The sequence below is a fragment of the Phaethon aethereus genome (assembly GCF_964289735.1).
Source record: "Phaethon aethereus genome assembly, chromosome: 18".
In the NCBI taxonomy this organism is placed as follows: Eukaryota; Metazoa; Chordata; class Aves; order Phaethontiformes; family Phaethontidae; genus Phaethon; species Phaethon aethereus.
The window spans coordinates 2,977,185-3,090,316 of NC_138594.1; the positions used below are offsets into that span (position 1 = coordinate 2,977,185).

At 46.1% G+C, this 113,132-nt stretch overlaps 1 protein-coding gene across 1 annotated transcript; it reads right to left on the reverse strand.

Moving 5' to 3' along the window:
* Window positions 1-245: 245 nt before the first annotated feature.
* STX8 (syntaxin 8) lies at window positions 246-109,268 on the reverse strand (the record flags this gene model as incomplete). The annotated part of the gene is made up of 8 exons (XM_082008090.1): window positions 246-313; window positions 38,579-38,680; window positions 90,566-90,658; window positions 93,257-93,381; window positions 103,363-103,473; window positions 105,167-105,261; window positions 108,762-108,861; window positions 109,252-109,268. The coding sequence occupies 8 exons, from the start codon at window positions 109,266-109,268 to the stop codon at window positions 246-248; spliced, it is 711 nt and encodes a 236-aa protein (XP_081864216.1).
* Between the last annotated feature and the right edge of the window lie 3,864 nt (window positions 109,269-113,132).

Below are 113,132 nucleotides of genomic sequence, written 5' to 3' on the forward strand. Positions count from 1 at the left end.
CTGCAGCCTCCTGAATGCCAAATGAAGGTGGGAAGAGAGTCCTTTTCAAGTTCAAACCCTCCACATCACGCAGCGCTCTTCAGCTGTGCACCGAAGGAAGAACGGATGTCTGTCGGACACAGCTTCGTTCTCATAGCGTTGAGTTTATTTAAAACACAGAAGGTCTTTGCACAAAGTCGGTCTCTTCTCTGGAGTCCTCTGCACTCAGCTGTCAAGCAGCAGCTCCGACGGGCCCCATATCCGCATTAGTGTGTCGGCCAGACGGCAACCACAGCAATCGCAATCAGCAGCAAGACAATCACCACCAGCATTCCTGGAAAAGATGAAACGACGTTAAGGTTGCTGCCTTCATCTTTAACAATCGGTCTTTTGCAATTAAATTCTTCCTCTGAATCCTGCTCCTCCTCCCAGCTGAGACTGATTTCCCCCTGTGCAAAGTCCCTCAGCAGATCCCTGCACGCCGATGACCTGAACAGCGATGTGGGCTCAAACCCCGTGTCGGTAGAGCAGTTCTTTCTCTTCCTGACCCTTCAAATTAATTTTTTTTTTAACAGTGCCTGCAGGGTATCTTCCTACTTAAACATCTGCCTTGCAAAGATTAAGGGATATGTTTAACTCATGGCGAGGCCAGTTAAGCTTTTCTAGAATCCCTCTGTACCGTCCCACTGGGGCAAAAGATTATTCAGAAGGAAATCCAAATCGCATCAGGAAATTGTTTGCAATACAAACTACCCCTGCTTTCAGACAAAACTATTTGCAGAGCAAAAGCAGAGCTCTCGGGAACGTACCTGACTTGGGAAAATGAAGATCAACCAGCATTAAAGAGAGTCTGACGGCGCTCTGCCCAACCGCGCGGCACGCGGGCTCCGTCTGCTCCATCCCGCCCCAAAGCCGGACCGGTTGGTATGCAGAAGCTAATGACTAACACAATCTTACAAAACTTTACGACTATTTTTTAGTTCAGGCACACCATGCTGCTCTGCAGAAGGATGGTTTTAAAACCATATATGTTATGGATCGTTTTGAAGACTGATGGAGAAAAGCAGCAAAGCAGATTTTCTCTCTCAATTAAACGACAGCGATAAGGTGACACGGCCGTCAGGCGCCTGCCAGAGAAAACAAATTCTCCTTAGTTTCCTCTTTCTTGGGGAGAACTTTCCCCTTTCTCTCCTCTTTCTTAGAGTAGGGAAAGAAACATTTTACTGGAAATGGGCTGGTCCACCCCATCACCTCCCCAGCAGCCCCAACGCGTGCACTCCTCACGCGGCCGACTGGACCACCGCGGGCTTCGGGCACTGGCATCACGCACGCAGGCGTCCTCTGGGGTTAAACGATCTTTTAATTAGGAGGCTTTTGTTCTGGCGTAGTATCTGCTCCGTGCTATCCCCCTGTCAGAGCTGTGGGAATACGTTAGGGCTCCAAGAGTGGAAAAAATGTCCCTTCATTTGGTCCGCTCACAGATGACTATTACTCAACCACTTACAATATTTACAAGTCCAGCTCATGGCAATTAAAAAAGGATGTATTAAAATAAAGCCCTCTTTCCAAGCTGGAAAAGGATATTAGACATCGCTTTTTGTAAATAGTGTCATGTTTTCTGTGCAGAAACTGTTTCTGCTGCCAGGGGTCCCGGATTTTTTTCCAGGGAAATAAGAGTTGCCACCAACAGTATTTTTCTCTTTCATGCTCAGCTGAAACCGTTTGCTATCCGAAGCGAGCCCGCGCAGCGCCGTGCCGCCCTGCCTCGAGCAGGTCGCGGACGCTGAGCCCTTCCTTTCTTCCGCAGCCCAGACGGCCGCAGAGCCGGCAGCAGCTCCGCCCGGGACGCCCACGGACCGCGGCAGGACTCGGCACCGCCGTGGGGCGTGGGGCCAAGCGCTGCGGCTGCGCAGCGACAAGCGCGCCAGCGAAGCGGCGGTACCCGCTGCATCCTTTGGGGTAGGATGATTCGGGGGTGATTTTCTTTAGAGCACGCTAAGCTTCAGACTAAACCTGGATGAAACATGAAAAGGAATAAAGTAGTAAAAGTGCATCTGTCTGTTCCTGCCTCTCCCTCTGCACCCCTAACAGGGGCTTGGCTTTGGCTCCGGCTCCGGCAGCCACCGGGGCCGTGCTGCACCACGTTGCCGTTACAGCTAACGACGGCCGTGCTCGCTCCCAGCCCCGGCGGGCGCGGGACAGCCAGGCTCCGTGCCAGGGCACCTGGGAAACCGGGTTTCTCCCACCAGCGCTCCCCAGTGCTGGCTCCCTCGCAGGTGAAGTGCTTCTGGAAGCATCCCAGAGGATGCTCCCACTGCTGGGCTCCCGCAAAGCCTAGCCTAGCTCCAGCTCCTCATCCCGGGTCAGCGTCTATCAACGCGAGACCAAGGCATTTGACGCAGCTGGATCACAGAACAGTTTGGGTGGGAAGGGACCGTTCAAGGCCATCTAGTCCATCCCCCTGCCATGAGCAGGGACATCGCTCAGAGCCCCGTCCAACCTGACCTGGGATGTTCCCAGGGATGGGGCATCTCCCACCTCTCTGGGCAACCTGGGACAGGGTTTCACCACCCTCACTGTGAAAAATTTCTTCCTTAGATCCAGTCTAATTCTCCTCTCTTTTCGTTTAAAACCGTTACCCCTTGTCCTATCGCTACAGACCCTGCTAAACAGTCTGTCCCCATCTTTCTCCTCAGCCCCTCTCAGCTCTGGCAGCTGCACTAAGGTCTCCCCGGAGCCTTCCCTGCTCCAGGCTGAGCCCTCCCAGCTCTCCCAGCCTGTCCTCCCAGGAAGGCTCTCGGACCGTACACAGGCTGCTTGCTCTGACCCACAGGAACGGGTGAGACAGGGAAATTGTTCGGTTCTCAACCTCAGCCGAGCACTCAACATCACCCAGCCCAGCAACACAACCTGATGGATTAATCCACTGGGAACACGATCTACGCTTTTACCGTGCCTCTAGGCTCTCGCTTTTTACATCTTAATATACATTTTGTAGTCTTCAACAGAGCCAGAAGCAAATAATTTGCTTAAATTGGGAAGAAATAAGATCTGATAAAACTGCTGCATTCAGATTCTCTGTTATGTTTCGCACTGGAGGGGAAAGTTTTAGAGGGTGCAAATCCTTAGCACAGTTTCAGTGTAACAGAGTTTATGGACTTCAGCAATTAAGAGACAACCGAGATCGGTTGCGTGGAAAATACTCTACAGGTGTGAATTAGCAATGATACAAAGCGGAGTTAATGGAGCGTAATTATTCTCTGACAAGTCCCAAGAAAAACTGCACATAAAACCAGAATTATTACACAGCAGGAAGAGGGGAAGGTGGGGGACTAATAAAGTATTATTGCTAATGGGTGATAGCAGAACGAATAGGAAACTTAAGAGGACATTCAGAGCAACAAGAGCGGGACAGCAAAATAAAATAAACTTCATTTTATTCCTGGAAAGAGACTGGTATTAAAAACCTGGAGCCACTTTTCTGTTTCCAAAAGCAGTGGTCAAGTACTTTCTCCCCACGTGAGAGACAGAGAAGCAGAGATGGCACGTGTCGGTGCAATATAAATCGGCAATCCACCAGGATTAAAGGCTTATCTGATCCGTGCGATATGCAGAAAAGAATAGGACGACATAAATTGGCAATAGTACACAAATTTCAAAGTACCTCTTCCATGATAGAGACCAGATGTTACGCACATTTTTTCCCCCCCCATACCACAGAATAGCAGATTAGAAGGATCTGAAGCTTTTAAACCTGGGCGTTTCAGAGAGTGCAACATGCTTTCCTAACAAAAACTGCGGATAGGATCTGACAATAATTATGCGTTCTAGATTCCCTGCCTGCTTTGCCTCTTTTTGCTCAAGTCCTATGAAAAATAAATACCCCCCCTGACAAGAGCTCCTCAAAGAGAGCAGCTCAGGAATCAAAGCCACTAACAAAGTAAACAGGAGTCAGAGAAGAAACAAGAAAAGATTCCTGCGCAAAAGAAAACAGGGAGAGGAATACAAATTTGAAATGCATTTCTCGGGGAAAGGTAGGAAGCGCAAGCGGAAGGCTACGAGCACTTACAAAGCAATTAATTAAGGCTGGTTGGAGAAAGTGCAATGCTCCTGAAGCTCCGTCCGCTGAAGCGCCTGAGCCGGCACTGCCATCCCAGCTCGGCGGAGCAGCGCAGAAACGTGGCGTTTCAGGGCGCGGCGTGCCGGCGGGACGCGCGGTCTCCTCGCCGCTCCCGGGAGCACCGGCGCTCACGCTGCTTTACCGGCTTTTAATCTTACTGCTGAGATCAGCTGCGCCTCTGCTCGGCACCCTGATCCCGTTAAGATCAAATTTTCAGGTAGAAGATGGAAAGAAAAGGTTACAACACATGTAATTCACCTCTAGGTTAAGGTCACTCTTTCGTCTGTCTCCCCTGCTATCTGTCCAGCCGTGAGAGCAGAGGATCTGGGGTTCGCACCATACCCCATCTTCCTGGGGTCACCTGGGGCAGCCCTCCTCCGAGTCCCGAATCTATGCGCTCTCCCCAGGATTTATCTGCTTTGAGGGTCACTGGTTTGGGGTTCATCAAGGACACTCCTCCCACCATATCCCATTTACTCCTATGCAAACAACTTCCTAGCTGGGGTTCACATGGAAATGCAAATAATTCCTCCCGGTCTGAATCTGCATGAAGGGGTTTGGGCATCTAGAAGGTGATTTTCCACCCCCAGTTTGCACCTCAGCTTCCCGGGGGTTAATGACCTGAGTAAATACTGGCTGAGGACCCTTACTCCCTCGCACCTCTTCAGCCAGAGAGTAAGCACCCCTGCGGGGTCGGGACTGTGTAACTCGAGGGTGTAAGCTCCCGTTAGAAGTAAGACCCTCCGTGAAGCCCACGCTCTCTGGAGCACCGCCAGCCATCCTGGGCGACGACAAATACCAGTCACACAGTCGGCAAGTCCAATAAACCATTTCATTTCCCTCTCTTCATCCCAACCTTCGCTGTTTTCCTGTCGCAGAGACCCCGGACGTGGCTTGGAGCCGCACCACACTGAGCACTGCGCAAACCCGGGACACGGCGCATCCTTGCCCTCGAGGGCATCCCTCTCCTCTCGGAACGCGCTGCACGCGTGTTACAGCCTACGCTGCGCCGCCGAAATCCTGGACGTGCTGCAGAGCTGCGAGAGGACCAAGAATAATTAGTATTTCTGGTCTGTAACTTCATGCAAGCGCAGGGTGCCGTGTACTAAATAAGCCTATTTGCCTCAAATAACTGTTATGACTCACAAATAACGCTGATGAATTGGTTTCCTCGGAGAAGAGCGGATACCTACCGTCAGCCTGCAGCCAGCTTTTGTGTTTGTGATTAACCATCGAGACTTTCCAACTCCTTTTGCTGACTGTTCAGATGGAGGCAGCTGAGACCCAATGATCCGCAGTTTTCTTTAGAGCATTTTTAATTCCTAATGCTAACGACGGCTGGAGCCCAGCAGAAATTTCTGCTCGCAAGCCCCACCGCCGATGGAGAGACGAGCCCTCACAGCACCCGTACAAAGCGGCCAATTGTTGCTTGTCAGCTGGGTGCTTATGCCAGCTTTCTGACAAGGCAATATTTACTGTGAAATATCCACTTATTGTGCTGAATATAACTCCTGGGAATCCGAGCGTGTTTAGGATTGGCAGGGGTTCAAGTGCCTTTGAACAGGCAGGCAGGAACTTGGTCATAAATACATCGTGTTTTGACAAGTCCCTCTTGAATAAGCGTCAAAAGATTTCTGGTCTGCTTCTATCAGACTATTGATTTACCATTAAAATCGCTCTGTGGCCACAGAGTGCTGGCCGTTGAGATTTAATGTGTTATCAATTAGAGCCCGCAGGTTTCTACATGGTGTCTCGCGTTACACCTTCACACCGGGCAGTGCCTGCGGCGGAGACAGTTGCACCTTCCCCCTTGGCATCCCCTGCTCCAGTAACAAGACCCTGTTTCATTTTTATAAATGCAGCCTGGCAAGGTATATTCCAGGGACTGAGGATACCCTTGTTTAACGGCACAAGCGACGTCAGCAACGCTTCAGATCCTCTCTTTCAGCCTCCTGGCAGCCCGACACTCCTACGCACAAGGCGCAGGCGCTTGACATTGCTTCATACGGCTGCATCCTGGGTTAGGGCAGCAGGTAGGTCATCGCCAACACGCTCCAGCCACAACCCCGAAATTCAAGAGCAATGCCTACACTCACACCGGCACTCCCATCCAGCTGAAGGTCGAGATGTGAAAGGAGCAGGTAGTGGCTGATGCACCCAGGGCCTCGCAGGTCACATTAAAGGCCTCCAGTGGCAATGCTGATCTGTCCTTCTGCCTTGGAGGCATCTTCCAGTTGAACACCGGGTCCACTCTACTCCTCTTTATTCAACCCCAAGCCCATCAGTAAGGACACAGGATATCCACCTCAAGATACTCACCCACTGCTGTCTCTCTGAGCATCAGCCCAGCTTGGGCTGCCACTGGAAATATCCAGTCACTGGGGAGAACATCCTAAATGCTTTCAAACCATACTAGGAAGGTTTATGAAAGCAAGTGCAGAGGGAATTTGCCTGTGATAGCTGAGGTCTGGACTCAATGAGCAAGGAAATCTCTTCCAGTTCCCACTGCTATAATTAGTGCACAGAGTATTGGATGGTCCTTATAAACAGGAGAAGTAAATACGAGCATATGCTAAGGGGTGATGTCTCCTTTTCGCGGGGTGTATAGCCACGGCTTCTCTTTCAGGTTCGAACCAGAGTGCTCTGGCAGCAAGGCAGTCCCTCCCAAGCAGGGAGCAGCAGTCCTTCTTTTGGACAAGATCACAATGTGATCCCCATCTGTCACCCCCAAATCCGCGTTCAGCTGGCAACCTGGAGATTTGGGAAGCGGCTATCTTTGGGCGAGCTGTACGGTTTTGTGGGCTCAGTGCTCTTTCTGAATATTGAGCATATTCAGAAAGCAAACACAACCACGCGTTGGCCGCTTGCCAGTTTCTGGACGGTGAAGTAAATACTGATTTCAGCCCATTAAAAAAAAAAATCTTCTAAGGCACGTGTGTGTGTGTCCAAGTCACCTGCCCTGACTTCAAAAGCTGAAAGGTTACATCCAAGTCCGTTTCAACAACGTCTAACTCGCAGCTGGCAAATCCCACCCAAAAAATGAGATGTGCCTATTTGCGACCTCCTCCGGCGCTGGCTGTCTGCAGCGAGGAGGCACGGGGGAAGCAGCCCTGACCGGCCCCGAGCATCCCTCAACACCTTGTTGGTGACTATTTCTGGGAACAGGCCTTTTCCTTGGGGTTTTCCCCATCTTTTCTGTTGATTTGGGTATAGTGTCATTCTCAGTAATGGTGAAGGTTCAGCACTGGTGTCTTTTATAGATTATAAAATAATAATAAATAGCATGCTATGACTTTAAAGAGCCTGGTATAGCATTACATTATCTGGAAAAAGTGGCTTGTTTTATGCCAAGAAAGTTATATTCCCACAGAACTGTCTACCCAGAAGTTTATGAATAAGTCTTCTTTTATAAGTGACACTGAGCGCTAACTTATAAACACATAATAGTTGTTTTATAGGGTAGGAGAGAAGCAGGGAAAAGATGGGAGTTTCAACAAGAGGCTGTAGAGTCGTGGCTGCTTTCTTTAAGGACTTCTTTTTAATGGCACAGTTTAAAAAAAAAAAAAAACAACAAACTTTATCTGCTTTTTCAGTAAGTTAATTTTAAGTCCGTGTTGCCAGATATATGGCAGAAACCCTGCCCAAATCTGTTCAAAGCCCTGATTTTCAAGACAGCAGAGAATCAACTTGGAAGGTTGGCTCCGAATCCAACGCACATACCTAAAGCACTAGTTTAACATGGCAAGCGCCCGAAGAAATCCATCTTGCTGTCCTTTACGTTCCCTAAAAAAAGCCAAACACCTTCTCCCCCAAAAGCTATAAAAAAAAATCCTTCTAACATTTTCCTCGTTTCGAGCGAGACAGGGTATTCAATTTGTATTGCATTAAGAACCACTTTAGCATAAATCCCACGCTATTAAGCTGGCCTGTATGTAAATACACTCCCCGATCCCTACACCTGCATCATTGAAACCATCTCTCCGGAGGCTTGTTCTTTATTAGTTTTGTGACAGCCAAGCTTTTTCTTGGGCGATACGTCTGTGTAAAACACTGCGGTCGCACATTATCCTACGCCCCCGCCCGCCCAGAGGAACCTGGACGTTATTGCTTTTGACCTTCCTTTTCAACTGGTCTGACTTGAGAAATTTAACACTACGACTATACCCCTCAACTCTGACATCAAAATCATTGGCAATTCTCAAAGAAATCAAGAACAGGCTCCGCGAACAGTTATTAAAGGCTCCAAACGCCCATGTGTTTCATTGGGTCTAGAGGAGAAAAAAAAGACACTTCTCAAAAAAGCCGAGCGCTTTGGAAACAACAACTATTGCATTATTAATTCCTTATTTGGAAGAAAGAAAAACCTGGGTCATTCCTATGCAAGATGAAAAAACTCTTACGAGTTATTCCACATTTGGAGCTATTCATGCAACGTTACGTTAACCTGAAGAAACGAGTTATCTGAGTCAAAGGTATCGGCTTTGTTTTATACACATTAACTCCTCAGTCAGCGTTATTTCACGTATTAAAAAATTGCATTTCTGTGGGGTTTTTTGTCACGTCAGGTTGGAGCTGCGCTTCCCTCTGGGGCACACAGACGAGTTTCTTTTTAACACAAGCCTTTTGTCGGGGCGTGAAGATACCTTACATTACTGACAGCAAAACCTGTTGGCAAACAAAAGTGTGGCTAAATAACGGCAAGATAAAAACCACCACTATCGGAAAAAAACCCCATCCGATTCAGTCCCAGAAGCAGCATGGAGTGAGTTTACATCCAAAATGTTTATTGCTTCGGCGATTGAATAATCCCGAGCGTTTGGGTCCCAAACCACATGCGCAGCCCTCTGAAAGGAAGTGAGATAAGTGTTTCTCTTAATCCATTATTGTTATACTTCAATTTGCTTCTTTTTTAATCTATTTTTCAAATTACAAACGCATACCAGATAGTATATTGAACTACTTCCAAGCACAATTGCAAAGAAATCCCATATTCCTTCAAAAAGCGATCTACGCTGTACAAACCCAACCTCACATGAACCACGGGAGTCAGAGGAATAGCTCAAACGAATTTGGTTGCAGCTCACGTTCCGACATCTCCGATGCTTAGCCGGTCTGTGTGAAGGTAATCTCCTACCTTTGGCAGTGGTTTCGATCCAACAGTTTAAGATGCCTCATAAATATAAATTTGACTGTACGTCGGTAAGTCTACACAATTCATTAGCCTCTTGCCTTGACCTGAGAACCAGACTAGAAGAAGGGCAGTTAAAAGGCAGGAGGGTTTCCTAAGGAAATTGAGAAACAGAAGTACATTTTACCTTCTGAGCCCCCAGAAATTAAGCTCAGAGACAGGCAAGACATTTGTTTGGATTTGAAGACAAGTCGAGAGCACAGCAAGAACTAAACTGTCACAGGCTTTAACTTCCAGAGAAGGCTGCGGGAAAGGGAACACTTTGAGCTAAATTTGTATCTACTTTAAATAGCAGAAGGTAGTTCACAAAGGACAACCTAGGAGAAACGGTTCGATGTACCTCTGAGACGGAATTACTGAACCAAAGAGCTTTAAAGCCATTTATACACGTACCTGAATAATACCTTTTTGCAAAAATGCTCAATAATAAAATCATTTACTGGACTCATAGTTGCACAAAAAGGAGATGCAAGAGACAACAGCTTACCCAAGCTACCGCCTACTCAAAAAACCTCAACATCAACCGGACCCTTTCTACTCGCTGCTATACCAACAAAAAGATCAGATGTATTTAACAAGCAATATTAACTCTGCAGCAGTTTCTCTCCAACTTTGTTAACAATACTAAAGGCAGGCTAAAAGAAAGCCCCACTGGAGCACAAGCTGGTTTGGGAGTAAATTCGTGCAGGACCTTGCACCCATGCCCAGCCAAAGCGGACAACATAAGGACTCAAGACTCAAGAGTCTCTTTTGGTGTTTTCCCACATACTTCACTTCAAGTCCAACCTGGCCACCTCTACTCAGCTCTGCCTGATGCCCTTTTCTGATGGGTCTGCTGGGGCAGCACCAGGTGCAGAGGTCCAGAGTTGTGCAGGAGATGACCCAGCTCCCAGCAAGCCAGAAACTGGAAATATTTTCATGTTTTTTCCTTTTGTTCTTGCTAGAGTGACTTCACAGACTTTCCTTGCTTGTCCCCACACTGCTATTATCAAACTATTTCCAACCCCAAAGGTCATCGGCAGACATGGTTACTGGATTTTTTTGCATGTGGCTTATTTTTCTTCCTTTTTTTTTTTTAAATTAAATAAGCACACACACTTTCCAATTTTCCCTTCTCCAAACTCTCTAGCATCCTTTCCCTTACATAAGCGATGCCAAGAAACAAGATCAGTCAAACAGTGTGCTGCATTTCTGAACAACTGTGTTACAACTTGGAACGGGACTTGTGAAAGTTTCAAAAACCTCAATGTGCACTAAAGGTTTCCCAGAAAAAAGGAAACAAAACAAGCCCAAACAGGATGACAGAAGTTCTAGAAATCCCTGTCTTTCAGATGAGGATCACCCAAGCGAGTCCAACTAAAGCATAGGTGTCACCTGAATCCTTTTGTTCTGGCATACGCTCAGCAAAAATCAGGAGGAAAGGGTGGGAAAGCGCAGGTTTAACTGGGACATCCCCATCTCCAGGCTTACCAGAAGTCATCCTCCCCGCGCCACGGAGGGAGATGAGCAGTGACGAACAGAAGAAGTGTTTGGCATGGACCACAGCTTCCCGAACCGTGGTGGAGAGAACAGCCGGGAGCTAAAGGGTGTGAAGGAGAGCCAGGTGAAGCTTTCCTCGCACGAAGGCAATGATCTTAGAAAATCCAAAGGTTACCTACCATCAGGTGGTCCTTCAGCAGCACAGGTCCCAAAAGAGTCATCTCACTGCATTCGAAACTCCAGAGATTTACCGGCCAGACGCAGCATGGGCTGCAAGGAGAGGCACCAGCCTGGGGCCGAGGGGAGTTAAAGCCTCCCGCGGTGCCCCGATGGCTGGTGTTCCTCCTCACACACGCACCTTCTCCAGCTCAGCTTCACCCACCGGCCCCTACCCTGGCGAGGGACGGGGAAGCTGCAGCCCAACTGGCAAACTCCAAATGGTTTTCCTGAAAGAAAGGGTCTGCCAGGCAGCCCCTTACCCCGGCGCCGCTACCTGCGGCAAGCGGGGAAAAGGCAGAAGACACGACAGATGATCTCAGCAGGGGACTCTTGTTCCTCCACTACTTTCTCCAGTAAAAACAAATGGGGGGGGAAAAAAAATAATAAAATGAAAGGACGGCTCTGCTGGCCTGGCGCAGAAGGGGACATCTGCCCGCGTCCATCTGCCACCAGCCCGACGCCCCGGTCTTTGTTTTTGGTAGGGTCAAGTTTTCTATCATTATAGCTCCCTGAACTGCCTCACCAGGACACCAGTGCCAGTACAAGGAAGAAGATGGGAACATGGGGAGAGGGAGCAGGTAACCGCTAGCTCTGCTTAGATGCGTCAGTAAATTGTCCCATTAGGCTCTTAAATCACTTGAGAAAGTATTATCTTTTGCCTCTTCCTTTGTTTTTCACTCGAACAAATGCTGGGATTACTCACACCCTAGTTAGATGGATATATTACAGCGCCAGAACGCTTCCGAAATGTTTAAAGCATCAACAACTAAAGTTACACGTGAAAAAACATGAAATAAAAATAATCACAGCTCAGTCCGGCGAGTGGAATAAGCTGCAGTAACAAAACTACAGTTTCACTGGTCTATCTGAACCTGCAAGAGGAACTTTACTAGCAAGACACTGACCAAGGATAAAAAGTTACAGCAGAAAAAAAAAAATCCTATAGTGTTCGTACCAAGTCATTTAAGGTCAGATTAAGTGTTCCTGAAGTCTGGTCCATGTGTCTTCTATTTAAAAAAGTGCCCAGCTTGCACAGGAATTGTAAGAACTTTTGAAAATGGGATGCTGGCTCCTAAGTCACTTGGATACTTGACCGCGTGGTCAGGAGGGTTGAGATTTACATACAAATTGCAAAGCTTCTAAATGGCTTCCTCAGAGCAAGAAACGGGGGTGGAAACGAGAGAATATTTAATGATTAGTTCCTTATGGCTCTGACATTCTTGAAGCATATTTCTTGCAGTCCCTGGAACACTCCTGCATTCTTGATTGCAAAATGGCAATAAGTGATTTCCTTTAAAAGCCTTGTCTTTTATTGGAATACTAAAAATACCCCACTAGCCCCACTCCACTCTCTCTCTTTCCTGGACAGGCACCATCAACCCTGATGTATTCTATTTTGAAGACGGCAATAAACATTTCAGCATGGGCTGTTCAATCCACTCCATAATAGACCTTGCATTTCCAGTGGAGCCCCGACTAGAACCATAAATCATCTTTACACAGACTTAAGTATGAGAAACTCCAGCTCAAAAGCTGCATGGATTTTTTTCTTCTTTTTAAAAATTAAAAAAGGGTACAAAACGTTCAGGAACTAAATTATTGGCAACTTTAAACATGAAACTACTGGGATGACCCTGTTAAACAGGGCTGTTGCGATGGTTAGAGCCGCACCACGCAGCACTGCTCCAGCGAATTCACTTGACATAAACCTACCTGGAAGACGATGCTTGGTGGGGTGAAGTTGGGAAAAAATTGTCTACACATCCATTACATCTGAACAAATACGGGCTTCAAATCTGGGATATTCTGGCTGGTGCTGATTTTAAAAGCCACAGATGAAGATTAATTACATACTAAGTCTGAACTGGTTACATGCATCTAATACTCCTTTTGTTTTTCCATTCTATATTGACTTAAAAGTCTGAACTGTTCTCCCAACTGCTTCGCTCATTATGTCTCTCTCCATCTGCTACAGACCTTGAAGAACAGCTCAAAGAGACAATTTCAGGTACCTGATGAGGAGGCCACCGCAGAAACCACAATTTTATCATCAATATTCTTGGCTGAGTCGAGGAGCTTCTCCAGTAAAAGCAGTTACGCAATCACGTTCAAGAACTAAGACCGGCTAAGTACAGGATGCAACCAGCTTTCCTCAGCCTTAAACATCAAAGTCTTCACGTAGTCAAGAGCCAGAAGGGACATAATTCAGAGCCCCAACGCGGGCTCCAAATGCAGTCCAGCGGTGGACATGAGAAGGGCTTCCCGAGTATCGATCGGGAGGTTTGGCTGGACAAGGTGAGCGAGTGGCTCCCAAGCCAACTCAGCGGTGTCGGCCCCGGCGCGACTACTTCTTTCCGTATTAAGGAAGTCTGCTGGGAAATCTGACCTCACTGAACAAATCTGCTGTTCACATCATAACTCTGTTACAGCAATTGCCCTCAAGTCACTCCACAAACTACATGCGGCTCAGCAGCCACAGGCTGATGCCCCACGTATTGGATGAAATACAAGCTGTAGCCTTCGCTTGAACACAAGCCTAGTTAAGGTGGGAGCTGCTTCTTTTTCTGTTTTTGAAGTCCCAGAGGGATGGGAACCTAACTTTGTCTGTTGGCAAACCAGTTTTTGATCATGCTTGCGGCTGGATAGTCTCACTACCCACCTATTGCTGCCACACGGATGGTAAGCGCTCTGCTCCACGGAATACAGCTAGCAACAGGCTTTGCTCAGCATCAGCTCCTCTTTCTTGGATAAATCCATCACACTTCACTGAGCCCTTCCCCACCTGCACTGGGTCTCAAACAGGAGGGTCTGCATGAGGAAACTGCACTTATTTTTGGTTGACTCATTCCATGAATTTGATCTGGGTGAATCTACTACTCCAAGAGCAAGAGCTGGTGACCGTGGCAGGGGTATGCTCTTCTGACTCTGAAGAGAAGACAACTGGAGTCATAAATCACGAAACCATCAGGTAGAAAGGGACCACAGCAGGTTCTAGTGCAACTTACTGCTCCAAGCAGGGTCAGGTTAGGGAGCTGGACTCAAAGATCCTTATGGGTCCCCTCCAACTTGAGTTATTCTATGATTCTGTGTTTCTAAGACCAGACTCAGCCCATGTTGCTCCGGGCTTTTGTTAACCTGAGTCTTGAAAATTTTTAAGGATGCACCACTGTTCAGGGAGCGCACACACACTGGATTCCCCCCTGCTGAAACCACAGCAGAAGATCCGCTCATTTTCACAAACAGGCTTGGCTACCCTGAGAAAGTTACTCACTAACCCACTGAAAATACTTCAGGAAGAACAGCACAGTACGGACAACCCAAAGAGGAAACGCTGAAGCGGGCAACTGCTTATCGTCTCAAATATAACGCTGAGAAAAAGGAAAAAAACCTTGACATCTCTCAGATTGGTTCTTTTATCATTTAAGAAGATTCTTAGATGGGGCTTCATTGATTTTAAAGTCAATATCAATTTAGACAAATAAAGTGTTTCACCTTCATTTCTGCAGAAGTGTAGGAGCCTGCACGTAAAATTCGTGACAGAGATATAGCTAGTTTTTTGTTGAGAATAGTGTTTTCACAATTCAAAGAACAATCCTTTTAGAAACTTGCTCAACCTTTGGCAATCCAACCTAATCAGCATACAAAATTGCAGAAACCAGCAACCAAATACTTCTTATTAATACCATTTACATCTGCTAACAACTATAGGAATCTTCTAAAAATGCCAAGGGAAACAGGGTGGGCGAAACAATCCCTCGCAAACAACTGAGCCAATAAATACAGAACTGTGATAAGAAATTAGGTTTGACTTGCATAATCACTTTTAAAAGTTTTTGGTAAATGGAGTCTGAAGAGCAGGAGGCTGATAAAATAACACAGACCAGTAGCGATGCGAAAGTTTCATGCGATGAAGTAGGGAATTTAATCCTTGCTGAATTCTTGAAATCATCTAGATGTTAACAGAAGTTTCTTCTCCAAAAAAAGAAGGCAAGGCATCTCTTAAAGCCCACACACACAGATCTTTGACTCCTATATGCTCGTGTACTACACAAAACTATTTTGGTTCTGGAAGACTGCATTGTCTCATGTGTCAGGATGGCTATTTTATTTTATTTTTTAACTTCTGACTTGAGCAGAGCCAAACTTGTACAATTTACGCACGTGCAGTACAAGAGGTCCCTTCTCTTTTTGTATTAAAAAGAAAAAAGAGAGAGAGAGAAAGGAGGAGGAAAAACCACAGTATCATTTCATCTCAGTACCTTCCTAAAACTTGAGAAGTTTATAAGCTCTTAACTCCAGTTCTCTTCCTTTCCCTTCCCACATGACAGCTACAAGCTGCCACCGCAGCTGCACAGTAAACGTCTTCAAAGGAAATAAAGAAATAATTGCTCTCGAACAAAGTGCAGGGGGAAAAGCCGGCCCGGGTGACATGAGTAATGCAGGGCTGAGCGGGCTGCGCCCAGGGGAGCGGACGCAGTACGCCTCGCAGCTATGAGCAACCTCCCCGCATCCTCACTCGCCAGCGGAGACTTTTGTTCGCAATGGCGAAAGGCAGCAAAGCCAGAAGAGCACGGGGAGAACCTGCAGAAGGCAGGATGTTTCGGGAACCCGTCTTCATATATTTTGCATTATATCCTCACGTTGGAGAGCGTTTCTCTTTTTGAGCTCCTTAAGTTTATTGCTAGATATGTGCGGGGGTTGACACAGAGGAAAAAAATAAATACATAGAATTAAGAAAAAAAGGTCTCTGCACGGAATGTAGCCTGTTATCAAGCAATCAACAAGGATAAAAAAAAGAAGTTGCCTGATTTACTAAATACTTTTTTTTCCTTAAATCTAATCCCATGGTTAAATCTACAGAGTTTATTCCCCTCACACTGCTAAGGGGGAGAAAAAACCCGCACTGCAGAGAGGCATATAAATCACCCTGGATCATTTGTCTGAATCCTGCTCCTGCCCCGAAAGAGGGACGCTCCATATGCTTTTGCAATAGCTCTGTTTTGATAGTATTACCAGGAGTGTCCCTTATTAATCATGTTGCCACTAAAAGTCTCTCCGGAGTATTTGCTTATTCTATACTTTTCCAAACTGTTTCAGTTTCCTCTTAATTTATTAAAAGCTCGCTGAAGATGACCACAGTTAAAGCTAACCTCTGCTACTACAAAACTGGAAGGAAAAAAAAAACAAACTGGGGAGAAGGGGAAAATCACCTTTAACCATTCAACTTCCTCTACTCCCCAGAAGAAGCTCCCCTTTAAAACATGCTGTTTCAGTCTTGGCTACATTTCTCTGCCCAGCTCAAGCTGTGAAGCCTGAGATATTGCTATTTAAGGTAGCATTAACATTCAAGAAACACTTTCCTGGATGGTGCTATTTGAGTCAGGATCATTGGAAGAAATTTGGTATTGGCTCAATCCTTCAGTGCCCTGAAATCAATGAGCTTATTTCAGCCTGTAAAGTGTTCTTAAAGACACGCTTAAGTGCTTTGCTGGATGAAGAACAAAGCACTTGGCACCCCACAGAACTGAACCCTGCTGAGGTGCGAGGCGTTTCCAAACATTTCTAATTAACTAAAAGAATCCACAATTAAGAAAGTCGCAGTCACTCGGTTGACAGAATAAAGGCAATGTTTTGCAAAGCATCCCGCGTTCCCCACTCCGGCAACATTCACACCTACACAATAACCAGACACGGGGAAGAGAAACACGTCCAAGAGTAGGTGGGCTATAAAGAGCCGAAGAGTATCTGGGTGTCCTTTGGCAATTCAGCGGCGGTGCTGAAACCCCGATCCACGCCTGGGCTTCACAGGGTCCCTGCTTCAAGGCTGGGCGTACTACGGCGATGGAGCTTGCGTGAGCTGCCCGCTAGACCCTGCCCTGCTCCCGGGCACCTCGGCTTCGCTGGATGGATCAGCCAGTCCCGCGGGAAAGCTCGGCTCGCTTCAAGTGCGGGCAGTCCCCATCGTCTTATCTTAGATCTAAGATGGAAATGAAAGGAAAACGGAACGAAAAGCGGTGTCTGCAGCGCAGAAGAGAGTGTCAGGTATGAACGCTTCAGACTGAGTACACATGGTCTCCAGCTTTGTATAGATGGTCAGGAAAACCCCCATTTATCCCCCAGATTTCACATTGTTTCGAGGACTCTGTGGCCTGCAAAACATTAACTCAAACCAAGTGGTACATTTCTGCTAGAATTACACTTTTAAGCCAGCTACATCTTTCTGACAAATAGGCCTTTCAATGCGTTTTTATAATTGCAACGTTTATTTCATTCTTGTTTTCATCCAGCTTATACAAAGATTAGATAAATTATTTTTTCATGTTTATCTTTCCCCATGAAAAACACAAATCACGTTGGTACTATGCTAACAAAAGCCTGACTTATCTAGGCACAGGACATCAGGGAGAGGCTCCTGGCTCTCCAGGCCCTGATCCTGCAAACAGATAAGGCAGCGGCTGACCCTGCAGCCTAGGCAGGTCCATCTGCCGTCAGCCAGACTCCACATGGATGTGGTCATTCCCACTGGGAACTGGAGGCAAAGCCCCGAAGACCTGTGAAATCTGTGTAGAGGATGAGACTACCTTCAACTGGAGAACTCAGCTGGGATCTTCCACCGCTGCTTCTAAGGAGCCCGAGGACAGCGTCCAGAAGTGAGGCTGCTCCAACCGGGGTCTGTTCAACTGGTGAGTCCAGCATAATTTTCCAGCAGCAGAACAGAAGCAACAAAAGGCTGGAAACTGGAATCAGAAAAATCCAGCTAGCTCAATGTTGAGAAGCGGGGGCTGAACCTCAACATCTACACCGAGCTTCGTGGCAGCCCTGAGATGGAGAATAGAGTGCGGCTTAAGCATGTGAAGCTCTCGGAGATGATCTCACCTCTGAACCAACAAGGGGAAAACCTACACTGCAACTCCTGCGTAGTGTCACCAGGTAGAGCCATGCATGAACAACTCTAAAATAATGTTAAGAAAATTTTTTTGTTAAGGTTTCATCAAATCCTGCCTCAATCACTCCCAAAGTTTCTGACTGCATATGCAGCACCGTAACAGAAATAAGATCATCTGCAAATGGTTAATATAACACATATTAGGTGCAAGCCACTGGGACTGCAGTAAGATGCTTGGCAGTATTTGATTTCAAGCAAGCCACAGAACATGTTTAAATAAAAACTGTACAGTTTATCCAGCGCTTCTCATCCCTTTGCTCCCAGCACAGTCTCTTTCTCCTTCCTCTGTTCTGGGTGCAAGCTAGCACAAGCTGACCACGTATCATGGAGCCTATCTCAAAGCAGGAATTTTATTCACGTTTGGCTTTAGGAGGAGGCAAATTAAAGAGATGAAAGGATGCTTATCCTTTTCTTTTTAGCACAATGAAGGTTTGGTGTGAGGGAATACTAATAAAATTTAAAAGTCAACGCTTCTGATGGAGCATCCTTAGTTTCTTTTAAAATGAAGATGTGGATGCAGTGATTAGTTTTTGCTTGCTAGTAACGTTTTTTTTTTTTTATTTAAACATTGTTCACTGTGGTTTTAATGGCTTTGAAGGGAGACTTTTAGTATGATCAAGTGCCAAGAAACATCTCCCAGTTAGCTGCTTTGGTCATCAGTCAGTAGCTGCCATTAGCACAGCAGCTTCTATCTGCAAATCCAACAACCCTAGAACTACCAAACATAATTTTCCCCCGAGATTAGTTTTGATGGATAAAAACATCCTTTAGAAGGCAAAACATTTTTCTTTTAGCATTACAGCTATCAGAACACATGGTGCAGCCCAGAATAGTACTCCCCATAAAAACGGTTCTCCAGCTCCACTCCTCACCCAGCCTGCCAACGAACATGGGAAACCATTAACTCAAGCTGCTACAATTAACTCCCAGCATCTTCTTCAAAGACTCAGACAATCCCAAGCTACTTGTCATGCAAACAACCTGTGAGATTCATTCTCTGGCAAGGCAAAAGGAGGGGTAAATTACTGCGTTAAGTAGATTACTGGGGAAGGAGTCACACTCAGCAGCCTTATGAGACGATTAGACCCTGGGAAATTCATACGCCAAATCCCCGGGCCCTGATGCGCACACTCATTACCAGTTTCAGGATCAACCGCAGTCAAGAACCTTCTCTGATGGCATTCAATATTCTTTTCCAACGAACTTTAATTTAGCTTCCCCCCCCTCCCCACCCCGAAAAAAAGAAAGATGATGTTTAAAATTTTAGAGGGGAAAAAGCTGCAGCAGCATTTAGCAACTCATCAGTTCACCACTAAGACAACTCTATTTATTTATTTTTATTCCCCCCCCCCCCCCGAAAAGCATCAGCATTTTCGAAGCAACGATGCTACCGGCGCCATCATCAACATAAACTGATCGTCGTTGCTCTGTGGGTGCACGTGCGCAGTGCCCAGGGACTGCAGAGGCGTGTCTGCAAATAAGACAGAGAGCAGCAGTTATCTGTCGCGTGCGTTCTATAAATCCAAGCTAACAGAGCAGCTTTTGCAATCCAAAAGAGAGGAAAAAAAGTCGGATTTGTGGCAAGAGAGCCAGCTGCTGTCGCAGCGGTGGGAAACGGCCCGTGACTTCTGCAGACGGCTGCAGGAGCGAGCAAAGACCACGAGCTCCCCAGTCAGGGTCCGTTTGCTGTCGTGGTGGATGGGCGATGCCTATCTACGTACTTCACCGCGATCTGCCAGAGTACATGGACTGAGGTTGGGAAATTAATTGCCCGGAGTACTGGGTAAACGGGCAGCAATCATTATTTTTTCCCTAGTAATGACATTTTGTGTGGAGCACTGCTGGTAGCAGCAGGTTCTGGGAGAGGCTGTTCCACGGAGGCTTCAGACATGGCTTTATAACATTTTCTTTTCAAAAGACTCCTAGTTTAACACAAGTCTATACAGCATTATTCAGCAACCCTCCATTATCTAAAGAATTACAAATTCCCTATTTTCTTGATCTATATAAAGTAAAGGGCGTAACCCCATCACGCTGGAGAAGGTGAGAGTGTGCTAAGAGTTCTCCCTCCTACCTGAGGTATTTTTATCAGAGATGTCTTTAAAAATATCTCTCAGACAAAGTCTCTTATGCAAGAAGTTAAGACAGTTGAGGACTACTGAAGCACAGTCTGTTCTATCAAAGGAAACTCCACCACAAGACTATTTCGTGCCCTGGTATCTCAGAGGCCATGATAAACTGCAGGAAACCGGATGATCAACCTCATGAGAAGGGCTAATCTTCTTAGAAAGCTGTGAGAGGTATGATCACTATGAAGAAGGAAAGTATAAGGATCTCACAGTGGTGTTGGGGGCACCTGGGAGTTGCCTGGAAAAACTTTGGGTTTACCAAGCCATCAGAAGTGACTAGCTCAGATGTACTCCATCACTGCAAAGGGCAGTTCAAGTTGTCTCGGCCAAGTAACAAGGCGAAGAACCCACAAGTAGGTTCTACTAAATAGGGAAGCCCCGATCTCCTGAGCATCAGCCATGTCCACACATCTATGGATAAACTTCAACTGTTAATGTATCAGCTTACCAACCCCAAAGTGATGCCTGCTGACCTGTAGCAGCAGAGGGTTGATAAACACCAGGTCCCCAAGGAACAGCTTCTCCAGTCATCCTCAGCCCATCTGCTTCCCCCAGGCTCCCAACCTGCAGGATCCCCCTGTCTGGACCTGCTGCCACTCCGCATGGAAGGCTAAAAGCAACAGCCAAAGGGTGTTTTGAGTCTCAGACTCCAGCAGAGACAAGGGGCTGCTCTTCCCCACTGCATCCGTGCCTTGACCTCAGGTGGCATCAAGAGAACCTGCCTTCATCTGTGTCAGCAAAGCAAGAAGAAACACCCAAGCAGCCACTTCTGCGGAGCAGCCTGAGAAGGACAGGCAGGTTACCTCGCAGGGCGCTGCGAAGCAATTCACAGCTCATCCAAGCAAAGCATGAAAGATTCTGGATGGCATCCTTGAAATCCGATGGCTTAACTCCAGTCCCTCTAGCACCTCAAAGTCAGAGCTGCACTGACACGGTCTGAGAGCAGGCTCCAGTGACGATGCTCCAGGCGGGCACAGAGGATCTGGACACAGCCAAGCCACAGGCACTCAGCTGGGGACAACAGCACTGCCCTGTTCCACAAAGGACAATATATACTTTAAGGAGCTACTAAGATAGGTCAACCACTGAAGGATGGAGCCAGTGCTGGCCTGGCAGCAAAAGAAAACAATTCCTCATGGCAATTGCTCCACTGTTACCCCTGTTCCTCCCTTCATCCTTATGGCCACGAGGTCTTTTTTCGCATTCGCCTTCCAAGAACCTTGGCAGAAGAGCACAAACCCTACAGGGAAGGCAGAACACGAGCCCACAAAGATGGGAAGCCTGCCTAGAAATAACACATTTTCTGCCTTCCTGACACCCCATTTCTTTCTTGACTAATGCTGAATGAAGGCTTTAAAAGGAGACGGGAGTCCTCACCACTATCTCAGAGTTACGGAGCCAACCTGGTGTCTCAGGTGGGCTAGACCACCACTAAAACCAGCCACTGAGCAGAACAGAGCCAAAACTACCCCTTACCTCACGCTCAGCTCTCTTGTGAACCTTGCCAAATTAAGCAAGGAAGCAGACGACTGGAGCTTGTACGTTGTAAAACTTGTTCAGTCATAACCCATAAAAATACCTGAATGCCCACCTACGGACAGCCAGGGTCACAAAGACAGAACAACACCTTTTTGGGTGCTACCACATCAGTCATGCTACAACCAGCTCAGCTTATGAAGCCATTTAACATCTAAATACTCCCCAATTCCAAGCTCTTTGATGACTTAACCTTCTACTTATTGCCAGAATTAGCAGGACAAAAGATGACCACCAAAAACCCATCACCATGAGCACCCCTTGACCTTCTCATTTCCACAGTAGCAAAGGAAAGCCAGTTCTACTCAACTCTTCCTTCCCTGGAAGATGATCTCTAGCATTTGGTTCCTCTGGCAGCCGAAATAAAGCATGCATCTTTCCAACCCGAGCAAGCCACCTGGACATCTCAAGAGAAAAATAAGTATTTCATGCAATTAACAATTACCAGAATTCAACCTTCCTTATCTCAGCAGAGCTCGTACAGCACGCAACATCTCCCGTGAGCCTCCAGATTCACCGACTCTTTATTTCAAACAGAATTTAAAGACCGAAAGCATGACTCTCCTCCTGCATGAACTACACCACAGCCTTCAGAATAGCTCCACGTTACAGCCGCCCAGTGGATACGGTCCGGGCTGGAGCAAATCCAGTTGCAGAGAAGTCTCAGCGGAGGATCCCAGCACAGGAACAGCTTTTCATCAGCGGGCAAGGCTGACCGATCTAAACACAAGATACTCCTCTTCATGAAAGTTTCTCCCATAGACCATTAACCGCTAATAGGCATGCACAAATATGATATGAATGCTTAAATGCTGACAGCTAAGTACAAAGGAGAACGGAGCTTATTCTGCATTCATCTACATAATTGCACTCAGCTACCAAAGCAATGAGCATCTTTGAAATACCAAAGGTGATGGCGAACAACCATAAAACACTTCAGTGTGTAGGAAGTAGTATAGAGGACACGGCAAAGTAGCCGTGTTGCCAACGGAAATACTAATAATGTTGTTATTACCAAAGGAAACAGTAAATCAGAAGCAGCAACACTGGGAAAGTTGTGCAGAAATTAAAGAATTTTAATTTCAGAAAAGGGCTGAGGTGCAATGTGAAGTCTGGAAATCCACTTCTCCACCTCCTCTCCCATCCGAAGCTCAAGCTCTAACAAAAGCTGGAGATCAGCTTTAAACAAACATTTACCCAGCTCCCGAGCTATTTGAGCATCTTGTCAAAACACACACCCCAAAAATAAAGTGGTTCTGAATCAGAAAGCACAGAATGCAGGATTCACGAGAAGCAATCAAATCCTCTCATCTCTGGAAACTGGAAATGTTACTGTTTATAATGCCATCCCCCTGAAAGCATGCCGTAAAATATTCAGTATGAATCATTTGGCACTGCTAGTGTTTTTGTAGAAGGCCTAAACATAGGGCTTTTATTCCCCTCATTTTTGAGTCTTTAATTTAATATCAAGGTGGGAAATTAATATTTTTGCATTTTATTTAAATGCCAGAAAAACATTTGCTGCTTCTCTAGCAGGAATGAGTCACTTTGGCTCTAATAAGGTGTTTTTCTGAAGCTTTTTAGCAGTATTGTCACCCTGCTAATGCTCTAGAGCTAAATACAAAACGCTGCTGGGATCCCCAAATACATTATAAACGCTGCAGTAGTAAAAAAAACAACCAGCCCTGCAGGAGCTGGAAAACTGACAGTGCTAAACAAAATCACGAAGCAATAAAGCCAGGAATCTCTTTGGTTCTGGAGAGTTTATACTTTCCAAATTTCTTGAACTCGGGAGATTGGGGAGAGTTATGCAAATACGCCTATTATGTTAAAAATCTAACCCTCATGATATGGTATGGTACAAAATACTCGTGGGCAACCAGAAGCACGCGACAAAGCAAAGTGGCAAAGGTACAAATAACGGTATAAACTACGAATTCACTCTGCTCCTGCCTACGCTGGAGCACTGGGGAGGGGGGGCAAGAGAAAGCAGTTATCACCTACCCGTAGGGAACCACTTCACAGGACATATATCACATCTGAATTACAGCCACGATATTGGAATTGCTCAGCTGAGGAATTAAAACAGGTTTACAGAAGTTACTGATAGGTGAGCGCTATCCCCATTCTCCTCAGCCTCATACACCACCCCCAGATCACAGCTGGCAAGTCGTCATCCCCAACCACCTCTGCCAAGCCCCGACAGCCTACGCTGGGTGCTCTCCGACCTGCGTAAAAAGTTCCTTAGTCTCAACATCCATCACAAACTACTGTCCTGGCTCTACATCTCTAGGCAGCCCAACCATCTTCTCCCTCTCCCATCCTAAACTGGTACCAAGGCTTCTCCTTGGGTTACTATGCAGTCTTCCAAAAAAGTAACGGAGCAATACGATGAAGACCAAGTGTTTCAGCTGGGATCCGAGAGACGTGAAGCTTCTCCCGACGCATGCGAAAGGCCACCTTCAGCTGCTGCACCAAGAGTACTTGGCCACTGGACCGGGACCAAGGACCATGACCTCTGGAGTTGATGGCTGTAGAGCCTGCAGCCCCAACTAACCATGAGGATTGGAGACACACCTTGAGCTGGAGTGGAAGAAACACCTCACTATACACTTGTTAATCCCTCCAAAAGGACAAAGACTAAAAAACTTGCTCTTATCTGTGTCAGCATTGAAGTCTTCTCTCTGGCTGTCAGCTAAGAAGGATACCAAACCAGCACTGACCATCACGGTCAAGAGATCTGAAGACAATGAATAATACACAGGACTGTGGCGTTTATTTACAACCACTCTGGGCAAAGAAGGTGCCCACAGCAATGGCAGGCACATTTGCTATACCCCAAACTTGAAAACAAGCCTCTTACTTCGGGTAGTTTTGATTCTCTTAGGTGATTTCAAGGCCATCATTACCCACCGATCATGCCATCCCTCCAACCACCGATCATCCAGCCAACCTGTGAAATTTCAAAGCTAATATTCCTCCTCGTGTAAATACATGCACAGGCATCAGCTACGTAAGAAATAGCGTTTGCCCTTTTTTTGGTGTAACCTCTGACCCTCCATTAGGACTGATCAAGAACCCTGCGGGACACGTACAAAACTCTTCCTACCCCCCAAGAATTATTTTTGTTCCCCCACACAGGCGGCACAGGAAGGTTGGTTGGCTCTGGGTCTGCAAGAAAGGCTTTCTGCGGCGGGCGGTGGGTCCAGGGCCGCGCACAAGGGATGACCTCTGGCAACGCCCGCCTCGCGCTTGCTACCGTCTTCAGTTTGGCAACACGGCACAAAAGCAGCGTGCATGTGTGTACCCCCACCCGCCCCGGCCCCTCTTCACGGGCGGCCGGAGTTTCACACGTTAACGGGCCCCCTCGAGACAAAGCCTGCAAGTTTCTTAATTAAGCCGAAGTGAAAGACGGCCTAAAAGCATCCCGCTTACATCCTCGGAGTACCTTCAGTCTGGACTTCAAACGCAGGCAGTGCGCTGCCCGTCAAACCGCGGCCGTAACAGCCGCCGGACGATTCTTCTCTTGTAAATGGGGAATGCCGTGCCTTCAGCCCGGCCTCTTCAGGCTCCTCTCATCTTCCCTCCAGTCTTAGACATGTCTCTGGGTTATAGAGGAGGAAACAAAGGGACTGCTTGTGTGTCAGAAGCCCTCCAGAGGGTCCGCGTTTCAGTCCACCCTTCTCCAAAGCAGGGCTGTGTCTGGAGAGCTCTTTAGCAGTTTTGGTCTCATTAACATTTCCACGAGGGATCAAAGAATATAGTAAGAAAATATTTAAGTACAATTCCTGCTATGGAACGAGAATATATAAAAAATCTGCTCAGACGTCTTTCCCTGATCCATTGCATTATTATTAGATAGTTGTCTCTTCAAGAAACCAGCTTTTATTCCCACCGAACCCTGCAAAAGTCTCCACAGCTCAGTCCCACCAAGCCCCCGCTCCCCCATGCTTTTTCCATCGTCGGGGACGGGTTGCTCTACGTTCCTCCCAAACAGAACCCAATTATTCCCTGGCAGTAAGTCACCGGGAGCAGGAATTGCTTTAATTTTGTCCCTTTGAGCAGCTGCTCGGGGTGGGCTGGGAGATGGCTGCAGCCACGGAGCTGGGATGAATACTAAAGAAGCGCTGAAGCATCGCGTCCCGCACCGGGGGGTGATGGTGTAGGGTTTTCTCCTTGAAGGAAGCAAATCAGTGAGCTTTACGTGTCTGAAATGAGCCTTTTTCTTCCCCCTCCTTGGATATTAGCATGCCCAAACCCTGCCACCATGAGAGCTGCAACGCACCTGAGCACCTCGTAACCGCCCCACCGTCGGTGCTGGACACGGGGAACCGTGCCCACCGCCCCGGCCCCCATCGCCGCAATTCTTCCCCTCCTCATTAGAAATGCCCAGCAACATTCCGCAGACAAAGCCACTGCAAACAAAGTGGGGGGAGAAGGGGGAGAGAAGAGGACTTTTTTTTTTTTTAAAAAGAAAGGAGTGCGGAGGAATTCTTCATTCACTGATCTGCAGAATACATTAATATCCCGAAGTGTTGGCACAGCCTCCAATGCTCGGGGGACCAACAATGCAAGCAATGACTCCGAGTCTGGGATCTTCAAATAAACCACCCCTGCTGTCATGGCCACCGGGAAAGAGAATAACAGCAATATTAGCTGACCTTCATTTTGTTGTTTCTGCAGACCTGACTGCTAGACCTCTGTTTGCCTGTTACTAGGATTTCTTGGCTGAAAAATGTGAGCATTTCCTAGACGATACAAGAGGCAGTTTACTAGGTAAATAAACCAGGCCCTAAGCAGTCGCTTCTGCTTGATAATGAGGAGGGAAGGAAAGGAACAGACCTCCCCACACCACCCAAAATAACCCCAATCGAGGCTCTATAACTACCACCGCACACATATTTTTCAACAGACAGTTAATGAACAAGAGAAGGTCATTTTAGCCTAGCCAACTTGTGAGCAAAACCATTTGCTCAGAAAACTATAGGCCATAAAAATCACAGCAGGCACTGTCTGTATCATATAAAACTGCCCATCTATGGAAGTAGAAAGAAGTTTAAAATAAGCATGTTCTTTCAGGCTTCTGACAAAAGCAAGCATCAAGGGGAAAATGTTTACCGAGTCGTCTTGCGAGGAGGGCTGGGAAGGAGAGCGCATGGGACACCTCGCACTGCTCCCTTCTTAGCTGATCTCCAGGAATTATAGTGAGAAACATAATGAAATTATCAGGCAGACAATGACTCAGGGCCAACGATAATTAAGGACAATTTGCAAGCCTACAGCACCTCCTGCAAAAGGCTACTGCAGCAAATTAGAGGCAAGTTTTAAGACATTTCCCAATGCATCTCACTGATAAATGTAATAACCAGATGGCTTTAGAAAGCAGGGCTTGAAAAATGAAGTTTCCACTGAAGACCTAGTGGCACTGTTTTCCTTGCCAAAAAGGCAATGTTCTTGTGCGGGTTTTTTTATAAATAGAAGATAAGTATTACACGGTAGCTACTGTGTGTTACGATCCAAGCGGGGATGCGGTACAAGACAACTATAATGCATCAAAAGCCACACGAGGCACAACCTCACACCTGCAACTCCTCTAGTACTCACTAGAATTTCACAGCAAAGTCCCTGGCACAAGCTGATCATCCCGCAGCGGAAACAAGCCCCTTCCCTCCTTCCACCCCCCAAGCAAAAAATTATTTCTGAAGCAGACAGGTTGTATATTGAAACAGTGAATCCCACTTTGCTGCTGCAGATCTACGCTCAGGAAAGCGTTCCTGCCATCAATGTCCAGCTTGGTTTGCAGACAAGTGTGACGCGCTAGGGACACATCTCTGCCTTCACCGCAAAGCTTCGGAAGTCACCGCGAACCCTAGATCCAGCACCGGCACCAGAGCAGCACCGTGAGCCCTGCGGGTCTCAACTGTGCGACATCTGGCAGCGTGACGCTGAGCAAAACCTACCTGAAGCCTTGGGCAAGCAGACAGCTAGCCCACGCTAAAGCCACCCTAAAGGCTACATTCACCAGGGCTGCACTCGCACCTTCAAGCTGCGCCAGAGCGATGCCGAAGTCAGGGGCTGTAATCCGCAAAAAGTACATTTAACTGCAGTGTTAAAACTGGGGCTGGTTTATTAAGCTTGTGACTTAAAACCCCACTTCACATGCTCATGGCTTTGGAGAAGCGAATCAGGCTGCGCCTGCACGCTCCACCTAAAGGAGGGCAGTGAAGCACCTTCCAGAAGCAGCACGCACTCTTGGACCAGCTCGTGGTGGCAAGTCCAAGCCAACTCATCGTTGCCAGACATGAAACTGCCGTACAACCTTTTAGGAGCTGAAGTCGGTTAAGAAGCAATTCCCCTGCAGCGCTAGCAGGCGGTCAGGCAGCTACGGGTGCTCCCTCAGGCTGCACCTCACCCTCTGCTAGCCCGCAGGCACGGCAGGGGACGGTCCCGTTTAACCCGCCGCCCTCCTCTGCGCCGGGTCTGGCGATCCCGCAGCAACGGCACGAGTTGCTCCTGAGGACCGATCCGGTGGAAACCTCCACCTGCGCTGCAGCTCGCCCCGGGGACAGGAGCGTGAGGTCCCACGCAGGGCAGGCGGCAGGACCGCGTCTGCCGGCAACGCGCTGTGCGGAACAGCACCCGTCAGCACCCGCACACCAGCCCAAACCTGGCTCCTTGCTGGTGCTGCAGAAAATCTCCGTGGGTCTCTTCCCCTCCAAGCTCCACACCCCGAGGCAAGCCTGAGCAAGGCTCCCTCCGGTTGCGCCTCTTCTTGCAGACGCAGCTTGCTGGCACGACGGAGTGCACGGCTCCCAGTACGAAAGTACTCCCTTTCCCAGTATGAAACCACCAACCCCGGATGTGCAACACGGTTTAATTAACACTCCTGCTGGAAGCGCAATTCCTGCCATTTGAGTGCTTCAAGACGAACGTGGCGTGAAGGTGTTTGATTTTCACCCTAAGTAAATACTTTTTTTTAAAAGCAACACCAGAGACTTTGGCCATCCCCCACCAGACCGGACGAGCCACCCCCTCAAGGACAAGGGTTTCTTATAGAAACTGCTCTTATGGAAACCGCTCTTCCCATTTGCCCAAGGACAGTTTTCCTTCAGCCAGTTAGCACAATTGCAGGAATCCTACTGTATTTTTGCAAAACAAGAAAGATTTGAGATCACAGCCCCTGTTGATTTATATTCCCAATTTCTGGTGGGATCAACATCCTCTACGCATCTCAGAAAGCCCTGAAGAGACAGCGTAACCGCTTGGTCCCTAGCAAACTAATTTCTCCATTGACCACATCCTCTATGTATTGTTGTGTCCCTCGAGCGCCTGGGGCCTGCGAAGCAGGATTCCAGATGCTGGACCCTCTCTCTGCCCGGGGAGCCGTGTTTGCAGCAGCGTTGTGCTCAGGACAGCATCTTTGGTTGGGGCGGATTTTAGGGTAACAAGATCAAGAGGGGCTAGAAACGGCTTGCTTGGGTATTTGGGAGCCAAAGATTAAGGCAGAATTTCAGAGTCGTAAGAATTAATACAAACAGTTAACCCAGATAATTTCCCCCCCAGTTTAATTTTACCGTGGCATGAAATCCCCAAGCCAGAACACCGTTGTATTTCAACTCCAGACCGGGTAAAGCAATTATTTTGTCATTGAGCGCGTTAGGAAAGAAAAAGGCAGAAGGAGGCGAGTTTTAGCCTCTTTGGTAATGTACAAATTAACACATTTCACCACCATTTTCAGAAATATAAATTAATGATTTAATTCTGCAACTTGTATCCTTGGAAACCAAGCTGTAAGCAGTCGCCCTTGGATATTTCACACAATTCCAATTATTTTCAATATTCAAATACATCTAATTGCTTGCCCTTTTGGAGTGATGGACAGCTTGGGTGAGCAGGGTGCCCAGGGGCTTATTTTACCACCAGATTTGTACAATCCCACCACATGGGTTGACAACAGCTGCTCTAAATCTCCTGATAGGTATGAACAAGCATTGATGAAGTTCAGTCTGTTTGAACAGCTGCATATGCAAATGTAATTAAGAAGATGTCTACTGCCTTTTGCTCTCCCATCCGTGCCCCCTCCCTTCTCCCTCTCCCCTTACTCTCTCCCCTAACGGGAAGAGAAGCCATTTTGTAGCTTCAGCCTTGAACTCATGCCTGATTCCCGTCTCGGCCAACTCCCAGAAATGCCATTCTCCTGCTCCCTCTGCCATCATTCGGGGTGTCCTTAAATTTAAGGCTCAGCTACCGAACGGACAATTATTTTGCAACCTCAGTGCCCACAGATCGACACTGCCACTGGAAAAGCAAAGCCCCTGTCAGAATATCCCAGCAAAGTAATTTTCCCCCCTCTCGTTTTACGCCGATCACTTTGTGACTGCCCGCCATCCCTCATTTATGCTACACTTGCTGTGCAGCCCTAAGTGAACCACTTCCCTTGTGTCTCTACCTGCAAAAGTTATCCAGGGAGATACTCCGGGGGTCACCGCAGCCAGAAGCTGATTCTGTAATTCAGAAAAAGTGGGAAGAGGTGGCACTGGTGCAGAAAACCCAGACAAGTGATCACTGGTTGGATCTGCCAAGCCAGGGCAACCAGAAGGCTGCAGCGGTTCACAGAATCACAGAATCATTAAGGTTGGAAAAGACCTTTAAGATCATCAAGTCCAACCACCAACCCAACACCACCATGCCCACTAAACCATGTCCCAAAAGTGCCACGTCTACATGTTTTTTGAACACTTCCAGAGATGGTGACTCCACCACCTCCCTGGGCAGCCTGTGTCAATGCTTGACCACTCCCTCAGTAAAGAAATTTTTCCTAATAACCAGCCTAAACCTCCCCTGGCACAAGCTGAGGCCATTTCCTCTTGTCCTATCGCTGGTTACCTGGGAGAAGAGATTAAGTAAGAAGAGAAGAGACCAAGTTCTGGAGGGTCTCGGTGTCACAGGGCAAACCATCATTAAATGAAGCAAGCTAATGAAGCCAGGACTGATGCACACAGAGCTCCCAGTCTTCCCTTCAAACTGAACGTTATCTGGGATATGTATCCCAAAACTCAGGTGGACTGAGCTGTGGCCGCCTGTCAGCACCAGAGAGGAACCGCAGCATCCGCACAACCGCACCGTGGAAGGGAAAACGTGACGTAAGCAGCCACACGCCGGTCCAATTAACCTCAGCAGGGTGGAGGCTCTAGAGCCAACTGAAGAAAGACTAATTACAACATGAAACTAAACGGTAAACTGGGTAGAAAACAATGGGACTGTACTGAAGGGAAATCAGCTCAAATAGAGCTAATCAGGTTAGCCCGGTAAGATAATGAATTTTCTAGACAAAGGAAGCGTGATAGATCCCATCCACGCAGACTTCAGCAAAGCATGTGATACAGTGCCATGTGGGAAATTATTAAATGAAAAAGATGGGGATTAGCAGAAGTGTAAGGCCAGAAACTGGTGAAAGGCGAAGCAGCGTTGAAAGAAGGATCAGAATGGATGGAGGTCACCGGCAGAGCTCCTCAAGGAATGGTCAGGAGGCTGATCTTATTAAATATTTTTATTAATGACCTTGGCACAAAAACTAAGTCTGCTAATGAAATTTGCTGATGACACAAAGTTGGAAAGCAGCATCAGCACAGGGGAAAGCTGGGACAGCATATAGGGAAAAAAAAGGGTAACTCTGAAGACGAATGGAGGAAGGCCGAAATTCAATGGGATGAAAGCAGAAGTCACGCGTTTGGGACAAACAATAGTTTTTGCTAAGAGTTGGAAAGAAAATGAACTCAGGTGGAAAATGTTCAAAAATGAGAAAGGCCCAAGCAAACAGCTCAAAAAAAACCTGACTGAGGCACCAACAGGCTGTAATTGAAATATTTTCAGCAGCCAGAGAAGTGCTAGAGCTGGTGGGCAAGCCATCGTGAGGAGGCTCCGGGGATGCTGCGGTCGGTTCTCATGGTTAAAAAAGTTTAAGTAGGGAGAAGTGTAAAAAAGGGCTTATCAGAAACAGAGAGATTAATTTAGGAGATTAAAATGTAAAGACGCTTGTTCAGCCCCACAAAGCAAAAGCTGGGAGGGAACATTGAGTGATCGCTTAGACACAGACATTTGGGGGAATAAAATAAAAAAAGGGGAAACTATTCAAGACACCAGAACAAGGGTTGCACGTGGGCAACATGAAGTGTCCCTGACAAGTCTAGGCTGGAAATAAGTTTATGACCATTGCAGCCTTCCAATAGGAGTAATGGGGGGGAAAAAACAAGCTTGTTCTCAGAAATTTATCTTGAAGGGATCCTATGACCCAGAAGGCTCTTCCCGTCCTTTCCCGCTAAATACACTCAGAGCTGACACCACCAGTAACCGCTGTGCTCCTCACCTGGAAAGAAATTCATAAAGCAACTCCAAACCACCTTTTAAAAAAAACCCAAAAAACCCACAACTGTTTATGACTGCTTAGGTCCACTCTCTTTCATCAGTTGAATCCATTTCAACATTTCAGCACGAGCAATTTCAAGCCAAATACTTAAGCTGTGAATACAGCATGTGTGAGGAGGAGGAGGCACGGAGAGGCCACGAGCTGGCTGGAGGATACAAAGGCGCTGGGGGAGCAAAGGACCAGGCTGCTGGGCACACGCCACCAGCAAAGGCATCGTCTCAGCACCCCGACTGACTTTGTTCCAGTGTATTTGCTGAATGGGAAAGCGCCCTTCGGGATGTTTCTTCACACCGTTAGTCATCCCGTGAGCTCCTCTCCTGCTCCTCGGGGGCTCAGGGCGAATGGAGCCAAGGAAAAGTGTTTCATGTTATGGAGATACGAGACAGCAAGGAAACAAATGAACCAGAAGTCTTAGATTAGCAACATGCCAAAAGCACCGGACCAGTTTGTTTAAAAGTTGTTCTATTAACATACTTAGTGAAGGCACATTTCCCGCTATGTCCTTAAGCTAATCTGCTTTGAGGCTTCTCTGGTGTCTAATGAGACTTGAGCTCACCCTGCCTTCCCCCCCTCAGTGGGGCCCTTAACTGGGTCTCTCTAATGAGGATAGATGCCCAAGTAAGCTTGTAGCATCCTTGTGACCTCTATCTCCAACTAATTTCAGCTTCAATTACCCAGCGGGTTCAGAAGTCAGTGGAGCAAGGTGGGAGGAAGAGCACGGCCGCACACACGCACCGGGGCTGCAAACCCATCGGCTCCTCCCGAAAGCAGGCTCACCGCCGGCAGACCTCCGCTTCTCCCGGTGCGGCGAACCCACGCTCTCCCGCTGAAGGAAAACGAGCTGTACGAGACGAAGCAAACACCGCAGGGAGCTCGGGCGAGAACTGCAGCAACAAGGGAGGATGATGCACAAGGTAGCAAACTAGCTGAAAGCTAAACCCTGCAGCGAGATCTGTCGGGCTCCCGGTACTCCCCGGCCGGCTGGCTGGCAGCAAGCGAGGGCTGCAGGAGAAGGGAAGGAGGAAACAGAAAAGCCCAGATGAAATTCCAACTTCTGTTCAGTCATCGAGAGCTGCCCCTCAGCCACCTCCCAGGGCTGCTCTGCTCCTGGGAGGATGGAAGTGTTGGTGCATTTAAGACACCGGCAATCAGTGAAGACACCAGCAACGAGCCCAATTTAACCAACAGATTCATCATTCTGCTAAAGATTCTTTTCAAAGCTTTCTTGCAGGGGTAACAGCTCAGAACAAACTTTTCAACATTTAATTGCTTAAAATGGAAGAAACTGAAGGAAGGAAAAAAAAATAATTAAAAAATCAGGAAAATATCTAACTTGCCAGGCTAAGAAAACTCATCCCATAGAAGCACGGACAGGTGACTCAGAGCCAGAGCAGTTGTCAGAGCAGCACTGGGGAGGAATATCAGTGTAACTTCTCCGAGAGTCGGATTGCAGGAAAGGTTGATTTAATGGCACACTACACCGGCTTCTCCATTCCACTGAGAAAAAAAATAAATGGATGGGGACTTGCTCATCTGAACACACAGCGTACGTCAGAGGAACAAACCTGAGTAACTGCCATCCATAATTTATAAAACAAATTAAATCCATGGCAAAAATAACCACAACTTAGAACAGAGCTATCGTAGAATCTGGCAGAAAAAGGCCCCAGCCTGCATGAATCATTATTTTCTAGAGGAAACCTTATATAATCCAAGCCGCTCTGTTTCAAAACAAATCAAACCTTCCGAAAACTCCAATTAACAGGTTTGGCAAAGCTCTGTCTTTAATTCAGGTATTTTGGCAATTTTCTAATGTTAACAAAAACCTACCTGGTACCGGCTAACTTTACGGTAGTCTACACCCTGCTCTCGGCATCTCCGAAAACCTCCCTGAGAAGGCGAAGGGGAGATGAGAGCATCTACCTGGGGCCGGAGGGAGGCGATTAGATTGCAATGCCATCTTGTGGAACCGGAGAAAACGAAAGTTGGAAAAAAAATTGCTCAGCCGCCACTTCGCACTTGTATTTTACAGGACACAGATACCGGCCCAGCAGGGTATATTCGGTGGTTGCTTCTCATTTTCCTCATTTATCTGAAAGGTTAGAGGGAGGCACGCAGTGCTAACTGCAAAGACATGGTCTGCTTCCCTCACACTGCTTAGAAGGGGATGGCTAAGTCTGTCAGAAATAGAGTTTGCTCTTTTTCACTTGTTTTTGCTGTGACAAAGTCATAATTTTCCATGTTGCTTCCCCAGGAAACCAGCCTTTCTCCTCGGCTGCGGGAGAGCCACCAAGAAGAGTGACTCGGGTAGGATCAGGAATAGGACCTCACCGATCCCCCAGGGCCCCTCCCCGCTTCATGGTCTGGTTTAGCGGGGCCTGAAGAACGTTTCTGACTCCATGCGTCGCGCAGCTGGGCTGCAATCGCTCCGCAGACGTCACATCTGGCGCTTACACTCCCAGCCGTGTCCCGTGTTACTAAAATCCCCGTATCTCGTTCTTATCACGAGCAAAGCCTGGTTTAGCCGTCCTCTCTGCAGGGAGCTGCCTACTTATGTCTTTAGGTAATAAAAAAAATGGAAAAAAAATTACAAAACTTGAGGTTGGGGGGGAAAGTTACCAAAAAGGGCCATGCAGGTAAGCCAGGGTGTAGCTGTGGACGATGACAGACTTTTCTCCTCTCTGTGATAAGGCCAGCTGCAAGCCCTCGCCGGGGAGAAAGAACCACAGACTCTTTGCAAACTCCTGACTAATACTAAATGCTCGAGCCTGACGATGAACAGAAATAAAACCAACCCACACAGGTGCTTATTGCGCTGCGCAGCCGTGTTTTGGGACCCCCCTCCCCAAAACCTGCACCCACTTACTTGAAATGGGCTGTACCCCCAGGCCTCGGGGACCTGGGGCGGTGGGACAGCCCGTGCTCGAGCTGGGGACTGCAAGCAAAGGGCCAGGCTTGGCGCTGGCAGGCTGCTCTCAGGACGGGTGCCAGGGACACCAAGGGACGAGCTGATGCTGGAGCCCAGGCAAGAGAGGATCAAAAACCACACGGGAGCTGTGCAGTGCAACCCATACAACAGGGCTGCTGAGAATTTGACAGCAGCACCCATTTCAGGGCAGTCCTTTTCCTCTACCTAATTTCTTTTTTCAAAATTGGGAATTTTAAAAGTTTTTTGAAAATGTGGTCATTTTTTCCAATGGGAATTGGAATGGATGGGATCACAGTTAGGCTATCTCTACCCAGGAAAACCAAAAATACTGCAGGAATCCCAAGTATTACATCATTAAGGTACTGTGGCATTTGCCATATCTTCAAGTTGTTCCAGCTCAAGGGTTTCTTTGGGGCAAATTTGTTTCCCCCCCCCAGCACCTCAACCTTAATCACACTTTCATTCCTTTGCTTATTTTTAAATGTGGTTCTTCAGAGGGTTAAAGTTCCTAATAAAAAAGTTAGCGAGAAATGGCTAATGAGTGTTGCTCTGCCAAAAAAAAAACCCCAAAGGTATGGAAACTGGGAGAGAGCAGGAACAAACCAACCCAAGAGAACCAGTGGTAAAACTGAAAAGTCAGGATTGTGCACGCAGGCATTCCTGTACTGAATCTGGTAAAGGCAGCCTAACATTTAATTAATGATTCGTGCGTACATTTTGATGAAAATTCAATGCGAGTTTCTGAAATCTAGGAAATATATATGTCCTAACAACTCTCCTAAGTGCCCTGCATTTGGTGAAAAGAAATAAAACAACGCCAAGCAGCGTGCAAACATTTGCCTGCAGATGACTGATGATTTTCAACAATAATTTCATAAATGCAGCAGACTTGAGTATATCCCATGATTATTCTTCCGCTGCAATCCCTGGGAGTTCCCACTGACACCAGTGTGGGGCTGCCCGGGGCCACCAAGGGAGACGGGCTCCGAGCGGGACAGCCTTCATCGGGCAGAAGCAAGGGGTGGGATTGTCAACAGCTCTTGAGTCAGCGAGAGAAACGGCATTGCAAATAAGCTGCAAATGAAACAACCCACACGAAACAACCTGAAGGTTTCTGCCAGGGCTGCGTACGGCCAGAGGTGCAGCCGCTGCTCGCTGCAACGCTTCTGCACCCAGCGCTGCCCGTGCCGAGCGAGTAGCACCGAGGCACCGACGGCCGCGGCATAAATCACGCCGGTCGCTGGAAACAACCTCAAAAGCTTGAAACGATGTTTGCATGAGAGCAAGACGTTGAAATATTGATTAAAGTTGGATTTCATCAGCAATACTTTGATTTTGTTATTAAACTGGCTGCTAACAAAGACACACCCATTAATGCGTTACATTCTTGCTCGTAAAAGGGTGATTATTCCACTATTCACGCCAGGCTGCTCCGCTCGTATCCACAGACAGTGGCTCCAGCACAGGCGCTCATCAGAAAAATAAAAAGACATTATGATTTCAAAAATGAGGCAAAAAACCAGAAACTGGCAGATGCTGGAACGGTGCGGGGACTGGGTCCAAGCAACCCTCTGCATCCTGGGGACGGAAGGGGACTGAGCGCTTTACCCCCGTTTCAATTCAAAGCAACACCACCGAAACCAAAGAGCTGCTAAAGATTTTATCAATTTAAATGAAACGTTGGAAGGGGGAAAAACAGCACTTTGAAAAAACCACCTAGCAGGTGCCAGTTTTCCCGCTGCTTGGCTTTGTTGAAGGAATAATTGTACTTACGCGGAGGGTTTTTCTAATCTTAATACGCTAGTTAACTTTCAGCGCCAGGGGTAAGGGTGGAAAAGGGATGGGAAGGATGCCATTAAAGCCTGTGTTTTCCAGCATTATTGTTCTGAAACTCATGCTCAGGCAGAATAAGACAGCTATCTGAGGCAATATCGTGTTTACATATGCCCAAATTGTTATGCAAACACAGGAAGACCTATTGGAGCAGAGGGAACGGGCACCGAGAGGCAGAGATTCTCACCGCCCCGCGCAGAAAAATGTTTTTCAGTGTGGAAAGGGTGAGAGAGGTCACCCCCAAGGAATCCAGCCCAGGATCCTCCCAGCCTTCGCCTCTCCCATCCTCCTCCTCTCAAATTCCCCAGCGCAGACAGGATGGACTTCAGAGTTAAAGAGACAGGCTCGTTATCCAGCAACATTGTCTGGGGGCTGCATTTGCCGGCGAAACCTAAAAAGGGGGAGAAATACCCAAGGAGGGGAACACTGTCCTGTGTGAAATGGGATTCACTGCCTGCCCTGCGCAGGCATTTCACACCGCGCTTCCCCGTACTCGTGCAGAAAACAAAACCACAGAAATAAGGGGGGAGACCAACGGCACATAGGGGTACTTGGCATCCTTCAAGAGCAATTATTTTTAGATTAACTCCATCTCGTGTCAACATTAAAGATCTAAAATAAAAAAATCAAGTCATGAACTCTGGAGTCATGCCTTTAAGCCTATCTGTAGTTGGTACTCATAGACAAATGCCTCTGACAGGTCAACTTTAACCTCCAGAAGAAGCCACAGATTTTCATCAGTCTATATCAACCAAGCTTTCAAAAAGTTATCGCTGATAGAGAACTAAATAAATCCCTGAAATAAATCCTCAGCGCTTGAAAAATGTTTCATTGCCAGTCTGAGCTCAGTCACTTCTGCTGCTAGACCATCACTTGACAGAATAAAAGCTCTCCACCAGCCAGAAACTTTTTCTCCACTCAGATTTGTGATCGAGTCAGCTCTCAACTTCACTTTACTGAACTACATAACCCAAATTTCATTAACTTCTGGCTATAAGTCAAATTTCTACAGAGCATAAATTACTCTTGTTGCATTTTGAGTCCTCTAGTGTGCCAAAAACGAACTGTGGACACCAAAAGTGGAGATGCTGTTTCCAGAAGTGTCTCGGTACCACCACCTCCCCATGGACATCCTCCTCAAGTCACTCCTCAGTGTCACTCATCCTCCCAAGATAAAGACATTTGTTGCCATCACCCACAGCATTCTCCCAAAGTCATCGCTATCAAAAACCCCAGCTCTGCATCCCGTAGAGGAAACCGGCATTCGCTCTCTTGAGATGTATAACCTCGCTTTCGCTATATGGAAAGAGTGTCCAATTCAGCTTCACCAGCTTGCATGTAGCTTGAAGAGTCACCAGCAAGGATTTCATGTCTGGCAGGCTGTGAATGCCGCTTGGTTGAGAACACATTCCTGCAGGACACCACCAGAAAAGTCCCTGCGGCATCACTCCCCGCTGTGACCGGTTTGTGAGAGCTGGTAGCTAGCAAGTTTTTCAAACCTAATTAAGACGAACTGCACTCATTTCATACAGTTCTACAATTTCCAATCAGAACATTGTGCAACGCTGGAGACAAATGGCTTGAGGAAGTTAACTATATCAACACCCAGCATGCACAGTGAGTCAAACCTGTGACAGCAGCTAAGGTCACGGTTGAGTTGGGACAGGTGGGAATTTTTTAACTTTTAAAAGAAGCTGTCCTTGGGGGGAGCACATTGCACACAGCCTCTCAGTGCTAGACTGGTTTCTCATCATTTAATAACAGGGCAGGATTTGTGCTCAAGCCATTTCCTACCACAGGACGTTGATTTCTTATCCACCATCTTCACATGCCGCGTCTGGTTGCGAAGCTTGTCGTCTGTGTTTTCAACCAGGTTAGTGAGGTCATCGATGATCTCTGGGGAAAGAGAAACACGAGCATTTATCTCTGAGCCCTGCAGCATCACTGCTCAACAAGCACGCTCCTGCTGGAGGCTCCGAAATGGAAACCAGCTGCACCCTTTTATTTTCCACTATGACAGACCAGTGATCCACATGCACTGAAAGGTCCAAATCCTGGGAAATACCAAAAAAGAGACTTCAAATTCAGATTCAGTGCACTCCTCCACTGCAAGAGTGGAGGAAAACAACACAGCCTGAAAATGCAGGATCAGTCTAGGTAGCCACGGAGTATAAGATGATAGCAGCCACAAAACACTAGCCAAAGTAAAAGAATTAGTGCATATGCTATCGGAAATGTGAAATTTCTGTCCCTGGGACAGGGCATCTCAACACTTGGCTGTTACTCAGTCATTAAAACACACCCAGAATCACCATATTCGTCAGTGCTTTTGAGAGAATTCGGTGTGGGCCCAACCAAGCAACCGCAGAGGATACAGCAAAGTCCCGCCTTGGTTCAATTACCGAGATGTACGGATGGGAGTTCCACCTGCAGCCCAGATGATCCTCTGGGAAAAGGAAAGTGAGCAAAAATTCTTCTACTATTCTTCTATTTTTAATAGGAAGGAAAGCAAAATTTCAAGCCAACCCATCCTCAACCTCACACAACTGATGACTTTATTTTTGTCAGGGAAATCGGATCAGGTTCAAGGCTTACGCCAAGACTGGTTGCTGGGTTGGGATTTTTTAACACTGAAAAATTAAAAGCCACATTCAGGCACCAAATTTCTTTCTTGCTGACCGTTACGCTCTAATTTTCTTGAAATACACAGCCAGTGCTTCTTGCTGGGTGTATGAATACACCCCGTTTTGAGTTGCTTTCTACTCTGCAGGTAGGAATGGCTTTTTTTGTGCATGATAAATCAGGAGAAGGAGAGCAGCCAAAATCCGAATGCTATTGCAAAGCATCTTGTTCTGGTTACACTTCTAGCACTTTCCCCACTATTGATCTCTGTCTCAATAAATCTAGCCTGCCTTTTGAGATCCGGTCGGGGACAGCAGCCGTGCCAGCTGGCGGGTGCTGCGCTCTCAACTCCTTCGCACCCAGGCAGATCCCAGCACTGCTGAAACTGCCAGGTTTAACGCGCCGTAAGCGAAAGCAAAAGCCAGAGTGCGTAATGTTCGGTTAGTAAGATATACCAATGTTCTGTTCATTTTTATGCATCGTAACCCTGTATGCATGTTGGTTGAGGGTTAAAGAAAACAAGTCCCATCAACCGGACAGGGCCCTCATTAATTAGCCTTTATTGTTGATTGTATTCCTTCAAGCAAGAGATTTCCCAAATATCTCTACTAGGAAAAAGAGGATGACGCTAAAGAGGGCATTCCTTGTACTTTCAAAACTTCCCTGTGACACCAGAAGAAAACCTTGTGCTTGCAAGGGTAGTGCCAATATGTGACATTAGTTTTTGCGGCTTCTCAAAAACGCCTGTACAACTCTGCCGGCCATCACTTTTATAGCAGCACTTGAAAGGGAACGGTTTCCTCCGCAATTCACCTCCCTACAGCAACAGATGGTACTTTTGCAGGGTGTTCATGGCCTCAAATCTTACCGAGCAACAAGCATTGTATCAAGGTACAGAGATAAAACCAGTTTGATCGTACATATGGATAATAATCAAAGTTCTGAAGACACAAAGGAAAATTTCAAAGGCATATGTAGCACGGAGGTTCTGCTCTCCCGGAGCGTTGGGAGACTGAAGCACCATCCTTGCGATGCATGCTTTTTAAGTCTGCCCCACAAGCACTCTATCATCTCCATCAAATCCCTATGTAAAATTATATCAGCATCTACAAAATCTTGTACTTTGAAAATATATATCGTTCTTAAAACATGAGCGCCTGATTCATGTCCTGTGGCCTAAACCATCGAAGCATTCACATGCAGGGAGGGCAGAGGGCAAACACCAACTGCTTCTCTGTGTGTGCAGCCTCCGTTTGATCCTACGGATCTAAACCATTCACCGCTCCCGTGGTTAAGCAGCATCACCCCACCAGTGCTGCCCTATTCCAGACACAAACTCACTTACGTGTGAAGTTGTTTATAATACTCAAGACTATATTGTTCATCCTACACCAAAACACATTTTCCCAAGTGACGGCAGGTGCTTTATTTGAACTGCAAGATTTGTTCTGCTCATAGTTCAGGTATTAATTCTCCTCCCTCTCCCACACAACTTTCCCAGATCTAACATCTGCAAAGCCAACAGTATTTTGGGCAAATTTTATCTGTCTTGCATGATTCAGCACACAGGAAAACCAGTACAATGCTGCCTGCAAAGGCAGGCTGTCTCATGTTTGCCTCTAAAGGAAAAAAAAGTGCCGAAAGTTCCCATCGTTGTCAAGGACAAAGTGATAAGCATGCTTGGGAAATAAGAGACTTTCCTTTGCCAACACTGACCAGACCCTCCTTGAAAAACATCCTGGTGAACAAGCTGTAGCTAAATGAGAACAAATGCGAGCAGGAAAATTTTCTGTCATCATTTCAAAGCCCAAGGCATTGCAATTGGGATTATGTCTGGAGCCTCGGCTTTCCCAACCCCCCGCACAACCAGCAGGAGCCACTTCTGAACCAGAGAACTGGACTGTACAGCTTGGGAGAAGCCTTTCTCCAGATCTGAATGTCTCTTGACAGGATAGAATCATAGAACAGTTTGGGTGGGAAGGGACCTTTCAAGGCCACTTAGTCCAACCCCCCTGCCATAAGCAGGGACATCTGCAACTAGAGCAGGTTGCTCAGAGCCTCGTCCAACCTGACCTGGGATGTTCCCAGGGATGGGGCATCTCCCACCTCTCTGGGCAACCTGGGCCAGGGCTTCACCACCCTCATGGTGAAAAATTCATCCCCCAGGGATGGGGCATCTCCCACCTCTCTGGGCAACCTGGGCCAGGGCTTCACTACCCTCATGGTGAAAAATTCCTTCCTTAGATCCAGTCTAATTCTCCTCCCTTTTAGTTTAAAACCATTACCTCTTGTCCTATCACTACAGGCCCTGCTAAAAAGTCTGTCCCCAACTTTCTTCACTGGCCAGCTGCAATAAGGTCTCCCCAGAGCCTTCTCTTCTCCAGTCTGAACAACCCTAGCTCTCCCAGCCTGTCCTCATATGGCCAGGTTTCAGGGGAGCAGGCCACTTCACCAAGCGCGTAGACCCCGAAGCTCAACAAGCAACCAGTCCTGTGATACAACATGCAGTTAAGACCAGGACAAGTGTTGGGGTGCTCACGGGACAACCAGGAGATCTGAGCAGGGTCCCCCCCTCCCCAGCTGTGCTGGGGCTGGCATGGGGAGAAAGCACAGGGAGGTTCTCACCCCACCAGCAGTTGACTCAGAAGTCCAACCCAACAGGTTCCCCAGGCCAGAGTGCCCCTGTAGCCACCAACACCCTGCAGAGAAACACCCATCCACCCCTTTACACCCACCACCACCAGCAGCACCCTGCACAGAAACATCCACCCCTCTACCCCCATCAACATGCCGCTGTGGTGACACTCGGGTTCAGAGCAGCTCGCGACCTTCATGTAAATTAAAGAATTTCTCCCCACTCTGAAGCAAAGGAAACACAACAGAAATCTGTGTTGTATAAGACAGAGCTGAAAATCAGTAATGAATTTCTAAGGTAGGCAGAGCTGCTGCCAGAGAAAACTAACTCCACGCCTAAGAATGTCTTTAGAGCCCTGACAACCCCACGTCAGCTCTCAGTAGGCTCCCGAGGACCACCTCTTCTGACAGATGACTCACCTGCAACCCGCTTTGCCCTTCAAGCTGGCAACTGTATTCGGGATGAAAAATTTCCTATCGCCTCCCATTTACCTGAGTATGTAAGAAGCAAGTTAAAAAAACATAGGGAGAAACCGGAAAAAGGGGAAGGAGCGAGGTCGCCCCGTTGCGAGGGAGCAGACGGGGAAAGCAGACTGACTGCTGAAGGGCCGCCGGTGACCTTAGAAAGGACGTTCCTGTAACGCTGCACTGCAAACCACGTTTAAACCGGTAATGCAAATCCAGGCAAGGTCATCTTTCAGTGAAGCAGGATCCTGAAGCAGAAGATAATACCTACTGCACAACCCTAGTATTAAAATCTAAGTAATTTAAGCCCAGCTGAAGTGGGAGAAGTTTGAAGGTTGTTTATCTGTTGGAGATGAGCTCAGACAGGACCTCCTGTATCAGCAGGGACTTCTCCATGAAAACCAGTGTCGCAGCCTTCCTTGTCCCTGCACACGTATCCCTTGGCTAGGGTCACAGCCATCAGCCAGGCAGGTACACGGGCTACTGAGCTCACCAGACAAGGCAGGCAAACACGCCAGGCATGAAAGTGGCAGGCTTCTCCAACAAGGCAGAGGTATGGACACGGGCATTACCAATTCTCCTCGCCTCATTCCTGCAAAGCTGCAGCAGCGAAACACAAACCTGTCTCTACAAATCTGGATGCTTTTCCTGGTGATCAAAAACATAAAATTTGGGCTGGAGCCCTCAAGAGGGCAGGATTTCTTCAGAAGCCTGGTATATTTATATTTTTTTGCAGAGGGATCTGGCCAGGCTGGATCGATGGGCTGAGATCAACTGTGTGAGGCTTAACAAGGCCAAGTGCCGGGTCCTGCACTTGGGTCACAACAACCCCACGCAACGCTCCAGGCTTGGGGAGGAGCGGCTGGAGAGCTGCTGGGGAAAAGGACCTGGGGGTGCTGGTCGACAGCCGGCTGAACATGAGCCAGCAGTGTGCCCAGGTGGCCAAGAAGGCCAACAGCGTCCTGGCCTGTATCAGCACTAGTGTGGCCAGCAGGAGCAGGGCAGGGATCGTGCCCCTGCACTCGGCACTGGTGAGGCCGCACCTTGAATCCTGTGTTCAGAGTTGGGCCCCCCACTACAAGAAGGACGTTGAGGTGCTGGAGCGTGTCCAGAGAAGGGCAACGGAGCTGGGGAGGGGTCTGGAGCACAAGTCTGATGAGGAGCGGCTGAGGGACCTGGGGGTGTTCAGTCTGGAGAAGAGGAGGCTGAGGGGAGCCCTCATCGCTCTCTACAATTACCTGAAAGGGGGTTGTGGTGAGGTGGGGGTTGGTCTCTTCTCCCAAATAAGCAGCGACAGGACGAGAGGAAACAGCCTCAAGTTGCACCAGGGGAGGTTTAGATTGGATATTAGGAAAAATTTCTTTATGGAGAGAGTGGTCAAGCATTGGCACAGGCTGCCCAGGGAGGTGGTGGAGCCACCATCAAATGGAGGCATTCAAAAAATGTGTAGACGTGGCGCTTCAGGACATGGTTTAATGGGCATGGTGGTGTTGTGTTGATGGTTGGACTTGATGGTCTTAAAGGTCTTTTCCAACCTTAGTGTTTCTGTGATATTATCAGACAGCAAAAATAATGGTTGGCTTCACAGATCTGAGATCAATACCTGTACACCTTAAAGCAGGACAAAAGTCATGGAAGGCCCTAATTTTGTGGCCACAAGCCTGTCTGCAGTCCTGTCCTTGCTGCTCCAGCTGTGGGACCAGTGATGAAGAGGGCACGGGTGACCCTTTGGGGAATTGGGGTGAATTCCACGCAGGAGATTTACAAGCAAAGAAAACACGCACTGAGGAAACAGCAAGCAAGCAGACGACAGGAAAAAATGTAAGTGGATATATTCTGAAATACTTGACTTTTTTTCGTTGTTAAAAAACGCACAGCAGCGATTTTTGATCCTAGGCAACGTGTTTCAGAGCAATGAAGAGCAGCCAGGTCGGAAGAGGGGGAAGACGCATCCCTGTGGAAGAGGTGGGAGAGGCTGGGAACGTCAGTCAGCCCTCCCCAGTTCCAACATTAATTCTACCTCCTGTGGAGGAGGGAGGTATTTACTGGAGAAAGCGTGAGCAAAAAGAGGAAAAGTTCCTTCTGTTTAATTTTCTTAAAAACAAACACCAAGTAATTTTTGTTTTGTTTAATGTTTTGCATTAAACTTAAAACACATTTTTTTGCCCATGAAAACAAATATAAAAATCATTTAATCAGATCTGAATTTGTCACTGCAATTTGTCACAGAAAATTAAAGCTTCTAAGCTGCAGCTGAACGCAAAGCATTTTAAAAAGAAATTGCTCATTGCACTGCTTCACTGGTCATAGCGATTTGAAGCGCTATCAATGCCTACAGTCAACTTTTAAAGAATCAAGAATCCACTGATTGACTCAGATCAACACAAGACTGAGAGATGCAAGCACGTAAGTGTTAAATATTATTTTCCATTTCAATAAAACTTTGAAAAAGGAAAAGTGAAGCAACTGGTCTGAACCTTGGATCGTAAGTGCTTTCCACTTTGCTCTATCACACTTGGCTTTGCAATCTCAACTGGTGCATTGAAGGTTGAGAAAGATGATCTTTATAATAACTCTGAATTAAATGGTTGCATTATAATTCACACTAGCATCACATTTTGCTGCTACTGATTTCTGGGGTCCTGAACACACACATGTGCATATGGATGAAGGACTGTGCTAAAAGCGAGTGCAAGAACATAAAAACCTTTCTTGAAATTGCACTGGAACAACTACCTGGTAGCAGTGGTAAAGGTGTATTTACACACATCTTTAAAATCACACCTGCTAATAGCTAGAACAATAAAGATTTATGCAAAGGACACCAATAGAAGACAGATGATAAAAAATTGAGCAGAAGAAATATGTAATCCTAGGAATTTCTCAGAAAAAAAAGCTCATTCTTCATATCCTTTTTCCTTCGAAGACTTTGCCGCAGTCATGAAAATCAGAAACGCTCTGTTTTAATTCCTAAAAACACTATAGCCTTTTGTAAAAAGCTGGTTCTGCTTCTCTCCAGCCACGGCATGGATAATTTCAGAGCCTCCCGTGAGACGGGAATCCCACACGTTAGAGCTGTAAGTCATCTCTCCGGGAAAGGGCCATACATCATGCTACAGCTGGTCTCTTGCGTTAAGGGCTCGCGCAGGATGGGAAAGCAAACCCTGAGCTGAACCCAAGCCAGGTGCTGGAGCAGTCTGCTGCCTCCAAACGGATCCTTTTGCTTTTCTCCTCTATTCCTCCTCAAAAAGGCTGCAAGCCTCAGGCACTGGATTTGCCCACAGTCCTGTCGAGCAGCACAACACAGAGACCACAGGTCCTCCATCACGGCCACCGTCTGCCTTTCCCATATTCCCAACTTCTCCGTTGACATTTCTAACAACCCTTGCTACGGGCTTGAAATCGGACTTCTCTGGCAGCCCCGTCGTCTGTGTCAACTCAGCCATCAAGTCTTTCTACAGCTGGTCAGAAGTTTTCCAAGGGAACAGTTTCCACTGGAAAACCGTTTGACAGATGATAAAAACAGTACATCCCAGAGCGCTCTGCATGCCTGGACCGTCAGCGTTTTACCTCCTTGATGATGCCCTTTATGCTGAAACACATCCCTGATCAGCTTGAAGCGAATAACCAGCTTTCAGCTTGCAAATTAAATTCTCAGTTTTGACAACAAAACGAGAAGCCCAAACGTTTCCAGAGAGCAAAAGCCCCTTTTCCAGCCCATCCAGCCACTCCATCTTTCCATTCTTTCTGACCCTGGTGCCAAGACCCCACCAAGTGCCCAGCCAGAAATGCTGAAGACAGGAGCAAGACAACTGCTAGGTCATGAGAATGTAGTAAAGACACAAAATTAATATTGTTTCTTTCTCTGCAGGGACCAAACAGCAGCGAGCTGTTACAGCGCACGCATCAGCGCTGCGCGTTTTAATCAAAAAAGGCGTAACTTATGAGATTACAAGTCACAACATGAAGTGCAGCACACAGACACGGAGGAGACGATCCTATCCAACAGCTATGGATGCCGACATGTTCTCATCACCAGAGCACCATAAACCAAGCCACCGAACCCCAGAGCCCGCCTTGCTGTTTCTCCCATTAAGGAGCTCACGAGAGAGAAAGGCAACTCATTATGGAGGAAAGACGAAGCAGCCCGTTAAGGCAGGGAAAGGCAGGCAGTGGCAGAGCCGGAGAGCTGGGCCATTTAGAGGAGCGCTATGTTTTATTTTGCAGGAAACCACGTGGGTTTTTTTCCTACTCTTTCTCCACCCAAGAGCAGGGAAACGATCTGGTTACCTTTCCGTCCTACTGTGTCTCCCTGTTCCTGCCCATGCCCCACGCAGCTGCACCAACCTTCTGAAGGCATGGAATTTTTCTTTAATAATTCTCCTTAACCATACATGGAGTCCCTAGGAAAGATGAACATCTAGATCAGGCTCTTGTGCAGCCAGAGTTCTGCTTTCATACATGACTTTACACTAATTGATCTTCTGTTTTATTTAAAACCCATAAAAAGCCTCATTTGGTTTTGGCAGCTCCATCTGAGTCGCCCTCATTCTGTCTGTGGAGTAAGAAACCCAAAAGCCAAGTGAAAACGGCCACATGAAATACAGCACAGGCAGAGAGAAAGAGATCTAGGGGTTGGTCGCAGTTTAGCAGAACGATGTTGCTGACCAAACATTTGCTTGGAATTGTTTCGATTTTCCGTGGATTTAAATTTACGGATCACTCGATAGTATTTATCAATGAGTAATGCATCTCCATGGTATACCCCACCGTGAGTCATGGAAGGCTGCAGTCAGCCTTAAGAAAAACATATAGAGAACTAAAATCCATAACGTTTTACGCTATGCAAAAAAATTACAACAAGGTTGGAATTCAGCGGAGAAGCCAAGCAGGCTTTCCCTCCGTCCTTCAGGTCTCTGGTGCCTCAGGAGAAGAGCTAGATACCAAAGAAATGAATCATACATTGAATGCCAACCTCTATATGGCCAAATCCCATAATTACATGTTAATAAGAAAGCAAGCATTGTTCAAAATGCCAGTGGTATGAAATGAAGATTGCAACTATGTAAGTACATCAGAAACCTAAAGAACCTTAGCATGATGTGCCAGCTGTAATGTCAAGACAGAGTGAAAAGAGAAAAACACAGTAAAAAATACAAAGCCAAGAATCTTAATTTCTCTCCATCGCTGCTAGCCGTGCCTGGTTTTTGCAGCCTCTCTGACACGCGCAGCTCTCCATGCCACAGGCGATGCGTTAGTGTAGCCATGGGCTTCTCCTCACTGTTCACCTCCAAGGTAACGCTCAAAGTCCCACTGGTGTTGGTGCTGATCCAAGCTCTGTGCTGCTCAAGACACCGGGATACCACCACTTTCTGCTGTGATGAGTTTTGTATTTCAAGCAAAGACCAAGAATCCTCCTCCCACCTTCCCAAACTTAATGGATGACATTTGCTCTCTTCTTTGTCAGAATTATCATGTAAGTATTACCCCCCCCCCCCCCAAATACTAACTTCTCCAAGGGGGCAAACCAACTTGTTCCCCTGTTTCAGCCATCTCACTCTTCGGCTCCTTTAATTCATGGGAACTCCATGGTCCTTGGAGAAAATCAAGTTCAGAAGAGCTCTTCTGGCCTCCTGGTGGGAACGTGTTTTACGATGTGCCATGTATACATAGCAGTCCCAGTGTCACAGGGAGGCAAGAGGGGATCTCACCTCCCACTGCTTCCCCTGCCGCTCTGCTAGGGTCCAGGCAGCACGAAGGCATGGCTTGTCCTTCCCTGTTTGCGCACTGCCGAGCGACAGCTCCGCCGACAAAGAGGAGGGCAGCTGGGCCACAGGATCTTCAGGCAGGGTTGCGTAGGAGCTGGCAGACTCGGTTTGTGTTCAAGAGAGCAGGCAGGGAAGGACAGCTCTTCCGCCCCGCGCAGCTGGTGAGCCCTCCAGGCTCAGGGTAGAAGCCTGAGGCACTTGATGATGCATCAGCCATCGCAGCAGCAGGTCCCCCTTCTCCCAACATACCCCATGGACTCCCAGCCACGCCAGCTCTCCGCCCTGAGGAATCTTTGCAGAGGAACAACTCCTTCAGGACCAGGATTGCTCCCGGTTCCCCAAGTTCCTGATAACAGTGCAAAATGCACAGATTGGAGAGAACAAACCGCTCCAGAGTCCTAGGACCCCTGCCTGGCCTTTGGGAAGTGAAGAGCAGCCCGAGCACCCAGCTCAGAAGGCCAAGAACCAGTGCGTGCCTCCAGCGTAACCCTTCCCACTGGTTCACCGATCTTCAGCATCTTTAAGGCTAACACTTGCTGAAAGAAGAGAAAGCTGTTTGTTCAGCTACAGAAAACCTTGCTCCAGGGACTAAAAGGATGTGTCCAGGACCACCGTTTCCACCACACACCACCCTTCACACCGCAGCCAAGTAGCCTCACTCATCCATCCCAAAACACGTCCGATTACATCTGGGTCAAACTTTGATACCCCCATGCAACATGGAACACTTCATCCTCCCAAAAACAGGTCCGGAGGCAGCAGATGGTGGTTTGAAAATACATGGTGGTGACAAAGAACCGTCCCAGGCCATCAGCTGTGGTAGCCCTCATCAGATCATTCACAGCTAAAGAGCAACACTGAGAAAACAAACAGCAGTATCGATTCCAGCAAACACAGTTATTAGTTAGAGTTGTTATTTTAAAAGCACACACTGAGAAGTTTTCCCTTTTCCAGCTGCTTATTTTGTTTTATCCGAACAAAAACCATGGACATTAATTTTAGCTGTACTTAATTGAATAATTTCTCTGGGGAATAGTTCAGGGAGAGTTTTAAAGCAGCCTGTTTCCAAGAGCCATTACTAATTGGCATATACCACAGTGTCAGTGTGCCAACCAAAATAGTACGCTTTAATGTTACTGGAACTACTCTCAGTCCAGATGTGTTGAGAACTCGCAGTGATATAAGACAGGCAATAACTATATTCACATGATATAGCATTTTGAGTATCCTTCCCCGGTTATCTGGAAGGAGATAATAGTGTCCTTCACTAGAAGCATTTGAGTGTAAAGCCGGGTCATCTGTTCCTCCCCTTTACTCCCAACAAGTGACCTTTCCTTTTATTTACCGTGTTTACAGCAGACCAGCACAGTTACCTGTTATTAAATGGACATTAATACAAAAAACCCACAACCCCCTTGTAAGAATTATAAAAGGTTGCCTCCAATTTACAGCACTCACTGCAGTCGACACTGCCATTCATCCAGGGCTCTCTGTTCAGCCTGGTGGCACACCAAGCCCACAGCAGGCACTGGCTCCTTGTACTTGTCATCTCTTACTTGTACTCAAATCCAAAATTTGAGTGCTCTAGCAATACAAATGTAGAGATTTTTAGGCCAGACTACCAAAACTTCCATCAAAATCTTCCAGTTATAGGGACAATGTCATTAAATTATTTTTCTACAGACTTGACTTTGAGAGAAAGCAAGGAAATACTGCTAATAGATAAAATAACCACAAATTCTGCATCTCTGGAAATGCCCGAAGCACTAAGAGACTCGAAGCCTACTTACATTTGTATAACAAAACCCTGCCATCAAAACACTTCTCCTGTTAAGATATGTTTGTTTTCTGCAAACTTATAGCAGAAATGAAAGGACAGAAACTAATTCAGACTCTGTATTTATCTGTTTTCCCTTTATCCAAAATCTAGATTAACGGTTGGACTTGAGCTTAAAGGTCTTTTCCAACCCAGGTGATGCTATGATCCAAGCAGGATTTTCAAAATACTGCCTTCAGAAATTCTTCATAATATTCACCCCTACTTTATTTCAGGGAGGTGGTTCTGTCCCTCTGCCCCGCTCTGGGGAGACCCCCCTGCAGTGCTGCGTCCAGCTCTGGAGCCCTCGGCACAGGAGAGACATGGACCTGCTGGAGCGGGGCCAGAGGAGGCCCCAGCGACGCTCCGAGGGCTGGAACAGCTCTGCTGGGAAGACAGGCTGGGAGAGCTGGGGGGGCTCAGCCTGGAGCAGAGAAGGCTCCGGGGAGACCTTCCTGCAGCTGCCAGGGCTGAGAGGGGCTGAGGAGAAAGATGGGGACAGATTTTTTTAGCAGGGCCTGTAGCGATAGGACAAGGGGTAAGGGTTTTAAACTAAAAGGGGGTAGATTTAGACTAGATCTAAGGGAGACATTTTTCACCATGAGGGTGGTGAAACCCTGTCCCAGGTTGCCCAGAGAGGTGGGAGATGCCTCATCCCTGGGAACATCCCAGGTCAGGTTGGACGGGGCTCTGAGCAACCTGCTCTGGTTGCAGATGTCCCTGCTCATGGCAGGGGGTTGGACTAGGTGGCCTTGAAAGGTCCCTTCCAACCCAAACTATTCTATGAATCTTTTGGTAACTAATTTTTCCTGAGTTTGTACACCATTGCCATACTTTTCCACAGATCTCAATAGCTTTATTTACAAATACACATCAGTTGCCATAATTACATGAGGGTAGAAGGAATAGCAATTCCCCATTAAACACCACTTGGCTACTAAACACTGTTTTTTAGTTTAAGTTGCTGGTCCATTTCTCAAAAAAACCCAATAAAAACAAACAAAAAAAAAACCCCAACCAACCAAACAAAAAATCACTTAAGTTACACACTATGCAGCTGTTGCCACTTTAAGATCTACTTGACAATTACTACTTCTACACTTCTTTACTGTGATGGGTCCACAGTTTAAGTAATGTAATCCTTGCGGGTACCAAAGAACCAGGCCTGAGTCACACTGAAAAAGAAAATAAATAAAATGGTGAGACAGCATCTCATCTACTTGGGTCACAGCCACCTCAACCCAGATATACACCTTTCTTCCATGAGATAGAAATCAATTCTCATTCATTTTCGCAACCTTGAAAGTAACCGTAGTTAACGCATCTACGGGAAGACTCTCTTGAAAAGCCATCACATTGCCTACTAAGGGTTTACTCACAAGAGGTGCTCTCCATAAATCCACCCTCGGCTTGCATGCCATCCATCAGCCCAACAATACATCACGACCGCCCGACCCCGGGCCGGCCAGTGAGACGGGGCTGTGAACGTCTCTTTGATGAAGTGGGGCTGTGAAGGATGCCACCGCACGCTGATGGATAACCCTCCCAGGCCCGCTCCTTCCTCCCGGACAAAGGCCCCGTCACTTGGGAGTCCTGGCAGAAGTTTCCCAAGCACCTTCGAAAGAAAAAAACCTCATTTCTCAAAACCTGCCTATGAGACAGCCCCAGCTCTAAGGCGATTTAAAGTGATGGTTATAAATGGCTAATGTCATTTTGTCCCCGGGAGAAAAATCACCAAATTGTTCGGCTTTGCTGGGAGCGAGGCTGAGCAGAACCACCCCGCTCTGTGGTGAGCACCTTTCAAAGAAAGAAATACCAAAATTCCTGAGATGTCTAGCAGGCTGTGCAGGGTGTATAAACTCATTCCTACTCAAATTAAAGAAAACTCAGTCCAAAAAGCAGGACCAAACCATCCCCGAAGTGTTAACTAACACTATTTCCAACCCACTAGAACGTCCCACATTTTTCACATTAAAAAGCTTGACAGTCAGTGAAACACTTCATCGCTGCCATGGTCCCTACGACTGGGAATGATTCAACAACTGGTGAATCTCGGTTTCAAAGCAGATTGAGGAAGACTGGAAAAAATGACCAGCAGTGTTCCTGCATAGCTGGAGACCAAAAATATATTACATGGGCTGCAGTTTGAGGAGCAAAAAGGGAACATAGCTCAATGTGCTGATGTGATGCTGACTTCAGAGATTCAAGCTTAAGTGGTACGTTCCTTTCCTTCCAGTTTCATTCATTTTATGAAGGGGCAGTGCCACTCTCGGGTGGTACAGACACACAGACCAGTGATCTGCCACATCCCGGAGGGTTCCTCAGGGTGACAGATACAGCACAGAGCTCGTCCCCCATCATTAACCCTCACTCTTCAAGGAAGATGGGTTTTATGGTTTTGGGGTTTTTTTTTATGAAAATGCACTTTAGAAAATTGATGAGCACCCTTCCCCCAGACAGGCCAACCTAACCCTACGCTCTGTGTCTGAATGAGCGATGCAATCACCGTGAGCTCCTCATCGATAACTGCAGAACTCCAACATCACGCAGTGGCAGATGCAAAATTTAATTTTGTAAAATTCTACTGGTCAAGTCCTGGCTCCTAGTCATGGGAAGACTTAAATTAGCCTCAGATGGAGGTAGGAGCTCTCACAATCTTTTGAACAATCTTAATGTATAGCCCTAAGGAAGATGCCCTTCAGCATGCCCATACCCAAGTGATGAAGATCGGTGACAGCATCCTGGGAACACATCAGAAGGGGTCATGAGGCCAGGTAGAAAGATTTTCTTCACCAGCCTGTCCCTTATACCCATAGGAGCTGACAAGAGCTCCCAGGGAAGTTCACCAAAACCACACTCAAAATGACCAACCACCTCTGCCAGCTGCAGAGCTTCCAAGCTTATTTCTACCAGCCAACAGGTACTGCCAGCCTTCTCCACTCTATACGTTCACAGTTAAACCTCTTCTAAAATAACTCAGTCTCACCTGAGTGTTAAGAGACTTGTTCAATTCTGCTCAAGGTATTTAGAGAAGAGGAAAACGCAGAACCATGAATACATGAGTTGTCAAGCCTGCAAAATACAACTGCCATTTTAATAAACATTCAGGTTGGTAATAAGCCAACAGAGCATCACAGTATTCACCACAAGAGCATCATGCTGTGGACAGCTGCATGGCATTATCCTCTTGGATCACAAACTAGGAGGAAAGCCACTTTAGAATTGGTCTATCAATCATGGGAGGAACGAGAAAACTTGCAAGTGCTTCATGGTTACAGTATTGAAAGCAGCTGATAAAGCTAAGGTCAACCCAGGCACCTGGGACTAATCTCCAGCTGACATACTTCATCAAGCTCTACTGGAATCAATGGCAAATTGACTAAATTAGCAAGAGGAATACATCATCTAACAACATGCTCATAGCTGAGCAAATACCAGGAATCAGATGCACTGCAGTGAAGGCAATCCTCTGATGTTGCTGGAATTATTTGCGTCCTACCAGTCCAGTCACCTGCCCAAAGTTTGAAACAGACCAAAAGCAGAGGAAAACATCTCTGGAGTTGATGGCTCAAGAATATTCTGTTCCAAGTCTGCAGTCGTGGAAAAAGTTCAGATTACTCAGAGAAGTGGTTAAAACAACAGAAAGGGTGGAAGAAGAACTTCCACAGATAAGACGACCTCAAGTCTATGAATCCTGGTTAGCCTTAGCTAATGATTTTCTTTCTTCCCACTTCCTTCCACCAAAAGTTGTGCCAACTTTCCACATGCCCTCCCATGGATTTTCTGCAGATGTGGCTGAACACTTACTGTTTAGTGTGGCTCTGTGCCCGTGGATTTTTGCAGAGCAAGGAAAGGCTGTTATACAGAGGGAGCCCTTATACAGCTGCTCCACTCCTCTATGATTTTCTCCTTTCTACAGTTCATTTGTTGGAAGGACCAAAAGTGATTAATTGGCAAAAGCTGCACAAAGCTGAGGGTTTAGTGCCACTAAACATGTCTGCAAGACACTTCAGAAGACCGTGGCTAAATACTGGTTTGATCTCCATGCACGAGTTCTAAATTCCAGTGTGACGAACTCCAGCGCAGGAAGGAAACCTTAAGCCTCCACTTTATCAAGCTACACAAATACACGGTTTATCAAACTGACGAGATTACTAGTGCTTATTGTGCTTCTCCTGCAACTGTTTGCAGAAACTGTTTGATCGCTCTCAAATGTATGGGAAGAAGTCAGCCCACTACCTTACTGCAGCAGCAGCAAGAGTTCATACATCAAACAACATTTTCTCTAGCCAAACTGTTTCAAAAAAAAAAAAAAGGGGGGGGGGGGGAAGGGAGAAGAATGTGAATACAGACACAACAAAAAAATTAACTCCTAGCTCTGTGTGTGCATTCTCAAAGTCATTATTTCTAATTACTCACCTTACAACATCCCACTTTAAAAAAAATACACTGATACTATAAAAGGCATTTTTAGCCTAGGATTTTTTGGGTTTTTTCCCTAATTTTTAATTAGGAAAAATGTAAGATATTTTTGTCATTTGTTAAGCCCATTTCTTAAGCACGCTTTTACTAATCTGTCGTTCTACAACTTGGGAAGAAGGCAGAGATCTTTCTGACAAGAACAAGTATCAGCTGAATATACAAAACGTGCCTCTCTACTTGCCAAACCGCTGGTCTACGGAGGCTTCCTACATCTGATCGGAGAGAACACCAATTGGATTATTAGTCCCAAATCAAAAGCCGCAAGCTCTTTACTTTACAAACCCAGTTTTAATAAATTACAACGCAAAGCTCTGCCATCTCCACCCCATGGTGTTTCGCAAGACAACTTGAGAAAGACCTGCCCTATAAGATCTGCCCTTTTTAACTTTTGAGGCTAGGAGTTCAATTTTAAGACATCTGGTAGTACAGGCTCCTAATGTCGACTCTTTCCATATGGGCCGGAAGAAAGTTATAGATGTTTTCATCTTTTCTTTGAAAGGACAATGAACTCTTGCTGCATCATTTCCAACCCAAATAATTCTGAAACCCAAGCGGATATTAATTGATCGATGCATTGTACAAATCTTCACAAGCACAAAGGATCAGATTCAAAGGCTTAGCTGAGGCCATTATGTTTCTCTCTAAAAAAAATGGTTTGGACATTAAAGACCACTATTATACCCTTTTCCAATTCAGTCAGGCTTTAGAGAATCCCCGTACTCTGGTCAGTGAGCATCCCACAGTCGTCCCCCCATCGCTACACATTTTAGCAGAAGCAATACTCCAACCATTCTTTAACCCACACTAATTGCTTGAAGATGCATTAATTTGATTATTTGACATTTTGTGAAACCTTACAAAGCATTTCAGCTGGGCAGTAACAGGTGCATCGACAGCCAAACGCTACCTGCAGCCTGGCCAAAGATGACACACTTTCAAGTCTCCGGATTTTGAAGTTTCACATCACCAGCTAACAGCAGTATTTCAAGACTTCAGATGTTAGGTTCTGGGCCTCAATCTTAAATTATTTTTTCAAACCCTCTTAAAACACATTTAATCCTTTGTTTTCTTTCTGAGGAGAAAGATTTCACATCTGGACTGTCAACCTGCATTCCAAGGCATTAGCCTGGCAAATTAAAGCAGCTGAGCTGTAAATCTCCAAGAAGAGGACTTGTCATGGAAATCGCAACTCAGCATTAACTCCGAGCCCAGTTCAGCAAGAAAGCCAACATAAAAAGCCCAAACAATGCAGGCAGCACCAAGACAACTTTGAAAATGGATCGTGCTGTCTGATAGAGTAAGCTAAGCCAAGCAAGCCAGCCTTGTAGCAGCATCTCCGAACCTGGCTTTAGTCTGAAACAGTCACATAACAGCCCACTGCGAGCAACCAGCAGTTATGCAGCTGAATTTTTGCAGATCATTTTCTATAACCAGCACCCCAATTTGATGAGAAGACTGCAGTTTTCAAATATGCCTTGAGAGCTGGATGCTCAGTACCCACGAACTCCAAGAGAGCTGAGGTCCTCGCTCCCTTGGACTGCCACCTCTAATGGCTCTCTTCTGGCTACGAATAACATAAGCAATAAAATAGAAAGCAACAAGATAAGCTCCAAAGAATGAAATTCTTCTAGCCAGGCTTTAATGGAAACCCAAATGCCAGCAATGCAGATGCAAAGTGGAACCAGCGGCAAAAGGGTGTAGAACGGTAAAACTGATAAAAATAGAAAAATCATAATCTCCCCAGCGTCCCAGAATAAGGGCATGTTACTGAAGTGTCTCAGCTAATGTAATAAAAAAGTGTTAATGTAACATTTTTTGATCATTGCACCATTTATTTATTCAGATTTTTAGATTCATAAGTTAGCTGCTAAAAAGAATTCCATTTTTGCTATTAATTTTTTTTTTCTTTTTCCTTTAGAGAGAAAGCAGTTTGGGAGAAAAACAACTTCGGGCTTAATTCAGCTCTAGAGCAGCCTGGAAGAAAGGACTGGCTGATCCACAGAACACATCTAAGCAACAATGGTCTGGCTGGTTAACTCTTCTGTCAGCACTCACTTCACAAAACACTCTGCAGTCTAACTCAATTACTTCTTCTACTTTATACTAAAGTACTTTATTAAATCTCTCTTCCTACCAAACATACAATGCAGGGCTTTGTGTGTCGGGCTCTTAAGATTATTTCATTCTTTCGGCTCTAGTTCCCCAACTGTGTCTCTACTGATCTAAGCCACCCAAGTATGAGTTCATCTCTTCACCTTCACTGCTGAACACCACGGCCAGGTCCGCTTACTTTTTCCAAAAACCGGACAAACACCCTTCATGACCAACTCAAACCAGTTCTTCTGTTGAATTAACAGCGTTACCGCCACGCTCTGCTGTCGCATGAAGTCTGCCAAAAAATACCCTGATCCTGTAACGACCGTAACTGTAACACAGCCAGCTTGCTAGCATATACAGTTACTAGAACCACATTGGGTCTTTCATGTCTGGTTCCTAAACGAACAAGAAAACACACAGAAGTTTTGCTCCAAACCAAGACAAGTACTATGATACCTGTACCTTGATACCCAAAGGAAAAACATCGTGCAGGAGCACGTTGTTATCTACCCACATTACTGCTATCAGCACCCTGGGCCACCAGAACGGCTTCCTCTAGTAATTTTGTGATACTACCAACTTTTCCCATTCCGCTCGCCATCTCGTACTCTCCACCTCCTGTGCACTGACTCAGTAAGCTCCAGGTTAAACCTATATGTGTATCCATGTCCGATTGCTCCTGAGGGCATCGGAAGCGAGAGGTCGGGGGAAGAGACAACACACACTGCACCTGACTCTCGCCTTCCCCGGAGGTGATCCTGCCGTGACAACGCTGCGTGCATCCCTTCTCTGGGAGGTGCCGGAGGATTACCCAGCGTCTTCTACCTGCAGACCTTTCAACAAAAGACACTATTATAAGATTAAAACCTAGTTGAAGTAAGTGTGTATGGAAATTCCTTTTATTAGGGCTGTGGATCGAGTCTTATCAGGTTTCATGGCTCAGAGAGCAGACTCTGGCAGCCAGGCTTGTTTGTTAATAGCTATTCCAGCTGCAGCCGACTATTTCTGCTCACCTGTTTTTTGTCACGCTGAAACAAGACACACCACCATGTTCTGTGACAAACATTTCTGTTAGAGTAACACATTTCTCCTTCATCACTTAATATCAAGTGCTCGGCATAATTAAACTGGTTAACACAACATCTCTGCCATCCAGCACGCACAGATACCCCATTCACTACTCACGACACCAGAGAGCTGCGGTTTACTCCTGGCACAGGTCTCCAAATGGAAAACAGGACGAGTAAGCCACTAGAAGAGCGTCCGCTCCAGTCTACAGTCCAGAAGCCGCTATCCAAAAGTTCAAGTCAATGCTCAAAACAGGGCGAAAAGCATTGCAGAAGACGGAGGACAATAAACATCAGACGAGAATTTGACCAAAGAGTGCAAACGTCACGATGGGGTTACGCTCCTATATCCGCTACAGTGCTGTGCTACTGCAACCAAGAGCCAAAGCAGCTTCAAGGAAGCCCCAGGTCAGGAGGCTAGGAGATTTACACCAGCAATGGCCACCTTTGTGGCGGTATTCAGTGCCCAGCCTAAAAACTTGTCATTACCAAGGTTTAACACGTACTGTACTACAGAGGTGAGCCACCAGCTACCACCTGGTGGTATACATACCACAAGACACAGAGCAGAGGGATAGGAAACAGAGATAGAAACATGGAGAAAAACGGAGAAGAGAGGGCTGAAGAGAGCAAATATGCTGGCAGAAAGAAAAGGGATGGCCTGGCAAGCTGGCACATTCCTTGACCTCAAACGTGACCGCCCAGATTGGTTCAGACATTTTGATTCTCCACTTCAAGCTGTGATCACTAGGCACCAGTTCCTTCTCAAGGAGGCTTAAACAGAGCACTGAAAACCCACCTGTCAAAGCCTGACATCCTCCTCCTACCAGCATCTGAACACATGGCTGGCCTGAAACACATTCCTCCTAGGTAATACCCAGTGCATTTTGAAACGTCGGCTGAACAAAGCCTTCAGCTCACCAGCCTCCCTTTCCTCTCCTACTGTCACCTGTTTTCCCAATGCTGAAGGTCCTGGAGATACTACTTACAAGAGGAGACACAGAAAACATGCTGTCTGCTGAACTGCTCTGCTGTCAGCGTTTTAAGGTAAAACACGAAAAGCTGAGAGCGCAGCCCAAGCCAGACAAAAGATCCTGCTTTTCTCAGGGCACTTAGCAGCCTCCAGGAGAAGACTTCTTTGACAGTAACTTCACAGAAGCACAGAAATTTCTCTTACTTCTTTTACTTGTCCCTTATAAAAAGTCCAGTCTGGCTTCTTAGATGTCATTGTCACTGTCACGTCAGCTACTTTAAGTGCCTTTTAAAGTTGGTTGTTCTCACTTCCAGCAAGTCCCTCACCCTCTACTGCAGCTGAAATTTTAAGATCCTAGGAGGAACAGCACATATAACCTAATATAACCAGTGGGATTTAGTGCTTAACATCCTTGCAGAAGAGGAAGGCAACAAAAGGCCACGGAACAATCCTACAGCTCATCCTGCAGAAGCTCCAATAGCCAAACCAAACCTGCCCGGTCCCAGGTTAGTGCTATGGCAGGATGAAGTTCACAGTACCAGCTCAAATCACCATCAGCACCACATCAGAAGCGTCGCTATCACCGACGTACGCCGTGCACCACGCCCCAGAGATCAGGCCCCAGAGCATCGCACACACCCGCATGGAGCTGCATCCACCCCAAGCAGTGCCGATGAACCTGGATGCACCAAGCTTCTGTGTTTCAAGCTCACCAACACAAGCTCGGGCACTTCTTCTCCATCCAGCCCCGAACAACCAGATATATGACCTTGGAGGTCTTTGAAACTATATTCTTACAGGTTTAGGGCTGCAGGTGTTCAAACAATTACCAAAATACCATACATGCTCTAAGCATCCTTCTTGCTTCAAGTTTTCTTCATTCTCTTGGCCAAAGCAGAATGATGCATGCACCTGTGGATGCAGAGAGCAGATTAAAGCCACAAAGCAGCGACTGAGTTCGCTCAGCACACAAGCCATCTCCCAGGCATCTCCTCCTGTACGGACCGACAGCACTACTCATACCAGCCTGTCATAATTCTGGAGTAAATGAAAGCCCAACCCCAAAACGAGCCCTCATTTTCTGATGTTTATTGGCTGAGGTAATGGCTCCGAGCAAAAAAACGTCGCTTTCACAGGGCAGAGCACACTGTTTATAATGCAAGCTTTTGAAGTCCAGCAAGAAAAAAAAATAAAGAGGGTTTTGTTGTTTTGTGTGGGGGGTTTCTCCCCCCTTCTTTTTTTGAACGATGTGATACAAACCGGCTTGATACACAAATTAGAGGTGATCTCATCAGTCCATTAGCCCAACTAAAGCCAGACCATCACTTGCGAGGGGATGTGCTGGCCAGATACTACTGATTGGCCTGTGAGTAGCATTAATACGGGGGTACAAATGCAGCCTTCATTACACAGGCAAGGCATGGCTCCCAGCTTTCAAGCTGCTGCAAACAGTTTCGCTGTTTTGAAAAGTGGGATTTTAGAGCAGCGTCTCACACTTACCGCTCTAGCATTTAGGCAGAGACTATGGCTAGCCTGGCCACCTCTCTTGATAGAAGGAAATGACCTACAGACATCATATGCATCGCTGATTCACACGAAACAGATGCCTTGTACAGCGTGTCAGCCCCTGAAAGGAGGGGAGGAAAAGCACTTGAAACTTCAGTAAGAATAGTAAAATGTGGTTTAGAAGCTTTCGCCTTTCATTTCTCATAAACTAGAACTCCATCACATCTTTCCACCAAGTTTCTTTTGATTTCTTTGTTGTAGAATGAACAATGATTGAAAGCTAAGAAAGTCTCATTTCTAAGATGTTTCTGTTTTCAATCGAGCAGCAGAACTATTTATTTTCCTAGCCAGTGATGGAATTAAACAATTTGTCTTTGAAAACTCTATAAGACTTCACCCTGACAACCCCCCCATCTGCTTTTCAGATTAAGGTACTTTGATTTTTACCAGCTAAAGGTTTATGAACTGCTGTATAAACCCAATTACTCTCATAGTAAATTATTTAAAGCTTACATGTTATTTTTTAAATTTTTCCCCATGGAGTACTCTGGAGATTCAGAAAAGGAAAGACTCACTAGGGCATTTTGAATTATAAATGCGTAACAGGGAAAACCATGGAGCTTCCAGAAACTCGGAATAAAAAAAAAAACCTCAACATAGTTAAGTGAGGATGAGACACACCCCAGGAGAGACTTTTCAGAGTGCGACTGTTAAAAAAGGAAAAAAAGGCTCCATTTCAGTGGGAGGGAGTTCTTTAAAAACAGATTAAGTTTCATCTGAGGTAGTATTTATTCCCTAGCTGGTCTCTGCCTCACTTCCTGATTGAAAACAGGGATAGGAGATCTTCGTGTACTTGCTTTGGATGTCATCAGCAGAAAACACACAATGGACAGTGTTTCATTTAGAGGGAAAGCTGCCCTTCGTGCTCGCCGTCTCAGATTTAGCTGTGTCCGTGAAGGGACAGAGCATCTGAGGAGCAAACAGCGCAGACTGGAGTCCCGCGTGGGGTAACGAGGGAGGCACGTGGAGGACGGGACAAGAAGAGCTAAGCCCAGTATTGCTTCTCCAAACCAGGACTATCTAGAATAAAAAAAACCACAAGTCCCTGGCAATAATCATAATATAATGCTGGCAGGAGCAAATTCATTTTCTGGTCACCAGTTCTGGGATAATTTGCTCAGAGGAAGGGGCAGGGCAGGCAGTGTTGCTGCTCTCCTTACAGACCAACCCCTGAGCCCAACTCCTCCGTTCTCTGGAGAAACTCTTCTCTGCGGCCCCGAAACAAGCACAGAATCTCTCATTTGCAGCCACAGTGCTTCAGCAAGACTACTGCAGGGATGGTATTTGCTTGGCTACAGTATGACACGGTATTATTTGCAGACGACTAGCCATGCACCTTTATCTTCAATTACTACATCCTCAGTTTTAGGACAGTGAGTAACTGTTCCCAGAAATTAGTATTTGTCACACGCAAACTGTTAAAGAAAGTTATAGCCCCAGGCAAGTCAACAAGAGTGACCAGAGCTTATGACAAGTGTCCCTCCGGGATGCACCCAAACCAGGGTGCACAAAGGGAAGGCAGGGGAACACCCCACTTCGAAAGAGCCGGCATTCGTGGCGATTTGTTCTGCGCAGTCCTCTTCCTGCTACGTTTTGTCATTTACACACTCAAGCACAAAAAAAAAGCGTGTTAAAACAGCATCACAGCAACACTGAGCGATTCACTTGAGATGTCTGGTCTGCATGTGCCTGTAGTGCAAAAGACAGACTTACGTGACCAGAAGCGCTGATTTCCAGCGTCCCAGCCTACTAGTTACTCTCCCTTCTGCCCCCGGTACAGCACAGATAAGCAGCAGCCCGCTGAAATGACTTAGTGCTCTTGCCTGCTCTTCCCTTATTAATTAATCTAACTAACTAACTCCTGGAAGTGTGATATGGCTAAATCAAACTGACGCTTTCCTTCAGAGCTGGTGACTTCTCTGAAGCTTAGCAGGCTGACTCCAGAGGTTCAGCGCCTCATCCCACGTGGCATTAGAGGAATGTCGGGGAAAGCACGCAGCTCGGACAGCACAGGGACTAGACCTCCAGCCGCAGAGTGATAAGTAGTTTCTCAAGGGCTCCTTTCTGCGAGACCAGCCCCTGCTGTCAGACCAGCATCAACAGATCGCACTTGGGGGTGGTTACCCGCCGACTGGCCCCCGGACAAGGAGGACCGAGGTGCTGAGCTCGACAGCTGCAGCTCGCTCAGGGCACGGCAGCGCTGCCTGCCAGCGCAGCCCGCCCGCGCCGCCCAGCCAAGCGAGGACCGCTGCCTGCGAAGACGTATCCCCGGTACCCATCTGCAAGGCAGAAGAAGGAATTTTCAAAGTTGTCAGTTTTCTAACGTAAAGCGCTGGCACCCGAGTATGAAAGAGCAGGTAAAGGGGAGTTACAGCCGAGAGGGAGGCCTGAACGGTGGCTGGAAGACAGCAAGGAGCTGCAAGCCACAGAGATGCGCTCCACGGCACTGGGACAGCATCAAAGGCAGGCAGCTTGCACCCCACTGCAGCTCCCCGTGAGAAAGGTTCAGAGGAAGAGAGCAGAGCTCGCTCTGCGTCTTCTCTTTATGGTAACCACCTACCAAAGACAAGACGTGCTGCACAGCACCTTGCTTTTCCAGGGTGGTGTCTAAGGAACGATTAAAAAAATAGAAGAACAGTTTAAAAGACCTCGAGAGCACAAGACACCCAAGAGAGAACAGCCAGAGCTCGCGGCACCTCGGCCGCCCTGCGCCCTGCCGCTACTGCAGCTTCTCCCTCACTTGGGTCCCTCCGCTGCTGCCTCCAGACGCACCAAACCTCAGCTCAGCCGCTGCAAGGACACAGTCCCAGCCACTTTTATGACCTAAATTCTGGGTTTATCATTCCAACCTGATAAATCTTTTTTCCTCTCTTCACAAGCCTTTTTTTCATTTTTGAAAAATAGAGTATTTTGGTATACTTGGTACACTTTCTCTTTCAATTCACCTCTACTTATTATACATCCCTTTGGCTCAGATCTTCCATCACTAGTGGGAGTCAGGCCCCACGAATTTAGGACACTAACAGAATTTAGCACTTGTCCAGACACGTTATCCTCTGAACCCAGCACAGATCCACTCAAGAATAAATCTGTTTTGTTGCCTGGATTACTTTCCCCGACTCCTAGAGTTACTGAGGCCAAGGACATTGATATTGGTCTGTAATACTGGGTCACATACTTTTAGGATTGATGCATCTGTATCAGCCTTCAAAATTTCTGCAGAACACTGTGCATGCTTATCACACTTTTAATAAAAACCATGATGTAATATGTTTCCCAGAGCAGTTGCAGACCTCCTGCCAGGGCTCCCCAGAGAAACAGCACTCTGCCTATGCTTATGTCATTTAAGTTCCATTAATCTTGTATTTTCAGCAATACTAAGTTCAGAAGAGATCATATCGTTAGGTTCTTCCTCAGCTATGATTATTGCTGGAGTCTTTGAAACTCTGAACAAATAGAAGCCCATGTCCTGGTCTGGTTCTTTAGTAGTTCTTCTATGTAAAATGCTGACAATCCTCACAGTATAAAGGTTTTGTTTGTTTCTTCATAATTAAAGACTGAAATGGCCATTGGCTACACTTCTGTCAGCCACCCACGATTCAAGGGACTTACCAGCCTCTCCTGCTCTGCGGAACAGGGCGGTGTGCCAGAGACCGAGCCCTGCGGGTCCCCACCGAGCCCTGCGGGTCCCCACCGAGCCAGGCAGAGCCGCCGCTTGCCCTCTTGAACACCACAAGCACCGAGTATTGCTCTACCTTCAACCACGTCACAGGTTTCTTTCCACTTCGAGATCTACTGCTAAAGCTTCCATCTTTTTTAAGGCTCCTCCCAACATAGTTTACAGTCCCAGTATTCTCTCCTCTCTTCCGTTACGATTCCTCTGCCTTGCACTATGGTTTGCTATAGGAAAAAAGTATAGCCAGTTTACAAAAGTGTATTTTGCAGTACAAAAATATGTATTATACAAGCATCTCTATCAAGCAAACATCACGATCTTGATGCCAAATACGTCTCTCTAGTTTCTAGCATCTGTGATGACCAAGTCTGGCCCCTCTTTATCAACTGAACCCCCTCTCAAATCCCCAATTAGTTACGGGAGGTCCTGCTCATGCCTTGCTTTTGTCTGCTCTGCTCACAGGAGGGTTTTTAGGAAGTTTGAACAAATCGCTGCCACGACAGCGTCAAGCTGTCCACATAACCACAAGCCTACGCTGTTTATGAAAGGGATACGCTGTAAAATAGCCTCTGCAACAAGGCGTTACGCTGCAGAGCATGGCTCTGTACAGCCCAGGACACAGCGCTTCTCAGGACTGATGAGGAGGACTGAAAACAGCAATTCTTGATTATAAAGCCAAGCCCATCTATCGGCACTAAGTGTTTGAAAAACTAACTGATACAGACTGTGAGGAAGAAAAAACACTCAGAAGTGTTCTGAAAAAGGAAATAAAAAGCTTTTGAGCTCATAACTTAGGAGAGATTTGAGAATTTGAATATCTACAACAGTTTGGTTTAACCACCTAATAATCTCTAACGAAACATTTGAAATAAGCTCTATTTTAGCTGTGAAGGGTACGACCACCATAGTGAACATTTAGCTATTGTGGGCTAACGCTGCCTTACAAAAAAAGCCAACTCTTCCGTGATGCCACGCAGAAGCTACCGGAGCAGCCGCAGCACCTCCACACCTCCCTGCCCACGGGCCAGACACCTCCAGGCAGCGACACGGAGAAGGACCACGCAGACACGCCGCTCCAGGCACAACACAAGCCCACTAGAAGAGACACGCTTTAAAAAATTAAAATATTATGAATAAAGCAAGAGGAAACAGGTAATAAAAGTATTAGAGAGACAGCAAATTAAGAGAGGAGTCTTCCTCTTCTTTTAATTTTTTTTTTTAATGTTTTTCCCCTCCTTTGGAAAAGAGCAGGGAAGTCATTCTCTTATGCAAGATGTTTTAATTCACATTATCATTCTGACATCTCATTCACAGGCCCACCAAAACAACCCAGGGAAAAGGTCAGACACTGTGTAATAGCCATACATTAAGCAGCAATGAAAAACAAGAAACATCCCACACTGAGGACACGCTAATGGCTCTTTCGAGTCAACACATACCTAATTCACTTTTTAAGACTTTAAGTTGCAAATTTTTATTCAGCTTTCACAGCATAAATAGCCACAAGAAAGCTACCCAAAACCCCAATTCGCCAAGTCAGGATTATTTGATATGAAGGTCACTTCCTCCAGCCCCAGGCAAACTGCTTTAAACCCTTTAACAGACAGAAGTAAAAAGTACGAGGAATACTTCTATTGATTTTAGGACACAAGACCCAGGTCAAACACCAAGTGCACAAAAATAATTCACGCTGCGAGAGGAACATAAAACCACAAAATACTCAGAAATGCCCTGTGCTGGTATCAGTGGGGTGCAACAGTTAATTTATTAAGACAGATTAATGCACCCACAAAACCTACAGCGTTAAGGCAATTTTGACCTCTCTAGATTGGCTGCCAATATGATATAGGTCCAAAAGAAATCACCCTTTTCTGCTGCGACAGAACAATAAATTGGCTTCCTCGAATACAGTGGTTAAAGAATCCAAGTTCCTGACCTTGAATGTTTTACTAGTAGTATGCTGTGCTGTAGGGAACAATCAGGATGACATTTGCTGAAATGTGTGGGATTTATGATATAATAGGTTGCACATATGTGCCAAAAGAGAAAAAAACCCTCTTAAATCCAAGCAAATCAAGATTAATTAGCTATTAAAATAGCTAAAGGAACACAGTGCAGTACAGGTGGTACAACAAACCATCTTACTTTCTGTACACGGTGACTAAAGTTGTTTTTGAGGTCACACTGTCCACGTATCTTCAATCGCACTCTCACTGGGAAAAGCAAAAATTGCTGCACCTTTGTAAACTCCTGCTCTTTGTAATTCTGCAGGTTTACACTTTCATAAACACACGTTACACAGTCCTCGTATAGGAAGTCCCACTAAGCCCACAGGAAAATCCTGTATTGTCTGGCTTTGATCATCAGACAGACTGAAAATTAACTGGTATTTTTTACAATGATCCTCGTGGTAGGGGAGAGGACACGCTGTCCACGCCACCCCATCAGTTATTCACTCTAACTTTTTCCCTCCCTTTCATCCAGCCCAGTGACTTTTTGTTTTATTGCTGCTAATTGCAATTACGGGTGTTCAGATATCAACAGCCTCACAGATGCCTCATACCTTAAATGCCATCTCCGCAGCCCACCGCTTTGCTGTGGGCCGTGTCTCTCCAGCAGCACCGAGCAGGCTTTGGGATCACAAAGCAAACATTCTTCTGAAATCATAGCAGCCTGACTTCTTTTTTCCTTCCTACTGCCCCAGGAATGCGAACAAGTTGTTAATACCCTGCAATCTGCTCGGTTTCCCTCTTAATCCTCATTTTAACCCAGCCTCTCCTCGCAGGAGATCGTATCAATATGTCCCTAGCAGTCAAACAATGCGGAAAAGAGCCAATGTTATTGTGAGCCTGAGGTGGAACGACTCGATTCCCAGCAGGAGATCAATTTGTACAAGCAACCGGCGAGCTCTTCTCTAGCAAGGGTAACCACTTCAAATGAGCCGGACTCCCCGCGACAACAAATACCCTCGCTGGGATGCGGTCAGCTAGCAAAAGCTCATATACAAAGGCTGCTGTTCCCTCTTCCGCAGGTCAGGAGAGGGAGGCACGCACATCTCCCCTCCTCCTGCACAGGTCTTCAACCAAGACACCTTTACGCAGCTCCTCTCATCCCGCAGGCATCACTCGACTCTGATCAGGGACCACGTCGCGGGAGATGTCTTGCAGCCACAGTCTTTGTCCACATTAACCCGCAGCCTGGAAATCCAAACCGCATCCCTCCTTCCAGGTACCTTGGCTCTAAGGTCGTTATTCTGCAACATGGGAAGCTATCCACTGGGTTTATTTTCACGCGATTTTCAGCAGCTCTCAGTTCCCTGCCAACTACACAGGTAAATTCAAAGACGTTTCCAGCACCGACAGCAACACCTCCCCAGGGTGGATGTACATGGCCCAACTGCAGCATCCAAAAAAACCAACTTACTGATGTACACACATCAGTAGTACCCTTTTGTTACGTTACCCCAGCCTGAGCAAGCATAAGTTAATGACAGATAAAATAATGAACATGAAAATAATTGTAGAACAGATTGACTTGCCGGAGAGGCAAGGAGACCAGCGGATGCAGGGCCGCTTGGGTACCAAATCAGTAAAACTTGAGCAAAAGAAAGTTCCTCCTCTCCAGGCTTTTGGAAGTGTCCTTTAGGACTTACTTAACTCTCTTCACTCAGCTGTGTACAGGATATTTGAGCTATTTGTTAAAGACTCACCATCTTCTAGCACTTAACCAGAGAGTGGCAACTGCTTTCCCCACTCTTGTAGGTACCAAAGTGCCTGAGCGAACCAGGACTTGATTTACACGGGGAAATAGCTGCTCAGCAAAAGCCTCCCAGGTGAGCACCCGGATCTGACAGACAAAACGAGCATGGAAAACCTTTAAATCCTCACCAAAACTATTTCCATAAAGGCTTTTCCGGTCAGGGAAATGTGAAAGGGATGCAGTCAAACCAAACACTGCTCCATCACCTGAATACTTTCAAAACACATTCTCATTGCTTTTCATTTTCCAAAAATACAACAAAAAAGCAACGGAGAATTCCTCACTACTCAGCGTGACTGTTGAAGAGACTGACGGAGAACAGCGATACGGCGCTACCTGTACACTGCGATTACGTCGTCGCTACTCTCAGAATTGACAGACATATTAATTGGAGACAGCTGCAAGGAAAAATATCCTAATCATGATTCGTTAGTTTTCATAGATAATTACATCTGCTCATGGCCTCACAGTGAATCATTCATTTAGGGAATTTTTGGGGTATTAAATTTAAATGCAGTAATCAGATTTGTTAATCTGTAGGACAAGGCAAACCAAACAAAATTTTATTCAGGGAATTGTTTATACTTTCAACATTGACATTAATTCAGCAGCAGGAAAAAATTAGCAGCATAATGCATGCTCATGTAGGTTAAAAATTATTAATGGTAATCTCCTTCACTCCCCCCAGTGCTTGTAATGTGGCTGCACAGATTTCTCCACGGCTGCCTGGACTGCAGTTTCTTTTCCTGGATGCATCTTTACGCATTACACAATCCAGTGGCCTTTTTAATTCTTTTTTTTTTTTTTAAGATATATATATATAGAATAAAAGTTAAAACAATTCATACTTTGTTTTGCCACTCTATAGACTCAATATACAGCTGGATTTTTTTCATTGTTATCGTATTACACACTTAGAAAGTAAGTTTAAAACATGATTTAGCTTTTTTTGTTACTTTGAAGTAGCAGCACATATTCTCAGACACCCCAGAAAAATTTGCAGATCCAGGCCAGTTCCCTTCCTATCAAGTCACATAAACTCTTCAGTAAACTGAACTCCACCTTAAAAACAGGTAATTTTTTTCCCATTTCTTCTCCTGGAAGCTACTCTGGAATTTCTTATCTCTCAGTTAAAAAAAAAAAAAAAAGTAATTTTCTTGTCTGTACTATTTATGGTCAATTTATTCCCATATGTTCTTGAACCAATATTCCTCTTCAGTTTCAATAGTTGTTTTCCCTCCCTGATATTTTACTGCCAAAACACAAACAGAAAGCAAATCATATCTCCTATCCACCCACATCTAGCCAGGCTACACAACCGAAACATCAGAGCCTCTCTTGGTGCTATTCCAAGGCCCTCCACAGCCTTCACTTCTTCTCTGGGCCTATTTCTCCTCAAATTTTCTTCTGGAACAAGAACTTGAAAATTAAGATAATTTTTTTTCACAAAGCTGTATCTAGATGCAGCGACTCCAACTGCCATGGTAGCCCCAAGCATGCCTGCCACCCGCTCCATGTAAGCTGATTCTCTCCCCATCAACCCAGCAAATATTTGGTTGGATTTGGGACAAGCTCTGGACAGAGTCAAGCAATTGCTGCAGCTCACTGGATCAAAGATAAACTCAGGGCTTCATCCTCACAACCACTTTTTAGGAACTCCACAAGCATCAGACAATGATTTGAACCATGCTGAAGAAAATACAAAGGATCAGGCAAGAGGTATCTCATGGCATACCAAAGAATCCCACAGGCTTCTAGCAAAATAACTCCATACAGCTTTCAGAGAAGAGCAGCTAAGGTTCACAAGCACCATAACAGGGGAAACACCTTTTGGGGGGGAGGAATCAAGAAACAGAGAAAGGTAGAGCATCCTACCCAAAGACAGAGTCCTTGGGCAAGCCAAGAATGAAAGTCCCAAGTTCCAACTACCAGACCACAACTATTCAAATCGCGGCCACAAATGGAGTTGTTCCTATGTGTAGAGGAGAGAGCACCTTTGATACCACAGCTTGGGTTTCTCTAAATCCACGTGCTACGGCTGAGAATCAGAAATTAATGTGCAACTCGATATCTCCTGCTTTGATGAAGCTGCACCTACGCAGTCGTATTTTTCATCATTGAGGTTTGGGGGACAGGCGGTTGCTCCATGGAAGCTGGAACAAATTAATATTTCCCTGAGAATTATTATTTTAAGAGAAAGAATCAGCAGAAGTTAAAAGGTAAGCCAACATCTTCTATTTTCTTTTAGTTAAGCGTCTGACAACACACAGTATATTTTATTCAGGATCTAGGCCCAAACACTGTATGGCAATAAGCTCCTCGTTAGGCACACGCTGTTACTGGAAAGCATCCCAATTTTTGCAATACCTATAAGCTTAACACCCACGTCACAGCTGTGACTTAGAGAAAGACCTTTCCCAAAGAACGGCATTCGAGGTCTCCCCTCACCTCTCCCAAAAACATGCTGTTCAGCTTTAGCTAGTGCAGCACCACTTGTTTGTGTAACTGGAGAAGTGTCAAGCCCTCTCTTCCAGTGATTTAAACTCCTCCAGTGTTAGAAGGAAAACAAAGAACAAAGATGCTGAAATATCCATCATCTTGCACAGCGCCCACGGGGAGTAGCTGAAGGAATGCAGCACGCCATGATCCGCTGGCCTCGCTTCCAGGTTACCGCCTGCTCGGCGCACGCAGACTCCCTTTCCTGTGCATACGGAGAGGGCTCGGGACCAAGAATTCACCTCAACGGCTCTTCCAGACCATCCAGGGCTCAGCATCCCCAGGAGAAGCTGCCTGGCCTGACGGCATCATGGACCGCTTGATGCTGGTACCACACTCGGTGCTGTACGACCACAGCAGGTTCCCAGACCCTCAGCCTGCAGACTGCACAGGCAACTCGGGCTTTTGCGGAGAAGGCAGAGGCAGGCATGCCTGTATTATTCTTGTAATGAATTCAACGACTTGAAAAGAACAAACCCAAGAGCCAGAGCTGTTTGCTAAGGAGGGCTTTGGTTACTAAATGCAGAAACCCACACAAGACATTTTTTCTCTTGTTCTCTGAATTTGGAGATCATATACACATATTTTATTAATACCACCAAGTACACAAATGCCAAGAAGGGAACTCATTTCCAGTGAAAATTGAGATACCAACTTCCCTCTCCCTTACTGAGAAAAGGAAGTACAAGCAGAGAGATAACTAAAATAAACTAGATAAATTCAAGAGAAACAGGGCAGTAAGCATACTAAGTGGAGGCAGAGCACGGGTCAAACAGCGTCCTTGGTAACCTCAGCACGAAAGGGCCATGCCAAGCACAGAAACAGCTTTAGGACAGCTACTCAACGCAAATGCAGGCACGACCTCCTGGTGCTCAGTGTCCCTGCCTGAGAGGGGCAGGCAACAATGAGACATCTCTTGGTCAACAACTCTTATTCCCCATCAGTAAAGCCACACTGAGCTGAGAGCAGTTTAAATGAGAAGACATGGATGCAGAACATTAGTCCTTCCCTTATTTACTTTATTGCATTTTCTCATCAGAAAGGAATTCATTGGTGACAGTCATAAGTCAACTTAAGGAAAAAATAAACCACTTGGAGCTGTTTTCAGGAGCGAGAGAATCAAATGAGCAGAGTCACGCTTCTGGAGGAGCCAAGCCATGGCACTAGAGACACGAGCATTACAGCGATGCCAAAACTTTGGCTCAGTGCCTTGCAAAACACACCCAAGGGCATCTCATCACTGGGGTGGAGAAAGAGACCCAGGAGATGGGTACCCTGCTCCCAGGGTTAGACCGGAGGGGAGAGACTCTTCACTACCAAGTAGCTGGATGTGCTCGACCTGCTGAGGCTTCTCTGCTGTGCAGCACTGCGGCTGGGAAGGAACACTTTCATCTCCTCCTCCCCTTCAGACAGCACTTTTTTTTTTTTAAACAGTTGGGCAATTGTTTTAAGGAGAAGTCTAGGAGGGGAAAAACACATTCCTCTGAAACAGCATCACTGCCAGGCACAGAACTGCAGGATCATCAAACCTGTAGTCACTTGCTGACCCCACGCTTAAAAAGCGCCTCAGAAATAACATATACGCATTATTTCAAACAATATTAAAAGCACGAAGAAAAGCGGTGCCTTCTTTTTACAAGGGATAAAATATACCTTTTGATTTTTAACTCTCTTCTCTAAACGGTTTGTTCTGTGCTTCTCTCCCACGTGGAAAGGATGAAGAATTATTGGGGAGGGTAGTGGTTCAGGACAGTTTAAGTGTGCATGAAACGGCTGTTCACTCTCAGCACACCACTTGTGCTCTAGCGAGATCACCACAAACCCATGACACCGCTCATTGGTTCAACAAAGTTTCATGAATTCCATCTGGAGACTCCTTTTTCTCTCCCCAGGGCCAAAGGGAAACTTACTGATATTTTTCATGTTTAGGATGTGGGGAAAGGCACACAGGAACATCGAAACATATTACATTGTTGGATTTCTCTTCTCCTGCTTCTCCCCCTTTTTTCCAGAAGGGAGTCTTCCAATCCCTAAAACAGATCAAAAAAGCAGCCTGCATGTGAATAGCATCAGCGAGCACCGAATTCATCCACCCCTCTGAACGCCCGCTCACCGTACAGAAGTTACCATGCACTCACAGTGGCAAGCACCAGCTCGACTCCTGACTCCTTTTGCTGGCATTAGAAAAAAAAAGATTTAGTTTGTGGGTACAAGAAAACAAGAGCATCCACCCCTCTGCGGGCAGGACCAGGGAAGCAGACACACACGAGTGACGACTACAGCACTCATGACAGCTTTAAGCTCTCTGTATTAGCAGCTAATCAGGTTTCAGCTTCGGGCAGAAAGAAGAGAAGCGGTGTCTGACACCCACTGCCAGCAATGATACTTCCTAATTTACCTGGGATCTTCTGAGCAAAGCTAAATTTGGCAATTTCAGTAGTTACCACCACCCTTTTGGTCCAGAAACACCAGAGGATCTAATGGGAAGTTCAGCGGAGCAGCAACGAACAACGCGAGTTATCGGGGATGGCTGGGCAGCATTACCACTGCGCAGTGCCTGCGGCTTATTTTCATATAATAACTGTTAGCGAGAACTATTGGAAAGCTTCCCCCCTTTCAAAAACCAAAACCTCTCGCTGAAGTCAATGGTGCCAGTCAGTTTATGAAATGTTTTTATCCCACAATTGAAGAATGGTTTTTCTGCTGCATTTGTGTTTTGGTGATGTCAGTATATTTGGATGACTTTAGCCAGACAGATTCTGCTGCTTTTAATGCCCAGCTGCTCTATTTAATCCCTGTTAAGACTGGTTTTCCTCTTCAAATTTCTTTAAGTATTGTTTTGGGAGACTTGTTCAAAACATATTCCTTATAAAGGCTCCTGGCATCCCTGAAATGAGAGTTTCTTAATCTTCCTGCTAACTTCAGAGGATAAACTGTTCGGTTGTCAGAACTGAACAGCACAGACAATGTTATCGAGTCGAACGAGAAGCCAGGCCACAAAACTCCTGAGGTCCCACACCACTTCCCTCTGTCTTTATTCAACCAAGGTCTCCTGACATGCTCTCATAGACCACGTGTCCCTGAGTCCTGTGTAACAGCCAAGCATCTTCATTCCAACAGCCAGCCAGCAAATATCTCCTAATTCCTATCTACTAATTAAGGTCCTCTTAGCCAGGTAGACGATGTAGAGTAGAGTAGAGTAGAGTAGAGTAGAGTAGAGTAGAGTAGAGTAGAGTAGAGTAGAGTAGAGTAGAGTAGAGTAGAGTAGAGTAGAGTAGAGTAGAGTAGAGTAGAGTAGAGTAGAGTAGAGTAGAGTAGAGTAGAGTAGAGTAGAGTAGAGTAAGCTCCTGGGCATTCTGTGCAAGAAACTTCATTTCCCTTCCTACAGAGACGATTGCTGTAGCTGTCCAAGAGGGTCAGATTCACACCTGCATTTTTGCCTTTGTAGATAAGAACGTTGATCATCCTCCAATTCAGTTTCACATCAAATACATAAAGATTTTCATGATAAAAATAAACACCTTTAAAAAATATCAAACAGGCAAAACTCCACACACACCCTAAATGATCTAATTCAGCTTGTTACCAAGCTGAAAATGGTGTGAAATAGAGCAAGTCTGGCATGTGCAGTTTTTGAAAGGTTCCCCCCCCTGCCCTGTATTAATGTTTTTTCTCCATTATTCACAAAACTCCAAAAGCTTCTCTTTCAGTAAGGATGGAGGAATAATTATTACCTTCAGAATAAAAACATATAGAGACACAGATATTGAGAATAGCTGTTGGGTGTCACTGATCCGTAGCCCGAGCACCACAAGCCAGGAAAGCTGAGAAACTCGCAGCTGAGGCCGATGAGGACATACGTCCTACTGAAAACAGCCATTTTGAGAACGGGTAATTTGAGTTTCTAACGGGCTGGCACACCACTTTTCCTACAAGGACAGCCTGTTATAAGAAGATCCCTCAGCCTTGAAAGTTCTGTTCGAAATGCCATCACAGTTGCACTGTGACTACTCAATAGAAAGCAGAGTGAGAAATTTGCTTATAATAAAGCTATAAGATTTCTTTAAAATCAGCTTTGATTATTACATTGTCAATTTGTTTGCTTCTAAGGGGTGCAGCCTTCCCCCACTTAACAAAATCTCTCTTGCCATTCTCTTCCAACATGAATTCCAGTTTGGTACGGAGCCGGTTAGGAAGCATATATCAGATTTGGGGTTTATTTTCATTTCAAAGAGTTCCCTTATGCTAGGAAGCGAAACAGAAACGTGCCTCTTCAACATCTATCTGCAATGTGGGGAGACAGATCACAAGATATTCCGTCCTGAACACCGACACAGGTCAGTGCAAAAGTTGACTAAATACAGTGGTTTCCTTTCTCCAGCACCTTGCCTGAAAGATAAAATCTGTTTCAAGTGCTAAGGGAAGGTGGAATCGGTCCCCGACTCAGATGTTAGTCTCTCATTTGCCTTCTGGTTTTTAAAATAGCCTTCCAGGTGAGATGGTGATGCAGCATTATAAGAACTGACCCCAAATTCTCCGAGCCTGTTTATGGTCCTGTCAAGCAGCAAAGCTGTAGCAGGATTCAGAGGTCACTGGCTGTTCAGCAGCCAGAACCAGCAATGCCACACTTGCGACTCTCAAGCTTTAACTATTATTACCACTGCTAAAAAGCCGTACTAGAACTAGGAAGTAAAAACATTCCCAAAGTGAGACGAGAAAGGGTAAGAGAAGCCAAAACTGCCATCACTCCCTGCCCCCCCAGCATTCCTACTCATACTTTTTGAAAAATACAAAGAAGGAAGATAGACTTAAGTAGCCCCTTCCCCAGAGAAAGTGAGAAGACCCCAGGAGACCCCAGAAGAGGGGACCAAAGACAGCACCTGCAAACAAGAGCACCTTTCCACACCTTCAACTCCGCTTCCCCATGGGTGATTAAGGGTTCTTTGTGCCCCATCACAAAAAGTGGCTCCACAGTGAGGAAAGTTACTTTATTTCCTGTCACTAGTACCCCAGAAGCACAGCAAGCCAAACATGTTGTCAAGTGCTGTGCTAGAAGAAGTCCCACCAAGCTTCTCCTTGCCACCAGCCAAGACTCAACAAGCAGCACCAGACCACCCTTCCTAACAGATGTTACCGTGTACCTTACAGCCACCGACCCCACCTTAGTCCTGCCACATCTACAAACTTAGATTTCACAGAATCGCAGAGTAGTAGGGGCTGGAAGGGACCTCTGAAGATCATCTGGTCCAACCCCCCTGCCAAGGCAGGATCACCTAGGGCAGATTGTACAGGAACACGTGCTGTCGGGTTTTGAAGGTCTCCAGAGGAGACTCCACAACCTCTCTGGGCAGCCTGTTCCAGCGCCCCATCACCCTCACAGTAAAGAAGTTTTTCCTCATGTTGAGGTGGAACCTCCTGTGCTGCAGTTTGTGCCCATTGCCCCTCGTCTTACCACTGGGCACTACTGAAAAGGGACTGGCTCCATCGTCCTGACAGCCACCCTTCAGATATTTATAGACATTGATAAGGTCCCCTCTCAGCCTTCTCTTCTCCACACTAAACAGCCCCAGGCCTCTCAGCCTCTCCTTATACGAGAGATGTTCCAGTCCCTTAATCATCCTCGTAGCCCTCCGTTGGACTTGCTCCAAAAGTCCCCTGTCTCTCTTGAACTGGGGAGCCCAGAACTGGACACAATACTCCAGATGAGGCCTCACCAGGCAGAGTAGAGGGGGAGGATAACCTCTCTCAACCTGCTGGTCACACTCTTCTTCATGCACCCCAGGATACCATTGGCCCTCTTGGCCACCAGGGCACATTGCTGTCCTGTGGAGAACTTACTGTCTACCAGATCTCCAAGGCCCTTCTCCATGGAGCTGCTTTCCAGCAGCTCAACCCTAACCTGTACTGGTGCATGGGGTCATTCCTCCCCAGGTGCAGAACTCTACACTTGTCTTTGTTAAATTTCATGAGGTTAAATTTCAACAAATGTATGCTGAGTAAAGACCCTCCAATTGCCTGTCCTGCCCCGGAGGGAAGCAATACAGACCTCAGTATAAAAAAACAACTATCAGGTTAAATCTGTTGTCTCTAGTTCTGGTCTAGCACAAGAAAACATTGAAAACAAGTTTCAGAAAGTGGAGAACAGAACTGGAAGGGAGGAATTAGACAAGCCTCCAGAATGACAATGAACTTGGGAAGAACAGGAGGTTACTAAGAGTCATTTACTAAAAGTAATTTTCAGTCAACACAACACCCAGATGTGAAGAACCTCTCCTATCAGCGCTCTTCTACCTCCTTCATGCTCAACATCACCGAATAGTCAACCTCTCTGCTTTAAAAGTAAGCACAAACCATTGTGGATAAAGGTGTAGCCCTGTAACAAAAAGGAATACACTGATTTTACATATAAACCTTCAGACCTTCCCTTACAAAAGTCCTGTGGTCTCCAACTATGAAAGTAATTTTCCTTTCATTGAAAACACACCACTCACATTACCCATAAGCAAAACTATTATAGTTCCTATTGTAACAAAGCATCAGATGGAGTTTTTCCATAAGAAGTGAAGTCACAACAGCTTAACTAGTGGAAAATACTACACTTAAGCTAAATAGACTTTATTCAAGTTTAAGCACCACTATAATTACCTATGATTAGTGAAGTACCATAAAACAGTGGGAAAAACCCAACTGGTCAACACCGACCCCAGCTGCCACCCAGATGCACCAGCAAATGCATAATCCAGCCCAAACTCTCACAAGCTCTTCAATCATTAGCACATGAACGTGTACGATGCTACAGTCGTCTTGCTCTAGCCACAGGCTGGTGCTCTGAGGCAACTTGGTCCTAACAATAATTTCCAAGTGAAAATACTTATTTATAATGGTTACTATTACATAAGAAGTAGTTTATGTCCTAAGCTTAACCAGGAGGAAGCTTTCCTCCCAGCTTATCTGATTTTCTATTCATTTAAAATATCATGTTTCGGAAGGCCAGTTTAGAGTTCAATTCACACTGCTAATTTTCTTTGGCAAAAACCCACGTTATCTACAAACATTGGTTGAAAACCCAATTACAGTAATGTGATACCCACACCCTGTTGCATAGCAACTGGATAACACGGGGATACGGAAAATGTTGATATTCTAAAATAACAGCAGGTAGCAGAGCTACCTCCTAACTGCAAGCAGAGCTACAATCAGGGAGATGCCCAGGTGAGATGCAGGAATTCAAAAGGCAAGGAACACCAAAATTAAGAGATGCCACCCCAGCTTGCTTGGAGCACTGGCCTGGATTGCCCCAGCCCAGAATGGTCCCTCCCCGACACACTGCCCTGGCTCACAGCTCATTCCTGCCGAACGCCGCAGTGCCGACGCACGTCTCCTGCTTTCTCTCCACCTGCTCTGCGCTACCCCGGCCTCTGAACCCTGCAGAAGGGTGAAGTTCTATTTAATCCTGCAACTCCAAGGCAAAGCTTGCTCAGTGAAACTAAACAAGGGCAGATTTAGACTACAGATAAGGAAACAAATTTTCACAGTGAGGGTGGTGAAACCCTGTCCCAGGTTGCCCAGAGAGCTGGGAGATGCCCCGTCCCTGGACACATTCCAGGTCAAGTTGGACAGGGCTCTGAGCAACCAGCTCTAGTTGAAGATGTCCCTGCTTATGGCAGGGACATTGGACTAGATGGCCTTGAAAGGTCCCTTCCCACCCAAACTATTCTATGAAGTGTTAGCTGGAGAAAATGAAGCAGACAATAGGTCTCTGTCAGAGCGTCTTCAAGGAGGTTTCAGAGCTCAGCCAAGTCATGATGGATTTTTCCTCAATCTAAGGGCCATCTCAGAGGCTAGCATCAGTCCCCTCCAGCATTACATATCTATGCTACAGATACTAGATCTCTGCAACGTAAAAGCAACTAGAAGACTTTCAAAACAGTAAAATAAATCATTCCCAAGTTTCTTCCCCAAATCACCACTTTTTTCCCACTATAATTCTCTCACCTGAAAGAAAAAAAAGTCTGTGACAAACACCCAGCAAGAAACAAAAATCTTCTCTCCACCCCCAAAAGTAAGACTTTCTTCTGCAGTCTTTGCAAAGGAAGGAGTTGGACACCGATCGATTGCCCCTCCCCAGGACTGCTGCAGGGCATCACAACCATGTGCATTGGCGATCAGGTACACACAAAGACTTGGCTGCCTTTGTCAATGGTAGCTGGTTGTCTTGTGTCACTGTACTCTCTAGTTTCAACATGACACTATAAATATAAAGGTCAGAGTTGTATAGAAAAAACATTTTGGGAGTTTATAGCAAGCATTGTCTTATTTTTATGTGGAGTCTGTCTAAAACAGACCACAACCAACCTTCTGAAATCTCTGGCAGTACTTGAAACCGATATTCCTTTCAGCATTTCTGCTAGCACCAAGGGGAGATTGATGCAGCAGGTTCAGCCGAGCAGCCGTGGGGAACCCCGGAGTCTCTGGTCCCCAGGTCAATCTGTTGGGCATCCTGCTTCAGAACTGGGAACCCCATGGCCTCGCTATCCCGGGGCCAAATTCATCACTTCATCACAGACAAAGGTATCCCTTGAATTCCTACCCTGAGCTTGGAAAAAAACTGTCAGGCCCAGATGTTTCAGACTAAAGACTCTGGACTCAAACCAGCATTTTTCAGCAAAACTTGGTTCTAGGAGAAAATTTCCAACAAAATTTTGAGATCAAACACCACTGGAGTTATTTCAGAACAACGCGATCTACGTAGCCAAAAGGCATATTTGACAGTGCCCCTGCACTTCAATGCCAGCCGGTTCATATTATAGTCATCTTTTTTCAAGTACATGATTTATTCCCTTCATGCTAAAGTGTTTCTTACAAACCTCTGTTGGGAGAGAGTAAAGAAGTATCTTGTCTGCTCCCATGTCCAAGACCTGCACTACCATCATGCTGGAGGGTTATTCTAGCTCTTGACGTCTAACAAAAGAGTTCACTGGGGGCAAGAAGCACATCACATCCATACCTAGAGATCACTGGGGCAATAGAGAAGGATTAGAGTCAGGCAGCGAGGCAGAACATCTTTCGCAATGCATGGCACAGACAGGATAACACCTATATCATCTTATTTCTTTTGGGATGCACAGGGATAAGACATATTTTAATACATCAGCGAGTCAAAAGAAAAGGTTATGCTCATAATACTTATTCCACCAAAGCTTGCAAGGTGGAATAATATTATTTTTTTATTTATATTAATAATAATTATGGTACAATTATTTTATATGCTTTTAAGTGATCTCAGGATGCTTTAAGATATCAGCTTCTCCATTTTAAAAGCATCCCATGTTTATGTTACATTAATCATGGTTATGACTGAAACACAGCTTTGAGCAAGCAATAGCTGCCGGCACTCTTATTTCTGCTTCCATCTAGTTGCGATGAACTGTGGATACGCATCCTACCAGTGAGGTAGCCGTGGGGCCGACTTCAATGTCTGACCGTAGCCAAGTGTTACCTGCCACTTCCAGGCTGGATCTAACAGCAGATTTTACAAATATCTAAGCGGTGTTTAAACAAGCAAGAAAACCACATTTCCCATTCAAATACTGCACAATAGAGATCCATCTGCACGCAAGCACTTAGAGCAACCAGCTTCATCCTGCTTTCTGTTCTTGCTATGGTCAGAGCATTGCAAGATGTTGCATTTCATTTTCTGGTTCTGAGAGGTGCTGATTACCAAAGCGATTCCATATGTTGCGTTTATTTATTGCAGAACAGATCAGCAAAGAACTGAAACTGCCTGGCAACTGATAAACGCACTAGGGTCTATCAATTTTCAATACAGATGCCGCAAGGAGAGCTGTGTTTCAGGACTGCCCAGTAAGAGAGCGGGGCTGGAGCGGTCTCAGCATCAGTCTGGAGGGGTTTTTTCCCCAGCACCACTGGGCACGGATGGCATCATCTCACTGCATCCATCCACGCTCTCACCTGCGGCTGCACACGCTTGGAATGTTTCACTATACATCAAGCGCAATCCCTCCACGCTGCAGGGAAGGGTTGCCCAGATCTCAATCCACCTCCAACTCAAAACCTGAGCTCTCATAATTAACGGCACATCCTGCTCTACCACCTCACCTCAACTCCATACCACTGCATCCAAACTCCTTTTCACACTCTATCTCCCTGGCGTTAAAAAGGAAGGTCTAACACAGAAGAGGCTAAAATCCCTCTGTTAAAAAAAAACAGCTCCCACAAACCCTACAGGCAAAATTCTGGCACTTAAATTTTCTTAAAACCCCAATATCCAACACCTGAAAACTGCGAGGCAAATCTGCCCACAGTGAACTGGGGGCACCTATGAACTGTGCCCAGTTTCTCTGGGAGCAATGAGCACTGCTTGGTATTTGGAGTTGTGTGGGACACCAGCCTAACATTGAACAAGTCAGCACCAGTCGTCTCGGGCACCACAAGGCATCATCACCGGAGGACGACATAAGCATCAGAGAAGCAATATTCTACTCAGTGTCTAGGAGATCAGGAAAGAGAGGATAATTTCACCCTGCAAAGACGGGAGGAGAAATGAGCTGGAAGCGCATTTGGAGGTAATGGGAAAACCAGGAGAAACTGCGAGAGCGTGCTCACCAACCCGCTCGATGGTAAGTCCAGTTCAAAGCACTCTTTGGATTCCAGCAATACCTCACGATAATAACGTGCCCAGAAACACGGGTTTCTTATTCTCTCTTGTGTTGTAACCATTCAGGTTTCGACCCTGCAAGTTTTCTGGGAAATCTATTAAAAGCCTATTAAGCATCCAACATCCCGCTCTCAGAAATCATCATGACGCAAGAGCATATGGTTCCTACCAAGCAAGACTTTCTTTTAAGCTGGAGTATCACCTTCTTTCCAACAATGTATAGGCAAGCAAATTATCAAGTGATGTGGGACAGAGTAGTCACCTACTTTTTCCCCCCATAAATCCTCAAAAAATCCTCTGAAAAGGGTAAGGGGCAGAAGCAGCACTAAAGTTAAGAGTCTGAAAGTATAAGCTGAAGTACAAACTCCCAAGCTGCATTTCATTGCCACAAATAGCAAATATTTAAAAATAAAACATTATTTTTAGCCTAAGTGGTGCTTAACGATTTGAGAATAAAATATTGCCCAGAGACAGCAACATGTCATCATCTGAAAACGCTGAAGCAGACGCATCCTGTTCACACTGAACACCAGCTTACGGGGAGCAAGCGAGAAAGCGTCTGGGACCCTGCCCCTAACATGCAATTAAAACTTTCCCTGATTCAGCCAAAACAGAGGGACAGTAGTCAAGGAGAATGAACCAGATCCAATACCTTGGCATTATCTATGTGGGTAAAATAAATAAAATTATACAGAAACTCCCATAACAGTTTCCTAGACCTTCCAGAAAAGGCTGTTCTGCACAGGACAATTTATTTCCTGCCTTCCTTTTCTGCAAGCAGCAACCGTAAGGTCAGGATATATCATTTCAGCTGCTCACAGACAGGTATGTGATTTACCAAAAAGGGGCTGTGAAGGAGAACAGACTGGGTTTGTGCCTTTCAGCTTCTTTACGATGCATGACAGACAGCCACCCTAAGAAAGCAGGAAAGCAGGCTAGGAAAATAAATCCCCTCTCTATGGTCTCAATTTGAGATTTTTGAACAGGGGGAAAAGCTAAATTAACACGGAAAAAAATCATCAGAGTGTTGAAACATCTACAATTATAGCTAGGTTTTGTTTTCTTTTTAAACAGTTTAAATCAAATGGCTGAAGAAGCAGATGGGAAAAAGAACTCTCTTTTGCTAAAAGTTGAGGCTTATATCCCTACTAAAGCTCTCCATAAGGCCTGCTAGAAAACTAAAGAAGAGACTTAAACAAGATGTTTAAGATCATAATTCTTATCGAGAAATCCTGAAAGGCTTAAAAAAAGTTAGAAACTCATTTTTCCTCAGCGGTAATTTCTCCAGCATTTCTGATCACCGTGAAGACAGATGAAGGAAGACAGCTTCCCCCCTCCCCACCGCGGTGTGGGTGAGGTAGGGATTGACTAACTGTGGAAAAATCCACATAATTGAGAAGACAAATGTTGAACAGTTATTTTACGGCTTGAACTATTCAAGGAAAAACGCTAACCGTGCCAAGAGGCCAGACAGACTCATTGTGTATATGTGCGAGGACGTAGGAGCCCAGTCACATTTCAGAAGTGCAACGCTTTTATCCTCATCCAGGTTGTGCCTTGCTGGTTTATCTGTTTCTGCAAGCACTGCACCAAGCTGTAAAAAAAATACTGAAAGAAAAAGTATCATCTCCCAGTATTATGTGTACTTAGAGCATAACAAAAATACACACACAGGCTCAGTAGCATGACCCATTATTAAGGCCATTTGTTGCTTCCCATGAGAAGGCCCTATTTTCGGTTGCTTGAAACGATGAAAAACTTCAATGACTCAGGCTCAAGATTCCCAACTTGGATGTCTGCTTCCAGATGAAGTAAAAAAAAAAATAATTAAAGTTTCAGCCAAAATATCTCAGCCATTTCAGAACAATGCTGGTTTTTTCACGTTAAGACTCTCCAGTGGCCTCAGGAGCTACAGTACCCCAATGCTTTCACATTAAGACACACAGAAGTTAGAGGGAGATGGAAAAGGACCCAGAAGGAGAACTAGTTGAGCAAGACTGCTGAATACTGATGGGTGGTTTCAAAAGTGAGGATTAGATATTCAGAAGGGGAGATTAAAGATCAACTCAATAAAAGCAGCAGAATGAGAAGTCTGAAGGAAGCCAAGCTGTAGAAGAGATAGGAAAGAAAGAGCTAGAGAAGGTCACAACAGAAAATAAGAAGTTGTCTAGTTCAGCTCCTGCTCTAACTCAGCTCAAGCTGTCAGGAATAATACACGTTCTTAAAGATGGCCCACAACAGGAACTTCCCAACCTCCTGACACAAGCCACTTCACTCCTATTGGAAGGCTTTTCCCGCTCCTTTTGACCTCTACTCAATCCCATTACCAAAAGCCTTCTCTCTCCCTCTCGAATTAGCTTGTGTCATTCAAGAGCCTTGTGTTCCCATCTCAGCCTTCTCTTCTTTACACCGAGCCACCCCAGCAGTTCATCTTTCCTGGCAGATCACGCCTCAGTGCTTTAAATCATGCTTTTACCTACCCTCAGGGCCCTCTCCCCAGCTCCACATTACCCTGAAGAGTTCTGGCCCAACCTGCATGCTGTGTCGTCCCTAATGCCAATATAGCGAAGCATCACACGTTGTCCAAACAACACTGGCTTGTACAGAGCCTTTTCCACAATATTATACTGTTCGTTCATATTTAAGAGTTGACCCTATACACTATACTCATCTTTAATTTGCTTAAACCTTACAGAAGTGTCATCTTTTGCAGGTAGCCCGACGGAATTTCACTCTAGTTTCAAGACCGTTTGGAGGAGTTCTAGTGTTACTCCCAACATAGCTGCAGCCTTTCCTACCTTTGTATTACATAGGAGTAAGCACACCGCGTACTTCATCCATGTCCTTAACAAAAATGCTGAACAGAACCAGACCTATGCAGCCCAACTCAAGACATCTTTCTTTTCCAACTATGAATTGCCAATTCCCAATTTCTGAATATAATTACCCAATCAACATCACGTCTGTTGAAGATTACTCATTTGAACCCATACTTCCATAGACTTACAAGAAAGTCTCATGAGACAGCAAAGCCATTCTTAAATCAAAATGACACCTAATTCTTTTCCCCTACTCATAAGGCTCTTCCACAGAGTAAGTCCAAACTTAAACTGACTCTTAACAAGGACTTATGTGAGAGCCACTGCAGACTTGTCATCTCATCAATACTTACAGTTTGTTTTGCTGTACCAGAGTTCTCCCAGCAGAGTCTGACTGCTAGAAACCCATCCCACCAGAGCCTGAAAGGGAGTACAAACATGCTTACTCCTTATTCTTACCTCTGCTGTCAGCAACCATCCGTGAAGGCCACAGGCAAGACATCTCACACCTCTCTCATGCTGCTTCACATCATCCGACACCGGTAAAATTACCCGGTCAGCCTACGTTGCAGAGGTCCCTGTGTAGGTGTTCTCATCCGGCTGCTGACCAGGCTCAGAGACAGACCCATACTGCTGTGGCTTCCCTGTTTTTTTCAGTTTTCTTTTTAAGAATACCAGGAAATTTTACAGATAAATAAACACTGGAAACACTGAAGCAGCAGTCATGTACTTAAAAAGGTTAGAAAATGCTCTAAATAGTACTATTTTGTGTAGATCTATTTTTTCAATCCAATGCAAACTCAGTGTAACCTTGGTTTTCATTACACAGCTCCTTCAGCAGGCAGCACAGGCAGGGCTTACTTCCTTGACAGTTACCAAATATTTTGTTTTATCCTCATCATCCAGCACAAGGCCACATTCCTTATGGACTGCAAAAAAACTCTAACTCTGCTCTGAAGAGTTAAAAGCTTCCTCCCAGACCTTCCAACCATGGCCCTCCTGACAGTAAGTATGAGTGTATTTTGATTTTGACAGCTTCCTTGGGAGATGAAACACTATCATCCCCAAGTCAGAAGGAAAAATAAAAAAATTAATAGTTAAGGTTTATTTTGGATGTTCAGTTAAAAGAAGCTTTGAACCTCTCTTAAAAAAGCCACATATAAACCAAACCTTATCTATCCTTCCAAACAGTGCTTCACATTCCCCAGTACTTCACGGGGGATGGACTAGATCATCTTTAAAGGTCCCTTCCAACCCAAACCATCCCATGATTCATTACACCCAGAGCACAGCCCACACCAATTTAAGTGCCAATGCTCAAAACCTCTGCAAACCAGACCCTATGATGCCAAGTCAGACACACAGAAAGGAATCACTTCTGAAAAAGCTTGGTTAAGATGGGTTAACCACCGTCACACGGAGCTCCTGGGCAAGAGCAGAGATAGTTTTATGCTCTAAGGCAACATTTATCTGTTGCTGACACCACAAAAACCTCTTACAACCCTTGCCTTACTCACTAAACATTTTCCCACACCAGGAAGAAGTGAGGCAGAGACCTTACAAATAGTTTTTGTCACCACATATGCTCAATTCAATACCAGAAGAGATTGAGTCCTATGCACCAAACAAGGCAGGACCTGCAGAACACAGCATTCAATTGTTTTAAGCCCAGAAATACATGCAAGAAGTGCCATCTAACCTCAGTTTTGGCATTCCCCAACTTCTGAGCGTTCATATCGACACTAAGTATTCCACTATTTAGATCGCTCATGACAAAAAAACCCAATGTTTTAACACAGGTGTTAAATTTCCCCTAAGAAGGGTTAACCCCAACTAAACAGCATGCAATAAAGACTGACCATTTCCCCAGTAAAATTGAAGTTGCTTCTATTCCATACAATAAGCTCGGGAAGCAAAATAAAAAACTATCTGCATAGTATGAGGTCAGTCAGGCTATGGATGGTTATTTTACATCCGAATATTAAAAACATATGCTTCTCTGTAGAGGTTTTTAGAAAACCTGAAGCTGCTGGTCCTCAGCCTTTCCCAAGGAACGCTGAACACCTTCAAACCCCAGCAACCACAGGACTTGTGCCATTTCAGAAGGGGGTCAAAGCGTGCAGGAGTGTAACTCTATATGATGAAGACATATAATGTTTAGACAAGATGATGAACATTTTTTAGAATTTCAGATTTAATCTTTAATCATGTCTTGTTTACAAACTAATCCTAACAATGAGGTAAGATATCCACAAACCCATTGGTTTTTGTCCCATAACTCATATGTATGCCATGCATAATGCTAATTAGTTTGTATTATAGGAAAAATGTTCTTAATAAACAGAAACATTAAACGACTTCAGGGTTCCTTTTTCATTATGCAATAGCCATGTAAAATAATCTTTAGGAGAAGCATTTTACTGTACATCTACCGACTGGGCTGTCTGCAGAGGTGATGGACTCGTGGTTGAACACTGCCCTAGGAGAGATGAATCGCATCCCTGCTGCGCTACAGTTTCTGACACTGTTTTCAGCAGGTCTCTGCATCATCAAGAATACTTTCACTCACTTCCTTTGATTTTACAAGAGTACTTCGTTATGTGTGTATAGAGCAACAGCTAGAACAGAGCTCCAGTCTCAAGCGGAGCCTTTAAAATGCATTTTGATGGAAGCGTGTCAGGTTAACAAAAATTGTATACCAGGCAAGTCACAGGCTTTGACCACCAAACTGGCACCAAATGAAAGGCTGAGCTGAGTCCACCCAGACGCTTGTGTGCCACCCACCATGACCAGAGGTGACACAGCAACCTTTATTTTGCAAAGCTATTAAGAAAAAAAATTTTGGGTTGGTTTTAGAAATTTTACTTTGACAAGAAATTAAAAGTGTTACATAATCATGTATTTAAAGCATCTCATTTTAAGTAAATGATCTGTCGTAATGATATTTTGGTTAAGAACGTCCTGGATATTCACTCTGCCTACAGCGTTCTGTAAACAGTGGTCTGCTTTTGCAGCTTATCCATTTATGAAAATATTTATGCTCTGACATAAATTTTAAAGGAGCCGGAAGCAAAAGAATCCAACTTCCATGATGTATACCAAATGGAGAGCAACATGGTAAAAACGCCAAACGCTACAAATTTTGCAAGCTACCAGTATTTACCACGCGTCACACAGTACTATATTCTCATGCAAGCATGCCACAATGAGAAAACAACATCTCTATAAGGGTAAAACAAACAGCATTCAGAATTTCTGAAAGCATTCTTCCAAAATTATTGCACTAGATTAGATTGCCTCATCAACAGGGCCAGAGGCCATTTACACTATTTTCTTTCCTTTTTTTTTTTTCTATGTAACAGATGAAAGGATTACAGAAAGTTTTCTGGGGCCAAATTTGGAATTAATGATGGGAAAATTCTTTTGCTAATCCCCCATCTCTCCCACTGCTAGTAGGCTCCTGTGGCTGGAAAAAAACGTCTCCTGGTACCCTGCTTCTACTTTGCTCGTCAGTGCTCAGGATGTTTGAGAAGAACCCCTGGCTTTGAGCAGAGCCATAAAATCTGAAGGACAGAGCTATACTGAAAAATCTGAGTAAAGAACGACATGAGACTCCAGTTAAAACTTGGACACATCACAACAAAATCAAAGGATGGGACTCATCTGCTCAGGACAGATGTCTGCCAAGCAGCCACCTCCATCAGAGCCCAGGCTCGCTTTACGATCAGTGGGGAAAAATCGGCTTTTCTGGGACACGCTGTGCCCTGCCCCGAGGTGGAGGTGTCAGGCAGGCTGGAGGGATCACACCCGAGCAACGCCGGCTGGTGTCTGCTGCCTACGGAGGAAGCTCAGAGAGGCCGGCCGGAGACGGGCGCTGCAGGGACGCGGAGCTAAGCGAGGCTGGCGTCACCCAGCCTGCCCGAGGAGAAGGGCCGGCTCTTCTGGAAAGCAGAGCAGCCACCGCAGCCGGGCCCGTTTGCAGGATGCTCTCTTACAAACCGCAAACATTACTCCTCGGCACTGCCTGTCAGCCCACCAGTGAAGTAAAAATAGATACTGCCAAGTAACTACCCTTCTAAAAGCAAAGTTTAATCATTTTTCAGTCATTTAACAAACACAAAAGAATTTACACATACCAACTCTACTAGAGAAGTAAACTTTGCATAATTAATTGGGATGTCTCCAATACTTGTGCATCTGCAAATGCACAGCTACACCAACTGGCACTCAAGGGAAAATGCCTCGGGCCACCTCCAAGAGCTGGGAAGTGCAAATATCTCAACTGAACAGAGAGCCTGAGCTGCTAGGGAAGGAAAAAAGCAGTCCTGAATAACAAGTTGTCTGGAAAATAAGCAGAGTCACCCAGCTCCCTAAAGTCTGTTTTATTAACTATCAGACATTATCAGCTACTTCTGAATTGAGCCATGTTTTATTGTAATGCCAGAACAAGCTAAAGGCACCTAATTAGTTGCAGAAGGTGGGAACGTCCAAAGCAGGTCAGGGAAGCAGAAGTCAAACTTCCCGCAGAGACGAGCAATTTGATGGAAAATTTGACTCAAATAAAAAGAAATATTGATGCAGCACTTAATGAAGATGAACTTCCCCTGCCTCCCCACAATACAGACGATGCCATTATCACTCAGCTCTAGGAAGGAAAGAGATTCCAAGTCAGGGGAAATTACAGGGCAGTTATCCTCATCAACCTGACTGTGTAACAGTGACACGAGATTGGCAGAGCGCCTGAGAAAAGTCTGTAGATGGTTAAACACAGGGCATGAAATAAGATGTGCAAAGAGAAAGCAGCCCCTGGAAAATATTGCTATGGATTTCAGCTTTTTGTTGCCACTGGCACACTGGAAACACCCGACCATATCCCCCCGTACCCACAAAAAAAATATCCCCCTGTATCCACAACAAAAAAAAAGGGATTGTATAAAGTTAGAGAAAATATGGGAGTGTCACTTGCTCAGTAGTTATGAAGCCAACTGCTGAGTGATCCGGTCCCCTCTCTGTAAGAGTCAGACTATTTCCCACCTTTTTCGGGCTGCTTCAAGATCTACAAATGACACACTCTACATGGCTGGCAGGTTTTATTCTTGTGATTGTAGGACAGTGAGATGCAGAGGCAACTCGGTGTTTTCTCTTCCCCCAGGATCTGTCCTGTAGTCAGCAACAGGCAATCCTCACCAGTTTTTACTCTGAGCACTCGGGAAAGTTTCCATCTTTTGAGAAAGAGTTGCCTGTAGCTCAAAAAGAGAGCTCATATGAAAGCATTAAGAATTTTGCTCTAGGCTTTGTAACTATCTGCAAGACAAGCAAGTCAAACAAAACTGGCATTATTTGCGTTATTTGTAAAAAGGAGGGTTAAACACACTCCCAATTTCACAGATGTTTCAAGGCTTCATTGCTAGAAAAAGTCTGGCACGGTCATGCAGAAATGCGATGGTACAGTACACATTACCTTCAGGGTCCCAAAAACATAAGGATTTGGGGAACCTTGCCCTACCCCCAACAGGGGGAAATGGGACACAGATCATGTATTTCCCTGATGAGAAACCAAGGTTTCACAGAGAATTAGTAAACAGGCTCATGCTTCCCACCTGTTTTCTATTTAGAGCAAAAAAGCAATTAATATGACTTTTTAAACAACAGTTAATAGAAGAAAGTTAGGAAACTGAGATTTCTAATTGAAAATGTCTTTACTCACATGAGGCAGAGGATCAAAATATGACAAGACCACTAAGCATAGTCTCTCCCATCTGCGCAAACCATTTCTTAACAATCTTAAGATTAATAAACAAAGACACACTCTAGACATTTCATATCCCTCCTGGATTTAGCCACGTATGCAAGGCAAACATGAGAAAGCTGTCCTCTCACTTCACTCCCAGTTGGAACAGAGCTCCCAAGTAGTACTTCATGTTACGTGATTGTTAATATGGGAACCCCCTCGCTCTGAGCAGACATGCAGAGAAATACAAGGGGGGAAAAAAAAAAAATACAGGTCCAGGAAGGTCCGATTTAAGCGTATCATTTATTAGCAAGTAAAAGGACATTTACCTTCTCAGTGGTTAAGTACAACACATCCCAAGGATAAACCATATGGCTCAAGTCTTTGTGCAAGGGAGAGAGCTGGCAGGGTTCCACGGGCTCTAATTGAACTATTACCATATTGTAAAGAAATGAAAAAGTCAGAAAGACTGGAGGATCTGCTCTCCTAGGGACAGTTTATGTCATGCGAACAATTAAGTGAGTAACAAAGCATATTTAACAGGAGAGCAATTCCGCCATTTGGATACTGGCTCATTTTAAGGAAAATAGGTACTCTTCTAGTTCAATATCGCACTTAATTTGATCCTACATACAATGCCATGAAACCTTCAAAATCCAAATCATTTATAGCAAACAATACAACGCTTCTCCTTTAAATCGCTGGCTCAAGACTTTTCCATCTAGTTAATAAGGAAAGATGCAGAATAAGAATGCTCAAGTGAAACCCAGCAACACATAAAAGCTTACCATAAAAGCCTGCCATAAAACTGAAAAATTCAAAAGATCAAGTACAAAATTAATTTTGTACTATGTACAAATAATCAACAATCTTTTCTTTCAAAAGGCAGGCCTGATAAAAGTATACCAAGTGTTACACATTGTATATGCACAACAGTGTACATAATGAAACACAACAAAACAACCAGGTCATGAACAGATCAAATCTGTAGTGATTGTTCATACATAAACCATTACAGAATTGTCTATTCTGTGGGCAAAAATCAGTGCAGTTGTATGAGGAGTAAAAAAAAAAAAGCACAACCTTACATAAAAAATGAGGCAAAACAAGTCTCTACGAATCTCGTTCTTACCATTCTGTTCGTCCAGCTCATTCCCAATTTCCTGCCCCATTTGCTTTTGCCGGGATATGATTGAAGAAAGAGCATCGAGTCCAGCATCTTGCTCTGCACCAGAAAAATACATAAAATTACACGAAAATAATTGCTGATATGCCAGGCTATATACCATAAAAGATGCAGAAGTGAAGGAAACGATCTACTCTGTGCTTGAAGAGTTAAAATGTATCAAGAAAAATACATCAACACAACATGAAAATGAATCCTTATGGCAACAGCACTCTTAAAATAATGTGAATGATGAGTAATTGATTTGTCTGCTCTGGGTGGGACATTTATCTGAGGGTCCCCCAAAAAAAATCCAAGAATTCAACATTCAGCTGTTACTGTTACTCAGTCATAAATACAGGATATTTTCTGGCACACACACAGAGATCCCTGATTAGCCTTTTTTAATTTTCCAAGAAACTTTTAACATGAATAAAATACAAACAGGTGATGCAAACACCAAAGAATTCAAAGAGATTTTTAAAGCTGCAAGAGAATACAGAGTACATGGAAGAGAGCCTGAGCCAGAGGGGACATAATGGGGGCAGCTAAAGTTTGACATGCTCCCATCAGTTCTGCAGAGACCCCTTTATTAAGATCCGGATCACCTCTGCTATTCCAGTTTGCAGGTACCATGCAGTCCTTAGTAAGCACCTTAACCAAAACGTGCGGCTCTCCTTGCCCAAAAGTCGTCAAGGAGCAGAAGAGATGCTGGAGGCGAGACTGTCAGGGGTCTGACGAACTGCAAAGCAGCCACATTGCACGGAGCAGGACTGCCTGCCCGCTGCAGTCTGGGAGCCAGAAGTTGTACAGGATGGCCAGAACCCCCTTCCCTTCCACAGGATGGGGGTCTGGCCCCCAATACCTCTTTCAGCCTCCCCAAGGATACTATGGTGTCATCAAAAACTGGGGCTTGAGGTTCCGCCTGGACCGTCCAAACAGAGTTCATGCCGTTCTCCTGAACTGCAGCTATAAACCTTGTTTCACATGCAGGCTGAAGCAGGCCTTATCTGAAGACTGACTTAATTTGATCACTTCCAATACTTTAATTGCATAGCAATTATTTCATTAACTACCTGATGTCCTCAGGCTGAAGTTTTCCAACACTTCCAAAGTTAAAGATTCCTTACGGATGCTGAGGGCCAAAACCTAAAGGCCCTTTCTAGATTAGTTAGTTCTTACCTCATTCAAATTCAACGATACATCTGCTGCACCCCAGCCTGCCGCACAGCAGGAATACCACTCCACCCAGTGCAATTAACGAGATCACCACGGCAAACCAAAACCATGAATATGGTCAAAAATCAGGGATGCCCTGTGAGGTCTTTGAAAATTTGATTTAAGGCTATGCTTCTAGTTAAGAATATTGCAAGAACAATACTGCTGCTGTATATACATAAAATAACCACCTGGAACTATTATGATTGACATCTCCGGATAATAAAGCTTCAGCACAGGTTAATGTATTGACTTTCTAGTGAGGGCTTCTCTCAGAGTCACGGAATCACAGAATCATTAAGGTTGGAAAGGACCTTCAAGATCATCAAGTCCAACCATCAACACAACACCACTATGCCCACTAAACCATGTCCCAATGTGCCACGTCTACATGTTTTTTGAACACTTCCAGTGATGGTGACTCCACCACCTCCCTGGGCAGCCTGTTCCAATGCTTGACCACTCTCTCCATAAAGAAATTTTTCCTAATATCCAGCCTAAACCTCCCCTGGTGCAACTTGAGGCCATTTCCTCCTGTTCTATCGCTGGTTACTTGGGAGAAGAGACCAACACCCACCTCACCACAACCCCCTTTCAGGTAGTTGTAGAGAGCGATAAGGTCTCCCCTCAGCCTCCTCTTCTCCAGGCTGAACTCTCCCAGTTCCCTCAGCCGCTCCTCAGAAGACTTGTGCTCCAGACCCCTCAGCAGCTTCGTTGCCCTTCTCTGGACACGCTCCAGCAACTCAACGTCCTTCTTGTAGTGAGAGGCCCAAAACTGAACACAGGATTCGAGGTGCGGCCTCACCAGTGCCCAGTACAGGGGCACGATCCTTGCCCTGCTCCTGCTGGCCAAATCATTGCTGATGCTGTTGGACAGAACGCTGTTGGCCTTCTTGGCCACCTGGGCACACTGCTGGCTCATGTTCAGCCGGCTGTCAACCAGCACCCCAAGGTCCCTTTCCGCCGGGCAGCTCTCCAGCCGCTCCGCCCCAAGCCTGTAGCGTTGCATGGGGTTGTTGTGACCGAAGTGCAGGACCCAGCACTTGGCCTTATTAAACCTCATACAGTTGACCTCAGCCCATCGATCCAGCCTGTCCAGATCCCTCTGCAGAGCCCTCCTACCCTCCAGCAGATCAATACTCCCACCCAACCTGGTGTCATCTGCAAACTTACTGAGGGAGCACTCGATTCCCTCATCCAGGCCATCGATAAAGATATTGAACAAGACCGGCCGCAGAACCGAGCCCTGGGGAACACCGCTTGTGACCGGCCGCCAGCCGGATTTAACGCCATTCACCACAACTCTCTGAAGAAGAGTAAACCTGTCTAAAGCACGAGCTGCCAGTTTCTCCAAGAGAATGCTGTGGGAGACACTGTCAAAGGCTTTACTAAAGTCCAGAGTCCTAATGATGCTTATAAAAAACAGAAAGATTCTTGTACCTTCTATTATCCTTCGCTGCTGCTGCCTGAGATCATCAAAGCCAAGCCCTCTGGTTTCCTCAGATTCTTCCAAGAGCCATGGGTTGGTTACACCTCGTTTGACCCCTCCCGTCATTAGGCTAGATCTGAAAATAAATCCAGTAAATAATTTTCAACACAAAACCCACTCATCCTATGATCTGTGCTCACAAGACTAGCTGACAGAGATGGAAGTGTACGTATTTGCTGCACTGCACGTCGTTCTCTGCAATCATAAAAGAAATTAGCCAAAAAGAATACGCCGATCTCCAATAACAAATACATCTCGCAGGCTCTGTAACACTGCCTAGAAGTGGTAAAGGAGGGAGAGAGTTAATTTTGCAGTGAACAATTAAGCTACATGGTGAAATGTACATCATATAATATATTCATATTAAACACTGCTTGCTTGTAGAACACACAGCATTCAAAACTGCTACAAAAACAGTAACAGGGTTACTGAGAATACACGTTATTCATGTATTTGCTATGTGATCAAAACACAAACTTATAAAAACACTGAGGTACAGCCTGAAAGCTTCCAACAGTAAAAGGATCAACACATTAATAGAGATGCAAATCAGATGAGACTGCTAATTTTCTGCAATCCTGACCAAACCTAAAAGGGAACACTTCTGCAGTTCAAAAACTGTAGATGGAAGTCACACAGTTACTCTCCTGCATTTCCTACTCTGGCATCAATGTGAACAAGAAGCCAGGCACACACGCTCTTAAATGAGAGAGTAATCAAGTTACAGGTTTTTCTTTTAGAAGAATTATGACTTGAGGTTGTTCACATTACAGACACTTCCCTGGTTACAACGGAAAACAAGTTTTTCATGTCCAGGGCACATAAATTCAAGTAGTAAAATGAAGTGCCACTTAAATATTTTTCTCAATACCAGATTTCTGGTTTCCGCCTTTCAGCTTTTCATTGGTTTCTCCTACAAGAAAAACATTGTATGACAGACTGAGCGCCACTTGAACCCAAAACTGCAACTCAGATTTGGGGTAAGAGTCATTGTAAGATCAGTTCAACAGTAGTACAGAAGTAAGAGGTTTTGCTTACTGCTTTGCTTTTTTTAAATGCCGTATTTTATTCTTATTTTACCCTTACCTTGTTCTTTCTCAAAGCACTTCCACAAACAAAACAAGAACAGTGAGCATTTTTAGGATCGCTCAAAGTCTCAAATTACACTAAGACCTAATTTCTTTTAGGTTTTTTTTTTGTTTGTTTGGTTGTTTTGTTTTTTTAATTGAGTCCAGGTCCCTCCTTTGCAAGATATACTGAAATGCTGTATGGTACACACACAAGCTCAAAATCATTTTGTGGTCAAAATCCTTTATCAAAAGAACTTGACTCTGCACCAGCATCAGTAGAGCTAGGAGGAATTAATGCACCCCACCGATACGGGGTTCAGCCCCGCAGAGGGATGACTGAAGTCTCACAGCCCTTGGGTATTCAAGCAAAATGCAGAACTGGTGTCTAGGGGTGCCTTGAGGAATTGTGGTGAACTAGAGACATCTCCTGGCCATGAGATGAATCAACACTGCTGAAAAATAAATTCATCACCATGTGAGTTTTGGGCCATCCATAAATTACAGGTACATACACTCTCCTCTGCGTGCAGCACAGCACACACTTCGTATTGCATTCACAGCCAGTAAAATTCGGGAACACTTAACCTCTTCTCACTTAAAACTTTAACATGTTCATTCAACTTCATCTCAAGGTAATGGATTTGTCAGAATCAAAAAAGAATTTTTTTTTTTTGCTACAGGACTAAGCAGCGCATATTGTAAATCACATCATCTCACTTCACCATCCTGATGGTGGTGGAACATCACGCTGCAGGGCAGAACCCAGACCGCCTGTGCCAACAGCCAGCGGGCCGTCAGGGGCAACATCTGAAAGAGGAGCTGGGATTCTTCTGTATTCCAGCCCTTTGCACCTCCATTAAAACCTGCATGTACTTATCGAGGTAGGGCATCAGGCTTGATTAGACAGAAATACACACACCTGAAATGCAGTTTTACACATTACCTAGCTTTCTTCACTGCTTCGGGGGATTAAACACACTCTTGTGTTTTCTAGCCTCACGACTGCTAGCAGGTTCACAAACACAACGGAAGCATTACGCTTCTGAAGATGCAAAGATCACCACAGTTCACCCAGTTCAGCAGCCCAATTAGCAAGCGCACAAAATCTATGGTTAACAACACCTGACAAAATTACTTACATAAAGCAAATGGAAGATAAAGCTCTTTGTTTGCTAAAAAGAGCACAACTATTTCTGCCTGTTAAAAATAAAAGCCAAGGCAAGCAAATTTGAAATAATTTGCACCACTCAGTCTCTCCCTCCCCCACCAATAATCTGTCCTATTCTTGTATGTTGGGTCATGACAACTGGTCTGCTCGTTACAATAATCTTTTTGACATGTTTGGTAACTACCTTCCCACACAACACAGCATAACTTCCTATTTCCTCTGATCTTACCATGTTTCGCTTTGGTGGTGTGAAGATTAAAGCTTATCCAATTAGCCACCCACTGCCTCCACCAAGTTAATCACGTAAATCTTTGAAACCGTCACAGAGCAGTGGAGTGTGCAGATAGCTTTTGATTATAGGAGCAGATTTAACTAATTACGAGGCTCAGCAATGCGTCCAAGTATAAAAGATGATGGGGTTTAAAATCAGGGAGCTATGTCACTGCTTAACAAGGGAGGGCTTATCTTCCAGAAGGCATTGTTTCACTGATAATTCTTACAAAACTTCCCAAGTAACTTAGATTAGTCAACCAGCACTTACTTTAGACCAAGGCCACACATCAAGGCTTAGAAGACTGATCAGCAAGACTGAATTTTAAACAAAACCTGGGTCATATGACAATTGGGTGCATGATCACTTGAACATTCCCTTAACGATACAGTTATACAGTGGGGTTCTTTGAAGTGCCCAGGGCACCTTGCCTTGGCTTCACAGGTCAGTCTCAGAGGAGATGGTGAAGAAGTTGGGGTATTTTCTCACTTACAATTTAATTGCTCACACTGGCAGGCAACATATTTTTAGGAAGCTCCAAGCTAGTAAAATAAAGCAAGTATAACATTAACATACATAACAACAGCTCTCTCCCCCTCCAGAAAAACCTGGGAGAAGCCACATGAGCACAAGAACTTCCAAGTCCCCTCCAGGTACCTTCCCAGGTGGAGACTTCCCCACAAGAACCGCTCCGACGGGAAGCCCACAGAAGGGGTGGCATTCCCTGCAGCTGGCAGAGGACTTCCCCGGCTCCACCAGCACAAGCACCAAGAGCAGCCTAGCTCACGTTCAAGGAAATGTGTTGTTCTTTACACCATTTACCTGCAGTTCAGTTAACTGGTCCCACTGGTTTCAATGAGCAGAAGCTGCACAAGCCAGCTGCCACCCGGGATGCCGGACAGCTGATTTGCAGAACACAGCTACTTTGCGGCACCTCTGGACCACTAACTCCTGCTCGCAGCATAGGCACGGCACCTTCCGCACTCGCGCCACAGGGGAAGCGGCTCCCAATCACCTCGTGCTCATACAGGACAGCAGGTGCCTGCGGAGGAGCGGCACAGGGCAAGCAGCACGCTGGAAGCGTGTTTGCACAGAGGTACAGGCACACTTACCCTGGAATAACACGTCCACTCAAAATGCTGAGTGTCTGGGTGGTGGGGTTGTGGCAAGAGGAAATACCCCTACACCAGGGTAAGTGTCCCCGGGGAAGGTTACCTTTATAACAACATTTACACTCACATTTTATTTCACAGCAGTCTCACCTTCCTATGCAAACTCTCAAAATATATACCGCAATAAACATTTCCATCAGAGAGTAATCTTGCTATCAAATATTACCATCTTCTTTCTACATCATCCCTTACTTTCTATGCAAGATTGGACATAGCACAATACTAAATATATTATAAAACTTATATAGTCCCCATCGAAACAGTCTCACCTCTACAGCCCACTTGCACTCCTCAGAAATAAGGCAATTATAAGAAAGGAGAGTTCTTTCTAGAAAGAAGCTGCATCTGGTATAATTACATGCAGAGAAAAGATGAAGGGACAAATCTGCTCCTGTGAGACTGTTTATCCTGTTTCACAAAACAATCAACAGCTCCATCACCCGCAACTCACATCTCTGCGCCCGAGGCGAGGTACTCCCCCCTCGGTGCCATTCGGAGGGCTACTTTCGGGCCACGACGCAGCACTAAGCTCGTGCCTGAACCTCTGCTCTCTGCGCGGCGGCTGAAGTCCGCCTGATCACAAGCGACAGGAACGCGAGCCTCCAAGCAGGTCTCAGCTTGGCATTCGTTCTCACTACAGACGCTGCACGCCCACGCCAGAATAACACCACCACTGCTGATACAGAAACAACTTTGCACAGGAAACTTCGAGTAGTTTTGAGCAAACTTAAGAGGCACAACAGAAAGCACGGAGCTCAGCCTTGAAAGCTGCCCTCCTACTGACATTCTTCCTGAGGCTAATGAGCAATAAGCTTTAATAACAGGCATGCAGGCACAACCTGAAGCACAATGCCTAAAATTACAGGGTTTGACTTACTTTTCTGTCGTGTTTAGATACCCGTTCTTCGCTATTCCTTATAAATGCAAGGATACGCAGTTTTCTCATAACCACAGTCTTGACTTCAGCGAGGTCCTTAAGGAAACTCTGGTATGCTCTGAAGGAGGAGAGATGTCCCTTGAACACAGGACAAACTGAGGAAACTTCACTACCTTACTGGAACAGTCCTTAAATTTGGGGTGGGCACAACAACCTTTGGGTTTTAACAGGCGCTGTACCTGCTGCTTGTGTGAGGACGCACTGACGCCTGCACACGCTGTAACCTACAGAGTGCTTCCAGGTGACAGCTGGTACAACGGGAGGTGACCCAAGTGCAGAGACACAGTTTAGTGGATGAGGAGGGTGTTGAGACAATTACAACCATGTTGGCTCGTGACTGCACGGCTAAAGACACATTAATACTGGAAGATCCCAGCCCCTAGATTTGGTCTTATGACTCAAGCCTCAGATGTGGCATGGGTTTCTGGATGGACAATTCACCTCTTCTTCCACCCTTCCATCGATCTCCTAGACACAAGGCTAAGCGCATCCGACATCAGACCATCATAGCTGCAGCCAGGAGGGCTTCCAACAGTAACTGCTAGGGAGGAAGGAAAGCAAGAAGTAGTTTTAAAGGCACCTAAACAACTATTTTTAATCTTGTTTTCCAAAGAGCATTTGCTCCTCCATAAAAAACAGCCAGACTCACAAAAGCATTTAAGCACCTAATGGCTTATTCATTAAAGTCGGGCACTCGATGCCTATCTGGCATTAGGCAAAATGGCTGTTTGGAATAAGACCTAAATGCCCTACATCTGACAAAAAAGTATTTAAGCAGAAAAAATGGTAACCCACATTAAAAGAAAAAAAAAATGGACTCTTCCACAAGTTAGCTAGGGTAGCTATTACTTAAGCTGTTTTGTGTCCCACAGCTGTCAAAAGTTTTCTCTATTTTTGAGAAATTCAAAGAGAAACCAAGAAAGGCATGTTAAAGTACACACGATTTATTTATTCACTGGTGATCGATGTATACTTCTACGTACTGACTACCTGGTCAGACAGGAGGAATATTCTTGATTCCTTTGCCTCCACAAATGTTTAAAGATTCACAAAATTCTGATATTGTGATTTATAGAGAGTCAATGTTTCTAGTTGGTTTTTTCACTTCTCACTTTCAAATAGTGTGAAACCATGGGGATTTCTACTTCATTAAAGTCTCTGTTAGAATAACCTGCACAGATTTCTTCCCAAGGAAAAAAGAGGGGAGAAGATACTGGAATTGCCCATTGAAAAACCAATTAAAGAAAATTTAACTGACCCTGCTCAAGCGGAGTCACATAAAACAGCGCAACCTTTCCCCTGGAAAATTCCAGTTGCATCTTAATTAAGGCCGACAACGCCGGAAAGTAAACTAATGCTATACCAAAGTAATGTAGTGTCCTGCCCTGTGTTCTGGCCCAAGTTGTCAGTTAGGATAAATACTAAGAGCATTAAGGCCACTGTACTTCACAATCAGAAATAGCTTTACAGCAGTTTTCAAAGGATGTAAAACTCACTGAATGGTGACCAAATATAAACGAAGATTAATTCTAGTAAAACCTTCACAGTTATAGGCCATGGGGACAATAAATATGTGATCAGTGGTGCAAGAAGGTTAATGAAAGGAATGACTGCTGGAAAGAAAAAGACTTCTGAAAATGTGTGCTGTCACATCAGAGATGGATTAGATACAGAAAAGCAATACAAAACCAGAGAAAAGTGTCAGTGCTAGAACTTAATCAAACATGTGCTGATTTTTCTAATGCAGTGGGAAAAACTGACTTTCAGACTTCAGACGCACTGAAGGCGGCCTTTGTCACCTACTGAAATCCAAAGCAGGCTGTTCCAGAAGTCTGCAACAATTTCAGAGAAACCTGGTGCTGTAAACAGCAGCTTAACCCTACCAGAAGCTGTCGTCCTCTGTCCCTACAAGCAGCACGGCGGGCAGGGGAAAAGCTCCTTCCCGACCGACCTACGCACGGGCCAGGCCCAGGCAAGAGACAAAGGTTTGACTTACTGGCACAAGATTCAGGCCCCAGCTACGTCTCTGCCTGCACCACTGAAAACAAGACCTACAAGGGAGACTATGGAAGGGGTGTGAATTCACCAGGCAGAGAATAGCTGGCATAGTTTTATCCATTTTTAATTTAAGAAGTTGAAAGAGAACTATAAAACTTCAGGCCTTGCAACACTAGCAAATAAATACTGTCTCTGATGTTATCTTGTGCTGGAAAATACTGGTTTCCCCGATCATTTCTAATGGAGCTTGAAATTATCATGAGGTTTTGATATTTTCCTCCCGTCTGCCTCGACACCTTCACACCAGGCAGCTCTAGGTTGAATCCTTGCCCTCCGTCAGCTCCGCAGCAGTAACGTGCCAACGCTGCCCTGCCGCAGCAGGGACGGCCACGCTTCGGAAGGTCAGATCAGTTTATGGACTGCTCAGAGCAGGAGACACACAAGAGCTTTCTCACACCATCAGTCCCGTAGACATTTTGCCTACTCGCTATTTGACCTGTTTCAGTTGACTCAGCGATAGACGTAACAGAGCCAGCACCAATGCACCAACTGGATTTGCACTGCGCTCCGGAGAATGCCAAACCTAGAACAATTAACGGATTCGATCAAAGTCTAGTTTTACCACCTGCAGCAGGTGTTGCGCCGACAAAGGTCTGGTGACGCAAAGATGACAAACCACAAAGTGAAACACGCGCTTTGGCTGTCCCAAACACTGCACTGGAGAACAAAAGCAAGCAGAAGCCAACCTCTACACCGTGTTACTGAACAGACCCTCACAAAACACAGATACACACATGAATACAGAAAACTATCAGTTAAACTTTGAGTATCTCTCACATCTGCTCCAAGATACACAAGCAAACAAGCTCGAAAAAAAACACCTTATTTTTCAACAGTTATGGTGGGACACAACGGTCACATTGGTACGCCATTTTCTACAATAGCTTCAAAACTGTCTCTGCTTTTTTCAAGAGCACAGCACTGAAAAGGGACTGGTTCTTAAAGAACATCAGCAAACAGGCTCACGCATTTATTCGTAAGTGTGGGGAGTTAAAAGTTTATAAAGTTTTGTTCTAAGACTGCGCGCTGACATATTGCAAAAAGGTGAGAAACTTTCTCAGGAGGGCTCTAACGCTCTCCCTCCCACAAGTAACCTTACATGTGCGTGTATAAATGCAACGTTGTGTGTTTGCTGCGGAAAAGGTCCAGTGAATACAGTGCATTATACAATCCCTACCACTTAGAAACACAAGCTAAAAATTTTTTTTTTTTTAAATATGTATTTCTATTGCACGTCAACATTGGAGAAGTACCATTGCTCTCTTCAGAGGCAGATCTCACTACACCACGGGTCAGCAGAGGTGAGGAAGTTCTGCTCAGCCACATCGTATGACCCGGACCACACATGCAGCACTGTGCAGGGCTTACAGGGCAGAGCACAGCCCCTCGCATGACCCACAGCCAGCCTAAGAAGTCAGTGCCTGCTGCACTAAACCTTCCCACACATCAACAAAATAGGCGCCCGGGCCCAATGGCTGCGATTCATAAAAAAATACCGAGGACGTATGTTCACTTTTTTAAAAATACAAGACCTTAAAACAAAGTTGTAACGATTACAGTCTACGCTTTCGAGTAATTTTGCTGACCATGGAAATACAGCAAGCTCTGCAAACCCAGAGACTGCAGTTCTGCTTCTCTTCTGCACCATTTGGAAGGACAGTAGATTACCTGAATCTGCAAAGGGAAAATTAGGAAAAGAAAATGCAATTACCTGTGCTGGAATTTAGCCAAAAAGGTAACTCTCACACAGAGCAGTATTTAGCGACCTGCATGGGGTCAGGAAACAGGTAAATCATGCTCTTTGATAGCAGGGCTTTTCATTCTTTGCATGACTGTCGGCTCAGGGCTAATAGAGATCAAAGCATATCACCCAGTGAATCACGAGGATGCTTCTGAAGCTGTCCCTCAACACACGCCACTTCAATTCTGACATACCACAGCCCTGATCCTGTGCTAAGGGGGTAGATCTAGTACCCATTTGCTTGCAGAGGAAGGAGGAAATGGCAGCTTCATTTTGTCATCTGTAGCCTGGCTACCAGCTTAGCAACAAGGCTTATTTATTGCTACCCCTTTTCTCCTCTCTCTCCTCCAGCAATTAATTCATTGGGCAGTTTAAACACATTGAAAGAAGGAGTCGCAAAGGAGAAGAATTCACTTTTACAACACAGATGAAGAGGCAGAAGAGACAGAGCCTCGTTAGCAGAGCCTTTAGACCATGTGTAGCACATGTCGAGCTCCAGGCTGAACCCAGGATACTCTCTCTCAACCAGCGGGATGCCACTGGAAACACAGGGGAAAGAGGAAGAACAAGGAGAAAAGGGAGGGTGGTGGGTTATGCTATTTGAATTAGGAAAGGAAAGAGCAGTGTAACAAATTCACAGGAGTCTCTCAATCCTGCTGCTCAGCAAGCATTTTTAACTTGGTATTTCAGTAAGACGTCAAAACTCCCGGACGTAAAGGACCTGCAGCAGCCCCTCAGCAAGACACACGCATGCTCATGCAGAAACTGAAGCTACCAAAAGTTCTGAAGTACAGCCAAGGGAAGTAAATACTCATGAGCGGAATTCCATAGGCAAAAGGTGTTGCTGACCTAACTGGAAATGATAAAATTCAAAAGGCCATTATCAAAGCACTAGAAACAAGCCATCCTTCCTTATTCCACTGCAGGACTGCAACATCAGCAGTAAAAAGTGTCTTTTTATGTAATTATATACCAAGCCTATGCCTAACATGGATGGTGTTATGGACACAGCACCTGTGTGTCTCCCATCTAACCCAACTGCCAATAATTTAGTAACTCAGACAAGAGGCCTGAATTTCACACTTCAAGAAAAGGCTCTGCCTTTCTTCCTGATCAGAGACCACCAGGGATGGATTGTTTCTAAGAACCTGTTAGAGATGACAAATATATAACTCCTTCCACCAGAAAGGGGCTATATAAGAACTGCAGGAGGAGAGCACAACTTGAAGGCTATTAACCATCATTATTTTTCACAGCTGTGAAGGACACCCCAAAATGGAAATTAAAATGACTGCTACACAGCATGAGCTTGAAGCTTAAGCCTCATCTTGACAGTTTTCTTTCCAAAAATTCACATAGACCTTGTATGGTGGCACCCATCAGTCCATCTCAGTGACTGATTCTACTAGATCACTTGGTCAGCTATTAACTCGTCCACGCAACTCCCCACACCCTCGTCCTCCCCAGCTTTGCAGACATATATGATACCATCACTAAAAAAAAGCAGATGATTTCTAAGCAAATGAAACTGTAGTTTGCTACATGTAGGAGTAACTGAGTTCAACAGATGCATTTAACATTATCTTCAGACATACTCAAAGCACAAATCACATTGTTCATTTGAGGTGACAATGCCATACCTTATCACATCTGGTTCTGTGCCTTCATTCTTATAGGATGCCTGAAGTTGTTTCTGTCTTGTGAGAAGGTCATCCACCAAATTCTGCCTCCTGTCTCCCTCCAGCTGTGTGCTGATGATACTTGGTTAAGGACCAAACTTAAAAACACTGAAAAACTTCAATTTTATTATATAAAATAATACCTGTTATACATTCTTAAAATAATTCAGACCTCCTGATCATCAAAATTAACTAGAGTAACTATTTTAACTCAAGAAAAGGCTGTAACGTCTAAGAAAAGGATAGATAGGTCACATTTTTCTGAATGAAGTCTGCTGTTATTCTAACTGCGTTTCTGAAGTTTACGTATCTCAAAGAAAAAGTTTCATACAGTGACCACAGAGTGATCTTCAGGTCATCAACTCAAAGTAATAAGAGAACTGGAAGGCTATTTACTTCCAAATTAACATAAGTATTAAGAATAGCATTTCCCCTCCAAAATCCAACATAATTCTTCTTCCATTTATTACTAAGAAGTCCTATGCAGCTGATGTCTTCTATAACATTGACAACATATAACAGTGCTGCACAGGTTAAGATCAGGGAAGGATGAGTCTTCTTAAAAGAACTCCAACTTATACTGCTATGATCTAAATGGGGCAGGTCCAAACAGACTAGAGCTTTTACAGTCAGCAGGGTACTTCACGTCTGAGTTCACTGGAGGCTCATAATGCAGACCAGGTGCATAGCTCCCAGCCAAGTGGTCAGCAAACAACCAAAAACTTACTTTCAGCATCTGTTGCCATTTGCAATTCATTAGCAGAACACCCCAATAGCCACTGATGCAGCACAAAAACCAATTCATGTGGCATCTCTGAAAGACAAGATGCCCTTAAGTGCTGCAGTTTTGACAGGGGACATGTGTTTGCTTTTTTTAATTAATCTTAGTGACATTTTGAAGGACTACTAACTCCCTTCCAGCTACTGCTCAATAGATTATGCAATAGCTGATCTGATTTGTGTATGTTTTCTGCCACTGGACAGGAAAGTTTTACTCCTGGCCATCAGCACCGCACTCAGGTGGTCTGAGCTTAGAAGGGATTTCTGCTATAGTTAGCTTGAAGTTAAACATTCATTCATTAAATCAGATTGCTGCTGGACATATTCAGGGAGATGGACATATTTTGCCTCGTTAAGCCTGACCATCACAGCATATGGAAAGAGCAGCAAATCCAAGCCAGGCCACAGGGTAACAATCCTAGAAAAACACGTGCGATTTCTTTCGAAGGCATATATTAAAGCATTCTGACATCATTCCGAAGATGCAGTTCCATTGCTCCTTACATCAGTCCAAGTCAGGGCTGCCACATCCCTGAACAAGGCTTCACCCTTGCTTTCTGCAAGCACTGGCACTCCTGCAGCCAGCGGCTGAGCCAAGGGAAAAGAACGGATTAGCAAGTTTTCTGCTAGACGAGTGATCTTAGCCCACAAACCAGCCACTCAACAGCATCGGCACAGTGCACAGGCAAGATGGTGGCAGCTCTGAGATTATTCAGATCATCTTGTTAAGCTTCTCTCTGACACAAATGTAACGAAAGCCAGCCTCGTGTCCACCGTACCAGAGATGCCCAGGCTCCCAACTCCTCCTGCACTACAGCTGCCGTGAAAACATTAAACAGCAGCACGGACAAAGTTCTAGCGACAAAGTCTTCTAAAAATGGAATGAGGGAAAAACCCCAACTGCGTGGCGGAGCAATTATAGCATACTTTTCCACTCTCTCCCGCAAAACAGTAAAGGTCAGTGAGTTGATGTTTACACAGATACATTTGGTGTGTTGATACAGCCCGAAGCAGTAAGTCCTTCAGCTGATCGATCTTCTCTCTGAGATTCTGCAGTGATGATCTGATAATCACATTGAGCTGAAGGAGAAGAAAGATTTTTTTTTTTATACATGTGCATAAAATTTAATACTACTACATACAGATGACAATATATTTAACTTGAGCTATACTGGTGTGAAGGACTCTGTTCTAAATGAAGAAAGCCTGCCTCAGAGCCACAAAGGGAGCGAGACAGTTAACTGGTTTGGACTGCTTACAAAATAATGAGATAAATAGTACTAGTTTTGCAAACACAATTGTAATGCATTAACGCTGTTTAATATGGAGAGCTTTCTTTCAAGTCTTTATAAACACGCTCCTTTATATGGGCAAAACATCTCAGCACATTTTAATATTTTCCAGTTAGCTTTCCAGTTCTTTCCTCTGATCTTTAATACAAATACAGGCGCCAGCTGCTTCTGCCACCAGGTTTCTTTCCCAGCTCCCAGGGTTAGAGGGAAAGTTGCTACAGGTTCAGACATTCCCTCCGCTGCACTCCCACAGACGTTAAAGATCCCAAAGAAATGCAGATTTCCTCCATTTCCCTTCTCAGCAGCACCTATGACTCCCCACCCTTTCTCACAAGTGACCTGCCCAAGATTCAGATACATCTGTTCTTACTAAAAATGCAGTTAAGTCGTTCACATTCTCCCCTGCTGCAAACAAGCCTGAGGTTTGCAGGAATCCTCCCCTTCCCAAATTAGGCTGACATTATCCTCTGGGTTTTTCCTCCTTAAATGTTACTACTTTTCATTCCAGTTATGTAGAACATACTAGGAAAAAACATTGTAACTGCAATTAACTATGCGAGTCATCCTAATTAAGACTTTATGTGCTTCTTGTTTACAAGACATTAGCCCCGCTGCAGGTTATAAGAGTTAGCAACCTCAGATGCTCTGTGTGATGAGCTAGTAACAGAGCCAGAGTATTTGCTTTGACTGTCATTTCCTGCGTTCTTAGAGACACAGAGGCAGCAGCCAGACACCAAAGTCTCACTGAACAGACACCATGACCCAAGGATCCTGCCCAAAGCCAAACTGCACTTGATATCTGCACACAGATGGAGCTGGAGTTCCCAAAAAATCACTTGATAGCATCAGAAGTTTAAATCTCTCTGACTCAGTGAGTTTTGTTCTCAAACACTACTAAATACAACAGAAAGCAGATGCAGCCACGCTGAGGCAGTCTTGAGAGCATGCAGCGGAAGCAGAGCACTGCAAAATCTACCTTCAGACCCAAAGCTGCCGAACACGAAGGCAAAGTTTCCAAAGACAGGATGGGGTATAAATACGTCTAGGAAAGCTCAGCCTGCTGCACACCCTCTAGCTCTGCAATTAGGTAATAAAAGGTCTTTTCATTTCACATGTACGTTTCCAGTACTCGTGTCCAGGTGGACAACGCTGCATTTAATCGGCCCAGACCAGCAAAGCAGCATAAAGGTATACACGTCCAGGAAAGTCATACAGGCTCTCTCTGCTACTCTGGCCAGAAATTGCAGTGCTGTAACAAAAGATTTCACTTCCATTAAAGAAGAAAGGAAACCAATGGCAGTTTTAAGATCAGCTCAATAGAGCAGAGGTCACAGATGGTAAGTGCAGGCTTGAAATCTTTCCCTACAGGGTTGTGGGTTGTTTGGGGTTTTTTTTCCATTTTAAATTTTATGCTCTATTTTTTGCTCAGCAATAAGCAGTAAGTTTTTTTAGCCATGCTAATGGCAAAATACTATAAAAATAAAAACTTGTTTACATTCTCCCTACCAGGCAAATACTGTACAAAGACTTTTTCTCCATTAAAGCATTCAGGAGTCAGAGTGTATGACTGCTCAGCCATGGATTTCTCAATATGCATTTCTGTTATGCAAACAACTCTCATTATTGGAAACGTGTTTATAGTAGAATCAAACACTGCCAAATATTCATCTTTAACTGTTAAGGGATTAAAGGGAAACTACACTTGGAAAACACAGGGCATGGAACAAATGATTTCATGAAGAAATAAGTCAACCATGTAATGTTTCCATAAAACACAACCTGGGAGAGTTACGGTACAAGAAAGGCTTCAAACAACACTAACACAACATTTTGTAGGGCTTTTTTGGAACATGTCACAGATTGTAGCGATGCCAATAGTGAACTTTGTCCTCTTTTACAAAGACAGATGGATTAAGCAGCAAACTTTTATTATTTTTCTATTGCTTGAGTATATATCTGTACAATTTCTAATACATCATCTTGAAAGCAGGGAGTTTAATCACCACTTCTAAACACTCCTCTCAATTCTACAGCTAGAGAAAATATTTCTCTCAAATCCCACTTATTTGGGCCTTCCAAAACCTCTTTTCAATTCATGCCAAATTTGAGTCATTCATTAAAAAGCACTGATTACAAAGCCTACACAGTTTTCTTCAATGTTTCTTCAAAAGAAACATTTCAAAAGTGTCATTTTATTTTAAAAGGTATCAGCAAAGAGACTGGCAAAGGCGATTCATGATCACGCATCACATTATAACCCCGCTGTAAAGAGAGGCAGAGTCTACAGAACGAATCAGTGAGGATTTAATTATGCAAATTATTATAAAGACTAACTCAAGGGCTTGCACACACTTTCACCTTAACGTAGTCAAGGGAGATCCCTAGGGTGCACCTCAAGCAGGCTCCTATGCTTCTTGAAGGAAAGGCTGAGGCTTTTAGTCCTAAAGAAAAGCAGCCCCCTGATAAACTTTTTATTTCATTTTATTTTTTAAACAGGAAGTGTGAAAAGGAGGAGAACATAATATTCCTGGATAAGCTCTAACTTCTGCTTCTCATTCATATTTAACTCTGGTCTTACGAATTTTGCAACCTTTTTTAGCTACATTTCTGACAAAATGTATCACATCCGATCTACAGTATCTACAGAAAGGAAGCAAGCCAGCCTTGTGGGGAAAAAATATCTATCCAATATTTACATAGAAGGGAGTGCACAGAAGCTGACGTGCATCCCTATGACTCTTAAATTCAGGGTCTCTGAAAACAGTTCTGTTCCTGGCAGAAACAGCCCTGAGCAGTCAGGAGCACGTGCCCAACACTCCCACTGCTTCTACTCTTCTCTTTTTATAAAATCAGCATTACTGCACGCATAAAAGATTTATTACTGTTAAATCCAACATTATTTTTGTGACACTGAAAAGCTACCATCAATTTTGAAACTGCATTCTTGCTTTCTTTATGGAAATCTTCAAGAACTTACCATTAACGTAAGGCACCTGCCATTAAGCTTCACTTTTCAGCTGCAGATTCCCAGCTGGCCGCAACGGTGACCTGACACAGCCCGGTCACCCCTTCCCGCAGCGTGCCCGGCCCTGTCACTCGACTAACGCCCACTTCCCTCTGTGGCCGGAGAGGCAGAAAATCCAGGACTTAGAGGAAAACTCAGGATTTACAGCTTCTTAGACACATACGACTCCTGCAATCTAATGCTTCGCCAGCATTTAGGACGGTTAGAAGCAAAACCTAGCTAAAAATATCCACGTTCGCAAAGCCCAGCGCTGCTGGCAGTACCTTGGCCGAACTCTCCCCGTTCCTTTGGTACCGGTTCCGCTCCTGGATCTTCTCGGCGACCTCCTGGGCGACCTGGCAAGCGGCGTCGTGCAGCGAGAGCCTGCGGAGGAGAGGCGGCAGTGAGCCCCACACCCCCGGCCCTGACCGCTGCAGGGGGCCTGGCTCTGCGGGGATCCTGCGGGTGCTCTGCCACAACAGGCGGGGAGCCAGCAGCGCACACGCGGCATTTTAGATTCACCTAAACGCAGCTTTTCTTTGGGGGGAAACCACTCTGTAGGGAAGGGGCACCCCCCGTCCCGCCGCACGGCACGGAGGGAGGCCTAGTCGGGGCGGAGCCTGAGGCTCTGCCGCGCACGGCCGGGGCCCTCCCGCGGCCGCCACGGAGCGCCGCTGCCCCACACAACGGCACCGGCTACCAGGCCCGGTTCGCAGCGGGGGCGGCGCGCCCGGCCCGGGGAAGCCGCGCCCGGAGTCCCAGCCCGGGGCTCACCAGGGGTCCGGAGCCATGGCCGCCGCCGCCGCCCGGAAGGGCCCCGCGCTTCCGGCCCGGGTCAGCTGACGACGGCGCCCGCCGAGGCCCGAACCCCGCCGTGCGCAGGCGCCGCGCAGAGGGGCAGGTGAGCGGTGCGTGCGTGGGTGAGTGCAGCGGTGTAGAGTGCAGAGTTGCGTGGGTGCAGAAGTGGGTGGGTGCGTGGTGCAGAGTGCAGAGGCGCACAGTGCAGAAATACGGGGTGCAGAGGTCCATGGGTGCAGGATGCAGAGGTGCCAGGTGTGCAGTACGAGGTGTGTGGTGCAGCCATGGCTGTCCCCAGCTCTGCCCTGGCCCTCCCGCAGGGTCTGCACAATGAGGCCCGCGCAGGGCCGCGGGCGCTGGCATGGCGCTGGCATGGCGCTGGCATGGCGCTGGCATGGCGCTGGCATGGCGCTGGCATGGCGCTGGCATGGCGCTGGCATGGCGCTGGCATGGCGGCACTGGGCTTTCCTCGGCCCTGTCAGGCGCGGGAGCAGGGACGGGGCTGCTGCCAGCACCAAGCCGCCGCCAGCCGAGGCGCTGGGCTGGGCTGCCCGCGCCGTGGGCCAAGGCCCGAGGCAAGAGCCCTCACGAGCGTGGAGTAACTGAAACCCCTCGTCCCCAGCCATCTCCGCGGGCCTTATCTCCACGGTGTCGCCTTTAGTCTGCAGCCAGGGCCCCTTCGGAAACCTTTGTAGTCTCTTGGGGTTCTGCTGGGACTCCCCAAGTATTCGATGCTTTTCCTAAAGCCCCGGGGGAATTTGGGATTTCCGCAGCGTGCGCTTGGCGATGCTGCTGCGCGGGGAGGGACAGCGGCTCGCACGTCAGGCCGGGCCTGGAGTGTCGCACACCTCCAGCCTTTGCTGCTGAGGAAGAAGGAAACGCTTTATATTTTCAATTTTGCATGTCAATGGCCAGCTTCGAACTTGGCGGCAGCTCCGCAGGGCACCGACGGCCTCTTGCATGCAGCTTGCACCCCAGTTGGGTGCATTAATGCCATCAAGGCACCAGTATATTGCTATTGTGGAAATAATATTATGGTACGGATTAAAATGTACAGCTGTAAGCACCCTTGATAAATGGCACCAGGGAAAACTTCACCCCCAGGTCTGCTGGGGGAGCTTTGGGAGTGTGTGGGAGAAGAACTGGGACAGAGAAAATCAGGAGGCAGGGAAAGCGTGGGGACACAGCCAGCATCCCCCGGGCTTGGATATCCCCACACCCTCGGGCACCTGGGAATGGCAGAAAGGTGCTTGAGTCAGGAGCAAAAGCCCATTGCTTCCTCCTGATTTGCCAGGAGCCCTTTTTCATCTTCCAGAAAAGCACAAAATGCACTGGAAGCTGCAAAGACCCAGTCCAAGGAAAGCTACCCAGTGCTTATATAATTTTCCCAGCCTCTGGAATTCTGTGAAATAATAGCCCTGCGTGTCAGAGCAGTTTGGTTCTGAGCGGTGAAGTCTGGAGGGACCGGGCAAGCGCTGGGAAGTGGGAATCGATACTCTCTGCAGCCCAGCAGTATTATCGCTGTGTTATCGCACCAGGATCTACTACCGTGATTTGCAAGTTGTGAAAGGTGTGGAGACTTTTATGGAAGAAGTTGCGTATTTGTTTTTTCAGGGTGTTTGCACCAGCGTTAAATACCACGTAGCAGAAGAGGACGAGGAGCCGGCGTGCCCGGTCGCTGCCGGCACCGGGTCCTGAGACGCAGCGTCCAGCACCGCGCGGGGCATGGCCCGGCGCTGCCTCGTCCCGGAGGGCTGTACGCCCCAGTTAGCCCCTCTCTGCAGCACACCCGCTCACCTTCCTCCCGCCTTCCTCCCCTCCTCCATCCTGCTTCCTCCTTCCCTTCCTCCTTCCTCCCTTTCTCCTTTCTTCCTTCCTTCCTCCTTCCTTGTTCCTCCTTTCACCCCTTGTTCCTCCCTCTTCCCTCCCTGCTTCCTCTCTCCTCCCTCCCTCCCTCCCTTCCTCCCGTCCACTACCACCTGAGCCCAAGGCCGAGCAGCGGGGCACCCTCTCCCTTTCCCACCCTGGCCTGCGTCTCCTGATGTTCAGGGGCCGCATTAGGACACCCCCGGGGTGCCGCCCGCAGCGTCCCGACGCCTCCCCGCGCCCGGCGCGGGCTGTCCCCCTCAGGCAGGGCTCCTCCAGCCCCACGGGCTCCCTGGCTCCTGCCTTTCCCTTCCTTACGGCAGCTGTTGTTTCCCTTCTCCGAATCCTCAGCCCCATCCCCTGCCCCTCTCCAGATGACAGTTGGGGCCTACCCCTGCGCTCCCCTGCCCGTGCCGATGTCCCGGTCCCCCTTGTCCCGGTCCCCCTTGCCAGCAGCAGCGCCCGGAAGCCGCCGTGATGCTGGACAGTGTTGACGCCATCAGTATTTTGGCTGTGGAGGCTGCGAAGGGCCCTGCAGTGACTGGACCCTTGCTTTTGCTCCGTCCCAGCCCAAAGAGCCTTTCCCACATCCAGGGTTTGGCATCTCCTCTTTTTTTGGGGTGCGATTGATGACACAAATCAATGCAGATATAAACATCAGTACAGGTGCCCGAAAAGCAGCGGCAAGACCCTGACAGCCGTGCTTTGTTGCCCTCATAGCACGGGGCTGCTATTGCACTGCTGTGGCAAGAGGACAGGGCTGCGGCGGAGGGGCTGAGACCGATGCTCTTGGGACGGGTGCTGGGGACCATGAAGCAGCGACCGAGGAGGACCCATGTGCCAGATGTGTCCTGGGCACGGAGCGAAGCAGCGTGGGGCGACTCAGGGAGCCCCGCTGGCCCTGGCAGCCCCCCGGGGCGGGCTCCGTCTCCAGGGTGCAGCTCTTCTTACCAGCCCTCTTTGCACATCCGAATCGGGCTGGCTCCTCTCGCAGGCAGTTAGCATGAAATATTTATGGTCTTCAGCTGCACTGCTTGTCCAGAGACAGCACGGCCTCTACATATTTAATTTTTTCACCATTAAAAACACATGAAGTGATGATCCATTTCGCGCCGTCCCTAATTCACTTCCATCTCCTCTCTGGGTGTGGAGCGGAGCATCTGCTGGGGAGCAGGCAGGCGGACAGGGGGGCTGTGGGGGGGTTCAGAGCTGCTTCAGTCCAGCAGGGAGAGGCATCTGCTGTCCTGGAAAAACCAAAGGACAAGGCAGCCAGCAAGGACCCAGGGAAAGGCAGCAGGACCCGCTGCTGTAAGAGCCTGGGCAAAAGGGTTTCAGTTGGAGAGAGAATAGCTACCCCTCAGCACTGGGAACCAGAGCGGGGTGCAGCAGGGGGGCCCCAGGAGCAGAGCTGGGGGGCATCACCTGCCCCTTCGGACACAGCACGTGGAGCAGAGCCGCCCTTCCAGCGCATAGACAGGCTCGGGGTGCAGAGAAGGAGCGTCCCGCTGGGAAACAGCCCCTTGCCTCCCGCCCACCCAGTGCAGCACCCTGGGGAGTCCTTCGCTGACACAGCCCCTCACCCCCACTTCCTCGTGCTCCCGGCTTGGCCGGAGCAAAGGGAGGAGGGGGACGACAGAACAGCCATGCTGCTCCTGTCGGACTTTTCCTTCGTCCAGAGAGGAGATGGTTTGCAGAGGGATCGCTTTTGCTCGGCAGCAGATGCCCCAAGACCACCAGTGCCAGCAGATGCGGAGGCATGTGCTGCAGGTGCAGGCAGACCCACAGGCAGGGAGGCAAGGCAGGGACAACCCGCAGTTGCTGTTATCACAGGAGAAAAAATCTTTTTAAGGAGAAAAAATCTTTTAAAATTATGAGATGCCTATAAAAATGCCCATTTTTCAGTGCAGCCTGAACCGTGAGGTCTCCAGGCAGCAACGTCGGATCGGTGCAATGTTGCGGGGAGCATCTCTCAGCTGTCAGAGGGTACTTTT